A 144,179-nucleotide genomic window follows, 5' to 3' on the forward strand; every position below is an offset into this window, starting at 1 on the left:
AAGGAGGCCCTCATTAAGACCCCAACCCCTAGAGGAAATAGTGGGAACAACAAAATGATGAGGACTAAACCCTAAATCCTAAGACTCGAAAAAATGCAGGTGTGACACATCTAGTGTAGAGAGACCCGAGCACCAAGGGGGTGAGTGGAAACCATGGAAACTATCAACAACTAAGGGATAATCCCCAACACCCAAAACCCTTATGGGATAAGGAGTGGTCTTTCCATCAGAAGAAAAAAATCCCAGTATTTCAGGCTCAAAGGAAGTAGATGGGGTAGAAACAAACACACCAACCGAGTAGATGGCAGATCCTCCATGAAAACCATAAATCTCATTTTTATTAGTATAAAACTAATAGAATAATAATATATATTTTTTAAAGATTACCATTAAGTTAGACACTTTTTTTTTAGACAAGGGACCTGCTTTCACACAATGATCTGGTTGCTAAATTTTACAAAGGTGCACACACTCTATCCCCCTATGGATTTGATCTCATAACCTTTTACAAGAAAACACATGTTTTTTTTGTGTTTGCTAGGTAATGTGAGTCCTGAGATAACTGACACACCTAACTTGTTGAGTAGCTGTGACCCAAGGGCATCTAAGCTATCAAAATCACCCTGTGATTGCAGTTATCTTGGGCCACACTCCACACTAGCCCTTAGCATGGTTGGATTTTTGCCCATAAAGTTTCGAACCAGTGAAATTTACACCACGAAGTGCCTTAACAAAAAACCCTATCATAGTTTACCACATAGATAAGAAAACACATGCTTTTAATCATTAAATCCATTCAAAATAAAATTAATTTAATTTTAAATTTATAATAAAATTAAACTTCAAAATTAATGTATAAATTTTTATTTGTGAAATAAAATAACCCTTAACCTAATAATTAAATTTTATAAATATCTACAATTATCTTAAATTTAATTACGTCGAAGGCATCCTTTAAGGGAGAGGTCTTCTAGTTATTTTCGTCATCTGTCTGCATCAAATGAGCAAGTAACACATGTTCAATTGACCTGAAAAACGCTTGAAAATATGCTTAATAAATGTTATCATTGACAACACCGTCGACTGTGAATTTTTAGGAAGGTGCATTAATGGTGGAGATGCGTGGAGATGTTGCAAAGACTTGCTTGGAAGGTGAAATAAGGCTCCCTCACCTAGCTGGGGAACTGACTTCTCTGTTAGTGGTCTATGTTGATTTCCTATGATTACCATCTAACCACTATCAATCATTTATTTATTAACATACTCTCAATCATGGTATCTACCATGTTGCTTTGTCAGTCTATGTATCCTCCCTGTGTGCTTACTTGGTGTCAACTCACACACTTTTCCAATGGAGAGGCTCAAAACCCCAAATCTCCAGTTATGGTATTACCAATCCTGATTTGTCTTCAGTTCACAACATTCTCCATTATTGTTTAATTAATCACTTCGTATGTCCACCTCTCGAGTGCTTCATCGATCAAGAGCTATAGTCTCTACTTTAGGTTACTTCACCCTTCAAATTACTCATTAACTGAAGAGGCCATTCACTCATTAATGATTTTGGTCAAGCATTATTGAGTGTTTGGATGGGACCAAACCCCACAACAGGGAAGGGGACTAAGACTTACTTTTCTGACGACCCTTCAACAATACTTGGAGGGTATCCTATCTGTTCCAAATTGGCTATAAAATGTTATATAATGAAAAAGAAACCACACATAATATAATATCCATATCAAAAATGGCAGAAGGTATGAAGAGAAAGACACCATAATTACATTGGGCCAAGTACTACACTGTCTTTTAATGAAAAACCATTTGTGTTGTAAAAGCGTTTCTTACCCTTGACAACCTCAACCTTATTATGACACTATTATTGTTATATCATGTTTTTTTACACCTCCATCGCAAAACATCATTTAAGATTGAATTTATGCAAAATAAAACTAAGCTCTATACATAAATAATATTATTTGATAAAATGGAAGCTGACATAATTATGATTATTATGTATCTTGATAGTGAGATTTTACTCAATAATTCAGGAATTTTGCATTGTCTTATGCAATTTTTAATTAATAATTTCCCTGTACAGAGGGGATACATGAAGTGAAACTATTTTACTCGAAAATTTCAGAATGAAGATAGCAAGATGATCTGCAGACCACAAAGCTCTTCTTCTATCATCATTCAGATTGGTCCTCATGATGGATCCCTGTTGGGATTTGAAATGTTGACAAAAATATGGTTTCTACTGTGGATACTCCGAGACTAAGCCTAAAAAAAAATAATTTAGTTGTTATTTTTTTTTTAATTGTAATGATAATTTTATATTGATCAAAATTTTGTGCTTGGATTGTAGTTTGTACAACAGGTGATCACATAGAATTTTCTCGAGGTTAGCTATACTTGTAGCGTTGTCCACACTATTATTTTCTTTATCTACTTGCTTGCTTACTAACCTAAGAAACACAAGGTCTTTGAAGGGCACTGTCCCATGTAGGAATTTACTAGGATAATATTATGTTGGGAACCAAGATTTCCTTTGACTGATGAGAGCACAATAAGTTCTCATGTGAGACAATCAAACTTCAAAAAGAACATTGAAAGGAGAACAAAGTCCATTTCCGAAGACTTTCCTCAAGAAAGTCACATATCAACTTGTGCAATGACAACTTGACATCAGAGTCTCTGAAAAGCATCTTAGAGTTCTATAGGTAGTGTGAAATTATCACTTTTTTATGCAATCTACTACGTTTGCAAGTGGACCATCATGGAAACACTCATAATCAATGCAGGTAATCATTGATAAAATTGTCTATTTCATGGTTGGAAATTTGTGTAATGTTTGTTGTTGCATTTTATTTATGAACACTATTTGAGGGCTTGGTTGAAGCTAAATATTTGCCAAATTTGGTTTGTGTTTGCCAAAAATTAGATCTCATTTGGTAAACTATATCTTGGTTTTATTTTTCCTTGTATCCCAGGGCCTCATATGGAAGTGAAGGAAAAGGTAAAGGAGAACTAAATTATGTTACAACACAAGACAATGCAAAAATACTTCTATTTTTAACAAATGCATCTTATATTTCATTACTTCACAAAAGAAAATACATCATCTTATTATACATTTCTAGAAAAAGTAGTGAAATATTTGTTCCCCCTCCCTATTTAAGCAAAGAAGGTAGGTATGTCTATTTTAGCTCCAACTACAAGAGAATCACTGTCTATTCTAACATTCCTATCTAAGATGCAAACTGTATTGTGATATCAGATTCAAAGGTGGTAGCATTCCATAGGTGAAATGGTGTACTTATGATGAAAGTGGTTAGACAATGCCTTTACCATATAAACAAGATATGTTTATTAATCTTAATAACATCCCTTATTGTTCTTCCTTCTATCATCCATTTATCCTCAAAGATGACCCTCTTTTACTAGAGAGGGGCAACGAATAGATTGATATTTTTCTAACAAACCAACCCCAGAAAGTTTTGATTGTTAGCCCCACATACATGTTGAAATGTTTCTTCCTTTTGGAAAATAAAACAGTTGTCATTTGTAAAGGTTGTATGTTGGATTCCAGCTTAATGCTATGTTTCCATTGAGGTTAACCATCTAAGTACTTCGACTTTTGATGAAACTATTAAAATTTTAGTCCATTGTAAACATACACATTGTCTAATTTCTCAGAGAGTCATTGTCCTGTTAAAGGTAAAATGATCATACTTCACTTTTAAATCCTTTCATATTGGATTCCATGTAACTCTAGGTTTTTATTTCTTTTTATGTCTCAGGTAGCAAATATCAACACATCACCACTTATGTGGAACCAGATGGCATTCCCATAAAATGGGAGTTTGTTGAGAAGTAAGCTTCAATAGAAAGCATTTTAGCAAAAAACGATCTTAACCTCGCACACTATCATGAATAGTCATCTCCTAGAATTTGAAAGAGATGTGCTCCAAAATGGTAGGACCATACAATTGAAAAGGATGATGTGTATGTCAATGTATATGGCAAGGGGAGATGGATAAAACAAGTGTGCTCAAACTCCCTAAGGACATGAAAGGTAGATGGATTAGTGGCTATTCATTTAACTTAGTTCACAAGGGTTTGTAAAAGAAACATTCATGTGCATATGCACCATGCTTAAATAGAATCAAAATTTCAAGTTTTAACTGTAGCAATTCATTGAGATGACATATATCGAACAACACCACTAAAGCCATTGAATACATGCATGAAATAAAGTGGCTCCATGCAACCCAATGTTATGGGCAACATTGAGTGAACAAGCTCATAAACAAATTGGAGATGAGAGTCTTCTTGAACATTTGTCATCATCACGAATGGGGAGCGTGGATTGACCTATCCAGGCTTATGGATATAAGAAAGCACATTGTTATTGAAGACCCTACATGGGTTCCCCCTCATGGTTGGAAGCCTAGGGATAAATTTCCTTTGAATTATTATTGGAAAGGAATGTCACTGTTGGAAAATGATTAGAGAAAAAAATGGCAAACATAAGAGATAAACATCAGTAATTGTTTTATACTACAATTTACTATCATTTGAAAGACAACAAGTAGTCCAATTCAATGTCTCTTTTTAATCAGTTGTGTTCCTTGTCTTCTATGAAAAGCAAAATAACACAGAGAGGAAAGAAGATTATGGTATTTGGACATAGAGAGATGGAATATTTAATGAAACATTGAAATAACAACTATGAGAAGTGAGGTTGGTCTAAAGCAAAATCCTTGAAGAGAAGAATCACTCGTAGCTGCCTAATGCAAAATCTACAAAAATATATGGAAAATATGTAAAAAAAATTAAGTTTGTAGTTGGTTTAGGGTTAATGTTAATAAAGTATAGATAAAAGGAAACCTATGTGCACACACACACATATTGTTTTTAATGGTAATGCAAATGGAATCAATGACGAAGATGATCTAAAGCATCAAATGAGCCCTAATGACAATCAAATTGAGAAGACTATTCAACTTGTGAGTAAAATGTATGTGATTGACAAACATCTCCCGAACTTATCATCATCTTAGCCAAAATATACTTTGTTATGCCTATTTTTCCATTGTATGTTGTAAAGTATGAATTCAAAATACGTAAATTACAATATGATCAAATTGTTGACATGTCTTGTTGTAGAATACTTAAAAAGGTTAACAAGCTCAAAACAGATACTCAAAAAGAAGTGAGAGAAATCAAGTCTACAAATATTGAATGAATGGAGTGTGTGTATTTGGCAGTGATTATTCAACATTAACATTGATGTCACCAAGACCACAAATAAAATGCAATATGATCCCAAATATAATTCTTTATCACAATTTTCATCCTTATTTAACACATTAACGATGAATCATTCTTATCACATGATGATTACAACCAAAATCCTTTATCCATTCACTACAAAAATGAAAAAGTAAAAATTTAAAGATATTTTTATCAAAGGTTTTATTTTATTTCTAAGATATATTTATCACGTAATGATTACAACCAAAATCCTTTATCCATTCACTACAAAAATGAAAAAAAGAAATATTTAAAGATATTTTTATCAAAGGTTTTATTTTGTTTTAGAGATATATTTTATTGTTAAGTTTTCAAATAGATTAGATTTTAATGATGGGGTGATTTGAATAGATTGAGTGAGTGTATTGTGCAGTGATTAGTAAGAATCTATTTTGTAATAAATTTATTAATGAAATTGTCTAATTAACATATTTTTTTAATGAAATTGTCTAATTAACATATTTTTTATTTTTACGAGAAGATTTTTCAGCGTAAATCACATTATAATACATTTGTCGACACGTTTCGAATCAACGAGTGTGGTTTATTGTCACGTTTCGAATCAACGAGTGTGGTTTATTGTCAGGACAAGTTGAAGAACCACATCATGGCTGCATGTTAAATAGAGAGAGCAAATCTTCCAATGGCTAGGTTTGACTAGGAAACGACTATATTAGACTAGGCAACTAGACTGGACCAACCACTATATTTGACCATGAAACGGCTAAATTTGACTAGCCAACCAGACTGGACCTAGGAATAGGGACATGGACTAATATTATATTTGATAATATTATTTAATTATAATAATATTATTAGATAAATAATTATTCAATGTATTAATATTGTTGAATTGAGGCTTCTATGATCCATATCAAGTTTAAGAGAAATTTTTAGGCGTAAATCACAAGATAAATAATTTGTCGACGCCTTTCAAACCAAGTGTGGTTCATCGTCAGACAAGTTGAAAAATCAGATCCATCTTTGGAGGCTCTGCTCATACTATTTAACTGGCAAAGATGGATATGATTTTTCAACTTGTCCTAACGACGCGTCGACAAATGATTTATCTTGTATTAATATTGTTTAATATCAATATGATTAATATAATATTTTTTAATGTTCTAAATGCCATTGATGTCTAAAATAATAATCTTATGAAATGCTATTTAGGAATATTAATTTTAATACTTTTATGTTAGTGATGTTTATTATTTAAGTAAAATGTTAACTATATTTATATTAATAGTAAAAATAAATCTAGGGAATAATAATAATAATAATCAAGTAAAATGTCAACTATATTTATGTTAATATGTTAATAGATCTAGGGATTATTAATATTAAAAATAGTATGAAATATATTATTATTCTTAATATTCCTAAATATATAACTATAATAATAATATTATAAAATTAATTATTATTTTATAAATTATATTATTATTATTATTTAATAATAGTATTATTATTCTTATTCTTATTAATATTAATGATTTGAGTAATTTATTAATAGAATTTATTAATTAAATATAAATTTAAAACATTAAACTATCTAATGTAAATTTAAACTTTCTAATTATATATAAATTTTAGATCAATAACCATTTATAATAGATACTTTTTTAAACTAATTGACCATTTAATAAATTTTAGAAAAAACTTCATATTACATATAAATTTTAGATCAATAACCATTTATAATAGATAATTTTTTAAACTAGTTGAACATTTAATAAATTTTAGAAAAAAAAGATGATGGAAATTTCTAAAATACTAAAACGAAAAAAAAAGTAGTTAATTAAAAAACCGTAATCCATAGTTAAAAAACAATACTTAACATATTCTTAAAAAATATACAATATTTACATCGCATTAAGAAATTGAAAAAAATCGATTTTTTTTACCAAAAAAACTAGTAGAATATTTTTAAGCAATAAGGCTCTAAAATAAATTTTGAAATAATTATGATAAATTAATATATTTTATTGCTTTATTTGGTATTATTAAAATTTAGTTGAAAATATTTTGTTACTTTTGTTGCGAATATTAATTATGCTTCCTTTTATTCTCAGCAAAGAAATTATATTAATTTTTTATGAACCATTGAAAAAAAAACACTACTCTTTCTTCGCAGGGATATGCTAGTCTATAATTAAATCTTATTATTATAAATATATATTAAAATTACACTACAAATTTTTTGTTTGCAAAAAAACGAAACCTTACATTAAGGGTTCTTTGTTTAAAAAATGATCGATTTAGTGTGAAGTATTGTAAGTGCGACCCCCTCCAGGCCGTGTAACCCACGTATTTTTGAATAGAAAAAGCCTAACGTGCTGAACATGTTAGGTTGAAACCTGTCAAAAACGCAAATGGATATGGTACCGTGCTTAATATTGAAACTAAGGCATTTATTTGGCATATGCTGCTTAGTCTTCGGGGAAGATTATGTCAATGAACTTCGAATGGCTCATCTGCCTTTCCAAAGCTGGGTAATCATGGAGTTGGAACCTTAAAATGTCTTGGATTGGAGACTCGGATATGACATCCTGATTTTTCTACTCGTCCCTACAGAAACGGCTCCTGTTCAGGGTTATTCTATCTGCTTTGGGTAAGTTAGTGGGTCCTAAGGTTTTGTCTCTATCTGCATTTCCTGTTGGTTCGGGCATTACCATCCGCGTGTTTTTAATATCCCGTCCCTAGTTTTCATTTCTGGGTTTTGAAACAGTGAGCTTAGACTATCCATTTGCAAAATTCCATGCGTCGTGTAATCAGAGATATATTAAAATCGTGTTACTCAAAATCTTGTTTCGATCGCAGGTTTCTCATGCCCAATTCTTTCTGAAAATTGGCTCAATTTGCCAGAGCTACACTTCTATAGTTCCAACAGAACAGCATGTGATGTGGGTTCAAAAATCTGCCTGCATAAGAGGAGAATGTTGAATACATTGAATTGGGGTTTGTTGAATGCCAGGATTTGAATGCAGGATTTTGAAGATTTCACCAGGGAATGAAGTTGGGAGAAAACCCTTTTGGTTACTGGAAATTTAACACTGGTTGATCATTTCATAACATTTTATTTTGATGTTTTATTGATTTTAATTGGTTCATAGGCAAATCAGAGTATTGGCTATTTTGGGTTTGTTAAAAATCGGACTTTCGGGTTCTGAGGACGCAGTTAAGAGTCTCGCTCTCTGTGACTTGTAAAATTTGAAAATTTTACTACGTTTTGTTGTTGGTTGGAGAAAATTGCCTCTGATTGTGGGGGGTGGATTCAAGATTTTGGTCTTGCAAGGGCCATTACAGGCTTTGAATGTAAGAATTCTGGTGGTTGACATTCTCTGAAGATATTAGCCTAGTGGCAGATTTGGTTGGCAATGGACAGATGACACAAGAAAGAATTGGGTAAATTGACAAGTTATGATCTGACCAGGCGCAGTTTGAAAACCTCTCACAATGGTCCGAATTGTTGTAGTGACTACAGTATGTTTATTGTTGCTAGTTGTTTTACAGGGCTTTGCCTTGGCAGATTTGAAGGTTGGTGCCATCGGAATAAGGCAGCAACTGAGTGCTGAAAAATCTGATCAAGTTGATGCAGCGCCGACTCGGAAATTAGAAACCTCAGGCATTGGAGCATCAGGGAGAGAGGCTGGTAGCGGTGATAGTAGAGATGACATCAGCAAGTTTGAGGGACACAAGGATGGAGATAAAAGAGTGCCAGTGTCTACTGTTGCCTGGCTAACATTGGTAATGGCAGCGGCAACAGGCTTTGGTGCAGTGCCTTTCTTCTTTGTAGAAATAGAAGCACAGTGGGCTGGAATATGCAATGGGTTAGCAGCGGGAGTCATGTTGGCAGCAAGCTTTGACCTTGTTCAAGAAGGTCAGGAATACGGCGGTGGCAGCTGGGTTGTAATTGGCGTCCTGGCTGGAGGAATTTTCATTTTATGCTGTCAGAAGGTGTGAAGATAATGTGTTAGCTGATCTATGATTTACATTTCATTCTTCTTTTCTTCTCTTATATCTGATACACATTAATCAATCCGGAGAATGTGGAAATTTTGTTTGTCCCTTGGCCTGATTAGAAATAATGTTGACGTATCGCTTGAACAGAAGATTTGCTGTATTTTCGTTCGAGCTTTGCTTAGTGCACACTTTCAATAATATAGGTGTGATGCGAATAAACAGTGAAGAATGCTTAGGTGTCCTGATAATTGGAAGTGTTAATTGACAGTCCATTGCTGTTAACATGATATTGTGGTAATCCTTTCTCTCCATCTATAATAATCAAACTGGGGGATCTCTTATGCCATTATGGTGTGAATGAGGTTTTTTCCTCCCCTGTTCCAGGGTTCCTCTGTATTATGGTGGTGGAGCTCAGGGCTCAGACATAACCCTATGTTATCAGGAAACCACATTGTCATTGTTGCTTGGGATGTTTGTGGTGGCTACTTGCGGAATTTCTGATCATCGAAGCCTATCCCTTGTGATTTTGCTGATAATGTTATCAACGCCGTTTGTGTAGCCTGCCTGTCTTAGACTCTTCTGTCTCTGCCATATGGCATGTTCCTTGGCTTTGCTTATATTTTTGCTAGTTGTGCTTTGAAGTTATCTGGCAGACGCATTTAAGTGACATTGTTTTCCTATTTAACATTTTTGGAATGCTTATTTAATATTTTTTTTCTTGTCGTGAGTCCCGCTGTTAACTTATCAACTTCCAATCTTGTCAGGAAGCCACTTGCACATCAAATTTTAATTTTATATGATCCCATTTTCGTTCTTGACTATTTGTTCATTGTAAATATTATTTCCTTGGTTTGTGTCTAATATATAAATTAGATATTGTGACATACTGAGAGTATGCTATTTCTTCTGAATTTAGATTAGTTAGCTTTTTAAATTGTTGTTGATTTTCATATTGTTGACCAGGACATCAGCCATAGCTCATATGGGTCTGAGAAGGAGACAAATAAGTCTTAATTTGCAATTGGGGTCTTTTATTTGAGCAATACTTGAAGTGTCTCTCAACAGCAACAGAAGACTCATCTCTATTTTGCTTCTGACTGTGTAGTGGCTGGAACGATATGGTGAAGTTAGCATGCTAGATATAAAAGGGGCAGATGCCAGAAAGATGGTCCTGGTGGTTGGAATAATGACTCTTCATTCATTTGGCGAAGGTTCAGGTGTTGGAGTCTCCTTTGCAGGCTCAAAAGGACTGTCACAAGGTGTTTTGGTAACTATAGCCATCGCTGTGCACAACATTCCAGAAGGCTTAGCTGTGAGTATGGTTCTGGCATCACGTGGGGTTTCTCCAACCAATGCACTGATATGGAGTGTCATTACGTCCTTGCCACAGGTAAGATTAATTGCTATGCAAATATTTGTCACTATAATCAAGAAGGTTTTGGATAAATGAAATAAAATTATTTTAAGGCCCACAAATTATAAAAATAGGTCATTGGGACAAGAAAGAGCAATGCTTGATAACAACAATAAGAACTGGTTAGATCCAAAGCATTCTGGAACCTAGGTTAAAGAAATAGAGAATGAAAAAGTAGACAATAAGATGAAAGGGTGGGTATTAAAAAGGCAAACCCTAGATAGTGAAGTAGATAGTATATCAGAAGAATTAGAAATAAAGCATCCCAGTAGCAATGCTGCACCATTCAATTATGAAGGTTAGTAAAATTATTTATCTTGATCTCATACATGGAAAATTCAACTTGCTTGTTACTTGTAGCATGGTGAAAGTCTTTAAACTTTCTACTCATCACTGGTGTAAAACATTGACTTTATTAAAGAACTGGCCCCTTTTAGATCTTCCTGGATGTAAATCATCAAAACAAGAAGCATAATCCTGGGAGGGAATTCAGCGATAATGTTTCATAAAACTATGAACTCTTTTTTGTATTTGAACAGAAGCTGAAAAAATTATATTACAAAAAGTGCCGCTTTGAAGGTGAACAGCAAAGAGTACATAGAGAAAGCTGCTATGATTTGTCCAGTAAGCTAGGTGGATAGAATATGCCAAAAACAGAATATTAGAGCAATGTCTAATACAGATTTCAGGGATCTGTTTTTATAAGCCTTGGGTGTGGCTCCTCCATGGTTCTATAGAGGAGCAATTAGATTTATAGAGTTGAAATTATAATCCCTTCTATGTCCTACTTGACTTCTAGGCTTTATCTCCCTATGTCACTTTCTTTGCTTCTACCATTCTTCCTTGCCCCGAACCAAAAAAATCAGTGGTACATGGGGATGTGTTCCAAACTGTAGGGGACATTCTCCTTATTTTCCCGAGTTGTGGGCACTCCAAGAGGGCATTTCCCCATGTCTCCATTTGAGTGGGGTGCAATAGGGAATGTCCCCATCAAAAAATGAGATGTTCCCATGCTACTTTTTGACCAAAGTACGCCTTGTTGAGGGGGAAATGCTGAAATGGAAAATAAAAATTAATTTAATAAAATGAATGTAAACCTAATGCACAAGTAGATGAGGATGAGGGACCTGATGAGGTACAACTTGGGTTGGTTGGTGTGCCATTGAATATTCTGGAGAATGCAACTGATTTTGATTTAGATAATGACATTCCCATGGTTTGTCCTTATTCCTTCATGCAGTCACTAGATGTAGAAACTATTGGGCATTGCCTCATGTAGTGATTCTCATTTGTCATTGAACCTGTTCTTAGATCTATATCTTCTGCATTTTCTAAACATAATGAGAAATACAATAATGATAGATGATTTGTGAATCATGTTTGCTATATTATGTTACATCATTACATGTACTATTTATGATTTATTATCATGTAATGACGTGTGTTATTGGGGCATTGTTGATAGTTATGTGTAAGATTTTGGTAATTTATGTTTTAGTTTTCATATATATTTTATTTTTATTTTAAGTATGTCAGGGAAGGTCCCATATTTTAGAGACCCTGACATCCCTATGACATCCTTTCAATTTGGGGGGTGCTTCCACATGTCCGCTGGATGTGTTTCTCTGTTGTGTTGTCACGTCTCAGATGGTGAAACATTGCAAAAACAACAAAAATGAAAAAAGGAAACCTAAAAGCTATACAACATCCAAATAATTAAGTATTTATACATGGAGCTCATGATTTAGTTTTTGTAACTATCAATGGTCAACAGGTGTTGCCTTGTCGTGTTATCTTCTTCATAGTGAGTCATTTTGTTGGTGCCAGTGTCGACACCAATGATGGAGTCCAAGACAGAAAAAAAAATAAAAACAAAAGAAAAAGAAAAGGAAAGTAGAACATTCGAACAATTACTTTTCTGCCTTTTTTTTGGTTAATTTTCCTGCGGACCATTCAAACAATTACTTATACATGGAACTGGTAATTTTGTTTTTGTAACTATCATTCTTTAATCAACAGGTATCACACTGTCATTTTATCTTCTTCTCAATGATCCTGTTTGGTGATGCTGATGTCGATGCCAATGAAGTCAAAGATGAAATTGACACTAAACCATTTTGGTTGTCTAGAACTTCACTTGCCCATATGCGATTAATCATCTACATTTTAAGGCATCACTTTTCATGTCATGATTAAGCTTAGTTTCTCTAAGTTTCTCTAGATTCGTAGTTTATAATCCATCATCGCCTTTGTAATGAAAAATCCCTTATATGATTGGCTTTTGCCAAAGCCAGAATAATGCCGATACTGTAGTATTCTAGGGCAATACTTTTTTGCACTTAGATTTTCCTTTGCTTGTTCAGACATGAAACAAAATAGAATATACAGCAGTGAAATATCAATAACACAGCCTCCAATAATAGCACTGACAATCAATAAAATGTAATTCAATATTCTCCAACTCCAGTATACGTTCCAACCAACAATTTTATCAACTGAACTGAATATTCCTTGTACAAATCGAACAAGTCACCAGATTTAATCTATCAGAAATATAAAATCAACATCAGACGAACCTAGCCTGTTACAAGAAATTTATCAAAGCCTACAGACTTCAGGAATGTAACCGAGCCACCACTGGATGATAGACGAATTATTGGAGGGAATGATCACACTGCCTTTAATTAGGACTCTGAGATGCCTTAGGAAACAGCTTCTGCGCTGATCAATCTTGCTCTGGTCGCAGGAGGTTCTTCGGCCTGTCTCAGGAGTTCGGCCTATCTGCCATAAGGAAAATCTCAGTGCCTCAGAAAAAGTATGTCTTGCGGCTTGCTTGCCTCAGTGAAACTCGATCTTTCAGCTATAGAAGAAACTTGTGTTCCTCAGGAGACTTGCGTCCTACCTCTGTCAGCTACAGGAAAACCTTCGGGTGCCACAGAGTTTTGCCACAGTGAAAAACCTCAGCCACCACAGGAACTGGTGGATCTGCCTTAGAAAATTAGAGTTCGGCCTATCTGCCATAAGGAAAATCTCAGTGCCTCAGAAAAAGTATGTCTTGCGGCTTGCTTGCCTCAGTGAAACTCGATCTTTCAGCTATAGAAGAAACTTGTGCTCCTCAGGAGACTTGCGTCCTACCTCTGTCAGCTACAGGAAAACCTTCGGGTGCCACAGAGTTTTGCCACAGTGAAAAACCTCAGCCACCACAGGAACTGGTGGATCTGCCTTAGAAAATTACGTTCGATTTTATCACAGAAGGGTTTCAATCTCCTTAGAGAATTGGAGGAGTTTTCCAGATAAATGCATTAGCCCTTGTCTTAGACCCGCTATGATTAAACCCAAGGATACTTCGGACTGTCCAGTAGTGGTTACTCAGAGAACTCGGCCAGCTTCGGTGCAATTGGATTTGCTCGTATAGCCAGTGTATATGCTCAGAACTTCTCGTATGATTGCAGAAGGGTTACCGCTGGACTGCCTCAGACTTTCCCAAAGGATTTGCTGTTTCCTCAGATAGTTGATTTCTTAGAATTCCACAAGGTCCTTGCTGTTTCTTCAGGTAGATAAATCCATGTGACCAGAACAAAAAAACAAATAGAAAGATAAAAGGAGAAATGACTAGGCAGCGTGGGATCACCTCCACCAAAACTAGTCGAAGGAGAGAGTTAGGGCCTTAAAACCCTCAGAGCCTGAGGCTCAAAGAAAAAAAGAGATGAATGATCCAATCCAATCATGCTTCAAGTACTTTTAAGCCTCTTTTATTTACTATTTATAGATTTCCATGAGGGGATTTTTTTCTTTAATTAATTGAGTGATGTTCACATGAAGCCCTGACTTTGGGCTTTTTTGCCCCATCTGCCCCAAAATTTGCGCAACATTGGGTATTTTGAGATTTTCCCCTTTATCGAGGACTATAGCCTACAGGGATCGATAGGCTACTTTGTCCCTTGGGCCAATTAATCCCTTAGGGACATTACACATACCTTACAAGAAAACAAAGCATCTTGAGCATTGCTGTATTACAATTTGAATCTGCAGGCTGGAGAGCAAAATTGTAGGCCAACTTTGGAGACGTAGAGATATGCATCAATGGAGATGGGAAATTGATTCACATACTAGAATGATTGAAGGAATATGGTGACCAAAAAATGCTTTAAAACTTTTGTTGCTGAGTGCCACCAACCTTAAGTTACTGGATATACAAGTTTCGCCAGCTACGGTACCTACTGCAAATTGAAGGGAAATCTAAATGAAACATTTCAACTTTGTTGCTATTTTTTATTCCAATTTCTGCCCAAAAATTTACTTGCATGTGATAAAATCACATAGCGGTTGAAATATTTTGATCAATTGCTTTTGGCATCCCTTTCATGGACATTGACTAAAGATTTGAATAGAAATTGAGACTTTTGGAATGACTTGTAAAGTGTTGCTGTTTCTAGGTGCTACAATAGACTAAATTCCACACGCTTTAGAACGCTGTGATTTATAATAAGTGAATATACCTTAGCATATTCCCTTTTTAAATTTGGTACTCTCTCAAAAGGAGTAAGTACCAATATAGACAATTTTGAATGGATAGTCAAAGAAAGGTTCATTGGAATTGGAAACCACAAAGAACTCGTCAAGCAATGGCTGCATCTTTGCCAAGCCATCAATTAATTATTCCAGCTATGCAATGCCCATAAGCTTGTGAGGGTATGAGTTGAGATGATATTTTTGAATTAAAATTTATAGAGAACTTGTTCTGTCAGTGATAGGAAAGGGTAGCTTTCTCTTCTTGAGGTGGCGTCTCCAAATATTTAAATCTTCTGAAGGAAAGAGACAAGTTTGAAGATAGTCTTGAGATGAAAGGATGAACCCCAAACTTGTATAAATTTCTGCGTTCTTGACTTTGAATGTAAAACAGAAATTTCACTTCTTAACTAGAGGTTTCCATGATGTTTACCTTGTGAATTTTCAACATTAGGACTATTATGAAATATAAACAAAACAACATCAACAATGAACACTATTTCAACTCTTAACAACCCCAATCCACTAGGCAATTTAAGAGATAAGATACCAAGGTTTTCTGATAAGTTTCATCCCTCGAGGGCAATCTTATCATGCACATAACAGATCAGAAAATCACTTATGACAGGAGTAAATCTGTACTATATTCCTCAAAGTACATGGAAAATCACTTAACATTTGTAGCCTTAACATATGCTAAATCATCATGACATATAAATGTTGGGAGTTACAAAACCATGAAATTTTTTATGGTGGAAAATCAATTTTGCAATTACACTAGTATTTGACAGCGGGAAACTTCATTAGTATGCATAAAGATGAAGTGCATGTACATACCAAAGCCATATCCCAATTCTGTTACAATCCTCTAGCTTTTCAAAACCCTAGCTCACACCAAGTAGCTCCAACAAGCTAGCATCACACAAGCATGTCCTCCAAGGCAAGACATCTCTTCTTCTTCGCTTTAGTAAATACAACCTAGGGTTTTATTTGAAAGCCCTAATCTCCAAATCTTCAAGGTATGAACATTGAAACCATAACACTAGTATTCAAGATGCTACAAGAAGCTCCAAGAAATACAATGACTCCAAGATGAGAGAGATAAAATACAAATGAAGGTCCAAGAGAGTCAAGAAGACATGTTTGTCGTCCTAGTCACATTTGTAACACAAGATAAGGAACAAGAAAGAATGAATGTGAAAGGACTTTGTCCTTCCTCTATATATATGAGAGGCGATGGGGGCTAGTAATACACATATGGACCTATGCCCTTACAAGTAACCTAGAGAGGCACATGTAGGCTCACACATGTGGAGCGCTACAGTGTTAAGTTACACATGTCAAGCTCCAATCTGATGTTGTCCACAAGAAAGGTTCCAAATGCAGGGGTACTTCACAATGCTCCTTCTACAAGCCACAAATGACTCTAATGAATCTCTTAAGCCATGTGCTTCACTTGGTCCACTCCCTATACACAAACATTGTTGCAACCCAAGCATCCCCATTTAAACATCTAAGCTACCCCATGTTATCTAGGGCTCATTACCCTCCTCTCGAGCGCCAACTGATCCTCCTCCATTGTCGAGTGTTCTCCAATCAAATAACCACTTCCATGTTGCTAACATGTAGAACATCATCAAACTCTTTGAAGATCTCCAACGCCTTAAGGAAGTATGTCATGCAAGCACCCAACTAAGGTCAAGCAACCATTGAGCAAGCCATTTCTAATGTGCAATTCCATCACGAACCATCTCCAATGTGCAAATCCATCACATACCATCAAAGGGCTGATCATACACCATCTATCCCAAATCTCGTGAAGCACTCCCAAACATGGTGTAAATACTTTTGGAGTAACCTTGAAAGCTAACAAAAGTCTACTTAGATGATGGTGAGGCTCTTTTTGTTTATATGGATCATATGTTGTAGCATGAGGCTTTGGACTCTCTTAGTGCTAGCTTGGTCAAATGACAACATGCTAGTTTCCATATCTCAAAACATAAAGGACAATAAGTTTGATGGTTGTGTTCATGAGGTGCATCTTGGATGAAATGTCATGAAAGTGTATCTGGGAGCATTGTATCTCAAGCGAGAAAGTGAGTTGTGGCCCTTGTTGAGTCAACTATGAAAAATATGCCTAAAATTGGATCAAGGTCTCGAGAATCAAACTCCTAATTGTGTACACCATGTTATTTTTCCATGATACAGGAGTCTAGGTTAGAATCCTAGAATCTTTGATGCTATCAATCCAAGTATCATGACAAACTACTTTGCACAATGGAATATAAAATGCAGTAAATCAACACGTACACAAATATGGACAACTTTTTACAAAACCCAACTTTGTATATTAATAACTGATAATACAACTGTCTAGGGCTCTTGTACTAAGGATAGTGGCTGTCATACATCCACTGATACAAGAATACAAGGACAAGATACACTGATGATCTCGCTGATGTAGTAGACAATCACAACTCCTCTTGCCGTACCTTGAACACAATTGTTGGTCCTTCTGCGCCCAATTTGCAACTGTTAAACTTGGCAACTAGGGCCAAAATCCATGTGGGTCATCTTATTTATGGCCGCTGATATTTTTCTTGGATCCCTCTCATCGAGAGGTGTAGGATTGATCTAAAGATCGTAAATTCCTACAAAGTATTCATGGAGTTATGAATTTATTTGTGTTATAAGACAATTCGTCAAGGTCGGCCATCAACCAAATAAACCCCATATGTGCTCAACGTTTTAGTATAAATAGAGGTGGCCTTCAAGTCATTTCAACACACACTTGGGATCTCTTCCTCTCTCTACTTGTCTTTGGGTTTTAGTAGGAGGAGAGATCCTAAGGGATAACGTTGCCCTGATCCAGAAAGCCGGAACTGCTGGAAAAGCCAGAAAAGTTGGAAAAGCTGGAAAAGCTGGAAAAGCCAAAAAAGCTGGAACTGCTGGAAAATCTGAAACTGTCGGAAAAGCTGGAATTGCCGGGAAAAGTTAGAACTGCGAGAAAAGCCGGAATTGCCGAAACCACTGAGAACAGCCGGAACTACTGGGAACAACCGGAACTGTCGGGAACAACCGAAACTATTGGAACTACCGGAACTGCCGAGAACAACAGGAATTGCAGGAACTGCAGGAATTTCCGGAACAGCCGAAACTGTCGGGAACAACGGACACTTTCAGAATTGCCGGTAATTGCTGGAACAACTGGAGCATCTGTCTCCGAAGGAGAGCAACATGCAAGGGACAACTAACTAACATTGGGACAGTGGTATGGTACTTAGCAACAAATACACCAAGCATGCAATGTTATAGCTAACATGCAAGGGACAACTAGCATGCAACAACAAGCATGCTAGGGACAACAAGCAAGCAAGGTGCAACCAACACATAGGTCAAGATGGCAACATGGTGCAGCAATGGCACATAGTGCAGTACAGTGATGGGTATAGTCATGATTAATGAAGCGTGATGAGATGCAGCATAATGATGATGGGTGCAGCATGGTGTAGCGCGGTGAGGTGTAGCATGATGATGAAATGCAGCACAACGATAGGTGGAGTCACCTTGGAGAATCAGTTGAAGCAACATGTCTTCAACTGATCTCATGTATCATCTTCTTAGAGATGATCTATGCTCTTATCTAGATAAGTCAAAGTGTTGACTTTTGTTGTAAACGTGCTATCTCTCTCTCACTCTGTGTTGAACTATTGAAGAACATATAAGAAGAATTGATCAAGGGTTTCCCCACATTGGGGTTTGTCCCTGGCTAGCGCCACATCTTGTGTCCTCTTGTCTTGGCTTGTCTTCTGCGATTTATATTTATGTTCTATCTGTAGTTACTTTAATGCTGATGTGATTGCTAATCTGGAAAAGGTATTGAGCTAACTGTGAAAATTGAAATAAATTGCTTTAGCATAGAACATACCTAAAATTAACATGGTATCATAGTTGAGGTGAAGACAATGCCCAAGCAAGAGTGAAAGACAGTTGGGAAAGGACAAAAGGATTAGTGGATTCCTTTTCCCTCTTCAAATTCACTGAGGGTGAAGTCGTAGTAGAGAATATTATCAGAATGGCGTAACAGAAGTTTCTGATGGCCTACCTAAAGATCACTTCATTGGGAAGTTCGGATCTAAGGGTGGAAGGAAAGGCGGATGCCTTGGTTGCAATAAATTTGGCCATTATGTGAAGGAGTGTCTGAATGGCAGAGACACATCTCTTGATGAAGATAACAATCATTCTAGGGACATCTTCAATGATCAAAGGAATGACAGGTAATGCAGGTCATCAAGGAAATGGTCGACTCTTCAAAGAAAGCAAGGAACCCCAGGTATGAAGAATCAAATGTTGTTTATGATAAGATAAAGAAGTGTTATCTTGTGGTCCTCTCCTTCAGATTCTTTGGGAATCTGGCTTATTGATTGTAGTGCTTCAAGGCACTTCTTCAGATATATGGGTGCACTCTCTAATTTTGTAGAGATGGAAACAATCGTGGGATTATACTTGGAGCTGATGCCACCTATCTCGGAAAGGGTGTAGGGAATGTTATCCCTCAATTGAATGAGGGTAACTCAATTCATTTACAGAATCTCTTTTATGTACCTGATCGCAAGAAGAACCTTGTGTCCATTTCAGCGATGGAAGTCAAAGGTTTCAGGGTGGCACTCATCGATGGAAAGGTACGTGTTTGAAAATAGAATTTTGAAAGATGTTTTTGAGTTCAGGGTTGTATCAAGTTGTAGGAAGTCCACCGGGGACCATGTCCATTGACACATAGCACTGAAGGTCTGTGAGTCAGATGGTGATAGGGATGCTTGAATTCAAAAAGAGCATGAAAGTACATGTCTGACATGTATCGAAAGAAAATCTTACAAGGGGACCATACCCCTCATGTAGCAGGTCCACAGGTTTGGAACAACCCGAGGGGTTTGAGATTGATGATCAGGAATCTCACGTATGCAGGTGGAAGAAAGCCCTCTATGGCTTGAAGCAAAACTCCCCGGGCGTAGTATGAGAGGATTGATAGCTGTCAGATGAAGCTGAGATTCACTAGGAGTGAAACCGATCCAAACCATTACCCGAAGGTTGTGGATGATAGACCTCTCATACTGGCACCTTATGAGGACGACCTATTTCTGATAGGTGCAGACCTTCTCATTTGTAGAAGTAAGAGGGAGTTGGATTCCGAATGTGGAATGATAAACTGCAAGCCTGTGACTACCTCGAGGATCTTAACTTTAAGAAGTTATATGGTAGTGATGTTGGACCAGATTTGGGAAATGCCTCTAAGTTTCATAAACTCATTCGCGTTGATGTTCTTGGTGAATTTCCATCCGGACATATGTTTTGCAGTTAGCATGGTGAGCTCATATTTGGTTGAGCCTCACTAGATTGGTGCCAAGAATCCTCTGAGATATCTTCAGGGCACAATCTCTCATGGATTGAGATACACTGCCGGAAATATGAAACTGCACGATTATTCGAATGCTGAGTGGGCAAGTAGTGTGGAGGATCACTAGAGCACTTCTTAGTGTTGGTTCTCTTTGGATGCTGCTTCAATATCATCGATGAGCAAGAAGCAAAAATCGGTTTCTATAAGCACCGCCGAGACCGAATACATAGCTATGAGTATGATCTCGTGTGAAGCTGCATGGTTGTAGAAGCTCTTAAGTGAGCTGTTTGTACACATGATGAATACCACTGTGATTCTCTGTGACAACCAGAGGCGGGGTTCGATTATTGAGGAATCCCATATTCGATGATTGCTCCAGCAGATAGACATCAGATACTGCCTTATCTGGGATATGGTATGGTAAGTCGATGAGCGAGGAGGCTCCATCGCATTGAGACTGATGTACAGGTCGCAGACATTTTGTCAAAGCCCCGGGGAAAGGTAAAATCTGTGACTTTCCAGAATGACCTGGAGTCGTTGAGAGACCTTCTTATAAGGGTCCTGCATGTTGCATGCATTGAGCTCTGGGGGGCTTGGGGTACTTACTGGAGCAACATACGACCACAGGGCGTCTCACCCTCCCCTGGTGGTGTGCTATGAACATGATGATTAGTTCTCTTGTGGGCCGGGATGATTAGTTCTCCCGTGGCAACTGTGGAACAAGATGATTAGTTCTCCTGTGGGCCGGGATGATTAGTTCTCCCGTGGCAACTGTGGAATAGGATGATTAGTTCTCCTGTATGCCAGGATGATTAGTTCTCCGTGGCATCCACCGGACATGATGATTCGTTCTCCTATGGACAGGATGATTAGTTCTCCTGTCGGGGCATCCTACCCATGCAGTCTGGGACTCATGGGAAGTACCTCTCATCTGATCAATGAGCAGGGAAATGAGGATAGGGACCATAGTAGTTCTATCGATGGACGCATCGTTGTATCTACCGTACTCCCTATGCTAGGATGAACTCCATTGATCTGGGTGGATTAATGAGCTTTACAGGAGAGGGAAGCAATTCATTAAATTTATCATAGGGCATATAAGGGTAAACTACTTCTATGGCACTTACTCCAAGTTGCAGTTGCTTAAACTTGCAAAAAATGAGATTTGCAAGTTATTCCCTCACCTTTAGGCGGCTAGTGAAGGTGAGACAAGCTTTAACTAATATGGTGACCTCTGAATCATGGGAGGAATTAACATTGATAGAGATGGTGCTAATGTAGCCAAGGACACTAGTCTTGACATGTTCTTTTGGTCGCAGGTAAAATATGTTTTGCAAATCACCAAACCAATTTATTACATGATCAAGTTTGCAGATTCAAATCGGCCAATAATTGGGGAGGTGTATGAGCAAATGGATAGCATGTTGGGGCAGATTAAAGACATTGTTGAGCCTAGAGATATCACCTTGTACAATTATATTCGTGCAGAGGTGGAAAACCGATGGGAAATGCTAAATGTTCCATTGCATGCATTAGCATATGTTTTGACACCTAAATACTATCATCCATCATGGCTTTCAACACCAGCACCTGGGGGGGGGGGGAGCAGGAGAAAACCACACCTAGATCCAGAGGTTCTAGAAAAATATATGATTGCATTGGATAAATTAGTCCCTGATGAGGAGGCTGCCATGGTATGGAAATAATTGAGCAACTATACGCTTAGCACTGGTCCATTTGGGAGCATGGATGCCATTAGAGATTGAGAGAGTTTTTCTTCTCTTGAGTGGTGGAACATGCATGGAGGTACTACTCCACTTCTACAAACTTTGGCATTGCGGGTGCTATCACAGGTGGTAAACACTTCTTCTACAGAGAGGTGTTGGAGCTCTTATTCTTTCATCCACAAAGTTAAAAGGAAGAGGTTGAGTTTAGACCGGGCAAAGAGCTTGGTTTATGTTCATTACAACTTGCGATTGTTGCCCCATTACTGTGATGATGCAAAGACTAACAAAGACCTTAAGGGTTGGGACAAGAATCTAGAGGAGCCCAATTTGGAGGATGGAGTGTTGCGATTAGAGTAATTAGAGGATGCTCTTATCTAGGTATGTCCATTGTGGTATGAATTTCAAAATTCAGTCAATAAGTGGTATGTCCATTGAATTCAAATGTGTTAATTTTGCTTATAAAGCATTTCCCTAATTTCTGTTTTTATTTTTTTTTGTTAACTAGTGATTTTTTTTGATATGAATTTTTTGAGTGATTCCAGGATGATGATGATCAAGCTGAGATGCCACCCCCATCTGGTTCCTTGGTTCCTAGGTTCTATGGTTCAACACCAATAGCAAGGGCTTTGTCTTCATCAGTTTCAGTGCCACAACTTCCATAGGCACCATCTTCTTCATTGCCACCACGTGGAGGCCCACCGCCACGTACTCTTCGTGGTGGAAGGAGGAGAGATTAGTAGATATATTCACAATTTACTACTTTTGTCATAGATTAATCATTAGACTTGTAGGCTTGTTGTGAATTTGAACCTTTTTGCCTTGGTGGTGGCCAAGTGGCCTATCTTGTAAGCATTATTATTTGAATTTTGGACATGACTAATGTTGACAGTTGCTCACTTGCTAGATAATATGCTTTATGTTTTATAATATGCTTAAATGTTTTATGTTTTATAATGGTGGCCGGGGTGCAGGCGTAAGAGACAATTGTTCAAATCCGGAAACGATTTCTGCAACTTCAGGCGGAATTTCTTCTTGGATTTCGTGTGGAGTCATCTACCTCCAAAGTTGGCTATTCTGCCAAATTAATAGAACCGCTAAATTCTAGCTGCAATGGCAAGTGCTTTTACAAATCCTCTAAGCATCGTACATTCACAATCGCAAGCTCACCAGGCAGGGTTCATTTACTCAGGAATGATGCGATGCGATATTATCGGCGATCCTCGTATCGCACATTGCATTTCGCAGTTCCTCTAGGCCAGGGTCCCTTCACTTATGAATGATGTGATGCGATATTAATCCAACAGTCAGCAGCCATCAGTGATCCAACAATCACTGTGGTATTGCACGGGAATCTGCGCGACGCTTGCCAGCCCTCACGGAGCCAATAAGGTTTTTAAGTCCTCAATTTATAAAAGATTGGGTCTGGTTTTGATATTAACGCTCGATCGTCTTAAGACCTGATATCCATTGGATAATAGAGGCCATTAGATCCTATGGCTCGCGGGACTTCTATTAGTACACAGGTTAAAACTAGGGCCAACCCCCGCTGTTGACTGTGACGTAAGGCGTTGAAAATGAAATCAACGGTTAGGAATGAGTGCAGTGCTTCAACCCTGATTAAGAAATCTATACACTTTCACCGCCGTAGTTGCTAATACATGGTGAAAAGAATTTAAATGTGATCACACAGAACTCTAAATCCTCAGGCCAAACTGGAAATTCAATGATACACAAAGATACTTCGAAGGGATGCAACACCTCCGGGATTGACCAATTACACACCCAAATACATAGCGATATATTTCTTTGGTATTTAATCAAATCAGTCAAAATCCTTTTACAATCATTCAGAACTTACATAAATACTATTCCATCCTAACAATCAGATCCTTAAAACACTGGATCGAATTTGCCTAATCTTAACCAATATCTAATCTGGTCGATATCTTCCTCAAGAATCTCAATTGAATCAAAACTGCAAGAATTAATTACAAAACCACTCAATCCCTAAAACCTAGCTGAAATACTATCTAAAAAGCTTGTAAATTGACAATTAAAGGATCCCACTTCTTTGCTTGTAAACTTTTTTTGTATTTTTGGAATAAGTACGAAGCTCAAGCCTCATGCTCTTGCTTCAGATTCCCGAGGACAAAATTCTTCATGGGCTCCTGTCCATGAGCTCCTCTACAGAACTCCCCAACTTCTGTAGCATGGAATGTGTCATCCAAGTAGCTTCAGTAATTGGTTGATTTTTCCATTTGATCATATATTGAAAATACTCCCGTCCTCTTGTCTTTTTCAATAGTTTCTTGTTCAAAATCCTCTCTGGCTTCAATTCTTTTGCTATAGGCAACTGTTTTACCCAATCAATCTCTTGTTCTTCTGCTACGTTATCTACCTGTTCCTTTTCATACCTGTATAAGTCAGCAACATTAAAAATTGGAGATATTCCAATATCAGGGGGTAATTCAATTTCATATGCATTTGCAGAAAATTTTCTCAAGACTCTGCATGGTCCAATTTTCTTAAACTTTAGCTTATTATACTCCCTTTTTGGAAATCTTTCTTTCCTCAGGTGTGCTAAAACCAAATCTCCAACCTCAAAATTAACTTCTCTTTTCTTCAAATCTGCTCTGCCCTTGTATTTTATGTTGCTGTCCTGTAGTTGTTGTTTTACCTGTTCATGTATTGCTTGAACTTCTGTAGCAAAATCTTCTCCTTTAACACTTCTCCTTTCAGCTTTTCCCAAGTCTCTCAATTCAGACACTCCTCTTGGGTGCATTCCATAGATTATATGGAATGGACTCTGCCATGTACTCCTGTTAGGAGAATCATTATATGCATATTCTGCTTGTGCCAATACTTGATCCCACTGTTTTGGATGTTCACCTGCAAGACATCTCAGAAGATTACCTAAGCTTCTATTTACAACTTCAGTCTGTCCATTAGTCTGAGGATGATAAGCAGAACTGAAACTCAATTTAGTTCCAAGCATCTTCCACAATGTCCTTTAGAAATGTCCAACAAATCTGGTGTCCCTGTCTGAAACGATGCTCTTAGGTAACCCATGTAATCTTACAATCTCCTTAAAAAACAGATTAGCAATATGAGTAGCATCACTGGTTTTATAACATGGAATAAAATGTGCCATATTTGAAAATCTGTCAACTACTACATAAACTGAATCATTTTCTCTTTGAGTTTTTGGTAAACCCAAAACAAAGTCCATACTTACCATATCCCAAGGCTTATCAACCTGTGTTTTGGTAAAGGCGTACTGACAAACTTTACAATTTTTCACAAACCTTTCCACTTCAGACCTCATTTTTGGCCAAAAATAAAACCTGTTCAACTGCGCATAAGTCTTGTCTGCACCAAAATGCCCTCCAAGTCCTCCACTATGTTTCTCCTTGATCAAATTCTCCCTCATAGAACAACTTGGTATGCACAGTTGATTTCTTTTAAACAACAGTTCCTCTTGCAAGAAATAATCCAACCACTTGCTTCTGTCTAACAAAACATGATTTCTACAAGCTTCAAATGCCTATTTAAAATCTAGATCTTTCTCATATAACTCTTTAAGAAAATCAAAACCTAACACTTGAATTTGACTTTCTTGAACAAAAATGTTTTTTCTACTTAAGGCATCTGCTACTTTGTTTGATTGACCAGTTATATGTTTTAATACAAAATTAAACTTTGCAGGTATTCTACCCATTTTGTATGCTTTTGGTTAAGCTTTGGCTGTTGCATAATATATTGTAATGCATGGTTATCTGAATACAATATGAACTCCTTGGACATCAAGTAATGTCTCCACTTCTTCAAAGACTGCACCACTGCATAAAACTCCTTGTCATAAGAAGAATATTTCTTCTTTGTCTCATTCAACTTTTCACTAAAATAAGCTACAACCCTGTCCTCTTGACTCAAAACAGCTCCAATGGCCTCTCCACTGGCATCACACTTCACTTGAAAAGGTTTATTAAAATCAGGGAAAATCAAAATAGGTTTCTCAGTGATCTCTCTTCAACAGTTGGAAGTTCTTTTCTGCTTCAGCAATCCATTTAAATGGTTCTCTGTCCTTCTTTATTGTGTCAATAATTGAAGCATTAATCTTACTAAAATTCCTTATGAATTTCCTGTAAAAACTAGTAACACCGTGAAAACTTTTTACCTCAAAGACACTTTTTGGTGAAGGCCACTCCATGATAGCCTTGATTTTTGCTGGATCCATCTTTGACCCCTCAATAGAAACAACAAATCCCAAATACACCAACTCCTCTTTCATGAATGAACATTTCTTTAAATTTAACAGTAATTTTTCTTGTTGTAGCCTCTGTAAGACATAATTCAGATGTCTCACATGTTCCTTCTTAGATCTACTGTAAACTAATATATCGTCCAGATATACTATTACAAATTTACCAATAAATTCCTTCAGAACTTCATTCATAAGCCCCATAAATGTACTAGGGGCATTCAATAATCCAAAAGGCATTACCATCCACTCATACAATCCTTCATTGGTTTTAAAAGCAGTTTTCCACTCATCTCCCTCTCTAATTCTGATTTGATGATAACCACTTTTTAAATCTAACTTTGTAAAATATCTAGCTCCACTCGAACAATCCATCAAATCTTCGATTCTAGGTAAAGGAAATCTGTATTTGATTGTTATCTTATTGATTGCTCTCGAATCAATGCACATTCTCCAACGCCCATCTTTCTTTGGGCTCAACACTGTTGGCACTGCACAAGGACTCAAACTCTCTCTAATTGTCTTCTTGAACCTGTTTCTTGATCTCTTCATTCTATATGGGAGTCATCCTGTGAGCTACTTTATTAGGTTGATTTACTCCTGGAATCAAATCTATGTGATGAATGATTTTTCTAATGGGTGGTTACTCATCAGGGAAATCATCTATAATGATATCACAATAATTGTCCAAAATCTCTTGAATTTCAATTGGTAAATCAGAAACTTTTGTGGAAGTAATTATTACCTTGGGTTTGCAAACCAACGCAAAACTTACCTCATCTTCCTCCATCTGTTGTAAGTACTCCTTTCCACTCAACAAAAAGGTCTTTGAATCAAGTTTCTTCGTTGTATCCTCTTCTTCTATTGGTAGCAATGTATGATTGACACCATCTTTGCTGAATTTTTATGTGTTTTTCTTTCCATCATGCATAGCTCCTCTGTCATACTGCCACGATCTACCCAACAATATATGACACACATCCATAGGCATCACGTTGCATAGAATTTTGTCTCTGTATTTTCCCAACTGCAACTCCACTTCACATTGCTCATTCACTCCCAACTGATATCCCTTTTGAAGCCATGACACCTTGTGAGGTGTTGGATGTTTCTTTGTTTTCAATTTCAACTTCTCCACCACTTTTATGGAGACCAAATTATCTGTACTACCACTGTCTATTATCATCTGACAACACTTCCCTTGAAACTTACACACAATTCTGAACAAGGTTTTCCTTTGTGCCGGTTCAACAATTTTCTTAGCTAGTTTTAACAAAATTTTGTTGACTACCAAAGATTCCCCTTTCTCTGGTACATTCTCTTCATCTATTACCTTTGTTGCTTCCTCTTTAGTTTTTGCAACAATTGCATTCCTCTGATTTGTTCCTATATTTTCCGGGCACTCATAAGCTCTGTGTCCCAGCTTGTTACATCTGTAACATCTAACTTCTCTTCCTCTACCTCTGCCTCCTCTTCCTCTGGAAAAACTCCCTCTGCCACTTGCATCACCTCCTGTGGGTGCATGCTGACTTGAGCTGTTGCTAGCTCCATCTCTAGGTGTTGTAGATCTTCCTCTACCACCTTGTCTTCCCCTTCCTCGGAAAGTACCTCTATTTTTGGCAGAATGCTTCCTCATGAGTTTTTCTTTAGCCTTCAGTACCATCTGATAAGCCTCTTTTACTGTTTTAGGAGACAATACACTTATCTCATCTTGAATGTCCATTCTAAGACCATTCACATATCTGGCAACCTTCTCATTTGTATCTTGGATTTGTCTTGCTCTTATACTCACTTTGTAGAATTCCTCTGTGTATTCCTTTACTATCATAGACCTCTGTCTAAGATTCTGCATCTGTCTAAATAATGTTTGCTGATAGTCACTTGGCAGAAACTTACTTTTCAGTTTTGCCACCATCCTGTTCCAATTCTTAATTGGTTGTTTGTCAAGTCTTCTTCTTTCTGCTTGTGCTCCATCCCACCAAAGTGCTGCATGTCCTTTCAGTTTCGTGACAACAAACTTCACCTTCTTTCCTTCATCTGTTTCTTCATAATCGAAGAATTTCTCCATGTCATTTATCCAGTCTATCAATTCCTCAGGACTTAAGCTTCCCGTGTAGATTGAGACTTCAAGTCTAGGCTTGGATGTGGATCTCAATACCGACCTAAAGAATCTCATTTCAAGAGTTACATCTGCAGGTTCTGCTTCTGCAGCTTCAGCTTCAGGTTCACTGACATCTGCAGCATCTGCATCTCTTCCCATTTCCACTACTTCCAATCTAGCTTGCATCTGTTGAATAGCTTCCAACACTTCATCATTTGCAACTGGTGGTCGTCCTCTTCTTCGACCACCACATCTTCTTCCAACTCTGAAAGCTATGCTGGATTTCTTTTTCTGATCCTTGAGATCCTGTTCAGTGCCAGTAGGCTGCTCTGATACCACAAATGGTCGCCAGGGTGCAGGCGTAAGAGATAATCGTTCAAATCTGGAAATGATTTTTGCAAGTTCAGGGAGAATTTCTTCTTGGATTTCATCCAGAGTATCAGTCATCTACCTCCAAAGTTGGCTATTTTGCCAAATTAACAGAACCGCTAAATTCTAGCCGCAATGGCAAGTGCTTTTACAAATCCTCTAAGCATCGCACATCGCAATCACAAGCTCACCGGGCAGGGTTCATTTACTCAAGAATGATGCGATGCAATATTATCGGCGATCCTCGTATCGCACATCGCATTTCGCAATTCCTCCAAGCCAGGGTCCCTTCACTTATGAACGATGCGATGCAATATTAATCCAACCGTCAACAGTCATTAGTGATCCATCAGTCACTGTGGTATTGCACGAGAATCTGCGCGACGCTTACCCGCCCTCATGGAGCCGATAAGGTTTTTAAGTCCTCAATTTATAAAATTTTGGGTCCGGTTTTGAGATTAACACCCGATCGTCTTAAGATCAGATATCCATTGGATAACAAAGGCCATTAGATCCTACGACTTATCGGACTTCTATTAGTACACGGGTTAAAACCAGGGCCAACCCCTGCTGTTGAATGTGACGTAAGGCGTTTAAAACGAAATCAACTGTTAGGAATGAGTGCAGCGTTTCAACCCCGATTAAAAAATTTGTACACTTTCACCCCTGCAGTTGCTAATACACGACGAAAAGAATTTAAATGCAATCACACAGAACTCTAAATCCTCAGGCCAAACTAGAAATTCAATGACACACAGAGATACTTGGAAGGGATGCAACACCTCCGAGATTGACCAATTACACACCCAAATAGACAACGATATATCTCTTTGGTATTTAATCAAATACGTCCAAACCCTTTTACAATCATTCAGAACTTACATAAATACTATTCCATCCTAACAATCAGATCTTTAAAACACTGGATCGAATTTGCCTAATCTTAACCAATATCTAATCTGGTCAATATCTTCCTCAAGAATTTCAATTGAATCAAAACTGCAAAAATTAATTACAAAACCACTCAATCCCTAAATCCTAGCTCAAATCCTATCTAGAAAGCTTGTAAATTGACAGCTAAAGGATCCCACTCTTTTGTTTGTAAACTTTTTTTGTATTTTTGAAATAAGTACAAAGCTTTCTGCCTTCAAGCCTCATGCTCTTGCATCATATAATATGCTTAAAAAATTGATGTATGTGTGTAATTGCTAGAATATAGATGGTTGATGCTCGAATAATTAATCATTGATGTACAATGGAATCATGGATGCCATATATATCTTGGTTTATGTAAAAATATTTAGAAAATGATGCTTCCGCATCCTCGCTTCCAAAAAAACGACCCCGTTTCGTCCCCGCTTCGTGCAATGTTGCTCCCATGTCAAGGGGTGAGACAAACCTCATATGGGCCTCAAATCAATTGGAAACTGTGTTCACACTGGTCTAAGTGCATCATCTCATGAATAGTGTGGGGAAAAGTATAGGCTAATGTGGTGTTGAAGGTGCCCATGGAATGGAGTGATGCTTTGCAAGTAGATAGGAGTCCCATGTCTCTCAACGCTTCACTTGTAGGGTGTCATATACTCCTCTAGTGGACCTGGGCCCCAGTTAAGTTGCCCCAGCTCATGTTGAAAACCACTAGCCCATCACACACAATATCCAGTGCTGCATCTTCACCATCAGGCATAGTTAATCATTAGTGCATCTAAGTGAACCAAACTTGTTAGTCAAGGGAAAGTTGAGACTTCATATGGGCTTCTCTTCTAAATTTGGGGCTTTGATCACGTAATAGTGTTACCTTCCTAGGTAGGAGTGGCTAATAGACGATTCTATTAGGTGTTCCCAACCCCTATGGGGAAAGACATGTTCTTGGTGTACATCCTTCAATCAGTAGGTGGCATATGAATAATGATGAAACAAATGAGGATGAAGGGGTCTTAGGGCCAAATGCCATGGGTACAAGAATAGTAATAGTGAGGAAGCGCACATATTGGGTATACAGATGTAAGGAGGGAGAAATCATGAATACATGAGTTACCCTAGCCTTTGTTTTTCCACTCCTTTATGTGCCTTTTGTTTTTTCTTGATTTTTCTTTGTATCACTGCTCGAAGCTCTAGGGAATGAGAGCATGCTGTGTGTTATCCTCCACAATGTCCCAGGTTGATAAGGAGATCGACAGAGGTAACCATAGACCAAGCTTTTAGTTTGGTAGCTAGCCCTACCAAATCAGAGAGGGCTCTCTCTATGAAATCACAACCAAGAGATGACTGGAATGTAAAGGATTTTAGGCTAGATAGCTAGGCTCAGGTAGGTTTTGGAAAATTTAGGGTTTTGTTGCTGGATAAGGGAGAAAAACCAGGTAGTTAGGTCAATTGGATCAAAGGGTTACAACAACAAAGATATAAAGGAGCAAGGTAGCAATACTTTTGTGATGGATCTTAGAGTTTGTCGGTGTAGTATAGTGTTTGGAAGATGCAAAAGGGTCTTAATGAGCATGAGCACATGATCACAACCAAGAGATGACTGGAATGTAAAGGATTTTAGGCTAGATAGCTAGGCTCAGGTAGGTTTTGGAAAATTTAGGGTTTTGTTGCTGGATAAGGGAGAAAAACCAGGTAGTTAGGTCAATTGGATCAAAGGGTTACAACAACAAAGATATAAAGGAGCAAGGTAGCAATACTTTTGTGATGGATCTTAGAGTTTGTCGGTGTAGTATAGTGTTTGGAAGATGCAAAAGGGTCTTAATGAGCATGAGCACATGAATTCATTAAACAAGAAGGAAATTAACACATAATGATATTCCCACAAAAACAAAGGTTTATGCAAAGAATTCTGTTTATACACTATAAGAAAAACCGTTGAAGAATTGATGAATGGAAAGAGAAGATGAATATATTTCATATAAAACTACAACAGAGAAAATACAACGTCACAAACTTATTGCACATGAATTTCTAGATAATAGCTGCAAACTACATCTTTTGATTTCCAGAAAATGTAAAGTACAAGCTACAATAGTTCTCCCCTTTGATGTCCAACCTGTTCTATCACTGAGAAAATGATACATAAAGACCAAAACAACATCTCCCCACTCTTAGGGGTCGAATCCATGACTCTAGGAACTGCTCCATGAGGTGTTCTAACCAAACCCTAATGTTTAGGGAGGCTAAAAACAATTTCTTCAATTAACTTTGACTTCCAACCACTCTCATAAATGAGGCCAAATTACATCAAAACCACTTACAAAGACTAATCACCCACTATTACATCATATTTACACTAGGATTACTCAATTACATTATTTACATAAGTGAAAAAGTCAAACTAGGTCGAGCTGATGAAGAAACTAGCCTCCTGCAAAAAGCACAGCGTGAGATTGCAGGTCACTTTTGGAGGCCTTCTTGAACTCCAAATTGGGCTCATGGTAGCTCATTGGCAAGCTCCTTATGTCTGCTACACAATGGACTCCTCAAGCACTGCAAATGATCAAGTATAGCCCCTCAAAAATCAATTCTCCCAAGACTGTCAAAAAGTGTGGCGTGGCCTCCAAAAACATGGCAGAAGGGTGTTTTTTAGGTGGTTTTTGGCCATTTTCACCTTGCAAAAGCTGATGATTTGGGCTGCCAAGTGTCCAAAGCTGATGTATAAGTCAAGAGCTATCCAACCATGTAGAGTTTCTGTCATTTAGAGCCCTCCAAAAAAAGCGCAGCGTGGCCCACGCTACGCTTTTGGCAGGGTGACTATGCCAAAAATTGCCAAATTTCTACGAAAATAGGGCTGAAAGGTGGAGCGATATCTCTCTAACCATAAAGAATTTTGAAAATATGAGAGAGGTTTTTGTTATTCGGCATGTTATGAACAATAAACACTTCCTGTTTGCCAAGATTCATCTCTGGTTGGTCGCAATCTGCTTTGAAAAAGGGTGACTAAAATAGAACATTGCACAGTCAAACAAATAGGCTGAAATGAGGAAAGCTTATCTCCCAATCCCTGATACTTGTGTGAAAAGTGAGAGAGGTTTTTGTAGCTTGGAATCTTAGGAACAAAAACCTCCTCCAGTTTTCAAAAATACTTTCCCATTTGTTCAGAATCCAAGTTTGTAGTTGGTCACTAAAATACTGAGCAACTCTCCCGTAGCAAGTGTATTTTGGGCATTTCTCTCAAATCATAACACCTGTGCATAAAATGAAGGAGGTTTTTGTTCCTTGGCCTATTATTGACAAAAACCTCTTTCACTTTTGTAAAATTCTTCTCCATTTGGTCAGAAACATATTTTGAAACAAAATTGTCCCTATGTGCAGCAAATGGCCTCAAAGAGAAAAGGGACTGTTTTGCAAATGGAGGGAGATGAAGGGGTTTAAGGGTGTCTAAATTCTTGGGAAAAATTTGGGGGGTAGGGATAGATGTTAGGGAGTGTAGGGAGGTGGAATTTCTTGAAAAGAGTGAGGGAAAGGTGTGAAAAAGTCCAAAACATAGTCCTAGCCTAGAAATTTGCAAAAACACAGCATTGAGCTAGGGTTTAGGGAAAATGAGGGGAAATGAAGGGAATGGGTATGGGAAATGGTTGGGAGGGGTATATAAGGTATGTGTGGGGGTTATGGAACATAAAAACTAGGATTTTTCTCACTGCAATGAAGAAAAAGCATTTGGAGACCAAAAGCACAACAAAACCCTAGGAGAGGGATTTTCACTGAGTTCTTCAAAATGAAGGATGCATAAGAGGTGCCAAATGTTTACTTACTTGCCAAGGAGATGCTTAAACCTGTGAATGCTGAAATGAAACCCTTTTGATGCTTTGGATGGTCCTTTGTAGCTTGAAAGTTGATCTTTGCTTTGGTAGTGGCATGACATCATATGTCCCTTTGAGAAATGATGAGACGAGGTAGTGTACTGTAGCATTGTCTTATTTGAAATAAAACATTACCTTTACCTTTATTTTGCTTTCCCTAAGCTGCTAACTCCCTTTACCCATTGACTCACATGATGGACATGTTTTTTGTTTTGACATATCGTATCATGATGACACATGGAGTGAAAACCTAGACCATGACCTAAAATGAGGAATTTAAAGGTAACCATTTCATGGCCCAGGACACTTGAATGAAGATATGATACCTCGAAGAAGACAATGACCATGATGAGTGATGAAGACCATGAGTAAGTGAAGGGAGCAGCAGTGACCTAGACACAACAGCCAGTGACCAAATTTTATTTTGAAACCTAATGAAATGATAAAATTTGACTTGAGACCCCTAACAAAACTTGGTAAAAGCATATTTGATCACTATTGACAGGCAGAACTGACTGATACTAACACTGTGTATGATGTAAAACAATTATTAGCTCCTTAAGGTGGGGCAGTTCATCACCCACCAGGGGTTGGGACATACATGGTTTACTTTTATGATGTGATGGAGCAATCATTGGCCCTAGAGACCAAGGTGATGGCCATAATGATAAGGGGTAGAGCTCATGATCAACTTTTGCCCACATGCTATATTAAATGTCTCGACCATCTTTTGCATTTGTTTCTTGCTTGTGGCCATGATATTCTTTTAACTTTCTTTTAGCTGCATCACCGTTGGGGCAATGTTTCTAGGCCCGACCCAGATATGTGGAGAAGGGGAGAGGGGGTGCTAGTGCCCTGTGGACTTAGTGGTCATGTGGCCCCAAAGAAGGAACATGGTAGAATAGGGCTTGTAATGTGCGAAAGGGATTGAAAAATATGGAACGGGAAAATGAGAGCATGCTACCAAAATCGAGGTTTTCCAAGTAGTGCCCTTCCTAAAGCCATATGCCAATAGGGGAGATCCCATGGCGAGGGAACAAAACCATGGTCAAAACCCTTCTTTCTTCCAAGTCACCCAATAATCGATGCCCAAAATGCCCAGGTGAAAAACAAGCATAAGCACCTGATTGCACAACAAATCTTTTGGGTCAGATAACCCACCTTCTAACATTTGTTGTTGATGAGTGGGTGAGGAAACATACAATTGATGCAGGTGGCAGAGATAAAGTGGCACAATGCATCAACTACAAAGTGGTTGTCTAGGGGCTGCCGGCTGCTGGCTGGAAGAAGATGATTAGGAGAAAATCTCTCCTAGGGGTGCCACTTTTGGTGGGTAACAGCCTACAGGTTCTAAAAAACATTTCAGAAGAATATATTTTAATAGTTTATTGGATGATTTAGCGACACAAAATTTGAAGTGACTATGTTAGTGTACAAAATTGCAAAACTCAGGATTATAGGAGGTACTAATAGAGTTATAACTCTAGGGGTACCCACCTGGTAACAGGTTATAAAAGGAATTTCAGAAGAATATATTTTAATAGTTAATTGGATGATCTAGCAACACAAAATTTGAAATAAGTGACTATGTTAGTGTACAAAATTGCAAAACTCAGGACCATAGTAGGTACTAATCGAGTTATAGCTATTATATATAATAATACATTATGGTAATCTGTATTTACTAAATTACTATAGAAATATATACAAATACTTAAACAAAATACAGTTGGGAGCACTTGCACAATTTGGATTGGAAATTGGAATACACTTACAATCCATGAGTCTAGTGGAAGAACTGTCCGTGATAGAATTATATTGATTTGATGAATGAAGATGATGCTTAACTTTTATACAAAAGCAAGGATGATACCCTTGTTAATAAATGATGGGTGAAACCCTTTTTTGGTGCTCAAGTAATAATTGAGCCCTTATTTACATTATCAATCATTGCTTTTTTTTTGTTTCCTTAGAAGAAAACCGTAATTTTATTTTATTAGTAAAATGATACAAAATTACCTTCCGTATATAGACGACTCAGCATGTATTCTGATAGATCATCGAAGGTCCATGTGGACTGTCAAAAATATGTGTTATCTTTGCCTCACTGGACATAAACTGCTGTATAGAAATGATCTTACAAAAATTTTAAAGGCTGGCATCTCACTTCATGAGCTGCAGATATACATGTTCGTATATAGTATTCCTGTATATATTGGAAGACTGATAACTGTTCCATTATCATATATACAAAAATACTGCTATAATATAGAAGCTATCTCTGAAGTATAGCATGGTCTATATTGTCAACAAAGGGTCTATTATAGTACTCATAAAATTCTTTGTCCCGTGTCTCAAAAATCATCCAGAGCTCTTGATTCATGACAACACCTGCTTTAGATAGCAAGGCCACTGTGGAGTTGTGCTCCCTGGAAATTGGAAAGCATAAAAACTATCAAAAGTCAATTTTAAACAAAAAATGTCTTCCAGTATTGGAACAAGAAGGATATTGCGGCACTGTTGAGCTTCTTTCAACCAATTTATGACTAGTAGAGAGTCACCATAAACTTGTAAATGATCACATCCTTTTTACCTTTCAAAAAATAACAAAGATTTGCATGCCAGAAGTTCAACAGAGTTATTTGTACCCCTGACCAAGCCCATCTTAATGTGGAAAAAATGTGATAAAGATGCAATACTATTCCACACCTATGGTCTTCCCCCAGTGAAGCTCCATTGAAATATGCCCAAGGTTATGATGAATCCAGCTCTTCAATTGAAATACTCAGTGGAACAGCTAAATCTTTTGACTGGGGGTAATGAGATAAAATTGAAAGTCCTTTGACTGCTACTGTGTCTGGGGAAGAGAGCTTTTCCTGAAAAATTTCTTTGTTATGAGCTAGCCAAATACCCCAGCATATCATCGGAGGCAGAGCTTTATAGATTCATGTGGCAGGAGATAGTATCCAGGCCTTCCAAATATCCTCCACACACTTTCATTGCCAACTTCATGACAGACCCAATACGGATTGACAAGCCACCCAGACTTGATTGGTAAAATGGCATCCAATAAAAAGGTGACCAACCGATTCCTCATTCATCTTGCACAAAGAGCACGATCCTGGGTCTATTTAATGGCGCTTCTGCATGTTATCCTACGTTGGTGCTTTGTTTTCAAGAATGCACCACATAAAGACCCTTGCTTTAGATGGACATTTTTAACGCCAAATCGCCTTCTACCATCACTTCCGTTTTTTATTCAATCTAACCACATTTAAGTGGATATACCCCAACTTTGGATGGTATGACTCAAACGGGGAGAAAGTCCAAACCAGTTCGTCCTCCCTTTCAACTAACCGAATGAGCTTTGTTACCCACCAAAAGTGGGAACCCCTAGGAGACTTTTCTTCCAGCTGACAACCAATAGTCCCTAACAACCACCTTGTCGCTGATGTGATGTGCCACTTTATCTCAACCACCTGCATCAGCGATATGTTTCCTTGCCCATTTGTCAAGAGCACATGTTAGAAGGTGGGCAATCCGATCCAAAAGGTATGTTATTCATTGTGCAATCGTGTACTTATGCTTCTTTTTCATTTGGGCATTTGGCATGGATAATTAGGTGACTTGGAAGAAAGAAGGGTTTTGATCGTGGTTTTGTTCTCTCACCTTAAATGGAGGGTTAATCTTCGATCCTAGTCTAGTGGGACCTCTCCTATTGGCCCATGGCTTTAGGGAGGGCACTACTTGGGAAACCTCGATTTTAATAGCGTGGTCTCCTTTTCCCCTTTCCATATTTATCACTTGACTTTGCACATTACAAGCCCTTTACACAATCTCCCCTCTTTTTGTCCACATGACCATTGGGTCTACCGGGTGCTGGCACACCCCCCTTCCCATGTCCACATATCTCGGTTGAGCCTGGAAATGTTTCCCCGAAGGTTGACGCAACTAAAAGAAAAGTAAAAGCATATCATGGCCACAAGAAAGAAACAAAAGAAATAAAATTATAAAATGCAAAAGATGGCCGGGACATTAATATTAGCACGTGGGCAAAAGCCAAGCATGAGCTCTACCCCTTATCATTATGGCCATCACCCGGTTCTTTGGGCCAATATTGCCCTATCACATCATTAAAAAGGAACCTTTGCATGTCCCAACCCTTGGTGGGCGGTGAGTTGCCCCACCTTAAGGAGGTGATCTACTGCTACACATCATTCACAACGTGCTCTCATTTCCTAGAGCTTCGAGCAATGGTGCAAATAAAAATAAAGAAAAGGAAAAATGCAATAAGAGGGGTGGAAAAACATAGGCTAGGGTAACTCATGCATCCACAATTGCTCCCTCCTGACATCTGTATGCCTAGAATGTGGATCTCCCCATCATTGCTACCCCTTTGACCATGGCATCTGGCCTTGAGACCCTCTTATCCCCATTCCATCATTCTTCACATGCCACCTATTGATTGAAGGATGTACCTGGGACTTGACATTCCCCTTAGGGGATGGGAACACCTAATAGGGTCATTTATTAACCACTCCCACCTAGGGAGATAACGCTATTACGAGATCAAAACCTCAAATTTGGAAGGGAAGCCCCATATGAAGTGTCAATTTTCCCTTGATTAACAAGCTTGGTTCACTTAGATGCATTAATGATTATTGTACCTGATGGTGAAGATGCAACACTGGACATTGTGTGTGATTGACAGGTGGTTTCATCATGGGTTGGGCAACTTAATTGGGGCCCAAGTCTAGTAGAGGAGCATTGTGACACCCTATAGGTGAAAGCCCTGAGAGCCATAGGATTCCAATTCCCATGGCCATCTACAATGCCCCAACAGTTTGCACTTTTCCCTATCTTATTCATGAGATGATGCACTTAGACCGATGTGCGCCAGTTGGCTTAGCGATGATCACATGGTTTGGCAGTTGATCTGAGGCCCAAATGAGGTTTGTCTCACTCCTTGAGACACGGAAGGGCTAGCACCATCCTCACAACCCTCAACGTTGGAGCATAATCAGGCTATTTTATCACCAAGATACCCATGAGACCCATTTTGTGCTCCAAACACAAAAATGGGGTCCACGAGATGATTTGCATGGAGATTTAGGGGCTAAACCCTAGATCATGATTTATTGAGCCCTCTACACTCACTTTGGCATTGAAGGAGCCCAACGCATGCCCTAGAAGGGCTTATGCATGCATGACGTCAACATTTCAACCTCTTTTATGGGTTAATTGTCATGTTGTACAATGGCTATGAGGTTGGATTGTAACCTCACCTAGTTTTAGCCCATTATTTTATGACTTGAGGGGCGTTAGGCTAAAATTAGAGATCATTAGACATGTATAAGTTAGAGAGAGATCATTTCACTTCGTCATCATCATCACTTGGAGAATTCAGACTAAGATTACTTGGGATCGAGAGTGGGAGTGACATTTTCAAAAGCTCCTGGTTTGGAAGCGAATATATATATATATATATATATTTATTTATTTATTTATATTTTGATGCATATATGTCAACAAAAACATGTAGAATGATGAATTAGATATAAAAAGCATGAAAACATAGATTGAACCGTATAACATCAAACATCTAGAAGTTATAATCTTCATCAACCACATCCACAAGTTAGTAACATGCAACATATTGAGTCTCATGATTCATTAATCTTAAAGTTTCAAGGTTTCAAAATTCAATATATAACATTTATTATCATTGATCACCAAAGTTTTACTTGTAAGCTAAGTGTAACCATCACAACAAAGAATATCTAACATGAAATGAAATGTTATAAAATGAAATGAAATGAAACAACGTTCAACTTTCACGAAGCATCATATTCATAATTCATTACCAATGAGTTATAATTGCCAACTTCAAACTTCAAACTTAAATTGTCATATATTGTTTACAAATAAATCCATTATCTATTGCTAATGCTTGGGCCTCTTGCTGCCACGAAAAATGTCTAATTGTTTAGTCTTAATGGAAAATTAGGATCTTTGTCATTAATATCATCCTCTAAGAATTAATATCGAGAGGTAACTTTGTCATTACCTTTGGATCTGTATAGGCATCTTTGTCATTAATATCACCCTCTAAACATTAACATAAGATAGAAAAAGCATAGCATGCCAAGTCAAGATTTTGTTTGAGTGATTGGTACATTTTTAGTAGTGTCATGATAGAGGAGTTTGACAACCAATGTCACTAACATCAAGGTACATAGAGGGATTGGTGCTCTTGATTAAATACGAGTTTCATACCCTAATACATGACAAAATCCAATGGAAACATTGTAACCCCCCCAATCCTGAGATCCCGAAAAATTGATAAGTCTGCTGGATTTTGAATGAGATCTAAAATTCTACTTTCTCCATATGAAATCCAATGATGTCGGAACCACTCTCAAACACCCCAAGTCATTTCATGGTAATGTTAAAATTTTAAGTAAAAGGCCTTTTTACTTTAAGAATTTAACATTACCATGAATCACATATCAATACTAGGGCCATATGCTTGATCATTAGGCTGCGCCACTCAAAAATTATTTGTTTCTTTGAAAAAATTTGCATTTGGAATGTTACTGCAATATTTTTTTGCAAAAAAGACTAGGGAGCGAAAATTTCGCTCCCCGCGGGAGTGATTTCGGGAGCGAGTTCGAGGGCGGGGGTTGGGGGGGGGAGCTGCTCCCCGGCAAGCTTGATTCAGACCTCATTAGAGATTTGACACTTTTTCCTTCTTGGCTATTGAAGATTTCTTGGATGCATTTCAATGTTTGGAAGCTATTTTAGATCGTCTTTGGAGCTATTTCTTCATTGAGTGGATGGATATACTACATGTTATCTTGTAAATGCTGATTGTTGATGAATTTTATCTTGAAATTGTCTAATGTATGGAATTGGTGCCTCTAGATTATGCTTATTTGTGCCCTAATTGTTGAATATTAATTTTGGACAAGGCTATCTGGTTGAGAATTGCATATATTTCTCATTTTATAACAATGAATGTTCCTAGTGGAGGAATCCTTTTAAATATCCATCAAATTACATTTTCCTTAGAAATGGGTAAATGCTAGAAATCGATACATAGGGCCTCAATTTTTAGCCTCCTTGGAAACAATTTAGCTTATCTTAAGCATCCTTGACTCCATATACCCAAAAGACAAGGCACTAGTCCAAGTCTTTGGCAATCATTTCAAAATTTTCTCCATAAATTTCTCTCCTTAAAATCGATCCTTTTAAGGCTAGAGAGAAAAACTAGGGTTTGGAGCGAAATTTTAGAGATGAGGCTTTTTGGTGGTTTGAGAGCCTAAACATCGAGAGGTAGGTTTTGGCTACATGACCTATCATTTTGGTGGGCATCCAATCAAATTTCATCCAAAAAATCTCTTGCCTTAGGTGTTGCCTTTGTTAGAGAATCTAGGGCAAAGTAGTGTTGTGATGATTCTCTATGACTTGATAACAATTTGTGAAGTCTTTTTACTTTTCTTATTAGCTTATACTTCTTCTTCTTTTTATTAGTGCATATGTGTGTGCTTCATCAAACTGCTACCAAAACAAAATAATAAGAATACGGAATTTGGCTCTCTGCCAGGGACAAACCCTCTCCACTCTTGAGAGGAAAACCCTTTGTAAGATTTCTCTTATTGAAGCTTCTTATTTGAACAATTTCCAAACCCTAGACCCTTGACTAGGATATCCTTCAAGCATAAGTCAAATCCTTCCTTCTTCTGCACTGTCACTTCTGGCACATCTTTTGGAACTTTGTCTTCCAGTACTTCGTCTTCCAAGTAGAGTCTTTTTCACCTTTGAGAGATGGACTCCTTCACTAGGCTTGTGAGCCCTTGGAGGCTTGTTCTCTTATCCAAACAAAAGACTATTTAGCTTGTTGTCATACCCCTGCTGTACCTCGCACGTGTGACTGTTTCTAGCCCTAGAAACAATGCTCTTCTTCCTCAGCTTCCTTCGTTTGTGAGGGTATCTCCTTCGCTCTAGAGGGAGGCCTTGTAGACCTTAAATTCCACCCCAAACAATGATGATACTTGGACTGTTCTTCTCTGCTGCTGTGGCCGCAGTCAAATCTTCATTCCTTCACACGTGTGACTGTTTGAACCCTATAGACAGTGCCTTAGACCTTCACTGTTCTTCCTCCTTGCTTCACTGTCCTAACAAACCCTTTACCTTGGCTTTTCTTCTTCCTTTTTATCTCCTCTTGCTTGCGGATTTTAGAGCTTGTATTGTACATTGAATGAGGAGTGGACAATCTCTATAAATAGAGGTTTGTTCCTCCTCTTCCAACCGACATGATTGTCCTTAATGCCGACTTGATAGTTTTCTTCATAATTCATTTTTATTCACTGTTTTGTTGCTTGTAGACCACAGTGATGCTAGGAGAGGATTTGACCATGCTTGGAGGTGTTCCCTTGACCTTGTATGATGTCATACATGATGTAACATGCCCTCAAAGGGTCTTATCATAATTACATTTTGACTTTGACTCTCTAGAAGCACCTCAAAATGTGCTTGACCTATTTTCAATGAGCAAGAAACTCATTGACAAATAATACAAAAATAATTTCTCTTTTCTTGAATAAGTACAAATATCAAAATTACATTTATGAAGATCTAGCCTAGTTACATTTCCTTCAACACTCCCTCTTAACTAAGGAGGTATTCATACAATATTACAAGGTGTTTGGCAATCTTCAATCTTGAAGAATTCACATAAGAGAAATCGGATTTGCAATCCATCTGTTATAACATCGTATTTATCAGCATTGTCATAGTGCAAGGCCTTGAATAACATCTCCATCTCTTTGTGAGACCATGAGCTACAATACTAGCGAGACCAATGATTTATAGACACCTTCATCATTGTCTCTCAAGGTACATACCCACCCGGGTGTTCTCCGAGTATGACCTTCTAGGACTATTCTTATCTTGGGTTCCCAGTCCTCAAAGAATATCGGTCCTCTTGCCTACTCTTGTCTTGGATGCCCTACACATCCTCAAAGAGTATCGGATGCCAGATGATTACCTAATCCTCCCATTCTTTCTTCCCAAGTGAAGACAAGAATGTTGTGTCTATCTTGTGTCTACATTTCCATTCATGGCCTTCATCTAGACTTACTGCTGTTAGTCCTGGTCTAGTGCATGACTCATGAAATGGAAAACACAATTGACACTCTTTTGTAATCAGGGGTGATCCAAAAACTCCCTCTTGATCAGGGACATGTTAGAGCTCCCCCATAACTGGGGACTCTTTCCTTCATCAGTAGCTTCTTCTTTGTGGGTCCTTCAGCTGCTTGATCTTCTTCCTTTCTTGATGTCATGAAGTCTTCGGTTGAACTTCTTGGTAGGGCACCATCCATCGATCACTTTCCTTCTTGGTTTGTTATGTATTTTTTCGTGGAAAGTGACTATCAGTTTGTCATCTTGGCTACTCCTTTGTCATCTTGTCCATGCTTCAGAATACTCTCCTCATGGATGCTTCATAGTACTTGCTAGGTTACATGCTTTGACCTAGTAGCCCATTATGACTTCATTCTGATATTGCTTCAACATTGCTTTTTCTTTTGTTGGATGGCTTCTTCATCATGACATCTCTGTAGAGTAGAATCAATTATCTGCACCTTTTGTATCTCCAAGGCCTTCAAAGGTGTCAAGGGTCCTTTCTTCTTTTATCAAAGTTGTCCTGCCTTCTTTCGGGAGATGTCTTATCAAGGCATTTTGTCAGATAGTGATCCTTGGTGATCATGGTGTTCTTCACATGCTTGATCTCTTTCTTCATTTGCTTCTCCTCAGATAGATAGGTCAACCATCTAATGCTTCTTGTGAGAACATTCCTTCATTGCTTGCTTTTTAGACTTGTCAGCGTTTCTTCTTTCTTCTTAGTCAACGATCTTATGCTCCTTATGTGAGCATATTCTTTTGTTGACCTTCATCGCATTGTGGTACATGCCTTCGAGCATGTTCTTGGTGAAAGATATTCTTTCATGGTTGATCATGTTATAGAACTATACCCATGACTCAATAATATACAAATGATAACATGACTTAAACTTTGATGCATACATACCTCATCTTGATTCTCCTTTGATCATCCTTTGGTGTGGCCCTTCTTGCTTCATCTTAGCTTGCTTGCATATCATCCTTTTCTTGAATCCCATGAATGGGATTCCCAATGAGACATCTGCTTTGGTCCATGAACCTTCTTTTGAAGATTCCATCATAGGATCTTAAAGATCCTTGTCTTGCAAATGTTTCTTTTCCTTTGATGATGGAGGTCTTCTAAGATACTTAATCATGATCAAAATTTCTTTCATCATATATGAGGTTCTATACTAGGTATGCTTCTTCTACACGGATATTTTGAGCTATATTTGTCATGTTCCTATATTCTAGAAGATATTTCTACTTATGCATTTTTGTTCTTATCATAAATGCTACATCTACATGAGTGTCTAGAACTCTGTACATTATGCTGCTAGATTCTAGAGGGTGATTCTAGCCATGCAATTTAGTTTATTCGTACATGCTCCTATTCTACTCAAAACTTTGAAAGAAGTCTACAAGAAAAGATTTTGACCTAGTCATAGTAGAGATACAAAGGATCTTCCTTCTTTTGCTTCCTTCCTTCTTCTTTCATCTCTTGAGTTATGTGAGCTTCTTCCCTCTTCCTTTTGTTGTTGTTGCCCTTCTCAAGCTTAGGGCAATTCCTTTTGTAGTGTCCATATTCTTGGCATTCAAAACATTGGATCTTGGATATGTCTTTGTTGTTTGTTCTTCGTGGACCAAACTTGCCAAATTTACCCTTTCGTAGCAAATGCTTGCTCCTTTGATCCCATATCTTCTCTTGCCTTAAGTCTGGTTTCCTCTGTTTTGCATAGAGACCACATTTCACTGAGAGTGGTTGCTTCCTTCTTGGCATATATGCTAGATGTGAAGTTTCCCCACTCCTCAGGTAGAGCATTGAGTACTACAGTTGTCATCTCTTTGTCAGACATGACTTCCCCAAGCTCTTGAAGTTGATTTCTCATTTTAGAGATTTTCATGAAGTAGGGAGCTATTTCTTCCTTTGTTATCTTCATCTTGTATAATTCATTCCTCAAAGATATTACTTCTCAATGGTGGATACCGAGAATAGCTCTACTAGCTTATCATAAATTTCTTTCAATGTCTCAAACTTGGAGACATAGGGAATGAGAGAGTCTTTGATTGATTCTATCAGAATCCTTTGTGCTCTAGTCTCATCCTTATTGTACTTGGTTAAGGCTTGCGTATGTTCCTTAGCAGGGATAATGATATTCCCTTTGACATGTTCTAGGAGTTCATTCTCCTTGAGTAGTGGATCAATCCTCTTCTTCCATGCAAGAAAGTTATTGGTCCCTACCAATTTATTGCTTTCCTTGCAAAAAGACATTGATGTATATTTAGAAGGGGACATGTACGTACTTGATAGATTTTGAGATGTAATGGAATTGCTTCCTCCTTGAAGGCTTGGTGGTTTGTCTTCCCTGGATCTTGATGCTCTTCAAGTTGCCTTCTTGCTTGATGATGAGATTTGCTTGATGACTTGTAGCTTGCTCCAATCTGCTCTATTTTGTAGGTGTCTTTATGTAAGGCTCTTCTTCTAGGTTTGTAGACCTCCTTGGTGAAGAATGGATTGTAGACCCTTCTTGAAGTGATTGAGACTTCTAGCTTGATGCTTCAACTTTGTAGATGCTTCCCCTTGATGAGTGTTCTTGAGTTGCCCTTTCCTTGATGTGTCACCTTACCCTCTGATACCATGTTAGAGAATTTAGGGCAAAGTAGTGTTGTGTTGATTCTTTGTGGCTTGATAACAATTTGTGAAGTCTTTTTAATTTTCTTATTAGCTTATACTTCTTCTTCTTATTAGTGCATATGTGTGTGCTTCATCAAACTGCTACCAAAACAAAATAACAAGAACACAGAATTTGGCTCTCTGCCAGGGACAAACCCTCTCCACTCTTGAGAGGAAAACCCTTTGTAAGCTTTCTCTTATTGAAGCTTCTTATTTGAACAACTGCCAAACCCTAGACCATTGACTAGGATATCCTTCAAGCATAAGTCAAATCCTTCCTTCTTCCACACTGTTACTTCCGGCACATCTTCCGACACTTTGTCTTCCAACACTTCGTCTTCCAAGTAGAGTCTTTTTCACCTTAGAGAGATGGACTCCTTCACTAGGCTTGTGATCCCTTGGAGGCTTGATCTCTTATCCAAACAAAAGACTGTTTAGCTTGCTGTCATATGCCTGCTGTACCTCGCATGTGTGACTGTTTCTAGCCCTAGAAACAATCCTCTTCTTCCTCGACTTCCTTCGTTTGTGAGGGTATCTCCTTCGCTCTAGATGGAGGCCTTGTAGACCTTAAATTCCACCCCAAACATTGATGATACATGGACTGTACTTCTCTGCTACTATGGCCGCAGTCAAACCTTCATTCCTCTGCATGTGTGACTGTTTGAACCCTATAGACAATCCCCTAGACCTTTGCTGTTCTTCCTCCTTGCTTCGCTGTCCTAACAGACCCTTTACCTTGGCTTTTCTTCGTCCTTTTTATCTCCTCTTGCTTGCGGATTTCAGAACTTGTATTGTACGTTGAATGAGGAGTGGACAACCTCTATAAATAGAGGTTTGTCCCTCCTCTTCCAGTCAACATGATTGTCCTTAAAGCCGACTTGACAATTTGCTACATAATTCATTTTTATTCACAGTTTTGCCGCTTGTAGACCACAATGATGCTAGGAGAGGATTTGACCATGCTTGGAGGTGTTCCCTTGACCTTGTATGATGTCATACGTGATGTATTATGTAACTAACATGCCGTCAAAGGGTTTTATCATAATTACATTTTGACTTTGACTCTCTAGAAGCACCTCAAAATGTGCTTGACCTATTTTCAATGAGCAAGAAACTCATTGACAAATAATACAAAAATAATTTCTCTTTTCTTGAATAAGTACAAATATCAAAATTACATTTATGAAGACCTAGCCTAGTTACATTTCCTTCAACAACCCTAAGAGGCAAACCTTAGTTTCTTCTCCCTCAACTTGAGAACTTTCTTGAGGGTTTCATAAGCCTTGGAATAACTAATTTGTAAAATTTTCTGTTTCCCACCCCGGTTTTCAGTTTCACCTTATTTCTCCCATATAGTTAAATGCCCATTCCCATAGCCATACATTTAACAGACTGAAAAAATAAATATTGCTGAAAAACACAAATTCTGGAAATTTTTCAGAGTGCTGGAAATTGCAGAAATAAAAAATCAGCAATTAAAACAGCCATAAAAACACATTTAAACTCAGTGATTTTTGGTCAACTTGACCCTGGAAAAACCCCCTACAACTCTTGGGGAAAACCAGTTTGAGAGCTCTTCTTTATTTCTGGAAAATGCCTTTTACAGAGAAAATATTTTTCAGCAAAAATCAACAAAAACAGAAATTTTCCAGCAAGCAAACTTATCTGTTTTTTCAGCTAACAGACAGTCTGAAAATGGCTGTACGGACTGTACGGACCGTACGGATGTACGGACTGTACGGACGTACGGATGTACGGACCGTACGGACTGTACGGACTGTACGGACGGCCGTACGGACTTGTACGGACAAACCTCGAAATTCGTGCAGAAAATCGCCTCCTCGATATTCGTGCTGAAAATCAATTTTTTCACTGTTTTGCTCACTAAATCTGCCTTTTTCTGCTTGTTCTTTATGCTGTTCAGATTTGCTGAAATGCTGCCTTGGTGTGTGTGCCAAACTGCTGCCTCCTTCTCCTCCTTGTCCAGAAATCTCCCTTGCTCTCTTGCTCTCCTTCTCCCAATCTGCTCATGAAAGAATGAATGATCTTTTTCTCCTTTTCCTCCCTTAACCCAACCCTAAATGACTTTTGGGTGATCCCTAAATCCAATGGCTGAAATAGATTTAGATCAATGGCTGAGATTAAATGCTCATTTAAATCTCACTTTCTATTTTTTAATTCACCCCACTTTAATAAAGACCCACTTAGTCATTTATTTCCAAAGTCACTTTTCCTTTCTAATTTTTCATTGACTTTATAAAGTCACTTTAAAATTAGACTTAGTAACTTTATCACTTAAAGTCACTTTCAAATTAGATTTAACTTTATAAAAATTATAAAGTTACTTTAGGAGAAAAATTAAATTCTTTTGGACACTTTTCCCTAGGCCAAAGATCAAAGCCTTAGGGAACCACCTGTCCTCCGGTACCAAATTTCAACACTCCCTCTTACCGAGGAAGGTGTTCCTCACCACACCCATCTTGTCTCTGAAGTAGACATGCTTGCCCCGTGGTAAGGCTTTGGTAAGAATATCTGCAACCTGCTCATCAGTGGAAATATACTCAAGCTTCACAGCTCCCTTCTGAACATGGTCTCTGATGAAATGATATCTGATCCCGATATGCTTTGACCTGTCATGAAATACTGGATTCTCCGTGAGTTTAATGCAACTCTGATTGTCACAGTAAATCACTGAAGGTCTCAACGGCTGACCAAATAAGCCAAACAACATCTTGCGAAGCCAGATGGCCTCACAACTAGCTAGACTGGCTGCCATATACTCTGCTTCCGCTGAACTCAGTGCTACTGACTGCTGCTTCCGGCTGAACCATGACACTACTGCTGAACCCAACCCAAAACAACACCCTGAAGTGCTCTTCCTATCAGAAGCACAACCTGCCCAATCAGAATCAGTGTATCCTGCCAATCTCACTCCATCTCCCTGCCTGTAGTCCAGACCATAATCCACTGTCCCCTGCAAGTACCGCAAAATGTGTTTTGCAGCCACCCAGTGAACCTTCCTAGGCTCACACATAAACTGACTCATCGTGTTGACTGCAAAACAGATATCTGGTCTGGTGTTGACCAAATACATCAAGGAACCAATCAGCTGCCTGTACAATGTGGGATCCACCAACTCGGAATCCGAAGCATGAAGCTTCTTCCAGTTGGTGATCATCGGTGTCGACATGGGTCTACAATCCTCCATGTGGAATCTGCTAAGGATTTCCACAATATACTTCCCCTGCCCCAGGAAGAAATGCCCCTCCTCCTGCCACACCTCCAAACCCAAAAAATAATGCATCAAGCCGATGTCCTTCATCTCAAACTCCGCTGCAAGATCTCTCTTGCAGTGCTCTATGAGTCTCTCTGCACCTGTAATGATCAAGTCATCCACATACAGCACCAGAATGAGAGGCTCCTCACCAATCACAATAAAGTAAAGGTTCGGATCTGCCTCACTCTTTGTGAAACCCATCCCCTGCAAGTATGCATCTATCCTGGAGTACCAAGCTCTGGGAGCTTGCTTCAGACCATAAAGGGCCTTCTTCAATCTGCACACATGGGACTCCTTCCCATGCACCTCAAAGCCCTGTGGCTGCTCAATGTACACCTCCTCCTGTATGAAGCCATTGAGAAATGCGGTCTTCACATCCATCTGGTGGATCTTCCAACCCATCTCTGCTGCTATCGATATAATGGAGCGGATCGAAGTATATCGAGCCACGGGAGCGAAGGTCTCCTCATAATCAACTCCCTCTACCTGTGAGAACCCTCTAGCCACAAACCTTGCTTTGAATTTCTCAATGCTGCCATCTGCAGCATGCTTTACCTTGTAAAGCCATCTGGAAGTAACCACGGATTTGCCCTCAGGCCTCGGCACCACCTCCCAAACATCATTCTTCATGATAGAAGAATACTCCTCCTGCATGGCCTCTCTCCAGACCTGCTGGCTAGCTGCCTCCTCATAGCTAGAAGGCTCAGAGTCAAGGATGCTGGTAACCATCGCCATATAGCTACAAAATCTCTCAGGTGGTCTACTCTCTCTGACCGGCCTCTTCGGCTCAGCAACAGATGTGGCATCTCTCAAGGTGTCCTGAAGCCACTTGGGCTTCCTCTTCCCTGAGCATGCTTCTCCCATAGGAGAATGAAACTCCTCCTCCTCATCCCCATCAGTAGCCTGAACTCCTGACTGTCTGTCTGCTGTCCTCCTGCCTGCACCTGAACCTGTAGAAGCTGAGGTACCGTGTGAACTGTCCATCAGTGGACTCCCTAGTGAACTGCTCTGCATGCTGCCCGGAGCACCACCCCTCTGGCTCGGCGAGCCACTGCTCACTGATGGACCTGACATCCTCATAGATGTACCTCCGGATCCTCCTGATCCCTGCCCACTGGATCCCTGCGACTGACTCAACTGCTGCTGAGGGTCTGGCTGATCCAGATACTCTAACTCCCGTGACCTCCTAAAGGCCCTGTCCTCCTCGAACTTCACATCCCGTCTGACAACAACTTTCCTCTGTGCAGGAATGTAAATCCGAAAGGCCTTTGAGGTCTCACTGTAGCCCACAAGGATACCCTTCTCTGCGGTGGGCTCTAGTTTGGTCCTCTCCTCCTTGGGTATATAGGAGTATGTAATGCATCCAAGGATATGAAGATGACCAAGATCAGGCTTCTTCCCAAAGAAAGCCTCCTCCGGAGTCATGTGCCCCAAGGCACGATGCGGACTCCTGTTCTGCAAGTAAACAGCTGTGTTGCAGGCCTCTGCCCACAAGAACAATGGCAACCCCTGATCATATAACATGGCTTTGGCAGCCCCTATGATGGATCTGTTCTTCCTCTCCGCAACCCCGTTCTGCTGGGGGTTGTAAGGAACAGTGAACTCCCTCCTAATGCCTGCCTCCGCACAATAGTCAACAAACTCTCCAAGGGTGTACTCTCCTCCATTGTCCGACCTCAGGGACTTGATCTTTCGACCTGTCTGAGTCTCCACAAGAGCTCTGAACTCCTGAAACCGCTTGAAGACCTCACTCTTGGTCTTCAAGAAATAAATCCAGGTCCTCCTGGAGTGATCATCAATGAATAAGACATAGTACTCATATCCACTCAAGGAAACATGAGACATCCGACCGCTCACATCGGAATGAATCAAATCAAGTATCCCAGTCGCTTTGCTGTCACTGCTGGGAAAAGGGGATTTGGCAAACTTGCCCATTGCACAACCTCTGCAAGTATCATGGTGATCAGTACTGAAATCTGGCACACCTGTAGTGATCTCCCGCAATGTCCTCAAGGCTCCATGAGACATGTGCCCCATCCTGCGGTGCCAAATCTCACACAGCTCAGAACTGCTAGCTCTGCTGTCGGTACTACAGCTCAATGCCAAAGGGGGCTGGAATGCAAACTTGTACACCTTTGCATGGCGTACACCTATCACTCTAGCTGAATCAGCTGGAGAGCCCCTGGGATACATCAACACCTGTCCTTCCCTGAACAGTACCTCATATCCTCTGTCCTCCAACGCTGAGACGGATATGAGGTTCTTCCTCATCCCTGGCACATAAAGAACCTCTGACACCTTCAAGGGAGGTTTGGACTCCCTCTGAAATGTCACTGTCCCCACCCCGACTGCTCTAACAACTCTGTCATCACCGAGTACTACCTCAATATCAGTGCCACTCTCTGAAAGCTCTGAGAAGTACTCCCGGACTCCTGTCATGTGACGTGAAGCCCCACTGTCCACATACCAGATACCTGTAGATGCTCCGCTAATCGAGGGAAAAGCATGCTCCCTCTGAACCTGTGTGGCAGGTGATCCTGCACTAGAGGACTCACATGTAGTGAACGCAAACTCCCGGTCAAAACGACCTGCAAAGTCCTCAATCTCAGCTGACGCTGCCACATCCTGGGTCTTCCCCTTCTTCTTCTTCTCCGGACACACAACTGCATAGTGTCCCATCTTCTGACAATTCCAACACTTCACTTTGGAATAGTCCTTTTGTGAGTTACCCTGTTTACCTTTACCTTTGCCTTTGCCTCCATCACCGCTTGTGGAAGCCTGCTTCTTCCCTTTGCCTTTCTTGCCTCCTGCCATTAGTGCTACGTCCTCATCCTGCTCAACTGGCTTGGCTGCCCCAAGCTGTCCTTTCCTGATCTCTGTCTGAATACAATCATCCCAAAACCTCTCCCATGTGGGAAGGGTCTCACGTGCACAAACCCCATCAGCAAAGTTCAACCATGAACGGGGGAGGCCATTCACTGCAATACGCACCAACTCAGTGGATGGAATGGCCTCTCCAATCGCTGCCAACTCATCTCTCACATTGGTAATCTTTGTGAGATATCCAGCTGCACTATCATTCCCCATCTTAATGTTTTTCAGCTTCTCCTTCAGGACCATCTTCCGGTTCTCATTGGTACTCTGGTAGAGATTGGACAATGCTGTCCACATCTCATGGGCATTGCTCTTTCCTCTCACATGAGGAATGCAATGGTCTTTGATTCCGTCTAGAATCAGCCTCTTACCCTTGTTGTTCTTTTTATTATAAGCTGCCAACTGAGTAGCATCAGTAGGCACAACAACAGGGTGCTGTGCTGTATGCACCATGACATCCCAGACTTCTGCCTCCTCAAAGATACTCTGCATTCTCTCCTTCCACACGCTGTAATTTGAATGCCCATCCAACCTATCCTCCACCCTCAATCCCAATGACATCTTGCTGTCCTAAAACTGAAAAATAGCACTGCTGTTGTAAAGATAAACCTGCTGTTTATGAAAAATCAGCTTGCTGGAATTTTCTGAGTGAAAAAATCAGCAGCTGTATTTTTTCTCTTTTGCTGTCCCAAACTGCCCTTCAGCACTCAAGCTCTGATACCATGTAAAATTTTCTGTTTCCCACCCCGGTTTTCAGTTTCACCTTATTTCTCCCATATAGTTAAATGCCCATTCCCATAGCCATACATTTAACAGACTGAAAAAATAAATATTGCTGAAAAACACAAATTCTGGAAATTTTTCAGAGTGCTGGAAATTGCAGAAATAAAAAATCAGCAATTAAAACAGCCATAAAAACACATTTAAACTCAGTGATTTTTGGTCAACTTGACCCTGGAAAAACCCCCTACAACTCTTGGGGAAAACCAGTTTGAGAGCTCTTCTTTATTTCTGGAAAATGCCTTTTACAGAGAAAATATTTTTCAGCAAAAATCAGCAAAAACAGAAATTTTCCAGCAAGCAAACTTATCTGTTTTTTCAGCTAACAGACAGTCTGAAAATGGCTGTACGGACTGTACGGACCGTACAGATGTACGGACTGTACGGACGTACGGATGTACGGACCGTACGGACTGTACGGACGGCCGTACGGACTTGTACGGACAGACCTCGAAATTCGTGCAGAAAATCGCCTCCTCGATATTCGTGCTGAAAATCAATTTTTTCACTGTTTTGCTCACTAAATCTGCCTTTTTCTGCTTGTTCTTTATGCTGTTCAGATTTGCTGAAATGCTGCCTTGGTGTGTGTGCCAAATTGCTGCTTCTTTCTCCTCCTTGTCCAGAAATCTCCCTTGCTCTCTTGCTCTCCTTCTCCCAATCTGCTCATGAAAGAATGAATGATCTTTTTCTCCTTTTCCTCCCTTAACCCAACCCTAAATGACTTTTGGGTGATCCCTAAATCCAATGGCTGAAATAGATTTAGATCAATGGCTGAGATTAAATGCTCATTTAAATCTCACTTTCTATTTTTTAATTCACCCCACTTTAATAAAGACCCACTTAGTCATTTATTTCCAAAGTCACTTTTCCTTTCTAATTTTTCATTGACTTTATAAAGTCACTTTAAAATTAGACTTAGTAACTTTATCACTTAAAGTCACTTTCAAATTAGATTTAACTTTATAAAAATTATAAAGTTACTTTAGGAGAAAAATTAAATTCTTTTGGACACTTTTCCCTAGGCCAAAGATCAAAGCCTTAGGGAACCACCTGTCCTCCGGTACCAAATTTCAACATAATTATCCTTGTAAGAAACCGTTTTTCTTTGGTCTTAACCTTGTGAATATCTATCAACATCAAAAAAGCTCAAAACCCTAGGTCTTGAGCCTTGATTTCTATGGCTTTTCTTAGAGAACATTTTGCTTCCTTGAGTCTGGAACCATTATTGAGCCTCTCTTGAATGAGCTCTAGCTTGATCACTTTGTGCCTTATACCTAACATATCTATTTTAAGTGATCTCCCTCCTACTAGGACTCCTCCCATCGGTGAAAGTCCGTAAAGAGTAGGGGGTTTTGGCTGAGGTGACATTGGGCCTCTACCCCATTGTTAGCACTTTGTCTAGCTCTTGTCTTGTAGGGTTTCCCTCTCCAAGGCCTGCTAGATTTTGTGGTAACAAGCTTTAAAAAGTGCTTTGAGATATAGGTTCCAAGACTCATGAAATGCATCATCCAGATTCCAAACCCACTTGTATTGTTGATTTCTAGCCCCACCTCCACAGAGTGGAGAGTGCTATAGTGTTTAAATGTGAGTCTTGAAATACCTCTGTCCTGAAGAAAGTCAATAAGGTTTTGTGCCAGCAAATCACAAACCCCACTCATAGGCCAAGGGTCCACCCCTAGTCTAACCTTTTGCTCGTTTCCAACCCTCCATGGTTGATCTAGGTGGATCTTTGGACACTCCTGGCATGGAAAAGGCTCAAAATTCAAAGTGGCGGAAAGATAATGAACTTGACATCAGATCGAAGTGCTTGTCGCCCTGATTCCAAAGGTGCGAACAACACTCCAATTCGAGTCCAGATGAAGGAGATAGAGGTAGTCAAAGTTGGGTTGACTTTTTACTGATTGGGCAAGATTAACAAGGACACAATTTGAACTTTTCCAGCAGACGGAATCCAGCCAACTCCGGCCAGATTCTAAGCAAAATTGTTGCCTCGTTAAAATGAATCCTTTGGTCAAAAACCGGATTTTCAAAATTTGCACAGTTTGTTTTAAAAGAAAGACAAAAAATAAAATTAAAAAAGGGGTGGCGGGCCACCAACCCCACCACCCCAATCAATGCCTGATTAAAATATTGTAATTGTGGAGGGGCAGGCCATTACCCCTGACCCCTCCCTCCATCCACGGAGCCGTTAACTAATTCAAGAAGAATTAAGGTGGTGGGTCGGCCCTTGGGGCACGGACCCAACCACCTTGCGCCATTTTAATAAACCACAAGCGGGAAAGGTGGGCCGGCCCTTGGGGCGTGGACTCGACCTCCCACCCACCATCCTTAATGAAGACACCGCCATTAATGAAAAGACATGCGGTTAATTTAAATGGTAAAATAGGAGGGGCGGGATTTGATCCCCCGACCCCTCCTCAACAACTTTCCAATTTTAACCAATTGCACCACAACAAAATCCTTGAAGAATTCACCACGTAATTGTTATTTAAATGCAGTTTGTCAGTGCGCCCAGAGAGAGGAGGCAGTGAACGTAGTTCGAGGCAAAATTTTGTAGGAGGGCCGAATTTTCACTTTGTCAAATTTTGAAAATTTTTATACGGTTTTAGCACTTCTCGATGCCACGAACGCAATGGCGCTGTCCGTTTCTCTATCAGAGTTTTGCATTTTTCGGCCATTTTTTAGTGTGGAGGTATAAAACTCCTTTTTTGTAACTGATGCTTGTACTCTTCTTTCTCATGCCACTTAATGAATGAAGGCCTCCCCATTGATCGAGTAGGGCTCGGAGACGTAGTCCAAGTCGGACGAACTCCATTATCAAGTCTTGTTGTCTTCTTTCATGCTTTATGTGTTTCTCCTCTTCTCTCATGTGCACATTAAATTTCTATGTTAAGCTACAATTTATGCATGTAATTCTTTAACACATCTATAAGCAAAAGATCTTGGATCAAGTGGTATCAAAGTAGGTCTTTTTAGATGTGAATTTCATGTTTGTATGCTAACAAGAAACAGGCTCCGAAGAGGCGAAGGGAAACTAAAGTCTTTCGATCTCGAAGCGGGGCGTGCACATTGAAGGAGAAACATGGCAGATGAAGAAGCTCGTTATGAAGAGGAGCTCAATTTCCGCAAAACCTTATATACAATGGTAGAAAATGGACTCAACCACTTGCTTTATATCAATTGAAGACCAAATGACCAGATGAACAACTGCTGCTTAATGAATGCTTGACTATCCTAGATGAAATGCAAATCCCACAAACTAGGTGATATGCAAAAATCTTGGTTTATTTTAATTATATGCCTAAGTGTATCCCTTGTTTCTTATATATTTTGTGCTTAGTCTCTAGAGTGAGTGGCAGAGAGAAGTCAAGGTGAAGTAAGCAAAGACTTGGTAACGATACCTTTCCTTGAAATCTAACATACCCGATGCCTTTGGCGTTGCAAAGACTATGGCTCTGACGACTACAAGGTCACCATTTTAACCATTAGAGAGGGATAGACTTCTCAAGCAAGGATGAAGCAATGTTCCTATCTCTATATCAACCAAGCTTATGCTTGGAGGTAAATTATTAATGCTAGACTAGTTCTAGGATGTCGATGCAAGATTATTGAGTGTTCTTGAGTTAAGATTGTGTTAAGTTTTGTAGATGTTCTATGCTAAGAGCAATTTCACTTTTCTCACAGCAATCATACAAGTAGATAAGCAAAATGCAGATAGAACATATAAGCAGATCTTACAGAAGACAAATCAGAAACAAGAAAAATGTATGTGATTGTTTCGGCGGTCAACAGGATGCTTCAACCAGCAAAGTCTCCTTTGGTTAGCCAGCCCAGCATGTGTCACAACAACCCTCCAATCAGTAGATGAGTCAACCCAAGTCAGTTCTACAAAAGTCAACGCTGTCCTGAAAAGTCAACGCAGGGGCAGCAAGCTAAAAGTCAACGCAGCAGCAAAACGGTCAACCCTTTGACCTCGATTTTTGTGCCAAGTAGTATGGCCTTCAAAAATCGAACCTCCCACAAGTTTTCAGCTTGTTTGGACCAAGCGTTGACCAAAGTCAACGTTGGTCAAACTTCTGCGAAACCCTAGCAGCAGAAAAATCCTCTTCGTCCTTCCCACGTGTGGCTGAAATTCGTCCTCCAGGTAGCTCGTACTTTTTAGGATGAGAGAGGAAGATGTGAGTTGTGTTGTGTTCAAATTCTCTCCAACTTTTCCTGTATATATATATCCATCAATGAGGGTGTGTGACACATCTGTTGGGCATGTGAGCCTACATTACAAAACTGGCTGACCTTTGCACATATAATTTATTAAGAATAATAAATTCAAAATATAAGTTCTGCTCATCGGATTAAGACTATTTTTATATGGATTTTACACCTCTCAGAAAGAGGAATCCAACAAAAATATTAGCCTCTTAATCTGAGCATCAGAACATAGAGTTTGGACCTAGTTGTCCAAATTTAACACTCCCTCTCAACTAGGGAGAACTCCATCTATTAGTGCAATTAACATCGTGAGTCATCCCGCCGAAACTTGCTTTGATGGCTTCTTTATTTCAGAACAGAAGTGGGTCAGTCACAAAGACATCATTCCCCGACTGACATAATCAGTCCAGAGGTCCCAGACCTCACAAATCTTGATCCCAGATCAAGTGGTTGGACCATGCCATCCTAGATAGAGAGTACGGCAATCTCTGATGCGTCCATCAGTCTTTGCCAATAGTCTCTAGCTTTTCCACACCTCATTGGCCAAATGAGAGGTACTTCCCATGAGCCCTGAACTCAATGGGTAGGATGCATACGGGGCACAGATTAAATGAGTGGCGAACCAGCTCAATAATCACAAGGGTGGGGCAGAAGCATTATGAGTGCTTATAGCTTCGAGAATCTATCCCCAAAGCCCCCCAGAGCTCCCAGAGCTCATCGTCCAACAGGACCCACATCATAGGGTCTTTCCACGACACCAAGACTCTCACGGAAGGTTAGGAACTTGACCTTCCCCAGGGGCTTAGTGAGAATATCCGCGACCTGCTCATCAGTTCCTATATGATCGAGCCTTACGGCGCCTCGCTGTACCATATCCCGGATAAAGTGGTACCTGATATCAATATGCTTGGATCGGTCGTGGAACACAGGATTCTCAGTCATACGAATCCCACTCTGATTATCACAGAGTATTACAGTGGTATCTAGCACATGTTGGAACAGCTCACTAAAGAGCTTCCTCAACCAAACTGCTTCACAACAGGGCATACTAGCAGCAATGTATTCGGCCTCCGCGGTGCTCAAAGCCACCGACTTCTGCTTCCTGCTCATCCATGAGATCGAAGCAAAACCAAGATTGAAACAGCATCCAGATGTGCTCTTACGATCCACCACACTGCCAGCCCAATCGGCATCAATATATCCCCGGAGTATCACACTCCTGACAGTGTATCTCAGCCCATGGTTTATCGTGCCCCGAAGATATCTCAAAAGATTCTTGGCACCAACCCAGTGAAAATGATGAGGCTCAACCATCTGTTGACTCAAAGTATTCACTGCAAAACATATGTCCGGACGGGTGTTCACTAAGAACATCAAAGCTCCTATGAGTTGACGATACTCAGTAGGATTGGCCAAGATAGGCCCTGCAGCGCTGCCACTCAACTTCTTAAAGTTGAGTTCCATTGGTGTCGACACGGACTTACAGTCCACCATCCCAAATCTTTCCAGAAGCTTCACAATATACTTTCCTTGAGAAAGGAAAATCTCTCCAGGTCTCTGCCAGACCTCCAGGCCTAGGAAATAGTGCATCAGTCCTAGGTCTTTCATCTCGAACTCAGCAACAAGCTCCCTCTTACATTGATGAATGAGAGGGTCATCACCTGTCAGGAAGAGGTCGTCCACATACAGCACTAGAATGAGAGGCTTTCCTTTAGATCTAGGAAGATCTACTACTTTCTTCAGGGAAGCATCTTCGTCAAAAGTGACATCATGGCTTATCTCTACTTCCCTTTGACCAGGTACATAGACTCTATATGCCTTAGAAGTCTCACTGTAACCCACAAACATTCCTTTCTTCCCAGTAGCATCCAGCTTACTTCTCTTTTCTTTCGGCACATGAAAATAGACAGGACATCCAAAAATTCTAAAATGTGAGACATCAGGTTTCTTACCAGAGAAAACCTCTTCGGGAGTTTTGGAGTCCAAAGCGGAATGAGGGCATCGGTTTTGAATGTACACAGCAGTATTTGCAGCTTCTCCCCACAGAAACTTTGGAAGACCCTGGTCACATAGCATGGCACGGGCAACTTCCACAATAGTCCTATTCTTGCATTCAGCAACACCATTCTGCTCAGGAGTATATGCAGTGGTAGTCTCCCTCTTAATGCCAGCTTCTCTGCAAAAGTCTTTGAACTCATTTGACTCATATTCAGTGCCATTGTCAGTCCTCAAAATCTTGATCTTCTTTCCGGTCATATTTTCCACCAAGGCTTTGAAGGTACGGAACCACATGAAAGCCTCATCCTTCTTCTTCAAGAAGTATATCCAGGTTTTGCGAGAGAAGTCATCAGTAAATGTCATATAGTAAGAACATCCCCCCAGGGATGTTACAGACAACATACCGGAAAGATCAGAATGGACCAGTTGCAATATCTCAGATGTCTTTGTGACACTTGAGGGGAAAGGTCCTCTTGTATGTTTTCCTTCAGCACAGCCCTTACATACACCTTTATGATTATTTCCAAAATCAGGCATCCCTGTCACCACCTTCCTTGCTTCGGGAAGAGCCTTGTAATGAAGGTGTCCAAATCTTCGGTGCCATAGTTCGGTTTGACGGATAGTATCACAAGTCATAGCTCCCAACGGACTCCCTCCAACTTGGTAGAGTGTACCAACTCTAAAACCAATTGAGATAGCTTCCTTGAAGCTCTTCTTCCACATGAGTACCTTTCCATCAGAGAAAGTTACATTGAATCCTTTGTCTTCCATGGCAGATACAGACACAAGGTTCTTCTTCAATTTGGGTACATAGAGTACATCTTGTAGATGGAGGACTTGTCCTTGAGACAAGTGGAGGGTCACAGTCCCGGTCCCTTTCACAGGATAAGTGGCATTATCCCCAAGGATAATTTCTAGATTAGTATCCCTTTCAACCATGTCAGAAAGTGCTTCCTTGAATCCGGTGATGTGTCTTGAGGCACCACTATCGATTAGCTAGGCATCCATAGTGTCGGGCAGAGATGCAGCTGAGAGAGCTGATATTAGAATATACTCATTTCTTTTATCAACAACATTAGACTCCTCATACCTGGTATTTCTGGTCCTTTTAGAAGGTGGATGGTTTCCTTCAAAGTGAGCCTTCCTCTTTCCTTTGGATTTGTCATTTCTTTGATTCCCATTCCTTCGGTTGTTGTTGTTGTCGTCACTATCGGGAGAATTCTTCTGGAAGGGGCATTCTTTAGCATAGTGTCCAGTCCTATGGCAGGTGAAACATTTACCCTTCTTCTTTTGAGTCTTAGTCCTTCCTTTGTCCTTGGAACCACCAGAGTTCTTCTTTCGGGAATGAGCAACATAGGCAGCATTTCTTTCATTATCAAATTCCTTCATCCTTGTTTCTTCTTGCATACATCTAGACAGAAGCTCATCAAAGTTAGGGATGGTATTATTGTTGAGAATGGTTGCCCTTAGGATCTCTGCACCATAAAGACCACGACAACACTTCACTGTACTGCTTCTTTCATTATACTTAAACTGTAATAATCATGTTACTACTTCTTGTGACCCTTGTCATTGTGATTGCTTCTGAGATCATATTCATGTCGAGATCACTAGATCCGAATACAATGGAGACTATTGATATGATATATCTCCTTTTTCAGGGATGCCGAGAATCAATGTCATCACCTAAACATACTTCATTAATCTGGTTATGCTGAGACAGTAATATATATGAAATAGAGATAATATTCAAGATGACCTTCGTTGATCCGAGAGAGTTGATCCGTCACTGCTCCGTTTGAGTATACCGAGACTGTAGCTCTTGATTTGATTGTCACTGCTTAGATTGCAGTAGACACAGGCATCATTGAAATTCTCTTCAACGAGATTATATGCCGAGACTGAGACAGTATCTTCAGGATCACTGTGATCTCTATTAGGCCGTGAATATGATTAGCCCAGACTTCATGCCAAAACTCCATCCTCATCTGAGATCTTTTCTGGTCCATCTATCCGAGATTTGCACCTGCAATTTGAGAATGTATTTAGCCCAGAACTTGCCTCACTGTTGTGTCCTCATCGAAGTCATTACTGCTCCATACAGCCGAGATCATAACTGTATCTAAAACCGAAACAAAGTGCAGTCAAACCCTACTGCGACTCCTTCATTTCTTGCGGATTCATTATTCCTCAACTGCGGCTATAATTGTCACACTTGTATGGCGTATATATATATATATATATATATATATATATATATATATATATATATATCATGTATATGTATCCAAACTTCACGTAGAATGGCCATACCTGTATAGCGTATATATGTATCCCAAGTTCGCGTAGAATGGCAGAGAGGAATGCAAAGTTCTGTTGCGTGAACAGGTCTTGTTGACTACGTTTTATTGATCCATTGACTGCATTTATATTTCTTCATAAGCCTGTTGCTTACTGCGGCTAGGGCATCACTGCATCTAGGGTATCACCTGTGGCTAGGTATCTACAGCTGGGGCAACGTACAGCAGCGAGGGCATTACTTTAGTGACCAGCCTATCATTCATGATATCTCTCACCTTCACCAAAATCCCAGACGTGGAGAGGAGGAGACTACTCAAGAATGTGTTTAACAGCAGCAGAGGCATTTGATGAAGGTTCCTTCCAGGCATGGAAGTCATCACTTCCAGTCAGCTTGTCATTCTCCCTGAATTCAAGCTTAGAGGAATCCATTTCCTTCGATGATGATTGCTATAGATAGAGTTTGTCTTCACCTCAGCTCTGATACCATGTTAAGTTTTGTAGATGTTCTATGCTAAGAGCAATTTCACTTTTCTCACAGCAATCATACAAGTAGATAAGCAAAATGCAGATAGAACATATAAGCAGATCTTACAGAAGACAAATCAGAAACAAAAAAAATGTATGTGATTGTTTCGACGGTCAACAGGATGCTTCAACCAACAAAGTCTCCTTTGGTTAGCCAGCCCAGCATGTGTCACAACAACCCTCCAACCAGTAGATGAGTCAACCCAAGTCAGTTCTACAAAAGTCAACGCAGTCCTGAAAAGTCAACGCAGGGGTAGCAAGCTAAAAGTCAACACAGCAGCAAAACGGTCAACCCTTTGACCTCGATTTTTGTGCCAAGTAGTATGGCCTTCAAAAATCGAACCTCCCACAAGTTTTCAGCTTGTTTGGACCAAGCGTTGACCAAAGTCAACGCTGGTCAAACTTCTGCGAAACCCTAGCAGCAGAAACCCTAGCAGCAGAAAAATCCTCTTCGTCCTTCCCACGTGTGGCTGAAATTCGTCCTCCAGGTAGCTCGTACTTTTTAGGATGAGAGAGGAAGATGTGAGTTGTGTTGTGTTCAAATTCTCTCCAACTTTTCCTGTATATATATATCCATCAATGAGGGTGTGTGACACATCTGTTGGGCATGTGAGCCTACATTACAAAACTGGCTGACCTTTGCACATATAATTTATTAAGAATAATAAATTCAAAATATAAGTTCTGCTCATCGGATTAAGACTATTTTTATATGGATTTTACACCTCTCAGAAAGAGGAATCCAACAAAAATATTAGCCTCTTAATCTGAGCATCAGAACATGGAGTTTGGACCTAGTTGTCCAAATTTAACAGATTGTTTATGTTAAGTACTTAATTGATTCCTTAATTATCACATAATAGTACTTAATAAATGAAGGACAATCTTACACAAGATGAAGTGCTCAATATCACAAGTGCCACAAGCTACAAAAAATAACCAAGATGTAATTGCCCAAGTATGAAATAACCACAAGATATATGCTCTTAAAGAAAAGATCACTAATATTCCAAAGATTCACAATAGATGTTAACCATGAAACAAGTATGACAATGATGATAAGTAAAATAGAACTAGACCATTTATCTGAAAATCAACTCTTGTATGAAAGATATCAATGACAATTGCTCAAGTTAATTAGATGATTGATGTTCTTTAGACAATTAGAAACTGTACAAGATATCACAATGGATCACCTCAATGCCAATTAGAATTGTAATAATTAAATCCTCAATGCTAGAACAGAGATGCCAATATTCAATCAATTTGAGCACTATTAACCAATTAACACGACATTAGATATTAGGCTTATGAGATTAATGTGTCAAATGAGTGAGCTTATTAAGTGCAAAATTAAATCTTTAGGATTATGAAACTCACAATAAACCACAAGTGTTAGTATTCTTATTAGAGAGCAATAAAACCACTCAATCAATTGGCAATCGAAATACTAACAATCCTCTCAACAATATGTTATCTCTATCAGTGGAGCATCAACAAGAAAATCCTTTATGTCACTTATGTTCCAATGGCATTTCAATGAGAAATAAATAAAACTCTAGGACAGTAGTAAACAAACTATAAGAGCAATGAGCTAATCAATGCCAAATTTGCCAAAACCACCTCCAAATGTTATCTCTTTTACTTTGCCTAAATAAGGGCACTTTAGATGAAATTGCAAACTTATGCTACTGTTATATTTCAGACTTCAGTATGCTTATGACAGTCAGCAATAAACCATTGAAATTAGCCAATTAATGATTACCCAATTTATGCAATAATTAGTTGATGAACTTAGGTGATTTGTTAATGATTTTAGAGCATCCCAATGAGATTTTTTATTACTGTTAATGCAATGTTCAGATGGCTGTAAGTAAACATTGAGGATATCAGGGTTTAGAGATCAAACCACTAGGCCTTGAGGAACTTGCCCAGACTTCTTCCAATGATTAGGCCGCCTACATTCACCAATGTTAGCTCAAGAAAAATCACTTGAAGACTGCTGCAATCACAATGTGTTAGCATTAATTTTTTTTATGGAAACCGCAATCAAAGATAGATGAGACAAAAGGGAAAAAAATGAAGCGTTAGAGGAGGCAGCAAGGCCAATTAGGCTTGTGGCTAGGGTAGAAGGCCCCTAAAGGCATGCGGTCAAGGGGATAGAGGCAAGAGAGAGGGAGGAGAGGCCCCACATAGGACTGCGGCCAAGGGAGAGAGACCTTCTAGGCCTGCCGCAAGCCCTAAAGGGGTTGCAACCTAGGGAAACAGTCGCTTTGGGACTGTGGCAAGGTGGGGGGTGGGTAGTAGAGGGGGAAGGAGGCTGAGCGGAGGGGAGAAAAGGAGGAGAATAGGGAGAAGCCTGCGATAGGGTTAGAGGAGGCTGTGAGGTCCACGACAGAGGGGAATAGGGCAACGAAGGAGGAAAAGAGGCCAAGAAAGGCATGCGGCCTAGGGCGACAACCCTACAAGGGTGACGACAAGGAAATCAAGGGCTACGACTAGGGTTTCAAGGCCCAAACATGCCAACGACTAGCCAAGTTAGGAGAAAGGAGCCACGACTAAGGCTAGGAGGCTTGACGCTAGGCCTAGGAGGCCCACAAAAAAAATTCAAACCCTTGTAAAAATAAATCTTACTTCAGACCTTTAAAATTGCCCAAATTCATTGCAAAATTGTTTGATGCTGGCCCTGCAAATTGAATGGACATCAGATCTTACCCTCAAGGGCCTAGATCTAGTTTCAAACCCCTAGCAAAATTTCCTTGATCAACTTTGAAGCTCACTTACACAAATGAAAATAAAGCTTCCCAAAACCCCAATATATACAAAGTTTAGAAATAAAATCCCAAACCCCAATTGTTGCAAAACAAAGGTTAGAAAATTATTTTACAAAAAAACTATTTTACAAAATATCTACAAGATATTTACAAATATATAAGGCTTGTAAGAATGATTTTTGAGAAAAATAATTTTTTAAACTAATGACAATGGCTCAATGTATTTCGAAAGATAGGGTATTAACCACAACTTTAGCAAAGTAAGAAAATCATATAAATTTCTCGGAGCCCAAACAAGGTCATCTCATGCCCATAGTCTGTGAACTTGGAGCCCAAGGGTTGGTGTACCAACAAATCTCTATATATTTCTTCAAGAAAACTTGTTAGACATATGGTGAATCAGATCACCTAAGATAGACCCAAAATCTACCAATAGAATGCTCTTATCACTGACAAATGAAATAACAAGCTTATATAAAAATTTAGCACAATATAGGAAAACAAATAGCCAACACGTACCACAGATCAATGAGACAAAAACACCATGCTGAACCCCATAGTCTTTTATTATGATATTCAAACGTTCCCAGTAGAACAGTGGTTCAACACCAACGTTACAAAATTACATTAGTCTAGAACCAGAGTCATCATCATGGTCACTTGAGAAGAAAAATGGCTTTTAATTTATAGATAAATCCTCCAAGTGGAAAATAACGACTAGTTGGCTTGATCCTAGTCAAAATAATCTCGATTGTTGATAAATATTTGATCATATTTTAATCTCTACTGTCCAAAATATTTTTTTTAGAGGAATTTTCAATTTTTTCTTAAAAACCATTTTTTATTAATCAAAAAATGAATTTTTGGATTAATTTCCTTAAAATTTTGACTTTGACTTAACCACTAAGGTCCAAGGGCCTATTTTCTTATTTAAAAATCCAATTTTCCCTTAGCGTGGGACCTCAAAAAATTGACTTATTTTTGACCCACGATTTTTCTGGTTATTTTCCACTTGGAGAAATTAATTTCACTAAAATTATTTTTTTGACTCTAAATTAATTAATTTTCGAGCTTAGGATTTATTTTATTTTAGCCAAAAAAATTAATTAATTGACATTAGAGGGGATTAATTATTTCTCCACTCAAATATTTTAGTCATGATGTCTAAGTATGAGGGACCATGCACTAAAATATTTTGACATCAGATAATTACAAATTCAACCCTCAAAAGGGGAATACCTCTTTACATATAGACCCTCAAATATTTACCCACTTCTGCGACACAGTATGATCTAGTAGAACAAGTGATCTGTGATAAAATAATTTAGCCAAACAACGTCTCAAACTACTTTTACGAAGTCTTTGTATAACTCTAGGACTCATGACATTGTCAATGAATTCCACTCTAGCTTTTGGGTTGAAGCTAGAGGAAAAACTCTACTGATTATCCGTGTTTAGAAAGACAAATAATGCGGTGAGGTTAAAAAGCCTCCTAGGATAAAATTCATCACCAAAATCAAAGGCTTACCTAGGTTGTTACATAATTAAATGGTTGCACTAGCATCATTTACATTACTAGCAGAAATTGGGTTTATAATGACATAACATTGATCGCTGATGATTCTGAACTTTGAATTTTTTTGTCAAACTGCTTCCTTGGACTTATGACAAGATATGTGCAATAGGCTCTCTGACCTCGCTCCATTCCTCAGAAACCACACTTCGCTAACGAGCCTTCTCTCCATTCCTCAGAAACCACACTTCTGTTGGGTAATTGGAAGTCAAGAGTGGACAGTGAAATAACTTGGCGAACGAAGAAAAGCTCCGACAATTGACTTGCTTTGGTGAAATGTGCATGGGCCATTCTAATTAAAATGCCATTTGAATTTCTTTAAGGGAATAAAAGGGGCTCGAGAAATGGATTTCTTGAGCGTGGAAGAGAGAAACAAAGACCTGAAGGAGATATTGCTTTATTTTATATGTGGGACTTTTGGGACGAAGGAAGAAATAGGTGTGGATGAGGATTCTACTAAAGGAGCGAAGAGTGGGAACCGAAGAAAATCTTGGGCAATGAGAGAGCAGGTCACTGGAGGGGCTTGCTATCATTATTATGTCTCCAAAGCATATGGAAGAAAATGCATGTTATCTTTTTCTGTCTTGTAATCTATTCACATCTTTTTGAATTCTTGGAGTTGTCATCTTCAATGATATAAAATAATATGAACTTCTAATTGTGGTACAAAATTGTTGCACTGTGAAAGGATCTAACCATCCCAAATCAATCTTTTGTGGAACCTTATGGGTTATTTAATACCTGGGATGAATTCTTATCTTAAGACATAATTTCACTGACATCAATATTTTTTGGAACATAAGTTGGTTGTTGTTGTCTTGCGAGATATTGATACACTGACCGGTTGAGATGTCTGCTCCTATGATTTGGATGTCGATAAGCATTTCTTTTGACTTGATTTTCCCTTATCATGCTTGTAGTGATTTCTTGATTAGGCACTGGTGTTGTTGAGTTGATTGCAAAATCTTCACTTGGAACTTTCATTGTTTGTATTGCAACATTTGAGTATATTTTTACTTCAATTGGATTGATATTTTTCTGAGTCACAAGATTAGTGGGATTTGTATTTGTTCCCTTCTCCTCAACTTGGACATTTTTACTCTTAAGATTTTGGTTCATTTGTCTGGATAAGTTGTTCCTTTCAGTATTCCAATGATTGCTTTATAGCCTTGGACTTCTTGACCTGTGCAAGTAACATCTGCCCATTATCTTTTAGGCGAGAAATTTCTTTGTTTTTATCTGAGGTAACTTTGTCAAATACTTTCTGCATCCTTGATATTGACTTTTGGTTTTCTTGAAACATCACCTTTGAGATTTCTTTAAAGTCTTGTGATGAAGGTATTATCAATTCTAACTTCATTGTAATGTTTTGGAATGTCATCATCTTATTCGTATAGGGAAACATCAATTTTTTTTTTCTCCATGTTTAAGATGTGAGTACCCATTCTTTAAACCAAGGTAATCTGAGAATTATGTCAAGGTCTTCTTTAAACATAGTCACAACACTGATTTGAGATATACATTCATAATCATCAATTATCACCTGCAAGTCCTTAATTTTATAATGTTTTTTGTTGAAAATATCTTCCTTTTTGCCTATATTTGGTTCTAGAATTGATAATTGGTTTGCAAATTAATATTGATGTAACATTCTTTGTTTTTCTTGTTAATAACGATATTAATCTATTCTCTTTGAATACTCCTATTCAGATTAAAGAATCCACGACATGATGGAATCGAACAATCTTTATGAGAAAATTTTCCTTCATTTTCAAATTACTTTCCTTTTTTTTAATTACTCTTTTTCCAGTAATTATAATAAACTTCAATACTAGTGCTCTTCCCTTTTATAAAAATATAATTTCACTGGAATATGTATATATATTTCTTGATAATCTTTTAATTCCTTCTCCTATTTCTTTAAATTCTTTTATATAACTTAGGTAATGATCTTTTTCAATTTGTAAAAGGTTTATATATCTTTTCTTTATATATATATATATATATATATATATTTCAAACCCTTTTAAGTAATCACACCATTAATGGAGGTCCCACCAAGGAGGTCTCACCATACGAGCTTAAAAAACCTTACCTTAATCAATATTACCTTGTGTTTACTCCACTTATTTTATTATTAACAATCAAGAATTGTGTGAATAACTTGGACTTCTCGTGCCCTTTCTCCAACGTCCCATCTTCCACTTCAACGGCGCTTCCTCTTTGACAACACTTCCTAAATACACAATTTATTTGTAGATTGCATAATGGTTAGTAAAAAATTTGAATGCGGCTACGATTTTTCTGGCAACCGCTGGTCTAACTCTGCTGTCTAATCAGCAACACTTATTTCCTAATTCTGGCTGCTGCGATTTCTGTACAGAGATTATTTTGGGCCACTACAGAGTCTGGTGGTTGTGATTCAACAACAACTTCTTTTACTTGACAAGTTCGATGCAGAATTAATTGATAAAATGGCTATTTCCTAGATTGACTTTGATTTACACTTGCTGAGTCCTTTGATTGTAGATAGTTTGATTGTATATCTTAAATGTATGAGAGATGCAAGTTATTTTCACTGTGTGTTAGGTCAATTGTGGTGGCTCTGAACATTTTTCAACAAAATGCTCTTCAATGTACCAATACATACGTCGACAGAATGTAATAAGAATTTCTTACAGCTGCTTGAATTAATTTTTCTTGGTTATTTTGATATAGCTGTATATACGCTCTTCGGTATCTTATTTATTTTTCATTTTGCAGTGGAATTTTTTTCACCATTCACGATGATGCTTCTTGAGATTAATATAGCTAAAAATTACTGGTTAAAGATTGGAGATAGAGAAACTCTATCCAAAATTACCGTGGCCAACTGACCAATGGCTTTGCTGTCAAGACAGTGAGATTTGACCAAAGGCCAGAATCAAATGTGGAAGTTTGTTACCACATACAATATTTAGAATATTTAGAATATCTGGAATATAAGAATATCCATCATAAGATAAATAATATTGAAAAAAATGTTTGAGTGTAAAAGTGATATGATTGAATACAATGATGGGCCCCATATAAATATTAGGCGGGAGTGCTCTTTCGTAAGGAGTCATGTCTTTTGAGATGTGCCCTTTCATAATTATTAGTTATTATTATTTATATTAATCCATATTCATGTTCATAACAAAGAGAATTTGACATAAAGAGCATTGGCTTGATGCACTAACTTTTGGGTCTACAGGTGTGGTAGGGCCTAGATAGGGTTTTCCTTGATAGGACAAGTATGCAGTTGAGATTGTGAAGAGATTTCATATGATGGATTGTAAGGCCATGGCTACTCCTATGGCCACAAATCTGAAGTCCTTTTTTATTTAGATTCGGATTTGATTTATGCATTGATGTGGTGGCAACTAATGAGTTCTCATGTATATAGTAAATACTAGGCCTAACATTTGTTTTGTAGTGAAAACATTGAGTTAGCGCATGGTGGAGTCTAGGCAGGGTCATTGGGTTGTTGCAGAACATCTGCTTTGGTACTTCAAGGGCACAATGCATTTTGGTATGAGATACGTTGGTGATGGAGAGTTGTTGCTACATAGGTTTGTAAATTTAGATTGGTTAGGTAGTGCTAGTGATTGAAGGAGCACTTTAGGGTGTTGCTTCAATTTGGGTTTAGGTATAGTTTCCTGGTTTGATAGAAAGTAGACTTTGATGGCACTCAGTTTAACAAAGGTAGAGTATATGGTACCTGATGTTGCTAGTTGTGATCCATCTATTTTGCAAGTTATTGTTAGCTTTTGGGGTTTCTTCGAAAGTGTACTCCATGGTTGGGGCTGTTTCATGAGATTTGTGGTATATGTTATATGTTTAATCCCTGGATGGTTCTTGATGGATTTGCACATGGGAGATGGCATGTTATAGATTTTCATATTGAAGATGGCTTACTCAATGGTTGCTTGACTTTAGTTGGGTGCTTGCGTGATATTCTTCCCTAGGGCATTGAATATCATTAGACAACTTTATTGATGTTCTACATGATGGCCACATGGAAATGGTTGCTTGGATAACAACTTGCTTAGGAGTGTTTTGCATCCTGGAGGAGGGCATTGGGCCCTAGAAAACATGGGGTAGCTTGAATGCTTCCATGAAGACTTGGAATTGTTGAGATGTGTAGCTTGAGCCGGAACTTCTTGTGCAGGTTAGGTATGAATGTGCGAGAAGTGGTTCAAGACAACTTCTAGTGTCCTCTTAGTAAATGTGGGAAACAATACCATCTTTTAATTTCATTTTTTGTTTTCCTTTTAAGGCTAGGCAGGTGGGACCAACCATGGGGGTTTTGAACTGGTAACCTATAGCAAGGAGTTCCTTAACAATACACCATTCACCATCAATCCAAAGCCCCGTGGGCTCTTTTAAGTTCACTTATTAAATAAAAGTGAAAGTTTAATTTCCCTAGATCTCTTAAATCTTAGAAATCTAAATGAAATTTTCTAGAGATTTCTATAATATTAGTGAGTTGGAACTTTGATCTGATTAAATCTTAGCTATACATTTTATTATTGAGATAAGGTGGTTGTCAAGATTAGGGAGATTAGTTGAGATTAGTTGCTAAGATAGGGGAGATTAGTTGCTTAGATTGAGGAGATTAATTATCTCACTCAAAGCATAAATATGACAAGAAGGGAGGAGTTGTAAACACACATTTTAGACATCAAGAAGACTCAGGAGATTAAAGAAAGATCAATTGATCAGATTTAAAGCAAAGGAGAGGAACCAAAGGTCAGATAATATCCAACAATGTTGCATAGCAGTTCAAAAAGTGCAGATCTGATTATCTAGCAGGCAGATTTGATTATCTAGCAGGCAGATCTAGTACATATGACTCTTGAGTGACCAGTAGGCAAGATCTAGTGCAAATCTGAGTATCCAACAAGCTGAAAACGTCAGTTTTGAGGTGTCCTTGCAAGTTTTTATCATTAATGATAAGTTGATTTGAGGAACAAAATTTTGTGTGTACTTGAAAAGTTATTTTGCTTCCGCTATTATGTTTTCCAACAATATGTGTGATTGTTGCATGTTCAGAATTTTAATTTTGGTATTAAAGTAATTCAAAATCTGAGTTATTTGATAAATAAACATAGGAAAACAATTATCTCGAGTTAGGAATTTTTTACCTGATATCAGAACATCATGTCTGATTAAGATCCTCGAGGGTTTATAGCAGTAGATCAACTTCCATAATCAAGAACCAATAGCTAGAGGGTCCCATTATTGTTGCTTGAAGGACTAAGCACTATTGTCGGGTAGATTTTTTTCAGTGTTTCATGGGCACTGACCCCCCCCCAGGGTTCTAGTTTCCTCGCTCCCCCACGCTCCGGGGACTTGGGGACGAGTAGGGGTTGTTTCCCCACGCTCCCAAAAATGAGGAAACTTAGGGGGACGTGCCAGGGGGTTGTTTCCCTTTCCTGAGGGGGCGTTTCAGAATTTTAATTTTGGTATTAAAGTAATTCAAAATCTGAGTTATTTGATAAATAAACATAAGAAAACAATTATCTCGAGTTAGGAATTTTTTACCTGATATCAGAACATCATGTCTGATTAAGATCCTCGAGGGTTTATAGCAGTAGATCAACTTCCATAATCAAGAGCCAATAGCTAGAGGGTCCCATTATTGTTGCTTGAAGGACTAAGCACTATTGTCGGGTAGATTTTTTTCAGTGTTTCATGGGCACTGACCCCCCCCCCCAGGGGTCTAGTTTCCTCGCTCCCCCACGCTCTGGGGACTTGGGGACGAGTAGGGGTTGTTTCCCCACGCTCCCAAAAATGAGGAAACTTAGGGGGACGTGCCAGGGGGTTGTTTCCCTTTCCTGAGGGGGCGTTTCCGAAAAGGGGGATGAGGGGGGTCGTGAGGGGACCGGGGGGGGACGAAAACACATTTTAATTTTTAAAACAAAACAAAAATTTAATTAACTTAAAATTAAAATTTAATTAACCTTAAAACTAACGCTCTTAACACTTAAGTGTAGGGTTTCATTGTTTCAAACTTTAGTTTTATTATGTTATAAAGCCGCAAGCTGAGACCTCACACCCACACGCACAGCTGAAGCCTGAGACCTCACACGCACAACTGAGACCTCACACCCTCACACGCACAGCTGACTCTTGAAAATTTTGACTCTTGATGTATCAGACTTGACTTTAATCTTTTATAATTCTATAAAATTTGGACTCTTGATGTATGATGTATCAGACTTGACTTTTATAATTTTATGTCAATATTGAATATTCATTGTTCAATGTTCAATGTTCATAGTAGGAAGTGGAAAATCAATATGGTTTAAACTTTAAAATTTAATCATAATGTATGATGTATGATTATAAATTAGAATTTTAAATATATATGATATTAGATAATGATATTCATATCAATGATCATGATTTGCAGCTTTTCAATTCAAACCCAATTGTCATAGTGGATTCAGTTAATAAATTATATTTTATATTTATAAGTTTTTAAGACCCTGACACTCCCCCACGTTTCCTAAAAAATGGTGGGGAGCTTTTGCATAGGCCGCTCTCGTGCCCCCTCGCCCCCTCGTCCCGGAACCTTGGTGGAACATTGATTTTTTTGGTTTTGTTTTCAAATCTGGGAAGTTTGTAAAATAGATTTCAGCAACAACAGGGCTCGGATTTGAGGAGAGATTAGATTGTGCCTCCATTTACTTGTTCTGGAAAGCTAGGGTAACATTGCTATTGATGATCTCTGGGATATTGTCAAGGATGTTGTGACTTTTCTTATGAATCTGTGGGAATTGGCAGCGCATAAGAAGAAGGAAGTGAAGGCCAAGTAGGTGATCTTGGAAAATCCGGGTTGTCGACATAGATGGCAATTCTCCATCATTTATTAATCTGGAAAATTTGGGTTTTTGATCCACAGAGATACAAGGAAAAATGCTATAACTGGAACCTGTAACTTGGTCTTCACAGGATGAATTCGGCCCAAGGAATATGACCACCTGAAAATCGGCTTGGAGAAATTTGGTCCAATCAATTTGTTGAAAATTGACACTGTGCCTTCCCACGAGTTGCTTCTGCGCCTTAGGAAACTCGACCTTCAGTAAATCGTCTACTTCGATAAAATCAACACCCCTCTCTGCAGCAACTCAACCCTCCATAAGTCAGCGTCTTGGATTCACCCCCAAATTCTCCCATACTTCTCCTCCTCTGTGCTTCAGTCTACTGAGCCACTCGCACTAGAGAAAATCGCTCTCTCTTGCTGTGACTCGCTCTCTTAAGTTCTTGTGTGTCTTCACCTCTTTCTTAGGCTTTTTTATAATCTTCATTAAGCCCAAACCCCTAACCCTAATTTTCCTTATAGAAGATCTTGGAGATCAATGGTTGAGATTATTTCTAAATCACTTAAATAATTAAATTATTTATTCTTGGAAAATGACTTGATAGTCCATAATAATTATTTGACTTTAATTATTGGACTTTTCCTAAGTTAGACTTAGGAAAGAAGACATAAACCACTTACTCCACCAAGCAAGCACATGAGAAAGCAATAGATCATCTTCCACATGCTAAGACACCAAGCCTATACAAAAGACCTTTCAAAGCTACCACAAGCTTCAACAAAGAGAAACTCAAGTTGTTGCCACACATTTTTACAGAAAATCAAATTAGGGTGGTTTGACTTTTCATAATTCTCCAATCTTGCTCAATTCGTTGTACCTCATATTGTCTTGTATTGTCAATCATTACAAGACAGAAAAAACGTAAAACTTTTCCATAAATATGCTTGGAGGACAAAGCATTTCTAAGGGGAAGACATTGTAACAACATACAAATATATAAAAATAAATACTAATAATAAATAATAATTAATAACTAATGATACGAGATAGGACATGTCTTAACTAAAGACACAAATTTTAGTGAAAAGGCACCCACTTAGGTATATATATGGAGCCCTTCAATGCAATATCATCATTCGATTTTCATCTCTCATATTTTATTCAATATTATATTGAAATATTCTAATCCTTATGGATTCTTTTATGTTATTCCATTTGTTTTATATATTTGTGATATGAGCCTTATAGGTTCACTTCAAATAAAGTGGATATATCCTCTTAGTGGAGAGCACCTCCTAGAGATGTGCATGAGTGGATAGGATGGATATGGAGGGTGGTCACAAACATTAGGGCACATGGTAATTAGTCTTCCTTAGTCAACTGAAGGCTTAACAAATGCCAAAAATGTCGTGCTAAAGGATAAGGATGAAGCATGAATGAAGTTGGCATGTGTGAACAAGGATAAATTGAGGCTAGGGTGACTCGGCTTTTTGTCACGTGTTTTGTCTCAACATTTGTGCCAAAAGGGGAAGCTCCTAGTCTCATTACGCCATGGACTTAAGTTACAAATCCGAATGGCAAATTAGAAAGTGAAACTTATGGAAAAGGCCTCAATGAAGAATTAGAACAATACTTAAGCACTCAACCTAAGATTCAAAATATCCTAAATCAGTTAGGTGCGTTCACATTGGAAAAATGAAAGTATGGGGTTTTAAGGCTTAGAACTTGGGAAATTATAGGCAAAAAGTACCATGCACCTTTTAGGAGATGGTGTGAAGTGGAAGGTAGGTGATAGTGAGGTTTTTTTTTTTTATTTTTATTTATTTTTATCCAGTTTTTCTTTATTTGTTTGTTTTTTCCATGAAAAATATCTTTGTATTCCATTTGAGGGATATACATGCTTCAGTTTTGGAGGGACTACTTACTCTCAACAACAAGGCCCAAAGCCATCACAACAAAGCTTGTCATGTAACTTGTGGGAATTGAACCTGGGTGGGAAGGATAACAATCATTCCTCCCAAAAACATGAGATAAAGCCAATTGATGTGAAAGTGACGGTTTTAGTTAGTTGAAAGGTTAAGATGTGATGTGATACACAAATTACTTAGGAAAAAATGATGAAGTGTTGTGATAATGTATGTGTGAAGTGGATTTTACATAGGCAAAAGTTATATTATGCCCGCAATAAACAATTTTCCTAGGTCAAATTATGGAAATGACATGGAACACTAGGTAAGTACATCACCATGTTAGAGGACACTCATGATCTAAACATGCAATGAAGTGAAAGTGACTAGGATATGACTATTTGATCACCATGATGAAGAAAATAAATAAATGCACTGCTGAAGCAATCTCCACTAATATCCCAACCTTTTGAAGGCTAGAATAATCCCACCAATCTGTACAAGACTTATTTTACCACTCATGTCAGCATGAGAGGTAACAAGCCCCAAATAAGGGTTTTTGCTATTTTCTGCCTTAAAAGTTGAAACTTTGGGGGAGTTCATCGTCGCTGTGGGCATTTTCCTTCTGCAAGCCTCAAGCCTATAGGAGTTAACTTCCACTGCATCCTCCTCTCCTCTTACAAGCCTCCTTTTGGGCCATTTTTGTAGGAGTTCACCTTTATTGTTGGCCTTCATGTTCAGCAAATCTTCTTGCAGACTTGCATTAGCAACATTGTACGAGTCTACTCTCTGCAGCAGACCTTGAACGTCCACATTCATCTATTCAAATTTTGAGTCACAAGGCAGCCATTTATTCTCCAAATGCCTATAGTCAATCTCATACTCTGAAGTGGCACTCTGTGCTCTGCATCGACAACTGAGTTTTTCACAGAGACATATTTCGACTGCACACTTGTTGATGAGGACACATTGTTATCTCTAGTACTTCCCATCCATTGTACACATAGAAAGGCCGTTGCGCCAGTGTATCATTTTATCATGATATCACTTGAGAATTTCATGGATTCCTCTACCTCAGTGGAGTGCTATGCTTTTGGAAACAGGATACTTTCCCTTTATTCTATTTTTGTAATAGTGCTTTTATTTTGATATTGATATATGGAATATTGGTATTTTGACAACTCTTTCTGTGTTATTCTGGTTAATTCTAATTTCTGTTATTTGAAACCTTTTTTTCTTTTCCTGTTATTGTACTGTTTTCTGCATACCATGCTTTCATGGAATAATTTATGCATGTACATCATAAAAATCTAAATGGTTCAGTAAATTGGATAGTTCTATAGAAGATAGGTTTGAAAGAAGAAATTCAATTGATTAATAAGCATTTAAGAACAGAATCAAAACTTGTCTGTGAGACTTTGTCAGATGACAATATGAAGAGTTAGAGATCTTGAAGCTAAGATGTGCTGACATAAATGTTATTTAAGACACTAAAACAGATTTCTAGGATCATGGCATTTTACCGCCTAATCATTAGCAAAAAGATTTATAGACGAAGGCTGTATGTGTTTAGTGTCCAAACAGAACTTATTCCATCAACCTTCCTGTTGAGCAGTGATAAGCGCTCTAGGTTTGGTGTGGCAAAGTTGAAGCAAATGTCTTTTGAGTCTGTGGTGATGGGTATATTCATGCACTCATCATATTGTCATTAATCACTTTGATTGCCTTCTGTTATTGGCATTTTTATATTTTATTTTCTTCACCTTATTTAATTCACAGAGCAACTCTTCAAAGGATTATGGTTTAGTTTCTATAATTGCTTGTGGTTGCAGCCTCTGGTGGCTGTTCCAGCATTCATATGCGCTGAAGCCTTCCACAAATTCTTGCCATTCTGCATGGGTTTTGCAGCTGGCTGTATGATATGGATGGTAATTGCAGAAGTTGTGCCTGATAGTTTTAAGGTAGTTCACTGTTCATGTTCTCCAATATCAATGTTTGTAGATTTATCTCACCTGTTCACCAGTCATACATGAATTCGTAACTGCATCTATATGCTTACTTGGATCAGGAAGCATCTCCATCTCAAGTTGCCACAGCTGCTACACTGGCTGTAGCATTTATGGAGACACTTAGCGCAGTCCTTGAAACTTTTGAACATGGGCAAAGGTAGATATTGTTTGTTGCCTTATTCCTTCATATTGGTATTAATTCTCTTAAAATATTTGCAGTCTTTAATTTTTTTTATGTCAATGTCATACAGTTGGAAGAATACATCAGGCTTCCTGGTTTCACTTCTTTTTGGCCTTGGACCTTTCATTGGAGGTCTTATTCTTGTAACGTTTGCAAGCTCGGTCAAGATGCAACATTCATTCCTTACAGGAATGGCTTCAGGTATAGCTATTATTTTAGCTGCGTGGAGACCATTGCAGTTATGGGTGGGAGGTAAAATGGGCTTATTCTATGATATAAGCCTGCTTGTGGGAGGTGCTTTTTTCTTTCATGTGATAAGCCGTATGGCAAGTCTGAATGTGTTCCAAGGCCGAGCTGCTGGAAATGACATTATGAGGTCAAACACTATAAGTCCTCTTACATTGAAGGCTTTTTTAGCTTGTGGAGCAGTGGCATTACATGCATTTGCAGAAGGGCTTGCTTTGGGTGTTGCTGCACCTAAAGCTTATGGGCTGGGTAGACATATGATGCTACCTGTCTCTCTCCATGGACTTCCAAGAGGTGCTGCTGTGGCAAGCTGTATATATGGTGCAACAGATAGCTGGCGTAGTGCTCTATTTGCTGCAGCCTTTACGGGGTTTGCTGGTCCACTTGCTGCTATTGGGGCTATTGTGGCAGAAATTGATTACACTGGGCTTGACACGTGGATGGTTTTTGCCTGTGGTGCTTTGCTTCCTGCATTTGGAGGCAGTCTTATCCGTCGCTTTTTCAAGTTAAATTCTAAACATACTTCGTATGGATTGGTGATAGGTCTGGCCTTTGCATTCGTATGCCTCACAAGTACAAGATTAGTTTGCTTGCATACTCCTTATTGCAATTCTGCCCCTGAAGCTGTAACATAAGAAATTTATGCTGGAAAGCCAGAGTTTTTATAGATTCAATATACCCTCTTTTATCACTCAGTTATTGCCAATCTTGCAGCGCCATGGAATAACCTTGTTTATGTCACTGAAAGAAAATGTTGTTTTCGACAAACGATTTTTTGTTTCAAACTATATTCATGTTGCACCAAGTTTTGTACATTTATGAAAACTGTAGCAGAGTCCATACCTTTATTATTATTTTCACTTCTGGGTTCTCACATGTATATGACATGACAGTCTCTTCAAGGGACATCTCCATTTGTGGGAAGGGATTTAAAATTAAATGGGTCAGTATGATAACCCCAACCAAACAAGATTGATACTGAGAGGTATAAAATAAGGTCGCCTATAATGAAGTAATTAGAACCTCATCCCAAAAATAGTTCAACATTGGTACTGAAAACCAACCTCAATTTATGTCCATCAGAGACTACTGGGATGATGAGACAGTATCTGAGATTGCAACTTTTCTCAAGGAATATGCTGATTTGTTCCCAGAGAACTTGAGTGAGATGTATACAATTTTTAAAGGAATACCCTTATAATGGAGTAATTAGAGAACCTCAGCCTGTAAAAATACGTGCAACTGGACCTTAGGATGGAGTGATTATAAAATCTGGTAGCAATAAAGATCCCCTCTTTCCATTATTAAGAGATTATGAAGCGACATTGACCACAAGAATAAAGTTGCAATAAGATGTTTGTTCCATGCCAGAGGTGGTAAAATTTAGGGCTGTGGATAGCACTTATTTATAGTTGATGGGAATGAACAACTGAAGACTGGCTTAGAATAAGTAATGTAAGGCTGAAGAAACATCTTGCTTGCGTTGAAAGTCAAGCCTTGGTCCGAAAGTATATGGAGAGAGCATTTATGGAAATAGAGCTATCATGAAAGGATGGTTTGACCAGCTATCCAAACCTTCCAAAATTACGATAAGATGGAGATTGAATCAACATGAAAGAATGTGTACTGGATGGCCAAACATTTAAAAAACATGTTGTAATGATTATAGAGGTGAACATGTGCAATGGTCCAATAGTATTATATGTTGAAATGGACACCAAAACCAGTGTTACAAGACTCCTGCGAATCTGAGTAGACTCCTGAGTTTGACTCTGCTTCATGAAATAAGAAAGTGGTCAGCTCCATTTTGAGTTTGACTTGGCCCGAGCCATCCTCATGAATGATAACGTGGACTCTCAAGTCAAATATGAGTCAGATTGACTCAACGAGTCTGACTGTGAGTGTGACTCAGTCATCTCTACACAAGATACAAAAATAACACCCATCTTGCTCGATTTTCTGACCCGATTTCACAGCAGACAATTGATGGACCTGTCAACTGTCCAGAGTTGGTGGTTTTTTAAGTATGTTCTATTATCTATGCAATTTGAAACGAGGTATAATAAAAAAATTTATTATGTGGACGTTATGATTGTCATATCAATATAAATTAACTTTTTTCCCCCGCAATTTTAGTGCATTTTCATTTCTCTTTTGTTTTATTCCTGTCTGGGACCTCTTGGAGGGTCCTAGTCAACTCTTATCATTCAGTCTCACCAAAACTTACTCTGAGTTGAGTTTGATTACTTTGACAAAAGCATGGTGCTTCAGTTGCCCCAACAGATGGAGTTTGACAGAAGTATTAACAAAGAACTGTGATGAAGGATACATGGGAATGGTCATTCTCTTCTAAAGAATGACTTGGGATTATGTAGCACTTTGGTTGAATTTCAATTGCCTATATTTAAAATAGTGTTCTGCATAGTAATAGATATGGAAATGCAATATATGTGAGGGAATGATATTTATTGGGTGGACCAACGGAGCAAGGAATGGGTAGGCAGTGTTTGTTGATATTTGGTTTGTAGAGGAAAGGCTTACTCTGAATTGAGTCTGGCGACTTTGAAAAAAACATGGTGCGGTTCTTCAGTTGCCCCAGCAGATGAAGTTTTGGGAGTCCTAAAATGTTAACAAAAGGAACTGCAATGAAGGATACATGGGAATGGTCATTCTCTTCTAAAGAATGACTTGGCATTGTGTAACATTTAGGTTGAATCTCAATTGGCTATAGCTATGTTCTACGTAGTACAGAAGTATGGAAATGCAATGTGAGGCACTGATATATGGTGGGTAGATCAAACGACTTTGAGTCTAATGACTTTGACAAAAACACGGTGCTTGACTTCGACAAAAACATGGTGCTTCAGTTGCCCCAGCAGATGAAGGTTAGGTTTCCCAAAATATTAACAAAAGGAATTGCAATGAAGGGAACAGTGGAATGGTCATTTTCTTGTAATGATTGTTTTGGGATTGTGTAATGTGTCGGTTAAATCTGAATTGGCTATAGTTAGTGAATGTTCTGCATAGTAGGAAAATGTAATTATTTTAAATATCAACACAAAAAGCAGATTAATTTGTGGGGGAGCATTTCATGTTTTATGTAATAAGCACTTGATGCTTCATGTCCCTCTCATTATTGACATGAAAACAATACACACTGGCCAAGATTTTTCCCGAAGCTTCATATGTACTAAAATTAATGCCATCATTCAATATTGATTGATCCAATAAGAAGTCTCCATGCATGCTACTCAGGTTTGACTCTGGATCCCGTGGCTATTGCCCTTGTTTCTGTACGACTCAGCTTCTACCACCTTGGCAGAGCGTTAGGCTATAAGAGAATTCAAGTGATGACAATTAGGGAGACATTGATGAGGTTTCATTGACCGATTTAGGTAGTGTTTTTCGTTTAAGAGCAACGAAGGCAGTGCTGGACGGGGTAGAAGAGTTTTTATGCGTTATTCAAATTATGATCATAGCTTTTTGGTTTGAATTATGTAGGAATATTTTATATTTACATCTTTTAAGCTGATATTTATTAAATAATTCAGAAATAAATTATTTTATTCTTAAATAACTCAGAAATAAATTATTTTATTCTTAAATAACTCAGAAATGAATAATAAAATAATGGGAAAACATTTTTTTGGAATAAATAATATTAAAATAATAAAAAAATATTTAAAAATTTGATTTTTTCTTCAGAAAAGTGAGAATTAAAAAAAATAGTAATTAATTAAAGGAAAAATTGAAATTATAAATAATCAGTAATTAATCAAATGTTAAAAATGAAATTATAAGTAATAATAAAATTTTAAAAATATTTTGTAATTAAAGAAAAAATGTTTAATGAGGATGGTAGAGGAAAAAAACATGAAGAAGTAAGACAAGGAGATAAAAATATAAGTGAGAGGATGAAATGAAAATAAAAAGAATAAAAACGAATATGTTGAAAATGACAAAGAATAAAAAAGAATATAATGAAAATAATGATTTATAACTTTCGCTATTTTTAAAGTAATAATTGTAAACTTCATTATTTGTAATAGTTATTCATCATTGTAATGCATTATACCATTAATGCTGAAGGATTAAAAGCATGAAAAATAATTGGCAGAAGAACGACTAAAGCACTATGTATGTTTTTATTTTGGGCCGACTTCATGAGTGACCAATTTAATATTGGTGGCTTTATAATTTTGATCTCAAGTTTGAGATATAATTCTTTTCAAAAATAAAAACAATAACTCGCATTTGGGTTTAAAAACAATAACTCGAGTGGTAGTTTAAGAAATACATCATGATAATGATGATTTTGTTAATCATAATCATATAATCATTTATTGTAAATCTTGTTTCATTGTAAAATATATTATATTTTATAATGATGATTTTATTAATATTTTTGAATATAATAACGAACAAAACATGATTTATCATTTTATATAATTTATTTTCTAATCATTTATTGTAAATATTGTTTTAAAAAATATATTTACAATGATGCTTTTATTAATATTTTGAATATAATAACTGACAAAACATGATTTGTCATTTTATATACTTCATTTTTTTAATTATATAATAATGATGAATATTTTTTTTAATGAAATTTTTTGATAGAGAATTAGCAACTTTTTTAGATATATGTAACAACCCGCAAGCTACATATATCAGGAAATCATAGTTCAGCTTAGGACTGAGACCTCTGGAGACCATTGGAAATGGCGTTGGGATCCCATACTCCAATGAGACGCCTATCTTTCCGGCCTTACTATGATAGACCATGTCTTTGGGGACTTGAACCCTGGTGGATGGGACAACAAACCAACATCCCTACCACTCGAGCTAAGCACCCGTTAACTTTAATGATTTAAAATATTTAAAATATTAAAATATAATATATTAAGTACTAAACGTATTTTTTAATTTTTTTAGCTTAAAATTAAGGGACTTTTCTTGAGAGAAAAGCTAAAAAGATAGCAAAAGGGATTTAGGGGAGATGAGTTTTGAGCAATGAGAATATTGTGCAATGAGAATATTAACAATGGGGAATTTTAATAAAAAGAGATTTTGTTACTTTGGATTATGGAAAATTTGTAGGAGTGTAGATATAATTAGAAAATGAACGATACAAGAGTAATAAATTGGAGATGAGGTTGGAATGAGAAGAAGATTAACAATTTTTTTTACGAGAATGCTTTTGTTATTTTGGAAAATTTGTAGAAGAGGTGTGGATATAATTAAAGAAATGAAAGATACAAAGTAATGAATTGGGATAAATAAGAGTGACATTGTCTTCTTCTCCACTTCATAAGTATAATTCCGCTCAAACTTCTTAGGTGATAAATCATTTTATTTTGACAAATATTTTGCAAGAAACTGGGATGCAAAGTGGGATTTAATCCAATTCCAAAATTACTATGATATTAGTTACCTTTTCATTAATTTCCATAAAAACACCATGTTCATGACTTCATTAATTGACCACTTTAGGCGGTGTAAATATTTTTTTTTTGAGTGAAAAACTTGAGGAAATATTTGCACGTCGAGAGATTTGATTCCACTCAATGCTTAATATTTCCGTAGTTAAGATGGATCTAAGTCGGTTTGATGTATATATATAAGCTAGGTAGTTAAGACAATCTACTTGAAGCTTTGTTGTTGCACTGTAAAACCTAATAAGAATATATACCTCTAGTTTTGTAGGATTCGAGGATATTAACTATCCTTCCTTTAATTTTATATTGATATTGATGCTATCATTCGAACTCCTAAATAAACTCAATAAGAACTGTATCCAAATTAAGTTGTTATGAATATCTAAGAGATATATTCCAATGAATTTTCATGAGGTTAAAACTAATGGTTGAAACAATGTAAACATAGCAACTCCAATAAATTTTAATGTGGAAAAAAATATAAACAAAATGTAGGATTGCATGTACCATATTTTTTTTTCATAGTCGCTTTTCTCTTTACACTCATAGTAAAATTTCAAACATATAAAATAAAATGAATAACATAGAAAACAACCTAGAGAAATATGGGCTTTGAAGGCTATATAACAAAGTGAGAAAGATTGATTTTCCCAAGTTTTACTTGTAAGGCATGCATCCACAAACCTATAAAGTCTTTGTGTAGTGTGCCTTTATTGAGTAGTTTTCTTTGTGAAAAATACCTTTAAATAGAGAAGAATACCACATGAAAAACCATGGGTTGATAACACTTGGAGCCTAAAATCCTCCATTTGTAACTTTATTCTTTTATCTTAATTATTAACGATTACTTATTTTATTTTATTTTATTTTTAATTTTCTTTTAATATTATTTAAATTTTATTTATTATTAACGATTACTTATTTTATTTTATTTTATTTTTAATTTTCTTTTAATATTATTTAAATTTTATTTATTTTTAATGTAATTTGATCATTGCATATGAATACCATGGGTAAAACCATGGGTTCCAAATCGTGGAGTCCAAAAACCTGTATACATAAATTTACTATTTTTTCTTAATTTTATTAAAATTATTGATTATTCAGGTATTTTTTAATTTTTAAAATTTTATTTTAATTTTAATTTTTATGTAGTTTGATCATTAGAGAAGAATATCATGGGAAAATCCATGGGTTGTAAAAACCTGGATCCCACAAAGCTCCGTCCAGAGATTTACTATTTTATCTCAATTTTATTAACATTATTATTTATTTATTTATTTTTTAATTTTTTAAAGTTCTATTTTAATTTTAATGTAATTATACCATTAGAGAAGAATACCATGGGCAAACCATGGGTTGCAAAAACCTAGATTTCAAAAACCTCTGGTGAATTTATTATTTTATCTCAATTTTATTTTAATAATTAATTTTTATTTCTTATATGTAATTTAACGAAGTAAAAATGTTACATAACTTCTGTATACTTATGAGCCTTGTTACCAATCAAACTAGTAGGGGTCCTAGGAGGGGATCCTATAGAGAAACTACTAGGGCAAGGGCAACAATGGAGCAATAATCCACTGTCACCTCAACTAAGGCTCCCTGCTATTTGTGAACTTTCATTGATTGGAAGAGACTCAGTATAAAGGGAAATCACTATATGAATATGTCAATAAGGGGATGAGGAGTAATTCCTTAGGCCTATTCACAAGAGAGACTCAATTGTAGGACTTCTTACTCGGGAAGCAAGGTGTTAGGCTCTTTGGGAAGGGCCTAAAGGATTCTTGAGGCTAGGGTTTGGGAATATATCTTGTAATGATAATTCCTAGGTCTAGAAATCCTTATGGCTAAATTGACCTTTGTATGATATTTGTGAAATTTGAGTTGTTAGGTTGTGGGACCACACGAGACCAAGTGGACCCAGAATTAGGTCAAGGGAGAGGAATTGATCACTCAAGGAGAGGTTTGACCTAATTGTGGATGAGAAGAGGATCAATGGACACATCTTCGTGGAATAAAGTGCAATTCTCCTAATGAGGTTCATATCTAAGGAAAACCTAGGGCAAGAGACGATCCTTGGGCTAGGGCTTGCAATATTTGGAGATCCCACCATTGGAATTTAGTGAAATTTGGAGGGCCTCTGGAGAAAACCCTATCATAGTCATGAAAAAGATCAAAGTCTTTTGATGGCTAGAACATGATTTAATTGATGCCGTAGATGACCTATGGAGGTTATGCCTAGAAATAAGAGGAGAGGTAAGAGAAATCGACTTTTTAAAGTGATCACCTATGGAAGGACCAATGCCTTATCCTTTGGGGAAGATGGAGTTAGGAAAATTTATTGTTTGGAAGAGTTTCACCCAAACAAGGAGGTCATCAAGCAAATTCACATGGCATTAGGGCATAGAAGCAGCTACTTTAGATCTTTACACTTTGATATGCAGTAGATGATGACTTATCAAGGTATACATTTGAAAAAATAACCTCTAGGAATATTCACCCATTCATACATGGCCCATGCAATGATGCAATGCTATAAAAGAACAAAATTTCCACAATTTCATACAAGAAAGCAGTAAATTTCAGACTTGTATAGTGAAAATCTCAACAACATTCATGTGACAAAGTAGATGACAAGAATAAGCATGAAAAATGGTTACTTACATGTACAAAAGAGTATATCCAATCATCATATTATGCTAATAATGAAGCTCCAAGATAAGAGAAGTAGATTCAAACATCAAAATTCATCCATAATATCCAAATTCGTCCTCCAAAAGGGAATGCGAAGTTCAAAAGAGCTACTAAATCCAAATTCAAGTGATGATAATCAAAATGAATCACCTAACTTCTATTTATACAATCACTAAGGAGTTTTATTTTCCTAATTTGGCCTAACTGAGCCCCAAATAATAAAATAATGTGCATATTAACATCCCTTCATGACAAGCCCACCAAGATAGCTCAATAAAATAAACATAAGCCTCTCAAGAGGGTCGAATGATCAATAAAATGAGTCATTGGGCCTTTGAGGAGGCCTAAATGAAGTCTTGAGTATGCCATGATGTGAGAATGGACCTCAAACATAATGGACAAGGTATTGGCCCCTTGTTATCCAAGCAAATCCGTGTGGTGCCCCCATGTGGGTGTGAGAGGCTTAAGGACATCTTCATGGGTCTCAAAGTGGATCGAAAGTGCATGTAAACCATATGTAAGGGTTGGGAGGATGACATAAGCCCTTAGCTGGACCCTGAGTCATCTTCCAAGTGTGTGGTGCATGTGTTGAGTCGGATGGGCATGGTGAACCAGTGCATCATCCTCGTCCAAAAGGTGGAACATGAGCAATCAATGAGCGGTGTTGGGGATCCATGAAGTTCTCTCTACTATGGTGGAGGCCTATGACTGTCAAGGCTTACACTACAAGTGCTAATGTGGCCCTCTGGAGGGCTAAGGCCCCGTATAGGGAGACCAAGCCCCAAATGTAGACCTACCTGCAATCTTACATAAGATCCAATGCGTCCCCTTGCCCCCCAATACAACCAATCATTAGAATAATCAAGTAAAAGAGCTTACACGTCATGGAACCAATGGGGCACTTCATGGTGGTATGCCCTTCCATAGTGAGCTTTGGCATGTACAAGTGCCTCCAAGCTCAATAAGGGGGTTAATCAAGAATCATATTACATGGTTTTATCTTTTAAAGGGGGTGATATGTCCATGGTACATCCCTCAAGTGGCATGTGACATAATGGACAAGGTGTTAGCCCCTTGTTATCTAAGAAAATACGTGTGGTGCCCCTAAGTGGGTGTGAGGGGCATACAGACATCCTCATGGGTCTCCAAGTGGATAGAAAGTGTCTGCAAACCATATGTAAGGGCTGGGAGGATGACATAATCCCTTGTCTGGACCCGAATCCTTTGCCAAGTGTGTGGTGCATGTGTGGATCTAACTGGGCATGGTGAACTAGGTGCATCATCCTCGTCCAAAAGGTGGAACACGAGCAATCAATGAGTGGTGTTGGGGATCCATGAAGTGCTCTCTGCTATGGTTGAGGTCAATGGCTCCCAATGCTGACCCTAAAAGTGCCATTGCGGTCCTCTAGAGGGCTAGGACACCATATAGGGAGGCCAGGCCCCAAATGGAGACCCACCTACAATCATGCATAAGATCCAATGCATCCCCTTTCTTTCCAATACAACTAATCATTAGAATAATCAAGTAAAAAAGATTACAAGTCATGGAACCAATGGGGAACTTCATGGTGGCATGCGCCTTCCATAGTGGGATTTGGCATGTACAATTATCTTCAAGCTCAATAAGGGGGTTAATCAAAGATCCTATTAAGTGGTTTCATCCTTTAAAGGGGGTGACATGTCCATGGTACATCCCTCAAGTGGCAAGTGGCAGATGATATGGTAATGGAACATAGTGGGGATTGGGGAATCATCCAAACCACATGTTATGGTACAAGGGTAGCTATAATGAGGGAAGCCCACACCTGGGTATATGAATGTAGAAGGGAGAAAATCATGTTATATGATTTACCCCGAACTTTGTTTTTCCACCCTTCTTCATAAGCCTTTTTCATTTGATTGTTTTTTCTTCATAATTGCTTAGGGCTCTAGGGGATGAGAGCATGATGTGTAGTGTATAACAATGGATACTCCCTTAAGGTGTGGCGGTTCATCGCCCACCAGGGGTTGGGACAATCATGGGTTCCTTAATGATGGAGGGGGATCATCTAGGGCCAATAGGAACCAGGTTGATAGATATGGAAAAGGGGTAGATCTCATTTTTCGATTTGTCCCACGTGCTAAATTTGTATGTCCTAATCATCTTTTGCATTTTGTCATACATTTCCTATTGAGAGTGGCCAAATTATGCCTTTTCTTATTCCTTTTAGCTACATCAACCTCCGAGGCATCGTTTCAGGCTCGACTCAAGGCGTGGATAAGGGGAGGGGGAGGCTAACCCTATGTGGATCCAGATGGGTGGAAGGGGGTGATGTATGTGGTGTTGGGAAGCGGGACCACACAACCAAAATTTGGATTGCCATGTAGTGCCAACCCTAAAGATAATGACCAATAAAGGAGATCCCACGAGACTAGGATACACGGCTAGCCACGAAATTAGACAATGGAGACACGAGTACAAACATTTCCCACTCTTTCCGCCAAATACCCCCATAAATACATGCCCAAAAGTGCCCATGACAAGTAATTAAAAATACTCAACTATACCAATGAAACACCATACCTTCGGGGTCGGGAGGCCCACCTTCAAACATACAATCATAACAAATGAGCGAGAGAACACATGGTTGGATTAGGTGGCAGAGATAATGGTGCATTGAGATATCTGGTGGCTACAAGGGGCTGTTGGTTTCTGGTAGAGGACCATCTAGGCAAATTTATTTTCTCCTATATACACTACCTACAAGTGGTGGGTAACATCTGGCTTCAACTACGACATGAGCTCTCAGAGAGGTGCATGAAGCTACTCGAACGAAAGGCCATGTGAACACCAAAAATATCTTGGTACAACAAGCCTGTTACCTGCACCTATCAAAGACCAAGCACACAGGGAAACATGTTTCGGTGTTGTGTTATGATCACCCATGCTTAATATTAAGCCATAAAATCAACAAGAAAGTAAAAATGAAATTTTAATCTAAGTGCAACTAATCTATTATGAAAATATCACATGATGTTAGTTCTAATGAGAAAATGAGCATGCAGTGAAACCTACTCTAACATGCATATAATACAATGTCAAGTGTCAAGGAAAGGGGTAATACAACTCAACTTGACCGGTTGCAACCAAAGTTCATCGTTAAGTTTGGCAATGTAGTAGTAATCTTCCCCGACTTTCCCGTGAATCTTGATGGTTATTGGATTTTTATTTACCAACACCACATCCCCAACCTTTTATTCTCTTTTAGGCTTCCAATTTTTGTTTTCTTTGTGATTCGGTCGCTTGAGAATACAAACTTCTTGTGAAGGGAGAATAGGAGGAGGCTTCTCAATCTCATGTGTCTTGTAATAAGGAACCGGTCCTAGCTTAACCACATGAGTAGGGTAGGTAGGTTCTCTATAAAGAATAAAGGGGGTTCCATGAGATTGTAGAATAGTGGCATATCACAAGCCCATTTGAAGATGACCTCCGACAGTGACTCCCCACTTCCTTGATAACAACATCCGCCAAACATTAGGGATATATATGACCACAACATCCACAAGGAATGATATATCGATGTTCATAGCCAAAGAAACCTTAAGATCCTTTATAATGCCCTCTACTTCCATGGGTTTGGAGTTAAAACCATACACACTTTTATACCTTCGAGTGATGCTAAGACCTAATTTCTCCATGAATTTTAATGGCATGATGTTTGTGGAAGCCCCTGAGTCTAACATGCAATTATGTAAGAGGAGGTCATTTATGGCCAAGGTAAGCATGGACGGCTCATGTCCTAGGTTTAGATCGGGAATGTGGATATTTTTCAATGCTTCGGGTAATTCTTCCTCTTCAAAGCCCAGGGATTTCTTGATTTTCCATCGTTGTCAGGGAAGCTTCACATTCTCCTTAATATCGATATCATGTCCAACCTATTTACCTATATCCTTTTTGATGGTATCTTTCTTTGAGGATCCTTATTGGGATTGACTTTCTTTGGAGGATCCTTTTTAGTGGGATCTTTAAGGAGAGGATCTTTGTGAGGGACTTGCTTGGGAAGCGAGTCATTTTTTTGGGTTCCTTGGAGGTTGTGGGGTCTTTTTTGTTGTATTTTTCATGAATATTGGACCCCTATGAATCTTCCACTATTATCAACGTTAAGAATTCGCTCTTGTTTTTCTTCTTTAATAGTGACCTCACTAATGAGAGGATGAGTATACAAACCCTCCAACAAAATTTTAAAGTCTTTAGATTATACAAGATTAGCCTGCTTGTTGATTTCTTCATCATCACTCTCATTCTCGTCACTTTGTTCATCTTCAGAGGATGAATCTTGCTCCACAAAATTTGTTGGAGCCAAAATGTTGGGGACTTGAGACCATCCTGATTTATCCTCCTCGTTTTGCTTCCTAGGGGAAAGCTTCCCTTTTGGGATATAACTTGATTTTTGGGCATTTTCCAAGGAAGTGAGCTTGTTCATGTAGAGCCTATCTTGTGAATTCATTTCTTCGTTGATATTTTTCATTTTAAAAGCACCAAAAGGGTTTCTTCATGTTGATTTTTGGATTTTCCCTTTTTGACTTCAACCTTTGCTCTGGGGTGTTCATCAACATCCATCTTGGAGATTCGTTGGTTTTTTTCAACTTTATGACTATTTATCGAGCCCGTGCCAAGGTTTTGTGTTTCTTATCCCTCAATGCATAGGTTAGGTGACCACCCATGGCTTTGATAAATTTGTTTAGTATGTTAGCATCACGGGGCCTCAAATGGTTGGGGATATCCCTAACTACCCTATTAAATTTTAGGATGAATTCTCTAATTTCTTCCCTTCCTCTACTCATTTGATAGAACTTTTCAATGTTGAAGGTTCCTTATGCATCACATGACAATATTTTAATGAACATACCCTCAAGTTGGTCAGAACGAGCAATGCACCCTGGGGGAAGACATAAGTACCATTCTCTTGCTTTTCCTTTAAGAGACAAATAAAAAAACATCATTATTTTATCTTCATAGAATATCATCCTAGGAGAAATGTTCTAATAGAATTATTTGATATGGTCATGGACACTTATGGTGGCATCGCCCTTGAACTTGGGCAACCGATTATTGTATTTCTCGGGTAAAGGTCTAGGATCATTGCTAAGGTTCAAGGGGGCAAAAGCACTAACCAATTGCCTTTCACTCTTAGTAATTTTAGGTTGATCTTGGTTTTGGTCAGTGCTAGAGTCATTTTCCATCTTTGGGGTGGGATGGACGGCCTTTTCAAATTAAGGGAGAAGGGTAGTTCTAATAGGTGATGGAGTTATTTCTCCCCTTCTTGCAATGACCCTAGTTATAGGAGGAATGTTGTCACCTTCGAGCAAACAAGGGGTCTTGACAATGAATGGGCCAAAGGAATATTTGAAATGTCGTTTATGAATCAATTCCTCAATGATTCACTAGGGAGGAAATCCTGCTTCCTTCCCGACAACGACGCCAAAATGTTACTGCTCAAACTAGTAGGGGTCCTAGGAGGGGATCCTATAAAGCAACTACTAGGTTAAGGGCAACAATGGAGTCATAGCCCACTATCACCTCAGCTAAGCCTCCCTATTATTTACGGACTTTCACCGATGGGAGGAGACATAGTATAAAGGGGAATCACTAGATGAATAGGTCAATAAGGGGATAAGGAGTGATTCCTAAGGCCTATTCTCAAGAGAGACTCAATTGTATGGCTTTCTTGCTCGGGAAGCAAGGTGATAGGCTCTCTATGAAGGGCCTAAATGATTCTTGAGGCTAGGGTTTGAGAATATATCTTATAAAAATGATTCCTAGGTCTAGAAATCTTTATGGAGAATTGGCCTTTGTATGATCTTTGTGAAATTTGAGTTTTTAGGTTGTAGGACCACATGAGACCAAGTGGACCCAAAATTAGGCCAGGGAAGAGGAATTGATCACTCAAGGAGGGGCTTGACCTAATTGTGGATGAGAAGAGGATCCATGGACAAATATTCTTGGAATAAAGTGAAATGATCCCAATGAGGTTACTAGTCAAGGGAAACCTAGGTTAATAGACAATCCTTAGGCTAGGGCTTGCAATATTTGGAGATCCCACCATCATAATTTCGTGAAATTTGGAGAGCCTCTAGAGGAAACCCTGACATAGTAATGGGAAAGAGATTGAAGCCTTTTAATGGCTAGAATGTGAGATAATTGATGCCCTAGATGACCTATGGAGGTCAGGGATAGAAAGAGAAGGGGTGAGAGAAATTGGATTTTTAAAGTGGTCACCTATGGAAGGACCAATGCCTTATCCTTTTAGGAAGATGGAGTTAGGATAATTTATGGTTTGGAATAGGTTCAATCAATCAAGGAGGCCATCAAGCAACTTGGCATGGCATTAGGGCATGGGAGCAGCTACTTCAAATCTTTACACTTTTATATGTAGTAAATGGTGACTTATCACAGTACATATTTGACAAAATAACCTATAGGAATATTCACCCATTCATACATGGCCCATGCAATAATGCAACGCTATAAAAGAACAAATTTCCACAATATCGTACAAGAGAGTAGTAAATTTCAAACTGGTATAACGAAAATCCCAACAACATTCATGTGACAAAGTAGATGAAAAGAATAAGCATTAAAAAAGGTTACTCACATGTACAAAAGATTATATCCAATCATCATATTATGCCAATAATGAATCTCTCAGACAAGAGAAGTAGATCCAAACATCAAAATTCATCCATAACAACCAAATTCCTCCTCCAAAAGGGAATGTGAAGTTCATAAGAGCTACTAAATCCCAATTGAAGTGATGATGATCAAAATGAATTACCTCACTTCTATTTATACATCACTAAGGAGTTTGATTTGCTTAATTTGGCCTAATTAAGCCCCCACTAATAAAATAATGTGTAATAATAACATCCCTTGGTGACAAGCCCACCAAGATAACTTAATAACATAATGAAAAGTCTCTCAAGAGGGTCGAGTGATCAATAAAATGAGTCGCTGGGCCTTTGAGGAGGCCTAATGAAGTCCTGAGTGTGCCTTGATGTGAGATGGACCTCAAACATAGTGTACAAGGGGTTGGCCCCTTGTTATCCAAGCAAATAATTGTGGTGCCCCTAAGTGGGTGTGCGGGGCATAAAGACATCCTCATGGGTCTCCAAGTGGATCGAAAGTTCTTGTAAACCATATGTAAGGGCTGGGAGGATGGCATAAACCCTCATCTAGACCCCAAATAATCTGCTAAGTGTGTGATACATGTGTGGAGTCGGCGAGGCATGGTGAACTAGGATAATCAAGTAAAAGAGCTTACAAGTCATGGAACCAATCGGGAACTTCATGGTGGCATGCCCTTCCATAGTGGGCTTTGGCATGTACAAGTGTCTCCAAGCTCAATAATGGGGTTAATAAAGGATTATATTAGGTGGTTTCATCCTTTAAAGGGGGTGACATGTCCATGGTACATCCCTCAAGTGGCAGGTGACAAATGATATGGTAATGGAATAGAGTGGGGATCGAGGGAATCATCCAGACCACATGTTATGGTACAAGGATAACTATAATGAGGGAAGCCCACACCTATGTATATCAGTGTATGAGGGAGAAAATCATGGTATATGAGTTACCTTGACCTTTTGTTTTTCCACCCTTCTTCATATACATTTTTCCTTTGATTGTTTTTTCTTCATAACTGCTTGGGGTTCTAGGGGATGAGAACATGATGTGTGTAGTATATAGCATTGGATACCCCCTTAAGGTGGGGTGGTTCATTGCACAACAAGGGTTTGGAATATCATGTGTTCCTTAATGATGGAGGGGGATCATCTAGGGCGCATAGGAACTAGGGTGATGACCATAGAAAAGGGGTAGAGCTCATGTTTGGCTTTTTCCCACGTGCTAAATTTGTATGTCCCGACCATATTTTGCATTTTGTGGTACATTTCCCATTGAGAGTGGCCAAATTATGCCTTTTATTTTTCCTTTTAGTTGCATCAACCTCTGGGGCATCGTTTCAGGCCTGAACCAAGGTGTGGACAAGGGGAGGAAGAGGCTAACCCTATGTGGATAGAATGGACACATGTGGACCTGGATGGGAAAAGAGGTGAATACAACTAAAGTGAGTGGAAGGGGGTGATGTATGTGGTGTCAGGAAGCAGGACCACACAACAAAAATTAGGATTTCCATGTATTGCGAACCCTAAAGCTAATGGACAGTAAAGGAGATACCAAAAGACTAGGATACAAGGCTAACCACGAAATCGGGCAATGGAGACAAGAGTATAAACCTAGCCCACTCTTTCCGCTAAATACCCCCATTAATCCATGCCAAAAAGTGCCCAAGAAAAGTAAGGAAAATTAACAACTATACTAATAAAAAGCCATACCTTCGGGGTCAGGAGGCTCACCTTCAAACATACAATCATAACAAATGGGCGAGGGACCACATGGTTTGTAGAAAATATGTGATAGGTTAACCCGATAATGCAATATAAACCAAAGAAAAATACTATAACCTACTTCTAATATAAATTTGCGGAAGCTTAAAGATCGAGCTGAACAATATAATAATAAGAAGAAGAATTAATGGCACAATACACATGAAAATACTTTTGGGAAAGTCTCAGATAAAAACTCCACACTATTGTATTATCATACATGGTGGAAATACATAGGAATTATACAAAGTCTTAGCTCTCACAACTAGCCATCTCTCAGTACAATCCTCACAGATGCTCACAGAAAATCTTGACTTCTCTCCAGCCTTCCTCTCTGCCCTCCAAGCTCCTATTTACTTGCGCTGTTCCTTGTGGATGATTTACCTATTACTAAGTGGAAAACATACCTTCAAAACTGCGTAATCCTCAAGGATAAATCCTTGACTACATGCATGAGTTTTATCCATGAGAAAACACATGCAACTGATAGTACACTGTCCTTGAACTTTAATCTCAACTGGGTCATTCGTAAAATAGACATGCATGAGTTTCTGATGAGGGAATCTTCAGTTAACTGGAGTAGCACTAGTTGAGTTCATTAATGCATCAATTGACTATTAACTCACTATTAGTTCCTCAAACAATTTGGAACTAATTTAATTGGACTTAACTCAGTAAATTGAGTTAACTAATTACAACTCAAATATAACTCAATCTTATCTCTTTAATTTAAGGGATAACTCTTGCATGACTTCAGAAAGACTTCTAACTTGAATTTCACCAACTAATTAATTTAAAATAAATTAATTAAAAACTTCCAAGTCGCTGTTAAGAATAAATTCAATTTTAATTCAAGGAAAAATTAAATTGGAATATTCTTGTTGCCATATTTCAACACTCCCTCTCAACAAGAAAGGCATTATTTTCCACCCTGATCCTGTCTCTATGGAACTCAAATTTACACTTTGACAATGCCTTTGTCAAGATGTCAACATCTTACTCCTATGTCAAAATACACTACAACAACATGATCCTCTTGACCTGTGAAAAGCCACAGACAACAAATATTGCCTTATGCTTCTCCACACTACCATAAACAACTTTCTTTACCTTGTAAAGCCAACGGGAACTCACAACTCACTTTTTCTCCAGTCTCGGAACCACGTATCAAACACTATTACGAACTATGGAGTCATAATCCTCCACCATAGCATCAACCCAAATCGGTTGTTGCACTGCTTCCTCAAAGGAAGATGGCTTGGTCTCAACACATTCCCCAGCAAGGGCCATGTATCTAGTGTACCTATCGAGTGACCTCCTTTGTTTGTGCTGAGAAGATGGTGCTCCCAGATTCTCTCTTGCATCCTCTGACAATCTGTCAGCTTCTCTTATGTGCTTCTGTCCATCTCTGGAAGACTTTGCTTGAGTGGATGTCTCCACTCCTGAAACCTCTGCATACAGATACTTCACATCAATCTAAGGCTCCTCCTCCTTAGGAACCAATAGTTCCTCCAAAACTTGTAGTTGGAGCTCCCTCTCAAGGGAAACTCACATGGCCTTTTGCTCATCAAACTTGATATCTCTGTGAACCATTGTCCTTCGACTGGTAGGCAAGTACACCCGATAGTTGTGAGGTGAATCAGTGTACCACACAAATATCCCCAACTTTGTCGTCGGCTCAAGCTTCTTTTGTGCATCCTTTGTCACATGGAAATATACCGATGAGCCAAATATTCTGAAGTGACTCACATCTGGTCTCTTACCAGAGAAATCTTCCTCTGGTGTCTTCATCCCAAGTATGTGATGTGGGCTTCTATTCTGCAAATAGATTGCTGTGTTGCATGCCTCATACCACAAGTGAAGTGGTAGGCCTTGGTCATGCAACATTTCCTGTGCTGCCCCTACAATAGTTCTGTTCTTACTCTCGGGCACCCCATTCTGCTGTGAGTTATGAGGTGCTGTCAACTCTCGTTTAATTCCTTCCGCTGCACAGAAGTCCTAAACTCTTGAGAGACATATTCTCCATGGTTGTCGCTTCTCAAGGCCTTGATCTTCTTCCCTGACTCTTTCTCGACCAAAGCTTTGAACTCACAAAACTTTGTGAAGGTTTGGTCCTTCTTTTGCATGAAATAAATCCAACATTTACGAGAATAGTCATCAATGAAAATCACATAATACCTTTGCTTCGCTGTGGATGTCGTCGAGAATGGTCCACACAAATCAGTATGAACTCGCTCTAAGATAGCCTTTGCTCGACTGTCTCGATCATGAAAGGAAGACTTGGTGTACTTTCCCAAGGTACAACCTTTGCATGTGTCAACTTGCTCAAGTTTACCTTTGGGAAGTCCTGTAGATATCTGCTGCATTATCTTCAAAGCCCCATGATGCAAATGGCCCAACCGCCTGTGCCACAACTCGCCAATGTCTTGGCTTTGCACCAATTCTGCTTTCGTACTCAATGTTGCACAATCATCTACCTCTAGTTTATAGAGATTCTTCACCCGAATCCCTATCCTCTTGGTCTGACCCGTGGCTATGTGTCTTAGGAACACCTTTCCTTTATTGAAGACAACATCGTAGCCTTTGTCCTCCAACATCGCGACTGATACCAAGTTCTTCTTTAGTCCAGTCACATACATCACATTTGTCAAGGTGAGAAGAGCTCCATGTTCCCTCTGAAAAGCAATTGTGCCCACTCCTGAACACTATACCTTCTGTCGTCACCCATCTCTATGCACATCTTTAGGTCTTTCTCCTCCAAGGCACTGAATAAATTTTTATCACCGGTCATGTGGAATGAGGCTCCATTGTTAAGATACCAGCCACAACCCATTATCGATGACACCATGCATGCGATGAGGGTAAAGTCCATTTCGAACTGAGAGGCTAATGCCTCACCTTACGATCCTTCCGAGGATCCCTTCTTGGACTTCTTCGATGGGAAATTAGTCACATAATGTCCCATCTTGTGACAATTAAAGCATATTACTTTAAACATGTCACCCATCTTCCCTCCATGAGAAGAATTTGATTTGAAATGGGACGCTTTCCCCTTCCCTTTCCTTGCCTTACTTGCTAAGGCCAGATTTTATTCATCATCATTCTTGGATGAAGAACCATCTCGTGTGCTCCTTAGGATCTCCTCTTGCATAAGATCCGACCACAGTCGTTCCCAATCCAACAGTTTCTCCCTTCCATTCACAGAGTCCTGGTAGCTATTCCAACTCTTTGGAAGGCCAAGGAGAGCGAGGCTCACCATATCATCATCGACAGTAGTTATTCCCACACTGCCAAGCTCATCTCTGTAGGTGATGAGCTTGTTCAGATATGTGGAAATAGTATCGCCCTTCTCCATCTTGATTCTTCGAAGCTTATCCTTGAGCGCCAATTTCCTCTGGTCGCTACTATTCTGGTAGAGGTCCTTCAATGTCTTCCACATTGAAAATGGAGTATCCTTCCCATGGAGACTCGAGACAATATGGTCTCGAACTCCTTCAAGGATGATCCGTCTCACCTTCGCCACACACTTCTTCCACTCAGCCAACTCTTATGCATTAGTTGAAGCTGGCTTTGGGATTTCTTGATCAATGAATTCCTTCAAGCCATTGTCTTCTAATACAACCTCCATTCTATCTTTCCATGCTATGTAATTCGAGCTACCTTCCAAGGCATACTCGAGTCTCAAGCCATAGAACGCCATTGGCCAACCTTGAAGTATGATATGAATTCGATTTGCACCTGCAACCCCGAACTTCAAACTTCAAATTCTCTTCTCAGTATACTATTCATAGCTCCGATACCATGTAGAAAATCTGTGCTAGATTAACCCAATAATGCAATATAAATGAAAGCAGAATATTATAACCTACTTCTACTATCAATTTGCGGAAGCTTAAAGATTGAGCTGAACAATATAACCAAAAGAAGAAGAATCAATGACACAACGCACATGAAAATACTTTGGGGAAAGTCTGAGATAAAAACCTCACACTATTGTATTATCATACATGTGGAAATACATAGGAATTATACAAAGCCTTAGCTCTCACAGCTAGCCAGCGCTCAGTACAATCCTCACAGGTTCTCACAGGAAATCTTGGCTTCTCTCTAGCTTTCCTCTTTGCCCTTCAAGCTCCTATTTCCTTGCGCTGTTCCTTGTGGATGATTTACCTATTACCAAGTGGAAAAAAAAACTTTAGAACTGCTCAATCCTCAAGGATAAATCCTTGACTGCATGCATGAGTTTTCTCCATGAGAAAACACATGCAACTGATAGTACACTGTCCTTGAGCTTTAATATCAACTGGGTCTTTCTCAGAATAGACATGCATGAGTTTCTGATGAGGGAATCTTTAGTTAACTGGAGTAGCACTAATTGAGTGCATTAATGTATCAACTGAATGTTAACTCACCATTAGTTCCTCAAACAGTTTGGAACTAATTTAACTGGACTTAAGTCAGTAAACTGAGTTAACTAATTACAACTCAAATATAACTCAATCTTATCTCCTTAATTTAAGGGATAACTCTTGCATGACTTCAGAAAGACTTCTAACTTGAATTTCACCTACTAATTAATTTAAAATAAATTAATTATTTTTTTCCAAGTAGTTGTTAAGACTAAATTCTATTTTAATTCACAATGCCATATTTCAACATGGTTGCCTTAGGTCGCATAGATAATGACACATCGAGTTATTAGGTGGCGGAGATAATGACACATCGAGTTATCAAGTGGCGGAGATAATGACACATCGAGCTATTAGGTGGCTGCAATGGGTTGCTCGCCACTGGCTGAGGACCATCTAGGAGAAATTTTTCTCCTATATACACTATCCATAGGTGGTGGGTTACATAAAAATATTCACATATTTAACTCCTACACATCTCACATCTAAGGCGTACATATCTAACATCTAACATCTAACATCTAACATCTAACACCTACACATCTACCCCATGTTGGGCTGTAGAGAACCTATCGGCACAATAACTATTAAAACCCAATGGACATCTAACCATTATATATCACATCTATTCAAACACATACCCTTGAAGATTTTGTCATCTAATGCAAGGTAAAACTTGGTTACTAGAGTGAAAGCATTCGTTGTCATGTTGGGCATTCTAACGACCACATTGAAGGCCAAAAGTCATATCCAATACCAATATAGGAAATTTGTTTGATATTTCAAGTCTTTGTGTTATGCATTATATGGATTAGTGATGACAGTTAGACCACATTTGAGTCATCTTATCCTTTTTCTTGGGATCTTGTATCATGTTTCACTTGTTACATGTAGATTTTATTTTGTCTCTTTTGAGATTTTAGATCAAGTTTTTGTTATGAGTATTGCAAAGATTTTTTTTATGAAATGTGCTTAACATTAAATACTTTATATCAATCGTGTTTAGCATTTCATCTTCAATCAATTTGTGTGCAATGTTATGAAGCCTTTTTCTCTAAACCATAAGAATGGTTTCACACCTTTAAAGTGTAGGTTTGTTAAGCTTATTGTAATTATGATCCTTACCCTTTCTCTCAAATGGTTTTATCATAGTGTCATCTTTTCCTTCCTTTTGATACTTGATGGAAATACCAATAAGGCGTCTCTTTTACATGTATAAAAAGAGATCAAGAACAATGATTAGTATTTCACAAGAAATTAACTAAGTGAACCTAGGATAGCTTATACTGTTAGTTCCTTTTTCGGTGATTACTACTCCACCACCCCTAAGTTCATTATGAACCTTGAACTTGAATTCATTAGGGGAATTTTGAGGTCTAAAATGGGCCTCTTAAGAAAATTGTACAACCAAAATAAAATTTATAAGGACCAATAGGATTCAAGATGATGATGTCGACCATGGGGGATGATTCACCATTTTTGGAGTAAAAAGGTAAAAAGATTAAAAAATAATAAAATAATAAAACTATATTTGAACTCGTATTTTCAACTTATCTCCCTAAGGTTTTACTTAAATTTCGACCGAGATTACTCATTGGATGCAAAATTTAATTCCTCATCCAAAGAGTACCCATGTTGCATACTTTCAATGGACCCTGCTACATGAAAAATGAGAAATACATGAAAAACGTGATTGCAATAACGTTTTTCATGTATTTCTCATTTTTCGTAGTAGGGTCCAACGAAAGTATGCAACATGGGTACTCCTTGGATGAGGAACCAAATTATGCATCCAACAAGTGTTTTCACTCGAAATTTGATTAAACACATAGGAAGATAAGTTCAAAATACGAGTTGAAAAAATAGTTTTTTCTTTTTTTTTTTCCTCTAAAATTTGATGATGTAACCTAATATTATTTTATTATTTCAACTATTATTTTATAATTTCCTTAGGAGGCCCATTTTAGACCTAAAAACTCCCCTAATGATGAATTATTTTAGTTAGCCACATGAATGCACCATTTTGAGTAGTTCTCTAGCTCGACCAACCATGTTGAGTTGGCTTTAGGCCAATTCAGGAGCAATTGGAATTGATAAATCTTCAATTGTTCTAGCCTAGATATTTCAATTTGGTTGGTAAGAAATGAGTGCATAATTTCAAAACTAGGGTGGCAAGCTTAACTAGATGAATAGATGGATTGGATTGAGTGGTTGGATTTTTGAAGTGATTTATCATGTAAGCACACCTAGAGATATATTCATTTACCAAGTACCTTTCCTAACTACATCCAGACTCTAGGTCGAGAGCTTGAATAGATGGATTTCTTTTAGCCAACTAGAGGTCTTGAGCTATCACTAGATATTGCCACCTTAAATCATGGTCCCCCAAATTTCCTTAATCAATTTGTTTTGGAAAGGTGAAACCTCACCATGATTGTGGCATATATTCACCTATGTTTAATGATGTTTCCAATAAAGCCTTGGGAAATAAGTTAGATACCTACAACTATCACCCTTCACTAGAGGTGAGCTTGCTATCTTCCAATGAAAGGCCTTCTAGGAGTACCTAGTTACCTAATTGGCACTTTATTCAAAGCTCTTGGTATTAAAATTGATTTGATGAGGGAAGCTACTTTATGTCCCTATTGATTTTTTTTAGGGGATAAATCTAGTGTGAAGTGAAACAAAAAAAGTAGCTCGTACTTCGATTTTTCCACATTATTCCACTAAGGTGCTAGTAAAAAAGAGTCAGTGATATGTGAATTTATTTGTTATACTTTATTCATTGATTGATGGTGGAAATGTTACAACGTGGTAGAGTATAATAGGTTCAAGTTCCCCTGTTCAATGCTTCTCCTTCCCTTACTCTTCCTCTTCGTTCTGAAAGAAAGGTTTGGTATAATTCAACCCTTGAGATTCTTTAAGGAATATGATAGTAATGCACTGATATATTTGTTTAAAATATATTGACAGGGTCTTGGGTGATAAATTTTCTCATACGATACTATCAAACTCTATTGAAAATGATTGATTAAGAAAAGATTCCAAAATCCCCATTTTCCTCTTTCTCTTTGCATTGATCTAAAAGATATAACACTTGTTGGAGGTAAGTTACTGAAATTGGAGATAGTAGAGACTCACAACCAAGTTAAAGAGACTAGTCATAAATGTGCACTTGAATTAAATGAGTTTCATGAGGTGGCGGTTATACAATAGAAAGTGGAACAACATGAGGAAAAGATTGTGGGTGATCAATCTCTATTTGGTCCCAATGTTTCCTTTAAAGGAATGATCATGAATAACACCATTACATTCAATAAGGAATGGAATTTTGAAACTATGGAAAATCTAATTCATGGGTCAATTTTGGAAAATTCAATGTCTACATCCTTTGATGATGACTATGAGATGATAGGGAAAGAAGATGTCATTGAAGATGGCAAAACAAATTGAGGAGGAAATGAAGGGGAAGTAGAACCACCTACAAGTTATCTCGATGGTTCTAGGGTAAGCCAAGGACTTAGTATTGAATTTTTTTTTAGGGAGGATATACAGGGAAAACTTGAATAATTGATTGGTTGCTATCTCCATTGATCAACGTCTACCTCATGTTGGATTTTCTAGGGTTCACATAAATTAGAAACAATTCCCTTCAATAGATAACTACTTCTAATGATTAGTTAGCATCAATTACATATATCACTCAATATCATTAACAATTATACAAACAATAATTTCAACCATTAAACATGAAAGAGCTGTAAAATTAACCACGAGTTAATGAGACAAGAGACACAAAAATTTAGGCCTATGGCTAGGGAAAAACCAACAAGAGGGAAAACTAGAAATCTTTCTTTGTGAGAGAAATTCAATATTCGTCAATTCATCCATAAAACAGAACATCAAAATAAAAGATAACCAATACATGACCTTCACAAGTCATCTTCTCTTCTGCAATTCATACCTCCTCCTCTCCCTTCTATCTTCACTAGATTAGAGATAAACAAGAGATTATTGATATATCAAATGGGAGGGAGAGCTCTCATATTTATAGTCTTCCAAAGGGATTGAAAGGGTGCCTCAAAGTGGCCTAACGGACTTGGGGCCGACTTGTGCAAATGTGGAGTAATTAGTTCAAATTTAATTTTTCATTTTATTTTCTTGATGAAAATACCGACCATGGCTACCATATTTCCAACACTTCCTGTTAGCCAGGGAGGTATTTTTCATTCTCTCTCAAGATCAATCTTCCTGACCAATCCATAGGTCTCTCAGCAATAGCCCAAGGGAGATATCAAATGTACAAGTCTCTCTCTCTATCAAGATCAATCTCCCTGACCAATCGATAGGTATCTCAACAACTACGCAAGGGAGATATCACAAGTCTCATCATAAAGAAGGATACATAGCATCAAACACATTCCATCAATCAATATTGTTCATGATGCCCAACTCTCTAACCATATGCAATGGTTACATAGGATCCATCTGCCCAACCATAAATAAGGTTTCTCGATCCATGATCCAAGGGAGGAATTCCTATCTCAATCCCCAACTATATAGTCCCTTGGTTTACAACCCAAGGGAGAGAACTCATCCTTATCGACCAAAATCATTGGCCTCTCAGTCAAAAACCCAAGGAAGGGAATTCAAGCTCAATCTCCTCGACCAATCCATAGGTCTCTCAACAACTGCCTAAGGAAGAGATCACAAAATGAGTGTCCTCGACCAAACTCATTGGTCTATCATTTAACTGATCTAAGGGACCACTTCATGCCTTAGAACCAAGCTCCCTGTCCAAACTCACTGGCCTCTTGGTCAATTGACCTAAGGGAGTGACAATATTCCCGACTATAATCTATGGTCTCTCAACTACATCCCAAGGAAGATTCATGATGCTATACAATCAATGCTCCCTCTCCAAGAGGGATTCTCAACCATTTTGTGCTTCTAACATAAACAAACATCAAAAACCTACTCAACAACAAAAAAGTATACCATGGTCGAATCCAGTAAACAACAATAGGATGAACAACCAACTATTTATTTAGGTTCAGTGGTTGCTTCTCACAAAAGCAATGATTAGAATATGCAATAGATAGTTCAATGGGCCAATCAAAGAACCAATCAACTCAGCAATAGAGCCTTGCAGCATCTTCAGACTTTTCATCATGTATATGTCCATGGATTTGCAGTCCATTATGCCAAATCACAGCGAGGATTTCACTAGGTTTATGCCTTTACCAAAACTAACCCCCTCTTACACTGGGCATAGGACTCCTCAACCCTTGTCAAAAACAGCAGATAGTAGAAAATATCATGGGCTCATATTCAACATATTTAAATCAACTTCACTCTTTAAAACTTCTAGCCATCTTCATCTTGGAAGTCACAACAGATTTCTTTTCATCATAGATCAAAACATGCTTCAATTGGGTTGATCTTGTCCATTCCCTTTGAGTCCAGAGGCCATATGCTCCCTCTAAGTCCAAATCCCATCCAATCACGAGTCTTCTTGTCACTTTGTTCTTCCATCAATTGCCATAGCCTTTGTAGCCTTCACAATGTCCCTGCAATCCTCACTAGGAGGCCATGGAAGAACAAATACAACCAAACAAGATACACAAGGATAAGAAGAATATCAACAATAGTAATAATTTAAGTATGGGGGTTTACGCAGTGCATTATATTAGATATCATTTTTGGATTCAACTGTGTTAAGTAAGTCATTCACGTATGACCATTTCCATGAGAGGTAGTCGTAACTGACTAATTTCTCATGATTTTTGAATAGTTCACTTAGCACTCATTGCATCGGGTGATGCTCACATGGGTGAAGAAGTGGGATTGAAACTAGTGAAATGAATCACATAGCATCAATCACCACTTCCGGGGCTTGCACCCGGTAACCAGGACTTCCCAGGAGGTCACCCATCCGAGAACTCCTCTGGCTCAAGTGCGCTTAACTATGGAGTTTTCCCCACAATCAAGCCCACTTAGCTTGCTACCCCATTTGCAAAACCTTAGCAAGTATTGTGCCTCATGAATCCCCATAGGAAGCCAATGGCGCATTTTGGATTCTTCACCTTTCTCAATATGAATTTCTAGAGTCAAGCAAAAATTGGGTATGTTTAATAACTCTCTGTTCTGCCCATAGCAACCGTGATTTTATTTGTATAGTCTTTACTTTTTCTGCCCAATAAAGACACGATTCTTTGTAGCGAATATACAATTATGTGATCCCTTGGGTGTTCTATCTTTCTTGCAACTACTAATCCAAGGCCAAGACTTTAACTGGTTTCTCGCTCACGAGTGGTCATGAACTGGTATTTAAGTCATGCCCAACAGTAAAGCTTTCATTGTTTAACTGCGCCACCAGAATTCGTGTTCCTGCTTAAATAAATTTAAAAAGAAAGAGGACAAAAATCTTGCAGACCTCACGTCATTCCAAAGATAACAATCTACTGAACTTAGTATATATTCATAGAGACAAGGAGCCACAGATCTTCGCATATTTCAGAGACAACAATCCACAAAACCTCACATATATTCACAAAGACAAGGAGTCGCAAATCTTTGCATATCAGATAGATAGGTCTCTGAACTTCGCATAGGAGTCATGTGACAATGCCTTGAGGAGGATCAAACTTCTCTTCAAATTCGTCTCTTATACCATGTTGATTTTTCTAGGGTTCAGGGAAACTAGAAATGATTTTCTTCTGACATATAACTACTTCCAATGATAGGTTAGCATCAATTACATATATCATTCAATATCACTAAGTGGTTTCAACCATTAGACATAAAAGATTAGTAAAAATAACCATGAGACAATGAGACAAGACACACAAAAATTTAGGCCTATGGCCAGGGAAAATCCATAAGGGGAAACCCAAAAAACTTTCCTTATAAGAGAGAGTCAATGTTCATAAATTCATCCAGAAAATAAAACATCAGAATAACATATAACCAATCCATGACCTCCACAAATTATCTTCTCTTTTTCAATTCATACCTCTTCCTCTTCCTTCTATCTTCACTGAATCAGAGATAAACAAGAGATTGTTGATATATCAAATGAGAGGGAGAAATCTCATGCTTATAGTCTTCCAAAGGGGTCAAAAGGGTGCCTCAAAGGGGATAGCCGAATTGGGGCCAACTTGTGCAAATGTGGAGTAATTAATTCAAATTCAAATTTTACTGTTCTTTTCTTGATGAAAATACAGACTATGGCTACCATATTTCCAACACCCCTCACTCGCTCTAGTTAGACATTTTAAAGAAAGCATGATCTGTATTTCTTCCCTCCTTATCACTAAAGTAGATGACTAAAAAGTAAAGAAGACACCATGCAAGATGGAAAAACTAGTTGAGGTGGAAATGGAGGTGAAGCTGAACCATGTGCAAACAATCTCAAAGGTTTTAGGGTAAGCCAAAGACTTAGGGACGAAAAAGGAGAACAAATGGAAACCATGAAGAATTGCTTAGTTGGTGTCTTTATAATGTCTATCTCACTCATTCTAGCTAGACATTCTAAAGAAAGCATGGTGTACCTTCCTTCCTAAAATCAATAGTAATATTGTCTATTCCCTATTTTTAATGACGACTATGTTAGTCCCCTTATTTCTTCATAGCCAATCATTAGATTCGAATTGGAAATGGGTAAACAAGGTATCATCAAATTGGAAACTTCCAAGTAAGCATATGAGTCAACAACAACGAGATAGAGGTGACGATGAAAACAATGGGGAAAGGAAAAGTAATGCTTGAGGTTGACCCGGTAAATGTGACAATTTTCTCCTTTGACCTAGTACCAATTGAACAACCAGAAGTATCTTAGTTGTTCACAAGACCCGACCTTTGTAAGTTAGTTAATTCTATCGATTGGGGCAACAAAGGGGAAGAATGTTTCAACTAAGAATTATTACTTACTACGGTCATTCATAAGAGGAATCTCTTGCTCAATCAAAGAAATGGGAGGCTAGTGATAAGGACTACGCTGTAGTGCTTGTGTGTTGGGAAGAGTGGTGTTAGGTTCTTGCAGATAAAAAAATGAATAGCTTGCTTGTAGGTTGAGATGGGTCCTGAGAGTGATTAATTATTAAGTCAATCCTTGTAGATAAAAATGTTTTTATCGGTATGAGTTCTATGTTTCCAGAATGACAAGTGCGTTCTAACTTTGTTGCTATTGTTTCTTAGCGAAATTAAATTAATTTTCTTACCTAGCTTCTGCCTGCTACTTAAATGGATACAATTTATACATTTCCTATTGGCCCATACGAGGTGTGCCAAGGTCTGCCAGATCGCAACAACCTTCAATGTCATTGAAAACGCCTCGACTGAGCCAGATAAATAACAATAAAGAGATTGATTTGAGATGTAGAGCATGATATCCATGACAAAAGTCAACCGCAAAAAGAAATCAATCTGAAGCACTGAATCAAAGAAAAGTAGCTAAAGAATATGAGGACAATAAATTAAAGAATACGAGGATAATAACTAATTGAATCAGACAAATATTAATCACCATGATCGACTCACTGTCTTTTACATCTTGTCTATTAGACAAGAATAAAATAATATTCCATGAACAAGGCAATGAGCCAATCATTAGCTTACTGCATAGTGTGGTTAATATTTATGTACATGATTTGAATTTATTATCCATGCCCATTCTAATTGGCATACATACCAATGAATGATGCTAGACATATTAGGCTAGCTAAATAAAACTAGGTAAGGACACACCAAGGTTGAACAAAAAAATTTAGGTGGGATGCAACATGTAGGCAAGTGAAATGGGGTTGACTTTGAGACTTACTTTGAGACATTTGGATAACCACTTGGCTCACATCACATCAACACTTGTCACGCATGGCGCTGTCACTTTGCAAAAAACATTATGACACTTGGTACACATTTGGAACAACCACATGGCTCACATCACAGTGCCACTTGGGATACAACGACAATGAAACTTGCTCACATATGCGGTGCTCCCCCCGACACACACACACACACACACACACACACACACACACACACACACACACACACACACACACATATATATATCACACATCTGAAAGCTGGTTTTCTCACACATGTTGGCAGTGACACTTGTTCTATGCCGATAAGTAACACTTGGTGGACATGATTTTGTCACTTGGCGCACATAGCAGTGACAAATGGGTCACATCACAGAGATACTTGACACACACCTGCATTTCCACTTGGAAAAAATTAGGGTTTCCACTTGGTGCAGGTTGGAGATATTGCTTGGCGCACAATAATAGTGACACCGATCCAGATTTATGCAGGAATGTAATGAAATACAAATTTAAACAGAAACATAAAGCTATAGTGAAAACTGAACTTTAATTCATTGATAACAAAATACTAATTTTTTTTTACATGAAAAATGGAAATAAAATAGCTTGGGTGATGGTAGCTTATCTCTGAGAAGAGATGTGGTGGCTACATTCTTCTGAACTATGTTACAATGAGGCTCACAATCATTTTTATTATTGAGAAACAAGGAAAAATCCCAAACATCCAAAAACATAACCCTAGGAGACGAAGCGCTAAAAGTTCATAGGCCCCGTTGGGGTTAGTTGGTACATCGTAGCTTTGGCATACGATCTTTGTTTGACACATATGATTCCTCGTTAGAAATATCTATCTGAGGACTACAAATTTCGACTACAAACATTGTTCCTGGCTATGAGTTTGACTTTTTTCCAAACAAACATTGTTTAGGGCCTCAAAATGGCTCAAGAAGTTCAGGACCCAAAAAAATATCAAAAATAGTAAATTGTGCTACAATTAAGGAAACTGGAAGAAATAGTGTTGGGGTCCAAGTGGAATAGGTGGGTGGCCACCAATATCCACTTGGACAAGAAACTTGGCTCATAGCTTCTTTGCCACTTGGCACACATCGAGCTGCCACTTAATATAAAATCAAACAATCACCTAGTGCACATTGACACATCCACTTGGCACTCTTAGATATTGCCACTTAGTGCACATTCAAACTGACACATGGAAAACAAAACACTGCCACTTGGTAGAACTTGGTGCACATTTTCTCAACCACTAAGCACAAATCGATATTGACACCTGGTGCACATTTGCGCTACCATTGGTGCAAATCAACAATGACACTTGGTGCACGTTTTCATTGCCACTTGATGCATATCAACAATGACACTTCACACACATCTGCATTGCCACTTGCCGCGAATTGACAATGACACTGTTAGAATATCAGAAAGGTAGATTTTTTTTCTTTACTATGATAATTACTTGTGATTTCTCTTATATTAACTTTCTTGTGTTCTTTTATCTTAGTTCATCAAGCAATTACCAAACTATAGCATGAAAATCAAAGACCCCAGATGTAACTAGACAACTAGGGAGAAACCCCACTCTAGGGGAAAACCTAGTCAACAACTCTTCCTTCAATAGTTTCACGAGATAATCCAAGACCCCTTGAACTAGACACAAACTTCCACCAATCACCAAGTCAACCCTTTCCTTCTTCTGTAGATGATAACCTTGCAACACTATTTTTGACCTAGAATAAAAACAACAACAACACTTCGATGCAGTAGAAACTTCGATTTAGTAGCAACAAGAACTTCAACCTAGCAACAAATGGTGGGAGAAATTGAACTTCGACCTAGGTGCAACACTTCGAACTTGAAGAAATAATTCAACCTTGAAGCAACACTTTGAACTTGAAGCAACACTTTGATCCCGAAGCAGTATTTTGATCTTGTTGCAGTAGCCCAAAAAATCCACATGTGGGAGAGATAGATGCCCTAGAAACTTCGATCCTACAATTCTCCTTCCTCTACTGCAATTTCATATCCTTCTGCAAATTCTTCTTGGATATCAAAGTTGTGTGTCTCAAATGAATCGAAATAAATTGTATATATACCCTTTTTTGGAGTTCAAATTACCTTCTTGTAGGCCAACTTGAACAGGTAAGGGCCAACTTGGCGTGGAGGTGAAAAATTACATATTTGGCTAAAAAATAATTCTTTTTACATGATTCAAAAGCCCAATAAGGGTCTTATCAAATGTACAATGACTCTAATGACTCAATATAAATCCTAGAAGTCCTCAATGGGTACTTTGACCTAAAAACATGATGACCCAAGCATGAAACCCATGCTTTAATAAGTCATAATAATAATAATAATAATTTTTTCTTTTTCATTCTTTTGATAAATATATTTAATTATGACTCAAATAAAATTATTAAAACCAAACCTAGTTACATTCTTAAACACTCCTTCTTAACTAGGGAGGTATTCATAGTGACACATACATATACAAGTACAAGGAATATCTCAAAACACATGAACCATGAAGAGTTTAGGAAACAATGCCATGGACTAGATTCCTAACCAGGGCAATCTATCTAGCTCCTCAAACAGTTTAGGCACTCCCGGTGCCACAGACTAGATTCATGATTAGGGAAATCTACCCGGGTGGGACTAAGATGGACTAAAGATTTTAGCCTCTCTAGGTACCACTAGGCTTACTTGCTAACCATCAACCCAAGGATCCATGTGCGTAATACAAGGTCATAGCCAACACCAACCTCCCTACTTGGGGATCCATACATCAACACATAGTTCCGACCAGATGTTTTCCCAGGAAATGTGTATCACACACAAAGCCTCAACACTCCTGATTATTCAAATCAGTAGAAAATCCTCCCCGACCAAACAGATCGGTAACAAATCTCTCCTTATCAAACAGATCGATAATCATGCTACCAAAACTCCAATAGATTTATTTGTACAAACACAACCCCAATCAATAACAAACTTTTAAATACTCATAAGTAAACACAAACATCTGAGGTATTTCATACATCTTGATGTTGCTTCTCACTTTATCACAGTAGGACTTAGATACTTCCAAACGAATCTTGACAAAATATTCCTCAGCCATACAACTTCCTTTCCTACTTCACATGCAACAACTTATTCTATAACCAAATCCTGTTTTCCTTCTTTCAGCAACACCTCAAAATGCATTCTCCAATTTTTTCTTTCAAGGTATCCATCATGACTATAATATGTCCTCCCTATCAACTTAGAAGATACCCTTTCTTTTATTCAGGCTCCCTCTTAAATTAGGGAGATCAAATACTTTCTTTGACATTGGAGAATCTTTTATGGCTTCCATCCTTCTTATGAGAGTCATCTTGATTATCATTATTCATATAACTTCCTTCATAATGCTTACCAATCAAGTCAAATTTTCTTATGAATATCTTCAACATCTTGAAGATCTTGCACAACTTAGATAGCAAGTACAACCAAATCCATGGAAGCATGAAGTTAACCTTATTAGAATCATGCAATAATGGAAGCATTCGACTTTAGACCATAGTTAGACACATACTTTTATACTTCAACTTCTTTCTCGGGTTTTTGTTACAAACCCTAAATCACATTTATAAGTCAATCAAGATATCAATCTCATTATATCTAGGGCTTTAATATCACTTTCAAAGATATGACAAGTTGTTCTATAAAATATTGCAAACCCTAGAAACAATAAGTACAATTTGACAATGTATCTAACAATCTTATAATGTGTTAGATTTCTACTAGGATTTAATTCAAACCCTAGATTACATATATGAGACACTAAGCCTCAATCAATCACAACATAATCTTACGTTTCAACAATATAATCAACCTTTTGTAAGTCCTAAATTTCATCATTACATTTGAAACAATAACATCATATCCTAGAATATCAATCTTCGATTAAGGCTCAGTCACAAACCCTAGAACTATGATCATCAACAATATTCATATCTAGGATGCAACAAATGTCAAACAGACCCAAGAAAAAATTAAGGTTAGACATATAACAAACTTGATCAGACTAAGGTTTTGATAAGACGAACAAACATACACCTATGGTTTCATTCCTGGAGCTCACTTTAGATAATATAAGGGTTTTTCTCATGAACCCTAATTTACCAAAACCTGAAAGGTCTAGGATTTCAGACATCACCATCCAACCCTAAAAATATTAGGGTTTCCATAACCATACCAAAACCCCAAACATGACTTCATCAAAACTTCAAACATAAAAAAATAACATTTTCTTAGACTTCACCAATAACCCCAAGTAGGCTAGGGTTTCTCACATTATCATTGACATACCCTTAAGGTAGGGTTTTAGAGAGAACCTTTTTAGGGTTCTATAAGAATGATCAAAGATATGAGGAGGGTAGATTTATCTAAATATTAATCACCCGATCAAGAATCTTTATGATTCAAGAAAGCTAGACACAATAATGTTAGTAATGTAGAATAGATTACCAAAAATAATGAATATACTTTGATCATGAAGAGAGAAAAACTTATAATCTAAGGCATACCTTTATTTATTAACAAACCTTGTAATTGTTGGGGCTGTGTTATATTATTTCCATGACTAGTCACACCCACAGGGGGGTTTCCGTGGGGCTATAGCCCCCCTGCACAGGGTACGGGGCAGAGGCCCGCGATTTTGTTTTTGGATCCTATATTAGGTGAGTGGACCTACCTATGGTTTTGTGCATGGGTTTTGCAGATGGTTTTGGGCATGATGGTTTTCTGCCCATGGTAATTTGTAGATCTAGTCAAGGGAACTACAATTATGTTCTAATCTAGGGTTAATGGATTGAGGTTTATGAATGATTCGACATGTATATATATGTTTTGTAAAATTGAAAGGAACTTAATGAGAAATCAATCTGGTAGTCCTGGTTTGGGATCTAGGGGAAAATGTCTGTGTATTTGTTTTATATTCTCATCATTGTTTATTTTTTGTTTTTAGAATTCGTCTGCAGGTAATTTCTGTATAGGGTTAAAACCTACAATAATTCCAATGTTCTATCTTGTGAGGTATTCTTCATAATCCTTGAGGAGATCATAAGGATTTACTAAACAAAGAAAAATACAAAAGAAATGTAATTAGCATCTAGTACAAACATACCTAGACAAGGAAAAGAAACCAAATATGAAAAGGTAATACAAGGAGTAAGATACTTATATTTGGAAAATGGTGAGGGATTTAATCCAATCTCGAGGGATACCTATAACTTTATAAAAACAATTCAAAAACGTTGTTCCAAATAATGTTAAACCTATAAAGTCTATAAATCAAATTACAAATGAAAAACAATTAAAACTTGGAGAAAAAGACTTAGTAGTGCAAGTCCTTTATTTCAGATTCTTCAGTTTTGTTCTTCTTTGGAGATCCTTCTTCGACAAAATTTACTTGATTCATGTTTCTTTTATTATTCTTAGGATTGTTAGGACAATCACTTTTATAGTGCATCGCTCAACTGACCCTGGTGGTTACTGAGGGCTTTATTAGCCTTGTAGAAGGCACCAATTCCCCCTTCCTTTCCATTCCGTCACTGTAAGATCTTCTTTCCTGGAGCGGAAAACAACTGCAAACTGAGGGACTACAGAACAGGGAGGGTTTCACGGCTTCTGCTTCTGAAGAACTGGGGTTTGGCCATATTGAGCCGAACGTTGCCCATGGAACCGTAAACACCTTACCCAACAGGCCCGAACCCTTTTAGGATGCCTATGCGCATTACGCCCAAGAAATAATGTGCAGCCTTCGGGATTTTTCGAGGGCTTGGTGAACAACGAGCTGGAAAGGGAAGAACCCAGGGATTCAGACCCGGAAGACAGCCCGACGAGATCAGGAAGTCACCACACAGCTATCCAAGATTCGAAGGCGAAGGAGGGCAAGCAGTCAAAGCTCTCCAAGACAAGGGAAAGGGGTTAGATGTTAGTGTTTGGAGAAGGCATTGGCATGGACAAAGCTGCCCTAACAGAAAGCACAGTCTTAGTGGGATGTGTTTGTGGAAGGAACTACTCGCCGGGCCGCCTGAAACGCTGGACTATGGAAGTCTGGGGGAATGTCCTGGAGCAACTCCCCGCGGTTTTGGCAATGTCAAGGGGATGGTTTGTGCTAATTTTCTCTGAGCCAGATGATGTGAATTGGGTATTGACCCGATACTGGCATCTAGAGATGACTCCTATGCTTCTCAAGCGATGGACAACACTCTTCGACCTGGAGAAGGAGAGCATTGGCGCAGGGTCGATATGGGTCCGGTTGCCAAGCCTCCCATTGCAATTTTGGTCGGAGGAAATTTTTAGAATCATCGAGGACGACCTTGGTACTTACCTAGACCATGACAGATCATACATGGACACTGGAATTTTAGCAATGGCCCACATCCTTGTTTACCTGGACACTAGAGATGGTTTGGTGGAAAGCTATCGATTTCAGTTGGGAACCACTATCCGTTGGTAGGAATTGGACTACGAGGGCATTCCATTTAGATGCAGGAGATGCCACGAAGTTGGTCACCTCTACAAGTCTTGCCCTCTGGTCATAGGGTTAAGGCCAAACCCCCCGAGAAGTTTTGCCGCGGCTAATACTCAGACAGATATGGGAATGGCGGAGATCACGACCCTTCAATCTAGACTGCCAAAAGGACCGGACGGGCAGCCTTCAACTCCTTTAGCTCCTCCAGAGTCGGCAAACTGGAACTCAGAGGCTCCGATCACCAGGGCTCGCTCCAGAGAAGGCATGGGTTTCACAGGTACCACCTCTCCCTCTCACCCTCATATTTCGACTGATTGTATAATTTATGTTTCTAATTCTTTGCATGCAAATTCGAACATAGTTTCCTCCCTGCCCAAGACGAGCCAAGCCTGTTGCCCGGTGGTCTCCACACCCAACCCCATCCTAAACACTCCCTGCTCTACCAGCCAAATTATCCAGCCCCGGGTGCCCCCTGGGGATTCGACTTCCGGATCCTCCCACCGTTACAACCTGCGTTCCATCCCTCCCTCCCTCCATGCCTTCGGATTGGAGGAGGACCCAATCCCACCTCTCCCCCCTAAAGCACCTCGGGGAAGGCAATCCCGCATCTCCAAAGCTATCAAAAGAGCCAGCCTTGAGGTGGCCTCTGGTATTCAAACTCCCATAGATCAGGTCCTTAGAGCAAAGGGGAACCCTGCTATAGTGGACCCATGAAAGGCCTATCCTTCAATTGTAGGGGTTTAGCCAGCCCTGATAAAAAGTTGGCGTTGAAAATATTGTGTCTAGCTGAAAGATTGGACTTCCTAATGCTTCAAGAAACTCTAGGAGATGGCCCCTTGGTTCTCCAAACCCTAAAACCCTTTTTGCCTGACTGGGAGTTTTTCTTTTTGGATGCGAGAGGGTGCTCGGGAGGAATCGCTCTGGGCTTCAACAAATCCTCTGTCAGAATCACTAATGTCTGGGGAGGGCAGGGCTTCCTGGGAGCAGACATTATTTCAAACTCACCCAACATCACTTTGAGGATCTTCAATATATACGGACCCTGCCATCACAGAGAGCCTTTCTGGGAAAGCCTGTTACAGGTGGACTTTATGCAGTCTGAGAACCTAATCATTGGGGGAGATCTAAACTTCTCCCTGGGGCTAGCAGAATCTTGGGGGCACAGGGCTCAATCCGATGTCCTAACAGGCTTTTTTGAGAAAATGTTGGATGACAATGACCTCATAAGCATAGATTCTGCCTGCAAAATGCCTACTTGGAGGAATCGCAGAACATGGGAGAATGCCCTAGCCCGTTGTTTAGATAGATTCCTCATCAAGTTGCCCCTTCTAAATCGTCTTTCCCGAATCAGGCATTGGGTTGGTTCCGAGGGTTTCTCTGACCACTCCCTGATTTTCCTGGAATTGAAGACACAGCTAGGAAGCCAGGCTCCCCCTTCAAATTCAATGCTGCATGGGTCGGCAAGGAAGGTTTCTAGGATTTGGTTAAAGAAAATTGGACCCACTATAGTATGGAACCTGGCCTATCTCTAGCTTCAGTCATTTCAAACAACCTCAATTGTCTCAAAGGAAAAACAATAGCTTGGGTCAAGGCAAGGAAACAAAAAGATGAGGAGAAGCTGGTCAAGATTGAGGTGGAACTTGCTCAGCTTGAATCATTGGGGCTGACTAGTTATGCTTCTCTTCACACTAAGGACCAGCTCATTAACCTAGAGAAAGAAAAGATTAAACTCCTGAGAAGAGCTGAAGAGACTTGGCGCCTAAAGAGTAGAGCTATTTGGCTAAAATCTGGAGATGAAAACACAAAGTTCTTTCAACAATATGCCAGAGGCAGGAGAGGTGTCAACACAATTTGGGCACTAAAGGACCAGCATGGGAGAGAGGCCAACACCTTCGCACAACTTGCGGACTTGGGGGTTCGACATTTCTCGAACATCTACAAGAGCCCAAGAGGTGCAAACATAGTGGAAATCCTTCGGGTGGCAGAGGCGGTCCCTCGATTTGTTGAGGAAGAAGAAAGGGAGATGTTGAATTTTCCCATCACTCTGGAGGAATTGGAGGCAACCCTAAAAATTCTTGGTAAAGATAAGAGTCCTGGGCCGGATGGCTGGCCCATCGAATTTTACATCACCTTCCTTGAGCTTATTGGTCAGGACCTCCTTCTGGCCGTCGAAGATTGCAGAACTTCAGGAAAAATGTCGGAAGCCTTCAACTCCACCTTCATCGCCCTCATTCCCAAGGTGGACAAGCCTCAATCTTTTGATGACTTCAGACCCATCTCCCTCTGCAATTGCATTTACAAGATTACCTCCAAGATAATTTCCCTCCGCATAAAGCCAATCCTCTCCAGGATGATCTCAAAGGAACAATTTGCCTTCCTTAGACACCGCCATATCCAGGAGGCCATAGGCACCGCCCAGGAAATGCTCCACTCCATCAAAACCCTATCAAAAAAAGCGGCCATCCTCAAGATCGACTTATCTAAGGCTTTTGACAGAGTTAATTGGACTTATCTTCAGCTCATGCTCACACACATTGGGTTCCCTCACCAATTCATCAAGTGGATGGGGAGCTGTTTCACTTCTGTTTCCTTCAGCGTCCTAATCAACAGGGAAACTTCCAACTTCTTCCATGCCGAAAGAAGACTCAGACAAGGCTGCCCTCTCTCTCCAATGCTATTTCTTCTGATTATGGAAGGGCTCAGTAGACTCATAAAATCAGCAAGAATAAATGGCACTCTGGGAGGAGTGGAAATCAATGACAGGACCATTATTTCTCACCTTCTTTTTGTTGATGATGTTCTAATTTTTCTAAATGGATCCTTTAGGGATACCTCTAGTTTCAAGTCAATTTTATCTCCCTTTTGTAAAGCTACAGGAATGGAGCTGAATTTTGACAAATCAACAATCATTTTCAGCTCCTGTCTCCCAAATGAACAAATATTTGCCTCCCAACACTTCGGGTTCGTAAGACAGGAGCTGGAGGATGGTCTGAAGTACCTGGGCTTCAGACTTAAGCCAAATGGGTACCGCATTGCAGATTGGGCATGGATGCTTGCAAAAATTGAAGCTCGAATAAACATCTGGCAACAGAAGTGGCTCTCTAGGGCAGGTGACTCACCCTCATCAAATCAGTCCTTGAGGCTATTCCAGTCTACTAGATGTCCCTGGCCTGGATCCCAAAAGGAATTCATCACAGAATCAAGCAGATCTGTTGCAGATTCCTTTGGTGGGGCCAAACGGCAGGTAAAAATTTCGCTTGGGTCAAGTGGGAGAGGATAGAAAAACCCAAGAAATGGGGAGGCTGGGGTCTTAAGGAACCCCAGGACTTTGCAAAGGCCCTAGGAGAAAAATTGGGTTGGAAAATCATTACCTCGAGCAGCCTCTGGAAGGATGTGATTTACAATAAGTACATTTATCCACAAACAATTTCAGATTGGATTCGTAGCCCCTGCCACAGCCACATGGGGGTCTCAAACATCTGGAAGGCCATCACACACTCCATTGATATCATTAAACAGGGCCTAGCTTGGAAGGTGGGGGACGGATCCCAAATCAGAATTGGGGTTGATGCTTGGGAAGGAAGTGGAAATGCCCACATTTTGCCACATGAAATGAGGTAGGAACTCATGGATGCTGGTTTCTCACATCTAGCACACATCAAGGTGGAGGGGTGGACTAAGAGGTCAATTATGCAATGGCGGGTTTTTGAGCACCTGGGCATAAGTGACAGATGGAGTAGGGAGTGGTTGAGGTTCGTTGGGGCGCTGGAGGAGGCAAACATCAAGATCACTGCAAAAGAAGATTCACTGATATGGGCTAAGGTCCCTATTGGCATATACTCTCCAAAGGTTGGGTTCGCAGCCATCATGGAATCTTGGGCAACTGACACTATTCATTGGTGGTGGCGCTCCATTTGGAAGCTGAAAGCCCCTCATAAAGCACGACTACTCTTTTGGTCTATACTTTCAAATAAAATTCCTACAGACCAAAACCTGAAAAATCGAAATGTTCATGGCCCTTCTAGATGCAGCCTATGCAAAGTCGCGATCGAGGACATCGATCACCTCTTCCTCCACTGCTCTGTTTTGGCTGATATCTGGAAAGTTATTACCACAACACTCACTGTTCCTCTTCGTTGGACATGCCACAATGTAAACGAGGCCTGGCAGACTTGGTGGTCTAGCACAACCAGCCAGAAATTAAAAAACTTACCTCTCATAATTTGCTGGGGCATTTGGATTGTCCGAAACCATAGAATATTCCAAGACAAAGACATATTGGGAGCGGTTGTCTGCAATCACATTCTAGCCACTTACAACTCAATCCCCGAGGATCTGATACAACGTCCCCCTCGGGTAATAATCCTAGAAGTAATAGATAGAGGTCAGCCTTGGGCGTACTTCGATGGCTCGGCCCAACTGGAGGGTTGCGGGGGAGGGGCAGTTCTACACCTAAACGAGTCTGTGAGTTTCAAAATAAAAGTGGGCTTAGGGAGAGGCACAAACAACTTCGCGGAACTAAACAGTCTTAGACACCTCCTCCTCTTTGCCAAGGAAAAACACTGCCACAACCTTCAAATTTTTGGAGACTCTCAGCTCATCATTAACTGGATAAATGGGATCTATAACTGTCACTTGCACACACTCAGAGACTTGGTGGAGGAAGCAATTGAATTAAAATCTTAGTTTGAGTCTTTTGTCTGCTCTCATATCTACAGGGAAAGGAATGAAGTTGCTGATCTTCTTTCCAAAGAGGCTGCGCAACTGACTAGAGGAAAGTGGGTGATTCAGGAGTACAGGGATGGAGACTTTTTCCAGATCTACCATAGGCCTTTCATCAAAGAGGCGGTTCACTTACAGGACTGATCAACATGATCATCCTAGATTTTTGCTTTATGTTTATTTCTGCTTTACAGACTTTAACATTGCAAATACAGACCTGTTTTGTGACCCTTCTAGTTTAATGAAGGAAGATATGTAAATATAATGCTCATAATATTTGGACTGACTTCCTGCTGATATTAGTGAAAGCATTGCACTAATGCTGGCATACAACATGTAATTTTCTTAATGAAAATTACGCTTTTTCCTTGGAAAAAATCACTTTTATAGTGACCCATTTTGTGACACTAGTAGCATTCTATCTTGGATAGGTCTACCTTCCTTCTTGGCCCTTTAGATTTCTTGAAGTTTCCTTTCTTGTGATAAGTGGAGTAGGCATTTGGAACTTTCTCTTCTTCATTCTCTTTGTTGGTTACTAATAAAATTCTCATATCTTCTTGACTACATGTATTCCATAATTCCTCAAATGAAGGAGTCTCTTTCCAACTATTGACCCCTGAATCAAAGGCATTCAAAGAGGGTGGAAATACCAATAATGCAACAATCACTAGCTCTTTTTTAGGTACTATCTCATCTATCCTTGAAGATCACCTCTAATTCTAGCTATCCTTACAAAGAAGGAAGCCACAATGTAATAATATTTTGTTTTCATGGTCCTTAGTTCATTTTTAAGACTTGCAACTTGACCAATATTCTTGATGGTGAACAATTTTGATAAGGATTCATACATTTCTTGAGTGGAGCCTATGTTGGAAATTTATGGGATAAGATTATCCGTTATACCATATACCATTAAGATCATAGTCAATATCTCTATCTCTTTAAACTTTGATTTATTTGCATCACTAGATCCTTTATACCATATACCATTAAGATCATAGTCAATATCTCTATCTCTTTAAAATTTTCTTTATCTGCATCACTTTTCCTTTGACTAGATCCAAGACTTTATTCTTTTCAAGGATGTGGTCTATCCTTTTCTTCCATGCACTGTAATTTGATGCTCCTTCTAATTTGTTCTCTCCCTTTATTGTGTTAGACATTTTTCTTAGAGATAGTAACCTTGTTTCCTTATATGATCCCCTTTGATGACCCTTATTTAATATTCTTGAGACTCCTTATTCTCCTTTCAATAGATCTCGAGGCTAACTTTTTCCTTCTTCTTCAACTTAGCTTTGATACCATGTTAGAAAATCAGAAAGGAATTCTTTTTTTCTTTACTGTGATAATTACTTGTGATTTTTCTTATATTCCTATTAAGTTTCTTGTGTTCTTCTTTTATTTTAGTTCATCAAGCAATTACCAAACCATAGGATGAAGATCAAAGACACCAGATGTAGGCAGGCAACCAGGGAAAACCCTCACTCTCAGGGAAAACCCAGTAAAAATCTCTTCCTTCAATAGTTTCACGAGATAATCCAAGACTCCTTGACCTAGACACAGACTTCCACCAATCACCAAGTCATCCCTTTCCTTATTCTGCAGATGATAACCTTTTAGAAATATCTCCGACTTATAATAAAAACAAAAACTACACTTCGATGTAGTAGAAACTTCGATCTAGTAGAAACAACAATAGCAACAACAACTGAACTTCGACCTAGGTGAAAAACTTCGAATTTGAAGCAGTAATTCGACCTTCAAGTAGCATTTCGAACTTGAAGCAAAACTTTGATCCTAAAGAAATATTTCGATCTTGTTGCAGTAGCCCAGAAAATCCACACGTGGGAGAGATAGATGCCCTAGAAACTTCGGTCCTGCAATTCTCCTTCCTGTACTACAATTTGTTACCCTTTTGCAACTTATTCTTGGATATAGAAGTTGTGTGAGAGTATGTGTCTCAAATGAATCGAATTGCACTGTATATATACCCTTTTCTAGAGTTGGAATTACCTTATTGCAGGTCGACTTGAACAAGTAAGGGATGACATGGTGTGGAGGTGAAAAATTACATATTTGAATAAAAAATAATTCTTTTAACATGATTCAAAAGCCCAAGAAGTGTCTTATTGAATTTCAAATGACTCTAATGACTTAATGTAAATCCTAGAAGTCCTCAATGGGGACTTTGACCTAAAAAGATGATGACCCAAGCATAAAACCCATGCTTTAATAAGTCATAATAATACTAATAATATTTTTTTTTTATTCTTTTGATAAATACATTTCATTATGACTCAAATACAATTATGGAGACCAAACCTAGTTACATTCTTCAACAGACACTTGGCGCGGATATGCACTGCAACTTGGCAAGAAATGAGATGCCACTTGGCATAGATCTAGAGAGTGACTTCACCAGATTAGTGTGATGCTTTGCTCACATTTGCACTGCCACTTAATGTACATTAAGATAGTATGCCTAAGGTAACTGTGTAAACCCCCTATATACTTCAACAACATGTCTTGTGATTGAAAATCTACACCTAACATTAGAGACCTTTTTTTTTCTGAATTCCTAGGTATAATCTTACAATTTTTGACCTTTAAGTTGTTTGAAGCTATGCCAATTCATGATGGCTTTCTGCATATAAGCTAGAGGGTAGAATTGTCTTTTAATTGCAACAATGAAATCAGACCAAGAAATTGAGATCTTACCATGCCTTTTTATCTCCTCTTGTGTATTTGATTCCCACCATACTAGTGTTGCCCCCTCCATTCTCAAGGAAGTTAACTGAATCTTTATGTCATCCTCTTGAAGGTTTTGAATTATACAATAGACCTCCAACTGACGAATCCAATTATCAAGATTCTCTGCATTCATTTCACCATTATACACAGGCAACTCAAATTTAACATTAAGTTTTAATAAGGGTGATTTACCAGTTCCTTTTGAGGTATGTTGATGAGTATGAGTAAGGGTTGTGTTAGTGGAAAAGGGTGAAGATGCCTGTGAATAAGAAGATGAAGAATATGTTGGAGAGGGTGGAGGTTTACCTCCATTTCCATTACCTCCGTTTCTATTACGTCCTCCTGAAGAACCTTCTCCTTTGGGAGGTTTGGAGCTTTCACCCACAACTTGGTATTCCTCTCTTCATAGAGGACCTTTACCATCTCTATCATATCAAATAAAGCATTCCTGAAGACCTTCTCATCTTCTGTCATGTTTGTAGGTTCTCTTTTATGAGACATGCTCACTGGAGTCTCAAATGAAACTTGAGGAAGAATTGGTGTTGGATATTCCTCTCTTCATAGAGGACCTTTACCATCTCTGTCATATCAAATAAAGCATTCCTGAAGACCTTCTCATCTTCTGTCATGTTTGTAGGTTCTCTTTTATGAGACATGCTCACTAGAGTCTCAAATGAAACTTGAGGAAGAATTGGTGTTGGATATTGTGGCAACCTTTCCCTCCTTCCCCTTGACCCAACTTCAGGGCTTTCAACCACTCTACTCTCCTCTTTTGAGTTTTAACCTTGTAAGCATGAAATACACTTGAAAATAGGTAAATCCTTCTTGGACAAAGAAAATGTGGGCTCTGATACCAAAAATGATATGATTAAGAATATTAGTTTTGTTGTACTAAGATCCTCCTTAGATTATAAACAAATGCTATTCATTTGCTTAAGGATTCATGAGTTTATTGCAAGTGAAAATGAGTTTTTATGTTAATCTTAAGAGAAATTTTAACATAATAAGAAACTGAATAACAACATATAAATGTACAAAACATCACAACAACACATCACAATAGGAACATGATGAAGAAGTTCACCCTTCCTGGGCTACGTCTCCTTGGTCTAGTTTCCAATGGCTTGGGCCTCCCTATTATGCTCAAAATGTGTAAAAAGATGTGTTTACAATGCTCAAATGCTTTTGTAACCTACTCCAACGAGTCCATAATGTCCAAAAATGACTACCTAGCCTCTTTCTTCCCCCAATTTGGTCGAAAACTAGAGAATTTATGACCTCTCCTAGTTTCTCCACTATTTTATCCACAAATTGCCCAAAATCCGGCATCGAACCCTCGTTTTCACCTAGATTTATGCTAACAAGCCACCAAATCCACCAAAATCCAGGCGGATTTGTTGAGTGGTTAATTTGGCTACCGAGGCCTAAAAATCAGGGGAAAGGTCATATGAGGGCCATGCACCCAGGGGCTAGCCCCCAACGCCGACCCCTTTCCTTTGACGGTCGATTAAACGTTGGAAGTTAGGCATAAATGCTGGCGGCTAATGAGAGTGGTGTTCACATGTTCACATGGTGTTATAGACAATTTTGTGCCTTACAGCAACAAGCATGAATTGTCAATAATCCAAGGGATCCAAAGTTCCCTAAACATGATGTTCCTACCCCTAGAGGAACAAGGTCAGCAAACCAACAGCTCTCAGATCAGTTCTCCACTTGAAAACACTCAAAAACAAGCAATCCTGAAATCAAAGCAGGTGCTCCACTAGGCTTCTACGCTGAAACACAACTGCTCCATGGTGTACCTACGTTGCAAAGCAGGCAGAACAAAGCCCACCTGCGTTGGGCGAGTTTGGACATGTGGCACAGTGAGTCATTGCCTTGGAATCTTCCAAAAATGACACTTGGATCAGGTATTTCGCCTTGTGATGAGTCAGAGGCTTTGTTTCTCCAAGTGGAAGCAAGGTTCACCAAGTGGACTCAAGAACTGAAGATCAACTAAAGATTAACTGAAGAGAGAGAGGACACAAGGCAGCTACACATCAGTTGCAAGCTGACTCATCCTTTCTCAATTCATCTATATATTGAGCTCTCTCCTATGAGCTCAAGGGGCGGGAATTTTGTGCAAAGTAATGATATGCTGTTGGTTTCATTCTTGAGTTATTGGGTGATTGTTTGAGAGAGGTGAAGAAGAGCAACTCTTTCTGCTGGGAGGTGTTGCTGGGTTGGAGCCTGCAATGGTTGTAATCCTCTCAGAACCTTTTCTTCTACATTAATAAAAGCTATTGAGGTTCTTCTATGTGCTCTTGTTTCATTATATATTGTGATGATTGCATATTTGGTTTACACTAATCCATGAACCAGTTATGATTGCATGCCTCTTGTAGTCTCCTTCTTTGTTTGCAGGATCTCTCTATAGCTGGGCGAGCAGAAGGACAAAGAGCTAGGAGAAAGTGGCCAAAGAGAAGAGTTTGGATTCGACATTAAGCGCAAGGCAACGGTTAGTGCTTTCTCCACTCTCTTTTGCTTTCATAAAGAAGTAAACTTTCAGTAGTTTGTCTTACAGTTGTTGCTAAGGAACTGTCACCCTTAGAGTGGGTTAGGGTCATCCGAGTCGGATACTTTTCCCTACAACAAACTGGCGACTCCACTGGGGAGCGTATCCGTTTGATTGTGTTTGTAGTATCTTTGCTATTCATTTCCTGAACCAAAGAGTACCGAATCGAAAAGCTTTTGACTATATCAAAAGCGAAGTAGAGGGGCAACTACTCTGGCTCATTTCTGAGCAAGTTCATGATTTGAAGAGCTGATCTAAAAAGATCCTTGTAAGCTCTTAGTGATAGCTTTGCACCTTCTAAATCATCCCTTTGAATGTGCTTGACTGAATGTCTCTGATTTGAGCAAAAACCGTGCATTTTTGAGAAAATTATGACCTGGAAACTGTGAAAACGCAACTCTCGTTTTCCAGAGCAGGTAGTACACAGGCTACCTGCTTTGAAACGCAGGTCCCGAAGGGGCTACCTGCGTTGAGAGCCATTTTGGCTGTGCAGAGCCTGCGTTGGCCCAAATTTGCTTAGTGCATTTGGGGTTTCCTCCTTTCTCTTGCCTGTTTTCACTTAGGTTTGCTGCTAAGTGTCAGTCTTGTACTTGTTTTGAAACCAATATTACTTGCCATCATTCCGCCTCTGTTATATAACGAAATTGTACTTGTTCTTTGTATTTGTTATTCATTTACAATTTCCCATAACGAAGAGTAAACTAGTCATGCTTTTGGCCTCTTAGATCTGAACCTGTGTTAGGCATTTTGCTGGTCTAAAGAGTTAGCTTGCTTGCTGTCCATAGCTGATTAGTCATTTTACTTTCGTTAGTATGGTTTGATTTCATGTATTTCCAGTGATTAAGCAAGTAAATCTTAAGGTGTCTTTTGATTGTTGGACAAACTTGTTTACTTTCGCTTTAAATCGACATCAAAGTTATATAACCACTTTCTTTTTGTATCCATCCACATTAAGAAAGGGAAAAGAAAATACATGCATTGTGCATTTTGCATTTGACTGTGTGCTTGATGATTTAGGAAAAATTTGCATTTAGTGTGTGCTCTATGATCTGTGCGAAAAGATTTTCCTTTCTTTTCCCTCAGTAGTTAAGGTTTTCAAAGTTGAAAGATTGAAAAGTTTGCTTCTCATCTTAGATTGCATTCAGGAATTTGTTATATACATCTCGTGGTGATCCTTAAAGGCAAACTGTTAAGCAAGATCAACATTAAAATAAACCCAATTTACATAACAACGCTTTGTAACATAACGCAAACATCTAGAGGTCTAGGTAGAGACGTGTTCCGGCGTCGTTAAACATAGTGACTGTCGATCTCTACGAAGGTGGGTGATTCCTCCTGAGAGTCGGTGGCACTAATACGGACTTGTGCTCCCACGTACCGTCGCGTATATATTGGGAGACCCCTATAGGCAATTATCCTTTATCCATAGGAAGCCGTGTCGGCCGCCCTACTGATCGCGATGCAGTGAACACAGCATTCACGAAGATCGACCACCCGTACCGTAAAACGTATTCTGTGGTTTCGCGAAAGGTTTGGCACACCCTCTGCCTAGATCTCCAGAGCAGTTTCTTTTGGCCCTTTTCAAACTTTATAACTGAAAAGGTCCAACCGAGCATTTGTCACTTCGGGCTCGTTAATACATCGAAGGCGACTAGAGTCATCTTTAGCTTTTTCTCGACCCTTAAAACATGAAAAAGCAAGTTTGTGTCTAAAAGCGTCGTTAATAAAATTTATTTTAAGCGGAACATAATCACCTATTATTCCCACGTTGATCTTCCAGTTGAAAAGTATGGAGCCCACCAACCAAGGAAGCAACCTTGGAGGAAGTCCAAATCCCTTCTCCTCTTGGGGAGATGTTGGTGCGCCTCATATGGCAACATTGTCACTTCCAGGATTGACAATTGGCCTACCTGTATGGCTCTTTTCAACTAATGTAGTCCAGATCGCCACTAATCCTGAGCAGTCGAATCAACAGTCAGACCAATCTAGAGTTACCCACCAGCCTTCCACTTCTTACAATTCTTCCTCTCATCCTTCATCTTCACGAGGTAGAGCCGGCAAAAGTCAGCCTCCCATGGAGAAGAAGGAAAAGAAGAAGAAAGAAAAGAAGCAGAAGGAGCCTATGGCGAAGGCGACTGGGGGCAAACAAAAGATAGCTGACAAAAACCCACACACTGCACCGACCGGGCCTAAATCGCCATGTGTCATTTGCGAAGGGACCCACTTCCATCGTGATTGTCCTTGTATTCCCCGGATACTAAGGGACTGGTCCCCAAGGTTGCACAATCCGGTAGCATCGACCTCTGGTAGTCATGTTGATTGCAGTCCGTCAACTAGCGAGAGTGAAGGACGAAGAGGGAGACCAAGATCACCCTGTATGTTGTGTGAAGGCGAGCATGCCATCCACCGATGTCCATTCTTAGATGAGGCAAAGAGAGTTTTGGAAGATCGCCCGGTTTCACCGTTGCGACTTCCTCCTGGATACCAAAAACTCGCGCCTAATCCCTCGATAGTTGAAAATCCAGTTGACCTGCTCAAGTGGTCAGCTGAAGTGTCGGTCATTGAGAATGAACCTATTGAATCCAGACCAGACGAAAGTCTAAAGGTCGGAACGACAGTTGACTCGGTTCTTCCTTCAGAGGTATCATCGTCCAATGACTCCGTCATTGAAGACCCATCTTCAAATGACACCCTCACTGAAGAGGATAAGGATGACACCGTCCATATTCTTTTCATCAACACAGACTCTGATGAGCATCAGGGCAATGCGCCCACTCCTTTATCGCAGGAAGGAACATCGTCAGAGTCGTATCCGGCCGTATATTCGGTCCCACCACCAAGCAACCTAGTTGTATCCTTTGATTGGAATCAACTAGGCAGACCCCGATTACCAGCCAGTATCCCATTCAGAGTCATAGTCCAAATCTACAGAATGGTGATGGCTGGAACTATTATTGATGAAGGGGCATCTGTGAGTATCCTTTCCTCTGTTGCTTGGAAAGCACTGGGTTGCCCGACGCTTTTACCTGAGATGAGAAATCTATCAGGTTTTGATAAAGGAACCAGTCACCCGTTAGGGATTCTCCCCAATGTTCCAGTTACATTGAAAGGGAAAACAGTTCGCATGAACATCATGGTCGTCCAGGGACCCTTGGCATATAACTTACTCCTTGGACGAGACTATATATATTGCATGGAGGATATAGTGTCCTCACTCTTTAGAGTCATGTGTTTTCCGCACGAAGGAAGAATGGTCAAGCTCGTAGACCAACTTTCATTTCCAGGATCACGCATTGCAAATAGTCAAATACCATCCCTTAGCGGTTTATTCGCTCAAGGAATGCCACCTCCTCCGGTTCTACTTCCCGATGAATGCGAGTAATTCGAGAAGATAAGAATGGGGACCCAGGGGGCATGCACCCTGGCCTGCCTCGGGCAGAGAAAACCTTAGGTATAAAGTTAATTTCCGCAGAAGAATGGACTAGTCCGTACCCCGTCCGGCAGTGGAAAGGAGGGTTGTTCTAGGATAAAATTCTTTTGTCAAAGTTATGAAGCGAAGCGGTCGCTCCCTTTGTCTAAAGAGGTGGGCTCTGCTAAGGAGGGGGTCTATTTGTGACAGCAAGAAGGCACCATCTTTGAAGTTCAAGCCTCACCCATTAAAGGATAAGTAGGGGCAGTCTTCAAAGAAAGAGAGGAAATTGCTGTAACAAGTGGTCACCATCCTTAACAACCCAATGATAGACATCGCCGAAAAGAGAGTTAGTTTGTGGCAACAAACGAAAACCATTTTTCGGATAATAAGTAAGAGGGCAGTCTCTAGAAATTATACTTTATACCTGGGGGCATGCAAACCTTTTGGAGTGCAAGCACGGGACGACTATTTATTTTTTAAATTTTTAGGTCCTCCCTCTTAAACCTGTAGGTCTAACCCGTTAAACTCGTAGGATTAGCCGTTTCCAGCTTGCATAAAGAAAGGATGAAGGGAAAAAGTTAAAACCTGCCAAATTGGAGTAATTAGTGAGGTATTGCTCCTTAAATAAGATTACCTCACCTAAAGCATTCCTTGTATTAAGACTGGTATAAATCAAGCAGTTTTTGTGCAGAAGTTCATGCTCGTTAAAAAATAAACGTAGATCTCGAGCAGTTTTTGTGTAGAAGTTCATGCTCGTTAAAAAATAAACGTAGATTGTGAGCAATCTTTCCCTAGCAGTTCAAGCTCATCCAGAAAAAATGAACCGGTAAACAACCTCGAGAAAAGTGACCTTTGAAAGCCATCACCTCCATCCGTTCATTTGGCCAATCGTTCACCTCCATATGTGTGTTTACCCATTTTGAGGAACAGCTGCGAAGAGTGATTTCATTTAGCCATCCTTGTGACACTGCCGTGATTGGAGAATTCCAACCTGTACCTGGAATCTGCTGCTAGCCCTGTTCATCACTCGTTCCTCAAAAGACGAGTCTTCTTTGAGCTCTTTTCACTGACTCGTAAAATATGAAAAGTTTGTCGAGTTTTGGCCTTCCAGCTCGTTAAAAGGACCGGAAGAGCTATCCCTCCTCTAGATTTTAATCTTTTTGGACCTGAGGGATTATTGCACAAAAAGATCGAGCGCTTGTTTTGTTCGGCTCGTTAAAGCAAATCGAAAACTCATCCCTTCTGTATTGTTTTATACTTTTTCGGACTTAAGGGATTAGAAGACGAAAAAGGGATTATGGAGTTTACTTTTCGTACCTTTTCAGACTCTCTAAAAGTGAAAAGAACCGAGTTTTATTTGTCGTTAGACTCGTTAAAATGATTAAGTAGCGACAAACTTGTCTTTAGATGAGAACGAGTTTCCCTATCGCTAGGCTCGTTAAAACATAGCGATGGGCTTGCCCGAAGGGAAGGTTATAGAACAAGCATATGTTATCCTCCTCAAGCTTGACAAAAATAAAGAGGTACTGGTCAGCAATGACTGGGGAAAAATTGGGAGAACCTCACAACATTAATGGTAGCAAGTCGCTCTTGAACATGACACTTTGTCCTCCGTAGCACTTCGGGTTGGGTTGTTTCATTCACCGATCACAGAATCATGGTCCTCGCCACACCATCCACAGTTGGGGTAATGCTACCAATCCATCACATCAGTGTCGTTTTATGTTCAAGAGATGTGGTTCTGTATAGAGTCAACCGTGTTCCACCCACTACCATACATTATCCTTCATCCACTTCATGACCGCCACCCTGAATCATACATCACAGTTTGTTTTCACCTCGTCACAATCACTAGCTCCGTTCCGTGTCACTGATGTGGGATTCATTAAGGCCCTCCTTTGACGGATCGCTCCTTGTCGACATCAGCTCATTATCCAAGGAGTTGATCTAGGAACACCCCCCTCAGTACTTTGAAGCTTGCATGCCTCAATGGCAAGTTTCTCACTTCCGGCGACAGGTATACATCAATGACCTTCGACCAGAAGATTTTGCATGGTGGTCGACGCCAAGTCCTTTATTCCCACCATGTAGATTGTACTGCCGTACCTTGAGGGTCATCATCCTTATCGGTGATTCCTCTCGCGCTTGTTAACGGTTTACATCATTGACCGGTAATCAAGCGATGTCTTTCCATGTTCGACTCCAAAAAATTCTCACATGGATCGACTTGTACATCGAGTGAAGATCGGAAGAGATTGAAGACCCCGGATCTAGTTTCATCCATCCGGGCTGCGATATATATTCAGGACATAAAGACATTTGATATGTACATCATTGCAGCAGATGATCACCCTTTTCGAAAGATGATAAATTCGGCAGAGAATTATCAGTCTAGAAAAAGATGATAAATTCGGCAGAGAATTATCAATCTATATCAGACGATCGTCTGTTCTATGTACCAAAATGTATTTATAAAGCTGAGCATGGGAATGCCCGCCTCAGCCAGATCATGAAAAATGTATGAAAAATAATGTATTGTATTGTATCTTATTACAGGACACTTCTCAGCAGATTGAGTGAACTTCGGATCCTCTCAATAAAGCATTTCACCCGATAAACGACCTCATACTTTAGGGGGCATCTGTTATAGACAATTTTGTGCCTTACAGCAACAAGCATGAATTGTCAATAATCCAAGGGATCCAAATTTCCCTAAACATGATGTTCCTACCCCTAGAGGAACAAGGTCAGCAAACCAACAGCTCTCAGATCAGTTCTCCACTTGAAAACAATAAAAAACAAGCAATCCTGAAATCAAAGCAGGTGCTCCACTAGGCTTCTGCGCTGAAACACAACTGCTCCATGGTGTACCTGCGTTGCAAAGCAGGCAGAACAAAGTCCACCTGCGTTGGGCGAGTTTGGACATGTGGCACAGTGAGTCATTGCCTTGGAATCTTCCAAAAATGACACTTGGATCAGGTATTTCGCCTTGTGATGAGTCAGAGGCTTTTTTTCTCCAAGTGGAAGCAAGGTTCACCAAGTGGACTCAAGAACTGAAGATCAACTAAAGATTAACTGAAGAGAGAGAGGACACAAGGCAGCTACACATCAGTTGCAAGCTGACTCATCCTTTCTCAATTCATCTATATATTGAGCTCTCTCCTATGAGCTCAAGGGGTGGGAATTTTGTGCAAAGTAATGATATGCTGTTGGTTTCATTCTTGAGTTATTGGGTGATTTTTTGAGAGAGGTGAAGAAGAGCAACTCTTTCTGCTGGGAGGTGTTGCTGGGTTGGAGCCTGCAATGGTTGTAATCCTCTCAGAACCTTTTCTTCTACATTAATAAAAGCTATTGAGGTTCTTCTATGTGCTCTTGTTTCATTTATATATTGTGATGATTGCATATTTGGTTTACACTAATCCATGAACCAGTTATGATTGCATGCCTCTTGTAGTCTCCTTCTTTGTTGTTTTGCAGGATCTCTCTGTAGCTGGGCGAGCAGAAGGACAAAGAGCTAGGAGCAAGTGGCCAAAGAGAAGAGTTTGGATTCGACATTAAGCGCAAGGCAACGGTTAGTGCTTTCTCCACTCTCTTTTGCTTTCATAAAGAAGTAAACTTTCAGTAGTTTGTCTTACAGTTGTTGCTAAGGAACTGTCACCCTTAGAGTGGGTTAGGGTCATCCGAGTCGGATACTTTTCCCTACAACACATGGGTGGTTAAGTCCGCCCCAACCTCCATACTATGCGACCTTACTCTTTAAATAAAACACGCGATCTTAATGGTTAAGACCCACGTATATGGTGCAATGGTGAAATATTTGTATTGGTGTTGGGAGCTCGCAAGTTTGACCCTCGTTGCCTCCGCCTGGACTATAGCAACATTTTTGGTGGGTTCATGGGCTGCCATGTGGTGGCCTCCTAGGATGCCACATGGCGGCCTTCGATTGGGCCATGTGTAAGCCCATGGTTGGTCATCATTCCAAACAATAATAACCACTAAAATCCGACGAGTCAGAATGTGCCACTTGGCACTATTTCATTAGCCAAGGAGCCCTTTGACCAAGTCAACATCCACATCACCTGCCCAGTCAGCAGTACGGATTGCTGACTCGACTGTCTTTTTTTTTTTAAATTCATTTGTTTGGGAAAGTGAAAAAAACTCGTTTATGGAGTCATACGGAGTCTGTTTCGTGCGAAATGACTTGCACCGAATTTAGGATGACGAGAACTACGCGGTCATCCAGGTTCCACACCAATCCAATAACTTTGAAATTTGAGCTATTTTTTGAGCACCTGATCATTCCTCCCCATTGAAAGCCTTTTGGACCCCAAAATATCACTTTCAGTTGTCCAACAGGTGAGGGTACAATTCCCTCACCTTTCCAATCTCTATCCATTCATCGCTGTCTTGGAACTTGTGATATACATGATGTTTGTTATCCCTTGCTTTGTACTTGTCTTTGCTCTTTTCAAGCCGACCTTGCACTGTTTGATGTACCATTTGGAGTCATTCAATGAACTCTTTGGCTTTTTCCATGTTACCATCAATAGAAACATCCATCTTACCAAGATGATACGATACATAATGATGCAAATGGTAAACAAATTCCACCACTTGATTCCTTTGACTCAAGCTTGAATGTACATATTGAAAGTATGTATTTTTCTAAGCATAACTTTCATGCAAAACAAAATGATGCTTGAGGAAAGTAATTATAAAAACTATAGTCCTATAAATTACAACAACAAACTTATCGCTTATACCTTTCTTATACCTTTTGACCAATTTGAATAGTAGAAGAAAACCCATCCAATGAAATTGCCTTTGTCGCTGCAGCTTAAACACTGCACCATTGAAAATTTCTGAATGAAATGAAATGGGCTTACCATATTGCATAAAGACTGCGCCCATGGCATAGTCACATACATTAACCTGAAACTCAAATGACTTTTTCAAGTTTATAAGAACAAGTATAAAGGCTGAAATGATCTTTTGTTTCAAAGCATAAAATGCCTATTGTTGTTTGCTTCCCCACTGGAAGACCTTTTCCACAACTACCAAAGAATTCAAATGAGCTACAATAGAAGAAAAATTAACAAAATATTTCCTCCAATATTTGGCTTCTCCCCAAAAACCACTTATCCAAATGACTATCTTGAGCATTGATCAATCCATAATGACATCAATCTTGGATAGGTCTAAATTCAACTTACCTTGTCCAATATCACTGCCCAAGTACATCAAATAAGTTTTATCCAACATATAATTTGACATATTTAATAAAAAATGTTCTTGACATACGACATCAAGTATTTCTTTCTCACAAATGACAAGTTCATAATTAAATTTTTTGAAAATGAAAATGTCTTCCAAGTAGACTATCATGTCTAGAAATGGCTTCAATACATCTTTCTTCATATGCATGAAAGTAGTAGGAGCATGGTAAAGAAAAAAAGGCATAACAAGCCTTTCAAAAAAACCTTGCTTGTTTTTGAATTTCGCCTTCCATATGTCTCCTTCAAGAACTCTACTTTGATGAAAACCGCTTCTTGAATCTCATTCAATGAAATGCTCTCCATTCTTCTTGGCACCAAAACAATAGGTGCACCACATGGTGAATGAGATGGTCAGATGATCCTTTTGTTCAACAACCCTTGGATTTTCTTTGTTATTTCTGCACATTCCCTTCTTGACATTCGATGCAGCATATCAGTGTTAGAAAGAAGATATTTTTGCTACAATGGTATTTCATGTTGGATTCTGCTCTTGGAAGGAAATCCCTTTGCTTTTTGAAACACCTCATCATTATGGTTAACAAAATCAACCAAATCAGTTTTCAATTTTGAATTACAACCATCAAACACTTCATAATCAACATCAACATTGGGTTTGATCATAAGAAGCACTAATTTCTTGCTTGAATTCACTAGTCTTTGCATTTGCCATGCATTAACTAATGAAAGGTTTAGTTTCTTGCGATGAGCTCTCACAATACACTCCACTCCATCGTTGAAAAAAAGGTACTTTTTTCATGACGATAGAAGATTTCTTTTCTATCATAGATGTAAGGACCACCCAAAACAATTCCTGATATATCAAGCAATACGACATCTAATTCAACTTCATCAATGAAGTGTGCCGTGATTGCAAACCGGATAATACATTTTATTGTAACGTGTAAGTTTGTGTCCTTGCATATCCAACCCAATGGATATTTCATGGGATGTAAAATGGCTTCAAGATTAAGTTTCTTTACTAAATCATCAGATATCAGGTTGGCTTGAGACCCACTATAAAAATGTGTGTCAATTTTTGTATGTTTTGAGATTACCCTTACATGAAATAATTCAATCCTTGTTTCTTCATTTGGAGTACTAGTGTGCAAATTTGATATACTAGTGCTAGCAATGAATTCTTTTCCTTTTATACCCATGGTTGTAATTTTAGTCTTATCACCCAAATCAGATCCCAAATCCTCTTGAATGATGAAAATTGTCTTTTATTTTCCTTTGTCGTTGAATTTCTTTGGTTTCATCTCAAGATGAAGCTTCCAAAAATTAGCTTCATTGTGACCCTCTTTGGAACAATGTTTAAATATTGTTTTCTTTCCTTCCTTTTTAATGGATGCATTTTTCTTTCCCTTGAAACCCTTTTCTTTCTCTTTACCCTTAAATGGATTTTTACTACACTCTTCTAGAGTGATTTTCCCTCCTTCTTCAAGATGAGTGGCTTGCACACACACATCATCTAAATTATTGGGATTAAACATTAACATAATATGCCTAAGTTAATTGTGTAAATGCCCTATGTACTTCAACAACGTGTCTTGTGATTGAAAATCTACACCTAACATTAGAGACCTTTCTCTGAATTCTTGGGTGAAATCTTGCACATTTTGACCTTTAAATTGTCTAAAGTTTTGCCAATTCATGATGGCTTTCTGCATATAAGCTAGAGGGTAGAATTGTTTTTTAATTGCAACAATGAAATCATACCAAGAAATTGAGATCTTACTGTGTTTTTTTATCTCCTCTTGTGTCTTTTATTCCCACCATCCTAGTGTTGCACCCTCCATTCTCAAGGAAGCTAATTGAATCTTTTTGTCATCCTCTTGAAGGTTTTGAATTCTGCAATAGACCTCCAACTGAGGAAACCAATTATTGAGCTTCTCTACATTCACTTAACCATTATACATGGGAAGCTCAAATTTAACCTCAAGTTTTAATAAGGGTGATTTACCAGTTCCGTTTGAGGTATGTTGATGAGTATGAGTAAGGGTTGTGTTAGTGTAAGAGGGTGAAGATTCCTTTGAAGAAGAAGATGAAGAAGATGGTGGAGAGGGTGGAGGTTTACCTTCATTTCTATTACCTCCTCCTGAAGAACCTTCTCCTTCAGGAGGTTTGGAGCTTTCACCCTACAACCTGGTATTTATCTCTTCGTAGAGGACCTTCACCATCTCTGTCTATCAAAGAAAACCATCCTGAAGACCTTCTCATTTTCTGTTATGTTTCTAGGTTCTCCTTCATGAGACATGCTCACTGGAGTCTCAACTACAACTTGAGGAAGAACTGGTGTTGGAGATTGTGGAAAGCTTTCCCTCCTTCCCCTTGACCCAACTTTATGGCTTTTAACCAACTTCCCTTCTCCTCCTTTGAGTTTTAAACTTGTAAGCATGACAAAAACTTGCAAACAATTAAATCCTTCTTGCACAAAGAAAACCTGGTCTCTAATACCAAAAATGATCTGATTAGGAATATTAGTTTTGCTATGCTAAGATCCTCCTCTGATTATAAACAAAATACTATTCATGTGCTTAAGGATTCATGAATTTATTGCAAGTGAAAATGAGTTTTTATGTTAATTTTATGAGCAATTTTAACATAAATAAGAAACTGAACAATATCATATAAATGTACAGAACATCACCAACAACACATCACAACAGGAACATGATAAAGGAGTTCACCCCTCTTGGGCTATGTCTCCCTGGTCTAGCTTCCAATGGCTTGGGCCTCTCTATTATGCTCAAAATGTGTAAAAGGATGTGTTTCCAATGCTCAAATGCTTATGTAACTTGCTCCAATGAGTTCAGAATTTCCAAAAATGGCTACCTAGCCTCTTTCTGCCCCCAATTTGGTAAAAAACTGGAGAAGTTATGAACTGTCCTAGTTTCTCCACTATTCATTCTACAAATTGCCCAAAATCCAGCACTGAACACTCATTCTCACCCAAATTTCTGCTAATGGGCCACCAAATCCGCCGAAATCCAAGTGGATTTGTCAGACAGTTAATTTTGCCACCGAGGCATAGAAAGGTCATATGAGGGCCATGCGCCAAGGGGCTAGCCCCCGACACTGGCCCCTTTCCTCCGACTGTCTATTAAACGTTGGCGGTTAGGGATAAATGATGGTGGCTAACAAGAGTGGTGTTCACATGGGCGGTTAAGTCTGCCCCAACCTCCATACTATGTGGCCTTACTCTTTAAATTACACGTGCGATCTTAATGGTTAAGACCCATGTATATGGTGCAATGGTGAAGGCTTTGTATTGGTGTTGGGAGGTCGCGGGTTTGACCCTCGCTACCTTCGCCCGGACTATAATAACATTTTTGGTGGCCTCTTGATGGGCCACGTGTCAACTCATGGTTGACACATCATTCCAACCAATAAAAACCACTAAAATCCAACTAGTCGAAATGTGCCACTTGGCATGATTTCATTAGCTGATGATCCCTTTGACCAAGTCAACGTCCACATCACCTACCCAGTTAGCACCAATTCAGTAGTACAAACTACTGAATGGGTGATCAGGTGGTCAAAATTATGCTTAAAAATCAAAGTGTCAAAGTTTGGTTAAACTTAGCTTCAAATTGAAGAGCTCGTCATTTTGAATCCAACAGTGTGAATGACACTCAAATTCGAACTCATATGCAGAAGTTAGAGCAAGTCAAAGTTCAAGTTTGACTTGTCCACATGGAAAGATTGGATGACATGGCAAATCCCTTCATCGAATGAGGAGGCGCCAAGTGGCAGGTCGCCATTGGCCCCCAGATATCATAAATCACAGAAGACAAGAGGAAAGGTGTTACAGAATCGACCCTGAGCAGCGAAGGGATGCGATGCGATAAATCACAATCACAGATTAGCGAGGGGATGATAGTTTTAGTAATCAACTCGGGGTTGTAATGCAATGGATCACAGATCGCAAACGAAACTTGTAGGAAAAACAAATACCTACAACAGGGTATCTGCCGATTGTGAAATGCGAAAGGGATCCTAGGTGTGATTGTATTACAGGCTTTGATTAATACCCCCATAAAAAATTATAGCTTGTAGGCTTGAATGTAAAAATACACGAGGTATTTGTAATAATAATTTATTATAAATAAAAATTGTACAAGTGATGATTGTTACAATGAGAATCCGCATATATATACCTAAGAAGGTGTACTTTCGTGACTAGGCATGTCTTTTAGACATGCCTTTTCACTTAACTTAATGACTATTTAACCTAATCAATATTTGATTATTTACTATTTACATTTATTTTACTTGTTATGAATTATATTCATAACATAGCCCCTTTCTTCAGAAGCTTTGTCCTCAAAGCTTTAATGTTGTCAATTTTCTTCACTTAGTGTCTGTCACTCGATGCATATAATGTGGCAAGCGTCTCGTCATGTAGAATCTGTAATATTCCCCTGTTTTTTTTTTCAAAATTTTTATTTTGATTTTTGTTTTTGATTTTATTATTATTATTATATATTTTTAATTTTATTATTATTATTATTTTTGTTTTAAATAATATTGTTTTGTTTTTTTTTAATAATATATATGTGTGTGTGTGTGTGTGTGTGTGTGTGTTATGAATTCATTAATATTAATGTTATGAGATGTTATGTTGAACTTGATGGATGGAGAGGTCACACCTTTTGATCCGTGGCTCCGAAGATGACGACGTACTATTCAACGAAGCAGACAACGGAATCGACGGTGTAGACATGCTGGTCAGACATCATGTTTAATTTTGTTTTGTTTGGCAATGGATGGCCCGATGGTTAGGGTTGGACAGATGTAGTACGAGCTTTTTTGAACAATGCGGACATTGGTGAATAAGTCGGGCTGTTGACAGCGAAGAGAATCGTGGGTATGGTTTCCTGAAGAGTTGGTGGCATGATTTTCATTCTGGTCCTGATCTGAACGAGGCAATGGCACAAAGATGGACATCCCCTCTATGATGGTGAAACCCATAGTGCCTATGGTTAAGTGGTTTCCATCCGCCTCTGCAACCACCATTAAACAATAGAAACAACCTCCAGAAAATATGGTTCCAAGACCCATATGATCTGCCTCTTCAAATGCCACTAAATGGTCTGACAACAACCCCACCATCGTCCACGTCTTGTTAGTGGAATCATATATTTCCACTATTTCCTATAGATGAATAGCAGATAATGGTACCACCAACACTTTGTACTCTTTTTCTCCTTCTTCAACGATGCCTATGATCCCTATTGAAAAAATTTCCATGTTTTCCATTGGACTCATGATTGGGTGAAATCGTGAATTACACAACATGCAAGCAGAAGCTACGCTATCAACTACCCATTTTGTAGGTTCAACATCCAAAATATCCATTGCAGTACTAAAATTTGTATATGAAAGGGTTTCAACGATCTCTTTCCGAGTATGCTCTAAAGTGCCTCTTGCCATAAGACGATTTGGAATAGAAGGTTTGGCTCCTGCAAAAGAACTACCAAAATTTATGGGAATCACTGTCAACATCTCACTCACAATAGTCCACATAGTCACTTCCTAATATTCATGTTTCCATCCAAAGCCTTCCTCAGGAAAATACCCCCCCAACGACACACAAACCTCTGTTCCATTCTTCATGATCACTTGCTAACATTGGAGGAATAGAGAAAGGTATGCAAGGGCCAGTTTCCTGTTCTCTCTCTCCCAAATTTTTTGTACTTCCATTACATCTAGCTCTGCACCTCTGCCACCAGAAAATTCCTAAAGTTTTTTTGTTCTCTGATATGAAAAACCCCTATCTGGACATACAACATTACCTGAGGAAGAACTGGTGGAATGAAAGAATACATAGCTTTTAGCAACACAAAATTATTGAGAAACCAGTCATGATGGGAGACAACCAATCCCTCATAGGGTGCATTTTTAGGCCTTGTGGCATGATTTGTGTTCAATAAGATTAATTTTGAATGTGTTGGCAACATCAACAATATAGTGATAACTCTGAATTTTCCCTCCCCCATCTGATCATATTGAAATCTGTCTTCCTCACTTTCCAAAACTTCTTCAATGATTTCATTCAATTTTTTTCGATCTTGTGTTGTGAAAGAAAACAACAATTGTTCCACATATGAAGCTTTAACGACAAAAGCCACCTCCCCTGGTGAAAAGACAATCATGTGAGAAAAGCCAAATGTACCACTTTTAAATGGTGAAACAGATCCAAGAGAATCTGCTTCTGGTGGAAAACTGGATAAATGAACATACTGTGTAGAAAACACGTTCAACAAGTTGTCCAACCATTTTTGTCGAAACCCTTGTGCTGATCTACTACAAGACGTAGACAGGCTAGAGTACCCTCTCTATAAATCAACTTGGGGACATGGTATGAGATAGGTATTTAAATTCCAACATAGTGTATTTCTTCCTGTTATCACTCAGGTTGTTCCCTTTGACTCCCAAGGGAATACGACCGAGGTAACCACTAACCAATCTTTGGGTCACAGGTCCTAGCCTACCTATGACCAGAGAGGGCTCTCTCTTTATGATTTAGCTTTGTTTGTACAATATTCTAGGCTAGTTATGATGCTCAAGGTTCTGTTTTTGGAATTTTCTGGATGATGACTTCAGTCTAGATATATATGTGCTTACCAGGGTGTTCTAGGCCATTGGGCATGGAGTCAGTGGTGCTTTATTTGTTTGACATACTGTGTTGATATAGTAGTGATGCTGCAGAGCCAGATAAGTGTCTGAGAAACAATGCTTTGAAACTGTGATTAAGTGTGATGTAACCAGGCTATGAAAGGCAATTAAGAATCTTTCAACAAACTGGTATGGAGAAACAATGAGAATATTATTTAGAAGCAGTGAAGAATTTCTACATAACATTCATATTTATAGAATTAATGAAAACATGAGCAATTAAGAATTCATTTCCATGATCAATTCTGAAGAAAACATTTTCAGCAATAAAGATTGAGCACAAGGTGTAACCAAACATATCCTGTACTATTCCTTTTCTCTACTGCTAGATTAGTGAGACATGTGTATGATTTAATAAACATAAGAAGACAAAACATAGATTGAGAAAAACTTATTGTTCCATCAGATAGCACAAGAATCCTGCAACAGCACGCATAGCATCAGCAAGACATCAAACATTCAGGAAATCACTGAGCTTTTCCAGCCTTTTGCATTAGGTAATCTGAAAATATATAATACATTTTCCTCAGAATGAAAATCACCAACCCCTTATACGTTGCCAGGGGAGGTATATATACATAATTTACATAAGAAAATATCTAGCTGAAGAGTAAATGTTTCATTAATGTCATGCCAACTCCTGGACCGTTGTAGCTAAGGGAGTAAATGCTGTAGTACCTCTTCAGTGCCTTAGCTGTCCAAAATGGTCAGAGAATGTTGACTTTGTGGCTATTGGAGTCAGCTGAGGATATGTTGTCCAAAAATTGCGTATTTATCTCTTTTGCTTGCTGCCGCTGCCTTTTGCTGAGTCACCTTTCGGCTGCCTTAAATGCTGTCTTTATTATGATTTTTGCCTTTCGCTGAGCTGTAGCTGACTGGGACCGAGCAACTGAGGCTATTGTGGCAAAATTTGAAGCATTTCCTGCCACCAATCCTCCTTGGGCATTTGGTGTCTTCGAATCTTCACCAAAGTTTCATTTGCCTATGTATATCTATAAAAATTTGGAGGAACCTCAAAAAGGTGGTGGATTTCATTTTCAATTAAAAACATATTTTCAAGCTTGTGCAGAAGGCCCTGCCTTGTTGTAGGCCCTGCTTCCTCAGAAGTACTGCCAGATGCAGTAATTTGATTTTCAACAAAGGTTGACATCCTGTTGGCATATTGCTCATGGGGGAGCAGTCTTCCTGTACTGTTTAGTAGGCTGGGCAGTCCCTTTGCTTGCAGTGCTCCCATTTTGAGTTTGTACTCATCCACCTCAACCTGTATTTCATAGCATTTACTCTCCACAGTTTGTACATAGTTCCTGAGAGTCAGTACATTTTTAGTTGTAAGGACAACCTCTGTTCTGTTGATAATGTTGATGGCTGCCAGTTCCTCCTTTGTTTGTCTGTTCAAAAAATCTATCATTCTATTGGCCTGCTCAGGCCTGTTTCCCAGCACTATTCTGGCCTTTTGAATCTCTATTTGTGCTTGGCCAATTAAATCCATTTGCTCATGCACAGTATTAATTGAATTCCATTGTTTAGTGATGGATTGGTCAATTCGGGCCCACAAAATTCTTTTTATTTCTGTCATAGCAGTCTCTATCTTGAGCTCTTTTTCCAAGGCCTTTATTTTCTCTTTCAGGACCTTTATTTCTCTGCCTTGCTCTGCCATAGTCATCTTTGATTTATCATATTTGGCCTCTAGCTCTGCCAACTTTTCATTGGCCTGCTTTATCTCAGTGGCCTGGAGCTCCATTTCTTTAATAGCCTTAGTCAACTCTTCCATGCTTGTACTGGAGTCTGGAGCTGTTGTTGTTGCTGCTTCTGTTGTTGCTGTTGTTGTTACAGGGGCCACTGCTGCCTCTGTAGTTGTTGCCGTGGTTGAAGTAGTTGGAGGAGCTTGGGATGTGGATTCTCCCTGCTTATCTTGTAGTGCTCCTTCAAGTTCCTTCTCCAAATCAAGGACCTTCTGGTTGAGCTGCATTATAAGATCCAACTGCTCATCGGCCTCCTTTTCCTTCTAATTTTGCTGTTTGAGGGTGCTCGGTGGGCAACATCTTTAACCTTTTCTTCAATGCATTCAGGTCATCTTCTTTTTTCTTCATGAGCGCCCTCACGCCCTTTGGGTCCTTGGGATCATGTCCCAGGTCTATAATGATGTCCTCAAGTGATTTAATTCTATTGTCTTTGGCCATGGAGGACATTCTCTCAAAATCCAACTGAGTGTTGGTATTTTTCAGTGATTCTTTTAATTCATGGGCCATGGATGCCCTGTCCACCAAGGTGGCATAGACCATTTCTCCAGTCTGCTTATGGAGTTCTATTTGGTCCATGGGGTGAATGTCTTTTGCCATGATTTCCACCCTTGTTCTCACATAATCTGCAGCCGATTTGGGTTGCGGCACGTTAGTTTTGAAGTGGCTGAGGAGCATTTTCTCCTCTTGAATGTCATATACAGACATCATCCTTTCTTGTTTGGCTGGTGTTGCTTTTAGAAACTGTTTATACACTTCTACTCTCAGCAAGTCATTTTGTGCCTTAATTTGCTTGAAAGAAGCCTTAGTGCTTTTATGCTTCTTGCTCTGCTGAGAAGAGGAGGATACCTCCAAGCCAAGTTGTAATCCCTGCTCCTGCTGAAAGGAGCTTGTACCTGTTTGCTGGCTGCCTTCCCCATCTTTCCTTGAACTGTCCAGGACTTCTTCATTGATTTCTTCTATCTCTGGGGAATCAACCCTTTGCCTCTTGGCCTCAGGTTGTTGGGAGGATCCACTAGCAGGAGTGGACTCTTCTCTGTCTCTTTTCATACCCCTCTCCTCATGTGCTAGGGTCTGCAAAATAGGTGCTGTAGGTGGCTCAGTTTGCGGTGGAAGGGTCTGCTCTTGTTGCTGCCCAATTGAGGAGGCAGGCTGTTATTTCACTGTTTCTTCTTCAGCACCCATTATTCCTTTCCCTTTATCTGTACCTGGTGCTGTTGTAGAAGGTGCCTGTGTGGTTGGTGCAGTTGTTGTGGCCGAGTTCCCTTCTCCTACTCGATGTGGTGGCTTGAAGATCACCTGCTGCACAGAATCCAAGTCAAGAGTTTTTTCCAAATCCTTGACATTCTTTTGCATATCTCTTCTTCAGTTAATTTTTCAATTAAAGTGTCCTGTAGCCATTCTTGCTGATTGGCATACTGTTCAATGTGTGGATATTTGCAATGCTCATAGCCTAGCGGCCTGTACTTTACTCTTCTAGCAGTGATAAAGCCTTCAGGGTCATAGGGGACCCACCAGAAGCTTTTTGAGAGCATGTACTTATCTTTTAGGATTTGATCAGCATATTGCCAACCCTCTTTCTTATTCATAATGAAGGGGCCTAGGTGGTGCCTGAACTTGAGATGGGCTTTCTTTTTGGAGCTGTGAAAGTGAGTGAGATCAGAGTGAATGAGCTGCCTATAATACTCCAAGGCAAACAATCTCATGGGCACATATTTTGGGAGCCTGAATGGACAGAGCTCACAGCCATAGATTCTGATGACTATATGATCCTGGTATAGGTACCAATCACCTATTTTATAATTCTTGGAGAGCTGCAGGACTTTCTGTATTTCAAATGAAATTCTGGGAGGAGGGGACCTCATCAACAAACAAGAGACTGGGTAAACAAATTGATCAATGAATTCACAATATGAATATGGTGAATTTTGCACTTTGTGGAAGATAGATGTCCAGAAGATAACAAATCTTCTTTCTCCTTTAGAATCCAGCTTTTTAATGTGGCATGGAAAAGCCTCGGATAGGTAGTACATGAACAGGTGGTAGATATAAGATGAATACTTGAAGATGCCCTCCCTGTCTACTTTGAAAAGCTGCTCATGTATCTTGTTGGCTATGAACTTAGCAAAATTATATTTGTAGGGAGGAGGTTGGCCTCGGCTATAAGAAGATAGTAATACCAGCACTGTCTCATCAACAAATTCACTGGTCTTATAGCCCAGCACATATGAAATCATGTCTAGCAGAAGTTTGCCTATATCAGTAAAGTGGACATATAAGTAGAGAGGTGTCCCTGTGGGCTGGCGATCAGGCCTCATAAATGTCTGGGTGATCTTTTGCCTGTCCTCAGTGGTCATCTTGGCACCTGTATCCAGCAGATAGTTCATGGAGAAAGGGAACAACAGCTGAGTTTGCTTGAAGTTGAGCATTTGGTTGATGGTCTCAGCATTGATGTGAAAGCGGATGCTCCCAGATGGAGACTTGACAGCTCTGTGACTGGCATCATAATTCTCATCACAAAGGCGAATGATCTCTGGAAAAATATTAACAGACGGGAGAAATTAGTATGGCAGATTTGACTCCCATATCCCATATGCATCCTTACCATTTAAATAGTCATCTCTCAATTCTCTGAAGGTCTGCAAATGGTCTCTATCACCCACAAAGTCTTGGATGAGGTAGTCCTTGTCAGCAAGAGGCAAGGACTCCAGCTCTTTATTTGGTGGATTGATGGGGGCAACACTGAGAGCTGTGGGTGCAGGGGCAGCCATTTGTAATTTCTGAGTAGAACAATAAGTGCAATAGGATGCAAGGTCTCTCTAGAAGTCAATTGGCAGATTGGATGCAGGTGCTGCTGAATTTACTCTTCAAAGAGGAATTGGCTGGCTAGGCAATCCCGCCTCTGCTATGTTTTGGTGAATTCACAGGGATTGTGAATCAATGAGGAAGAATTGCAGAGTAGGGGGTAGGATTACAACTGGTGAAATTAAGTTTTTCAAATATGTACTCGGCAAAAGGGAACAATGCCGGGCGATTTGGATGATAATTTGTGAATTTAAGCCCGCAAATTATGGTTTTATCATCAAATTTTGGAGCAGGGGGAAATGTAGGTTGATTTGGTGCAGAAATGATTAAATGTCAGTCCTTAATGTTGGATTGAGCAGGTGCTTAATGGACAATTTGTAGAGAAATGGCATAAACACGGGTTGAATAGGTGAAATTGGGCAAATACCTGGAAAAACGACGCCAAGAGTTGCCGATTTGGATAGTGAATGAAAAATGCACTTGATTTGGCGAGTGGCGACATCTGAATCTTCTAATTCACAGCTTGGCGGCAATTTTCACAGTGAACGGATAAAACGGCTCTTGTTTATTTCCAACGAAAATGACATAAAACAGCTAAACAAAGCGTTTTTAACGAAAAATTTGGAAAATGGGGGTTAGTGGCGATTTTCTGCCGATGATGTCAGCATGACATCATGGCAGGCCCCGGGTACGGAGGGTGACATGGGCGC

General features: G+C 38.9%; 1 protein-coding gene across 1 annotated transcript; it reads left to right on the forward strand.

Moving 5' to 3' along the window:
• Positions 1 to 7,688: 7,688 nt before the first annotated feature.
• On the forward strand, positions 7,689 to 78,049 carry LOC149194201 (ZIP metal ion transporter family). Its single transcript, XM_089405061.1, has 6 exons — positions 7,689 to 7,930; positions 8,140 to 9,276; positions 10,388 to 10,672; positions 76,586 to 76,714; positions 76,822 to 76,919; positions 77,014 to 78,049. Exons 2-6 carry the CDS (start codon positions 8,776 to 8,778, stop codon positions 77,822 to 77,824), a joined length of 1,824 nt encoding a protein of 607 aa, XP_089261187.1. The 5' UTR covers positions 7,689 to 7,930; positions 8,140 to 8,775; the 3' UTR covers positions 77,825 to 78,049.
• Positions 78,050 to 144,179: the final 66,130 nt, after the last annotated feature.

Source organism: Pinus tabuliformis, chromosome 2_2, assembly GCF_031772625.1.
Source record: "Pinus tabuliformis cultivar Carrire ecotype Pingquan chromosome 2_2, CPIR1, whole genome shotgun sequence".
In the NCBI taxonomy this organism is placed as follows: domain Eukaryota; kingdom Viridiplantae; phylum Streptophyta; class Pinopsida; order Pinales; family Pinaceae; genus Pinus; species Pinus tabuliformis.

Coding starts and splice junctions, on each gene's coding strand:
- LOC149194201 (XM_089405061.1), top strand. CDS start 8,776: ATGGTCCGAATTGTTGTAGTGACTACAGTATGTTTATTGTTGCTAGTT. Junction 9,277..10,387: donor TCATTTTATGCTGTCAGAAG/GTGTGAAGATAA, acceptor CTGACTGTGTAG/TGGCTGGAACGATATGGTGA. Junction 76,920..77,013: donor ACTTTTGAACATGGGCAAAG/GTAGATATTGTT, acceptor AATGTCATACAG/TTGGAAGAATACATCAGGCT.